At 42.3% G+C, this 144,179-nt stretch overlaps 5 protein-coding genes across 8 annotated transcripts; 1 reads left to right on the forward strand and 4 right to left on the reverse strand.

Annotated features, from left to right (window-relative positions):
• The first annotated feature begins 13,763 nt into the window (after positions 1–13,763).
• Positions 13,764–16,366, forward strand: LOC135527223 (rho GTPase-activating protein 24-like). The gene is made up of 2 exons (XM_064955830.1): positions 13,764–14,755; positions 15,755–16,366. Exons 1-2 carry the CDS (start codon positions 13,764–13,766, stop codon positions 15,990–15,992), a joined length of 1,230 nt encoding a protein of 409 aa, XP_064811902.1. The 3' UTR covers positions 15,993–16,366.
• A 93-nt stretch (positions 16,367–16,459) lies between these two features.
• On the reverse strand, positions 16,460–46,841 carry LOC135526217 (mitogen-activated protein kinase 9-like). Of its 3 annotated transcripts, none has more exons than XM_064954390.1 (12): positions 46,625–46,841; positions 38,760–38,929; positions 38,345–38,474; positions 38,061–38,119; positions 37,664–37,802; positions 35,767–35,932; positions 25,737–25,808; positions 25,203–25,385; positions 24,638–24,762; positions 23,115–23,166; positions 22,929–22,997; positions 16,460–18,402 (listed from the first exon to the last, which is right to left on the reverse strand). In XM_064954390.1, exons 2-12 carry the CDS (start codon positions 38,873–38,875, stop codon positions 18,266–18,268), a joined length of 1,248 nt encoding a protein of 415 aa, XP_064810462.1. In that variant the 5' UTR covers positions 38,876–38,929; positions 46,625–46,841; the 3' UTR covers positions 16,460–18,265. The 3 variants fall into 3 exon arrangements, with proteins under 3 accessions (XP_064810462.1, XP_064810460.1, XP_064810461.1); XM_064954388.1 differs by having other exon boundaries at positions 23,115–23,178; XM_064954389.1 differs by lacking the exon at positions 46,625–46,841 and adding an exon at positions 46,499–46,593 and having other exon boundaries at positions 23,115–23,178.
• A 5,641-nt stretch (positions 46,842–52,482) lies between these two features.
• On the reverse strand, positions 52,483–105,206 carry LOC135526219 (glutamine--fructose-6-phosphate aminotransferase [isomerizing] 2-like). 2 transcript variants are annotated; one of them, XM_064954391.1, is made up of 19 exons: positions 105,021–105,206; positions 98,084–98,191; positions 92,089–92,199; positions 91,552–91,677; positions 89,497–89,555; positions 85,421–85,555; positions 83,266–83,327; positions 73,652–73,731; positions 73,029–73,106; positions 68,731–68,848; positions 68,366–68,529; positions 67,841–67,936; positions 59,751–59,848; positions 59,538–59,658; positions 59,041–59,313; positions 58,708–58,835; positions 58,303–58,470; positions 54,711–54,872; positions 52,483–54,458 (listed from the first exon to the last, which is right to left on the reverse strand). In XM_064954391.1, exons 1-19 carry the CDS (start codon positions 105,025–105,027, stop codon positions 54,414–54,416), a joined length of 2,139 nt encoding a protein of 712 aa, XP_064810463.1. In that variant the 5' UTR covers positions 105,028–105,206; the 3' UTR covers positions 52,483–54,413. The 2 variants fall into 2 exon arrangements, with proteins under 2 accessions (XP_064810463.1, XP_064810464.1); XM_064954392.1 differs by lacking the exon at positions 73,029–73,106.
• A 21,628-nt stretch (positions 105,207–126,834) lies between these two features.
• On the reverse strand, positions 126,835–135,666 carry LOC135526220 (putative monooxygenase p33MONOX). The gene is made up of 4 exons (XM_064954393.1): positions 135,512–135,666; positions 129,070–129,209; positions 128,709–128,899; positions 126,835–128,432 (listed from the first exon to the last, which is right to left on the reverse strand). Exons 2-4 carry the CDS (start codon positions 129,198–129,200, stop codon positions 128,224–128,226), a joined length of 531 nt encoding a protein of 176 aa, XP_064810465.1. The 5' UTR covers positions 129,201–129,209; positions 135,512–135,666; the 3' UTR covers positions 126,835–128,223.
• Positions 135,667–136,593: 927 nt separating this feature from the next.
• On the reverse strand, positions 136,594–138,045 carry LOC135526221 (C-X-C motif chemokine 11-1-like). The gene is made up of 4 exons (XM_064954394.1): positions 137,798–138,045; positions 137,506–137,623; positions 137,313–137,390; positions 136,594–137,118 (listed from the first exon to the last, which is right to left on the reverse strand). The coding sequence occupies exons 1-4, from the start codon at positions 137,859–137,861 to the stop codon at positions 137,037–137,039; spliced, it is 342 nt and encodes a 113-aa protein (XP_064810466.1). The 5' UTR covers positions 137,862–138,045; the 3' UTR covers positions 136,594–137,036.
• Between the last annotated feature and the right edge of the window lie 6,134 nt (positions 138,046–144,179).

Below are 144,179 nucleotides of genomic sequence, written 5' to 3' on the forward strand. Positions count from 1 at the left end.
GTAAAATATATCACTAGCCACTTTAAACAATGCTACCTAATATAATGTTTACATACCCTACATTATTCATCTCATATGTATACTTATATACTGTACCCTATATCACCTACTGCATCTTTATGTAATACATGTATCACTAGCCACTTTAACTATGCCACTTTGTTTACATACTCATCTCATATGTATATACTGTACTCGATACCATCTACTGTATCTTGCCTATGCTGCTCTGTACCATCACTCATTCATATATCTTTATGTACATATTCTTTATCACCTTACACTTGTGTGTATAAGACAGTAGTTTTGGAATTGTTAGTTAGATTACTTGTTGGTTATTACTGCAATGTCGGAACTAGAAGCACAAGCATTTCGCTACACTCGCATTAACATCTGCTAACCATGTGTATGTGACAAATACAATTTGATTTGATTTGACCCAACACAACTCCAGGTTGTGTAAGGGCTATTTGACCAAGAAGGTGAGTGATGGAGTACTGCATCAGATGACCTGGCCTCCACAATCACCCAACCTCAACCCAATTGAGATGGTTTGGGATGAGTTGGACCGCAGAGTGGAAAAGGAAAAGCAGTCAACAAGTGCTCAGCATATGTGGGAACTCCTTCAAGAAAGATGGAAAAGCAACAGTCTTGAAGTGAAGAAGGTTGAGAGAAGGCCAAGAGTGTGCAAAGCTTTCGTCAAGGCAAAGGGTGACTACTACATATTTTGATTTGTTGAACACTTTTTTGGTGACTACATGATTCCGTATGTATTATTTCATAGTTTTAATGTCTTCACTATTATTGTACAATGTAGAAAATTCTAAAAATAAAGAAAGATCCTCAAATGAGTAGGTGTGTCCAAACCTCTCTCACTGCGTTGATCGTCTTCTCTTCTCACTCACTCACTCACTCTCTCTTTCTGCATTTCTCTCTCTCTATCCTGTGGAAGGAGCTGCAGCTGCGGTAAATCACCTCATATGGTTTTCCTAGCTACAGTATGGTTCTTCTCTATATGCTATTCAGTAGAAAGATGCCCAGACAGCTCTTACAGAATATGGAAACACGATGCACCTGAGCTCAACTTTGAGTTTTCAAGCAAAGGGTCTGCATACTTATATAAATAAGATATTTCTGTTTTTATTTTCAAAATCTTATGTAAATAAGTATTCAGACCCTTTGCTTTTGAGACTCAAAATTAAGCTCAGGTGCATCCTGTTTCCACTGATCATCCTTGAGATGGACTCCAATCAAGTCCACCTGTGGTAAATTCAATTGATTGGACATGATTTGGAAAGGCACACACCTGTCTTTACAGTGGGACAAAAATGTATTTTGTCAGCCACCAATTGTGCAAGTTCTCCCACTTAAAAAGATGAAAATGAAAGAGGCCTGTAATTTTCATCATAGGTACACTTCAACTATGACAGACAAAATGAGAAAAAAAATCCAGAAAATCACATTGTAGGATTTTTAATGAATTTATTTGCAAATTATGGTGGGAAATAAGTATTTGGTCACCTACAAACAAGCAAGATTTCTGGCTCTCACAGAACTGTAACTTCTTCTTTAAGAGGCTCCTCTGTCCTCCACTCGTTACCCGTATTAATGGCACCTGTTTGAACTTGTTATCAGTATAAAAGACACCTGTCCATAACCTCAAACAGTCACACTCCAAACTCCACTATGGCCAAGACCAAAGAGCTGTCAAAGGACACCAGAAACAAAATTGTAGACCTGCACCAGGCTGGGAAGACTGAATCTGCAATAGGTAAGCAGCTTGGTTTGAAGAAATCAACTGTGGGAGCAATTATTAGGAAATGGAAGACATACAAGACCATTGATAATCTCCCTCGATCTGGGGCTCCACGCAAGATCTCACCCCGTGGGGTCAAAATGATCACAAGAACGGTGAGCAAAAATCCCAGAACCACACGGGGGGACCTAGTGAATGACCTGCAGAGAGCTGGGACCAAAGTAACAAAGCCTACCATCAGTAACACACTATGCCGCCAGGGACTCAAATCCTGCAGTGCCAGACGTGTCCCCCTGCTTAAGCAAGTACATGTCCAGGCCCATCTGAAGTTTGCTAGAGAGCATTTGAATGATCCAGAAGAAGATTGGGAGAATGTCATATGATCAGATGAAACCAAAATATAACTTTTTGGTAAAAACTCAACTCGTTGTGTTTGGAGGACAAATAATGCTGAGTTGCATCCAAAGAACACCATACCTACTGTGAAGCATGGGGGTGGAAACATCATGCTTTGGGGCTGTTTTTCTGCAAAGAGACCAGGACGACTGATCCGTGTAAGGGAATTCACCCCCGTATTGGACAAAAATGAATGGCAAATTATTGACATAGTACAAACCATGTACACATTGGTCAATACCACCCAAATCGGCGTTGATTCATGCAAAGTGTACTTCAAATGCCATATGGCTATTGCCAGTTGTAACACTTCAAAAATCCAACAGGTGGCGTGTGCGCTCCACCGTGGTTTTTCATATTGATATTGGACTCCAAGTCAACATCCAAAAGCCAAATTTTGAAAAAATGGATTTTTTGTCAAAAACTTATCACCCCTTAAAAAAGTGCTTTCTGGACCGTTTTTCGAAATTCTTTCGCTTTTTTTGTCAATTACACATGTGTAAGAACTGTATGAATATACTTTTGTCCAATTTTATTATCATAATTCTTTTATTTTTTTTACTTGCGCATTATTGCATGTGTTTTGTCCATCTGCAATATGATTTCATAGGAAGTCAGAAGTCAAAAGTCAATAATTGCAAAATTTCATAAAAAACTTCACACACCCCTAAAAAAGTGCTTTCAGGACCGTTTTTCGAAATTTTTTCGAATTTTGTGTCAATTACACGTATAAGAACTGTATCAACATACTTTAGTCATATTTTATTATCATAATTTTTTTTTTTTTTTTTACTTGTGCATAAGGCATATGTTTTGTGGGGGCCAAATGTCATAAGAAATTTGACATGCTCAAAAATCCTTCAGAAATGCAAAATTGACTGGCCTGATGAACTCGGGATGGCCGGGCAGTGATTGTTGTTCCTTTCAATCACTCGTGGTGTTGATTTCATCATGTCCATTTGTTTATGTTTTCTCACTTTTGCAAAGTCACTGTGCATTTGCAATATGGTTAACTTGGCATTCACCATCACCAATTTGTCATGCTATAAAAATCATGCAGGAATGCCAAATTGACTGGCCCGATGAACTCGGGATGGTTGGGCAGTGATTCTGGTACCTCTCCATCGCTCGTTTGGGTTGATTTCAGAATGTCACTTTTGGTGATGGTATCTCACTGTTAAAACATATTGCAAATGTTTTCTCACTTTTGCAAAGTCACTGAAAATTCGTGCAGGAATGCCAAATTGACTGGCCCGATGAACTCGGGATGGCTTGGCAGTGATTCTGGTACCTCTCCATCGCTCGTTAGGGTTGATTCCAGAATGTCCATTTGGTGATGTTTCTCACTCTTGCAAAGTCACTGTGCATTTGCCATATGGTTAACTGGGCAGTCACCATCACCAATTTGTCATGCTATAAAAATCATGCAGGAATGCCAAATTGACTGAACCGATGAACTCGGGATGGCTGGGCAGTGATTCTGGTACCTCTCCATCGCTCGTTTGGGTTGATTTCAGAATGTCACTTTTGGTGATGGTACCTCACTGTTAAAACATATTGCAAATGTTTTCTCACTTTTGCAAAGTCACTGTGCATTTGCCATATGGTTAACTGGGCATTCACCATCACCAATTTGTCATGCTATAAAAATCGTGCAGGAATGCCAAATTGACTGGCCCGATGAACACGGGATGGCTGGGCAGTGATTCTGGTACCTTTCCATCGCTCGTTTGGGTTGATTTCAGAATGTCACTTTTGGTGATGGTACCTCACTGTTAAAACATATTGCAAATGTTGTCTCACTTTTGCAAAGTCACTGTGCATTTGCCATATGGTTAACTGGGCAGTCACCATCACCAATTTGTCATGCTATAAAAATCATGCAGGAATGCCAAATTGACTGGCCCGATGAACTCGGGATGGCTGGGCAGTGATTCTGGTACCTCTCCATCGCTCGTTTGGGTTGATTTCAGAATGTCACTTTTGGTGATGGTACCTCACTGTTAAAACATATTGCAAATGTTTTCTCACTTTTGCAAAGTCACTGAAAATTTGTGCAGGAATGCCAAATTGACTGGCCCGATGAACTCGGGATGGCTTGGCAGTGATTCTGGTACCTCTCCATCGCTCGTTAGGGTTGATTCCAGAATGTCCATTTGGTGATATTTCTCACTCTTTCAAAGTCACTGTGCATTTGCCATATGGTTAACTGGGCAGTCACCATCACCAATTTGTCATGCTATAAAAATCGTGCAGGGATGCCAAATTGACTGGCCCGATGACCTCGGGATGGCTGGGCAGTGATTCTGGTACCTCTCCATCGCTCGTTTGGGTTGATTTCAGAATGTCACTTTTGGTGATGGTACCTCACTGTTAAAACATATTGCAAATGTTTTCTCACTTTTGCAAAGTCACTGAAAATTGTGCAGGAATGCCAAATTGACTGGCCCGATGAACTCGGGATGGCTTGGCAGTGATTCTGGTACCTCTCCATCGCTCGTTAGGGTTGATTCCAGAATGTCCATTTGGTGATGTTTCTCACTCTTTCAAAGTCACTGTGCATTTGCCATATGGTTAACTGGGCATTCACCATCACCAATTTGTCATGCCATAAAAATAATGCAGGAATGCCAAATTGACTGGCCCGATGACCTCGGGATGGCTGGGCAGTGATTCTGGTACCTCTCCATCGCTCGTTAGGGTTGATTTCAGAATGTCGCTTTTGGTGATGGTACCTCACCGCTTAAACATATTGCAAATGGACAAGAGTCACCTGCAAGTCACTGTCCATCAGTCAATTTGATATCATTCAAAGCTAACTATTGGAGGCACTGTCAGTCTCAACGCACCCCAATAATACGTCCCTCCATCCAAGTTGTGAATCTGTGTGATTTAGTTTTCCTTTGAATTTTTATGGGAAAAATGACTGATTTACAGTTCATGGGGGTTGCCTAATCATATATATGAAGTTTTGGAAAGATCTGATTTTTTTAACCCTCCAAACAGCCCATGAGACACCAATTATGGCACTTCCGGTTGGCACAGGAAGCTGTAACTCAACATACATCCTCATTGGGGTATTCCATTACAGAATCCTGAGTTTTAAGCCTTTACCATGAAAACTGACTGATTTACACAGGGTTGAATGCACTATGTCTATCAAACTGCAGGCAGGTTATGGGTATACACTTTTAGGGCGATTTGAACCACTTCCGGTTGCTCCAGGAAGCTTAGAATCGACAGGTAGACCTTATAGTGGCATGATGGACTGGTACCGAAGACAGGTTCATACAGCATTCATAACCCATATAGACTCCAGGTTGTATTTAGTGGAGCAGCCAATGTATTCCTATGGGAAGAGAAGTCAATGCACACTGTTTTTATGTAAACACCTTCTTTTAACCTTGAAGGGTTAATGTCACACGGTCAAGGTTAGGCTTGCACAGATCAGGAGGACCTTAGGAACAGTCCTGTGTTTGAATTGTCCTTCTAAACCTAACGGTTCCGCCGCTGTCACCCAAAATCAAATGACGTACTGGTGCAGGCTTCATATTGGGCCTATTTTTCTCATGGTCGCTGCGCTCAGACCGAGCGAGCTACGGTCAAGCGGTGCGCCTCGTTGGACTCGGCACGGCCTTGGGATTATGTTTATGCCATTGCCTGCTCTCTGTGTCTTTAAACACTGCGCTTTGTCACTCCATCCTTGCTGTGTGTGTGTGTGAGAGCTTTTCTTTGACATCTGTTGGGAGAAATGAGTGATTTTACAGTTCAGGAGGGTTGCCTAATCACATATGAAGTTTTGAAAAGATCTGACCTTTTTAACCCTTGGATACAGCCACTATGACACCATTTAAGGCATTTCCTGTTGGCACAGGAAGCTATAAATAAACTCATATCCTCATTGGGGTATGCCTTTACAGAATCCTGAGTTTTAAGTCTTTACGTTAAGAACTGAGTTATTTACGGAGGGTTTAGTGAGTGTGTGTTATTTCAGAAAATCATAGAAAATCACAGAAATGTCGCAGAGCTCCGCAGCACACTTTAAAAATATTCGTATGAACACCCTGCAACTGGATCTGTAACCGTTGAAAAACCCCCCCACCTATATCTGAACATCACAAACTGGTCATCGTACGATTTCTCTTAAATGACGATAGATAAATGGCTGATTTTTTTTTATTGACACCGGAGGCTCCTTGACTTTGACGTGAAGTGAAAAAATCATTTCTCTATTTTCATTTTGGACCTTTAATCCCAGAAATATGGCCATAACTCAAAAACCGTTGAGGCCTAGACGCCATCTTGTTTGGGGCCATCTGCCCATTATGCCAAACCTACGCTCACCAAGTTTCGGCTTCGAAATATTTTCAGTTTTCGAGATATGGCCCGTCGTGATTCGGGATGTTTTGTCCAATAGCAATATGATTGCTTATGCCCTCTTGTGGGATCTTCCGGCATAGCGGAAAAATGGACCAAAATTTGATTATTTTATAAAACGAAAACCGAATGTCCGACAAAGTTCATTTGATGACTTCCCGGTAGGTCTGGCCCTGCCGCTCGGCCCGACGCCGTCCCCGAATTTTAAAAATGTTTTCGGACGTCTAGTAAGGGACCGTACATTTCCAATATGGACTTTCTCACTAACCATACGGTGATTGTCAAAAAGTTCCCTTAAGGTATGTAAAGGAAAGAATGAATGGGGCCATGTATCGTTAGATTTAGAGTGAAAACCTCCTTCCATCAGCAAGGGCATTGAAGATGAAACGTGGCTGGGTCTTTCAGCATGACAATGATCCCAAACACACCGCCCGGGCAACGAAGGAGTGGCTTCGTAAGAAGCATTTCAAGGTCCTGGAGTGGCCTAGCCAGTCTCCAGATCTCAACCCCATAGAAAATCTTTGGAGGGAGTTGAAAGTCCGTGTTGCCCAGCAACAGCCCCAAAACATCACTGCTCTAGAGGAGATCTGCATGGGGGAATGGGCCAAAATACCAGCAACAGTGTGTGAAAACCTTGTGAAGACTTACAGAAAATGTTTGACCTCTGTCATTGCCAACAAAGGGTATATAACAAAGTATTGAGAAACTTTTGTTATTGACCAAATACTTATTTTCCACCATAATTTGCAAATAAATTCATAAAAAATCCTACTATGTGATTTTCTGGATTTTTTTTCTCATTTTGTCTGTCATAGTTGAAGTGTACCTATGATGAGAATTACAGGCCTCTCTCATCTTTTTAAGTGGGAGAACTTGCACAATTGGTGGCTGACTAAATACTTTTTTGCCCCACTGTATATGGTCCCCAAAGACGTGTGTCAAGCTTATAGTGTCATACCCAGAAGACAAGGCTGTCATCACTTCCAGAGGTGTACTGAGTAAAGTACTGAGTACATTTCTGAATACTTATGTTAATGTGATATCTCAGTTTTTTATTTTTAATACATTTCCAAAAATGTCTAAAAAACTGTTTTTGCCTTTTCATTCTGTGGTCTTGTGTGTAGATTGGTGGGAGGAAAAAAAGCTATTTTATCCATTTTAGAATAAGGCTGTAATGTAACAAAGTGTGGAAGAAGTAAAGAGGTCTGAATACTTTCAGAATGAACTGTACACAGTTGAAGTCAGAAGTTTACATACACTTAGGTTGGAGTCATTAAAACTCATTTTTCAACCACTCCACAAATTTCTTGTTAACAAACTAGTTTTTGTAAGTCGTTTAGGACATCTTCTTTGCGCATGACACAAGTCGTTTTTCCAACAATTGTTTACAGACAGATTAGTTCACTTATTATCACTGTATCACAATTCCAGTGGGTCAGAAGTTTACATACACTATGTTGACTGTGCCTTTAAACAGCTTGGAAAATTCCAGAAAATGACGTCCTGGCTTTTTGAAGCTTCTGATAGGCTAATTGACATAATTTGAGTCAATTGGAGGTGCACCTGTGGATGTATTTCAAGGCCTACCTTCAAACTCAGTGCCTCTTTGCTTGACATCATGGGAAAATCAAAAGAAATCAGCCAAGACCTCAGAAAAACAATTGTAGACCTCCACAAGTCTGGTTCATCCATGGGAGCAATTTCCAAACCCCCGGAAGGTACCATGTTCATCTATACAAACAAGAGTACGCAAGTATAAACACCATGGGACCACGCAGCCATCATACTGCTCAGGAAGGAGACGTGTTCTCTCCTAGAGATGAACGTACTTTGGTGCGAAAAGTGAAAATCAAATCACAGAACAACAGCAAAGGACATTGTGTAGATTCTGGAGGAAACAAAGGTATCTGTATCCACAGTAAAACGAGTCCTATATCGATATAATCTGAAAGGCCGCTCAGCAAGGAAGAAGCCACTGCTCCAAAACCACCATAAAAAAGCCAGACTACGGTTTGCAACTGCACATGGGGACAATAATCATACTTTTTGGAGAAATGTCCTCTGGTCTGATGAATCAAAAATAGAACTGTTTGGCCATAATGACCATCGTTATGATTGGAGGAAAAAGGGGGATGCTTGCAAGCCGAAGAACATCATCCCAACCGTGAAGCATGGGGGTGGCAGCATTATGTTGTGGGGGTGCTTTGCTGCAGGAGGGACTGGTGCACTTCACAAAATAGATGGCATCACGAGGGAGGAAAATTATGTGGATATATTGATGCAACATCTCAATACATCAGTCAGGAAGTTAAAGCTTGGTCGCAAATGGGTCTTCCAAATGGACAATGACCCCAAGCATACTTCCAAAGTTGTGGCAAAATGGCTTAAGGACAACAAAGTCAAGTTATTGGAGTGGGCATCACAAAACCCTGACCTCAATCCTATAGAAAATTTGTGGGCAGAACTGAAAGTGTTTGCGAGCAAGGAGGCCTACAAACCTGACTCAGTTACACCAGCTCTGTCAGGAGGAATGGGCCAAAATTCACTCAACTTATTGTGGGAAGCTTGTGGAAGGATACCCAAAATATTTGACCCAAGTTAAACAATTTAAAAGCAATACACTCAATTAGTATTTGCTAGCATGTCAACTTCTGACCCACTGGGAATGTGATGAAAGAAACAAAAGCTGAAATAAGTCATTCTCTCTACCATTATTCTGACATTTCACATTCTTAAAATAAAGTGGTGATCCTAACTGACCTAAGACAAGGAATTATTACTAGGATTAAATGTCAGGAATTGTGAAAAACTGAGTTTAAATGTATTTGGCTGAGGTGTATGTAAACTTCCAACTTCAACCGTATATAATATTGCCTCCTAATATAATACAATCTGTGTGTCGCTTCATTGTCCTGCGCTATTGTTTGTTTGAATTCAAGAGAAGATTGATCTCAGTATGTCAGTGTCAGTAGCCACTCAATTCTGTAATTTGTGTGGTATTAAAAGAGATTCAGCTAATGCCTTCTATCATTTAAATTATGTAGAATTGCATGAAATGCATTTTTTCTATAATAATAATAGTAATAATAATCCAGATTTCCACTTAATCCTCTCTCTTTCTTATATAAGATGAACGTCTCATTCAGTTATGTTCAGTGATGTGCTAATTTGAGTAAGATGTCAACCCTGTCAGGAATGCAGATTACATTCGCTTAAAGCACCAGGTCGGAATTTCTCTATTCCCCAGTCGTCAATCATATTCTTTCTAAAAGATGTTCCCATAGTAACACAGCCAGATCTGTCACTATACTGTCAGATGCATGTTTTATAACTTAAGACAAATAAAAACGTAGCTAAAATATATTTAAAAACAAATACCTTTTTACATTAGGACAAAGGAACACCATAATCTCAAGAGACAATAATGAAATACTGATCAAATCTAAATGCAAAGCGACACAGAAATATATGGTTTGTTTATATCATACTGGAGAGACACCTACGGATGTATCTATAAGCAGTGTTGAATCTAGCTGCTAATCTAATTTCGGCGTGATAATAAGCAGCTACCCACACATGGGGATGCATAACTCATATCTTCTACAATGTATATACCACATCCCGTGTGTGTGTGCGTGCGTGTTTGTGTGTATGTGTGTGCATTCATGCCAACGCTCTGACAGGGGATGTCTTGTTCTGAGGGATAATCCTGTGTGAAGAGTGAAGGATGATGTTTTTTTGTTTCCGACAATAAACACTCGAGATAAGGTTTGGATGACAGTCAACAGAAACCCAGCAGATAAGGTTTGGCACAGCGGCATATGGCACAACAGTGACAAATAACACTTCCTATATTGTGGATGGTATTATCGGTTGACGCTTTATGTCTGACTGACATTGATGATAGGCCTCTCTACCTAGAACTCTAAAAGCCTTGTGAATAGAAAGCCACATTTCTGACGTCAAAGGATGCAGCCTGAAAACCCCGTTGAGCTTTCATTTCCAGGATGAGAAGTATTCAGAGGAATCTTCAAACGGACAGAAAGGCTTAATAAAACATGAGTAAACAGAACTGGGGGGGGATTTGAATGGAATCTGCTGCTACAATACAGAACAGCACATCGGGGTACACTGGCTAAAGAGGAAACAGCAGAAGAGGTGGGGGTGGGGGTTGGGGGGGGGGGGGGGGGTGTAATCTCCCAGAAATGTAACCGTGCATAGACATACATATCATAATCACACACAAGTCTCTCTCACTGCGTTTGATCGCCTTCTCTTCTCACTCACTCACTCTCTCTTTCTGCATTTCTCTCTCTCTCTATCCTGTGGAAGGAGCTGCAGCTGCGGTAAATCACCTCATATGGTTTTCCCTAGCTACAGTATGGTTCTTCTCTATATGCTATTCAGTAGAAAGATGCCCAGACAGCTCTTACAGAATACGTCTCCTCTCTCCCTCCAAGGCCTCTTGCGTTAACAGGGCCTGCTCCCATGCTAACAAGAGCCCTCCTCAATCACACTCCATCAAGCAACAGTCTGCACTAACCACTGAGCTCTCCCCTCACCCCCACCACCACCCTGACGCTTTATTATTTAAAACACAAGGATTCGAGTTGCCATAGAGGCCCCTTAGTCGTCATGGCTACAAACAACTGCGTAGATGTAAGGAGCAGGAGGACGGGTTGAGGAGGTGCTCGAGGGCCTCGGAGAGAGGTTAACCTCTGCAGGGCTGAACTTTCCATCTTCATAAAGAAGTCACTGGCCTCTGAATAAGAGGTTAAAGAAGAGAGGTCAGCTTTAAATATTGTTTAAAAGACTTGTCAGAAGCAGTGATAAGGGTTAAGATGAACATTTCTGTAATTCTAGCTGCACGTTTCCTTCCGAAGTCGCTAGTCTCTAAGAGACAGGCCAGTTCAGAACCTTGGACAGGGCTATGTGCTTTGCTGGACTCAGCTGAGCCACCAAGACCAGAATGTATCTCCTCTGTTTTTCTACAGTAATTGAAGTGACTGAAGACTATGCTTTGATGTGCAGGCCAAAGGGTAATTTACAGAGGACAGTCTACAGTTCTACCAAGGAACAACACAAGTTGACTAAATTACTGAGGAAACTCCAAAGTAGATCCCATCTATCCCATAGCCACGTCGATAGAATCTTGCAGATCTATTCCAAAGTCCTAATTCTATAAAGCATTCTCGTCAACCCATGATTCCTCTCACTACTGCACTGCACTGCAAATTATCTGATCATTACATCTGACCTGAGTTGAGCTGAGGTGAGTTAAGGGAAAATATAGATCCATTATATGGCTGTTTCCTGTGATCTAGGATCATTGTCCCTGATAAAGACTGGGTTGTTCCTGCCCTGCAGCAGAAGCAGAGGAGGATCTAACACTGGATCACTGATCAATACTGGATCGATAGCTGTGATCTGATGCTGGAAACCGTGTTTTAACCCTAAATCGGAGGGAAGGGAGAAGCTGGTGGTTAAAGAGAGAATGTGTCCTGATAGTACCCTACTTGTCTAATGAAGGACAAAGAGCTATCAACCATTCATGGATTTTAATAAGAGAAACAAACCGAGCACCTGCATTTCATGTACAGTGCTAGAAAAAGGATACTATGATTCAGATAAGGTTTGGAAGATGATGGAAGCAATTCCTGCCGGTTACATTTTTGCTGATGACAAGGTACACCACCCGTTGAAAACATACTTACCATAAAAAATAGCTAATAGCCCCATCTGGTGGTGAAATGTTCCATAGCAACATCTGTGTGTGTGTGTGTGTGTGTGGCTATGGCTTACCTCCAGAACTCAGCTCTCTAGCCTGCAGTGAGTAAGGTGCATTAACACAAACTGTACTAAAAGCTTTCAGTTCTAATTAAATGTTTCTCTTTGCCAATGTTTAAGTGACTCATAATAGGGAAGCTGTATCTCCCTGCCTCTGTCTCCAGCTTCATCTCTCTCTGTGGTTAAACAAACTGTAAAATAAGAAGAGGTTATCACATTTTCACTATACAGTAAGCCAACCTCTCAGTCTAAATCCCCCCTCTCCCACTGTGTACTCAGGGTAAAAGCTATAGTCTAGGAGTTGTGAGACTATGATTCGTTTCCTGTAAGGTAGGTTGGTAGCTGCCCACTGGTTCTGAGTATGCTCTGTGTGATCGTGCGTGCCTGTGAGTACTCTCCATACATTAGCTGAATGGCCTGGGCTAAACTGTGGGGTGACTGACCACCATCACTCTTCTCACACTGTTAAATGCGACTGACACTTGGTTCACTGCATCCCACAGCATTAGCATGGACAGGTGCCATAAACCAAGAGAGTGTGGGAGAGAAAGGCGGAGGGGAAAGAGAGATAAAAAAACGGAAGTAGAAACAGATTGACTGAGATAGATAAACTACCATATCTATTGGGTGAAATACCACAGTTTGCAATCACAGCAGCAAGATTTTTGACCTGTTGCCACATGAAAAGGGGAACTGAGTGTCAATTGACACGGTGACATCTAAGTCAGGCCAGAAGTGTGCTAGCATTTGTGACATTGTACCCCGGTAAAGGGGAGTGTCTAACCCTGTATGCTCCAATCAGGAAGCATTGCCTGGCAACCACTTTCATTCCTCTCCGGTGTCGGGGGGTTTATTGCAGTGTGTGTGCCCGCATACAGTATCTATTTTTGTGGTTGTAGCTAGTGTGTGTCTTCAGGAATGAGCCAGGCTGAGTTACACTCTGGTCAGTCCCTCAGGAGCTGTTATGGTGCAACAGCTGAAGTCAGGGCTGCTTAAAGACACAAACACGCACGCTCACACGCTCTCTCACACACATACGCTCTCTCTCTCTCTCTCACACACACACACACACACACACACACACACACACACACACACACACACACACACACACACACACACACACACAGCTGCTGAGTGAGAACTGCAGTCCTTTCCTCAGACGGCCACAGTACTCCTGCTACCTGCCGCCCACCAGCCGCATCAAGGACACCGAGGAGAACCAGGCAGGGGGTCCTACACACACTTCCCTCCCAAGGACTCGGCACTCCTTCCAGGGGACAGCCAGCAGGGACCCTTCCTTGCACCTCCAGACAGACTTACAACCAGACTTCCGACCTCTCCTTGACTAAACTGACAGCAGAGAAAGGTGTCACTACTGCACCCCTCGAACCCTCAGCACCCTCCCCCCTCACCGTGCCGGACCCCCCTAGGGTGAGGTAGTGACATGGAGCTGCCCTGCCTGCCCCCCGAAACCCCCACCACAGCCAGCTCCTGCTCCACCGACCCCCTGTACGACAACTGTCTACCCCATGCCGGGAGAGGGAGGGATAGAGGGTTTAGGGAGATGGAGAAGGAGAGAAAAAGGGAAAGTGGGGGACTTTGCAACCCTGCTGTAACTGGAATCCTTCACCCCTCCTCCCCCCCTGGCCTGGCCCCAGCTGCAGCTGTGGTTCCCACACTGGGAAGGGGGAGAGATGGAAGAGGAGGGGAGAGAGGGGCTGGCGTGCAGCCAGCTCACAGTCACTGCAGCTGGGGAGGCCTGGGAAGGCAGGGCTGGGACATGGGGACAAACAGAGGAGAGAGAGGACGAGAGAGAGGAGGGAATACGGGAGTGCAGGAGGTGGAGAGCGTTCGGCATCAGCAGAGCCCCAGCCCGAGCGACGGAGACACACACGAGAGCGCTCTTTCCGTCTACGACAACCTCCACGCCGTGACCCCCACCGAGGACGCTGCCATGGAAACCACTGTGACCTTCCCCACGCCCCAGCGTTTCCTGAGGATCCCAGTGCCGGTCTCTGTGTTGATGGAGGATGGAGGGGTCAGCGGGGAGAGTAGCTCCTGGTCTTCCTGTGAAATCCTCCTTGCAGGGAGCAGCGCCAGCAATGGACCAGACCAGTACCAAGACCTGGACCCAGAACCGGACTTCAACCAGGACGAGCCCATGTTCCAACTCCAGCCATTGATCCAACCACAACCCCATCGACCAGATAACTTCTCCCATCTCCAGCCCCTTGTCCCACCTCTACAGGCTTCTGCCACCCATCCAGTAGAGCCTCTCCAGCCTTCTGGTCCGATCCCTGTACCTGTCCCTGGGGCCCGGGTTCCCCCTCCCCTGCCTTTGGCAGACCCCTCAGCCAGCGCCCTCCGCAGCCTCCTCACCAGCCTCCAGCAGCAGATAGCCAGACAGAGAGAGGAGTATGAGGAACGCATACACAGGTAAGAACTTCATATCATGATCTAATGTGCACACACATATAATGAAAAACATGGTGACATGGTTTCTCTGTGTACTTTTAGTGATAAGGAGTTGCAAAGGTTTTCTATCCAGATGTGTGTCCACTCTGCTGTTTCCCATGACCGCCCCTCCCCCCTACCCCCACATCCTGTTTACTGACAGATATCAGTCATGGAATATTCCACAAACACTTTTCCTGCCTTTTCTTCTATATTTATTTGACATGCCATTAGTACGCACACAAGGAATGAATGCCACGAATGGCATATTAAAAAAACACCGGAATTCAAAACCGACAATTACACACTTCATGAAATTGTTTTCTTCGGGTGGAGTAATATTATGCTTAAAAACACAATGCTGCCATGACTGTCTTCTTGAAATAGAGGCTGTGTGTGGGGTGGATGGGAAAAAAAGAGCTATATAAAAGGGTATGTGCTAACCTAGACACTAACACATACATCACTACTGCTGATATAGACAGACAGGGGATGCCTGGTCAGATTGAGACTAAACTGGCCATACAACTAAAATTAGGAGCATACAGCACACAGGGACAATGACGTCTGACTGTCACATAGGCTAATTCACCATCCTTAGCCCTAACCCCACGATGGATGCCCCCAAAGGGTACTCGGTCGAGGTGTTGGCTCAGGACCCCTCTCTCTTCCTTACCCTTTTCGCTCTCCTCCTTCTCACTCTATCCCCCTTACCCACTCTCTCCTTTGAACACTTAAGGAAATGCAATTGAGATTCTCCCATGATTCCTCACGTCTTCGCCTCGCCATTTTAAGAGGCGAGAGGACGCAATGAACCAAGGAAATGCAATTGAGATTCTCACCAAAAGTCTGGGACAGAGGAGCGAGGTGCTACAGGGAGAGGTGTTTGACCTGATGGCTAACCTGGCTCAGCAGAGTTATTGTGCCACCCTCCTAATCTTCTCTCTCCACCCCCCACCCTTTGTCCCCCCCCCTTCCCAGTCTGGAAGAGAGGAACGAGGCTCTCCAGGTAGAGGTGTTTGACCTCAGGGCCAACCTGGCTCAGCAGAGGCGGTGGTACTCTGTGGTCCAGGCTAAGATCTTGGAGTCAGAGAGGGGCCGGGCTGCAGCAGACCTCCGAAACACAGCCCTGCAGAGGGAGATGGAACAGTTCTTTGACACCTTCGGAGAGCTCAACAACGAGGCCAAGAAGACGGAGAAGATTGTCAGGAGTTTCTGAGACTGACCTTTGGCTGAGGGGTGTGTACTGTATGTGCTGAGGACGTGAAGTATGTATGATGAGATTGGAAGTGATAAGACAACTGTCTTTAAACTAAGACTATTTACACAATCTTTAAGGCCAGCTGGAGAGGAAACATTTGAGTATGAAGCGCTGCCTTCAGGGATTCTAATGGATTATGGAATGGTTAATTATCAGAAATGTGCATATTCATAAGCTACGGTATATTGTCCATGGATTCAGACCACGGGCTCATAGACCTTTATCTTGCGTCATGTTTGGCTCATCTTTGATGATTATATCACACCTCTATTAGCACTTTCTAGTGCTGGGTCGGGATCTGGAACAGCCGATTTGCCAGTTCGGTGGGGGAAAGCGCAAAAGGCGCTCACACACACACACATCTAGAAGGTTCTGAACTGGTATCGAAGTACAGTACCTCTGCATTTACAGCAATTAACAGCACATTCTTTGAGTTGTCCACTTTTAATTGATGGGGAAGGACAACATGAAGGCAAAGTGGTATTGTGAAACAGCATGTCATTGCAGACAGTACATTATGAAAATGAACAAAATAAAAGAAAATTAACAAGATAAAACATGAGATGTACAGTTTGTACACAGTGAATATTTTAAACATGGTACACACACCTCAGTCCTTAACAAATAGAATGTAAAGAGTGAGCCGGACACTCCTCTGGTCATTTAAGGCATGATGAATGAATAAGGCTGTCATGGTCTGAAAGGAAAACAAATATGGGGCACAGTCCTCATCTGACTACATTATGTCTGTTTGTGCATATCCATCATCCAACAGGTTTACTTTTTGCCAAAATCTGTTTAGTTCTATCTATGCAGAGTTCTGCTCCAGAACTTCAAGGTCCAGAATCACAACTAGGTATTGTACAGTTATGTGACATGTCCACATTCCAAACCAACAGTTGTGCTCCACCACTGTGTGACTGTCCTTCTGTCCATAGGCATTAATCTACTGATGGTGGTTGTCCTTGTCTTGAAGAAGCAAGATCCATTTGAGGAACGATGAGGGGACAGCATGGTACCGATATAGCATACACACCAGAAAAGTACAGTGAATGTGACACCATGCAAGTTGAACAACAATCGTTAAGTTGCTACATCTCTAGATACTGAATTTCAATATATGTTTTATGTCATGATTTCTCCCAAAGGATTTCCAGTACTGATGGAATGGTTTAGAATAAGAGGCCCCATGCATTTGACCCTATGCATTTGACCCCATGCATTTGATCATCAATAAGACGTCTCACAAGGGTCTTGTTGTGTATGGGTCAAACATCATCAGTGGTGTGCAACATTTAGCGAAGAACTCAAACTAAATACAAAACACATGGACCTTTTTTTGTACTCTCAAAATGTACAGGATAATGATATTTCAATATACACATTGTACCTTACGGCATTGGGTTGATTGTACTATATGAAGATGTTTCTATGGGTACATTGAATGTCTAACAAACAAATATGCCTAGCTATATATCTACGTGCGTTATCAGAGCTTTAGCTGGATACGATGACATACATTACACTTATAAGGAAATAAAACCTTAACATTGCAACCACAGCCACCCCTGGAGGTCAGGAGGAGTAACAGCTCCAAACCACATCACTCACGACAATTAAAACACTATACTCAACGCCGGCACCACTCTCACTTGTTCTCAACACTGCTTCCTAACTAAAACAAATCTAAAAACGTGATTAGTGGTTGATCGGCAGATGAACATTTGATGGTTTGATAATGTGATCAATGCTTTGTTTGTGTAGCTGCAGAAAGCAGCTGTTCAAATGTAATGATACTCCTGTCTTTAGGTTAAAATCTTTATAACCTTAATTGAAAACAAAAACAATTAAAAAAAAATATGTTTTAAGGTAGGCAAAGTAAATATCAAGTCCCTTGCCAAGAATTCTAAAGACAGATATTCAAAAATGGAAGAACATATTACAGAAAACTTCAAATATTAATAAAAAGGCTATTAAGCCAATATAGATATTTTAACTTGCGCCTCTTACACACAGTCAGAAAAAATAAGGCTTAGGATAGAAGTGAAACACTGCTCTGGGGTTACAGCTAAACTACACCTGTCCAAGATCACACAATTTTTCCTTTAGAAAAATAGACCTATGCATGGAAGTTAGAGAGAGAGAAAAAAAAGGATACGGAAAGAAATATGAAGTAAGCGAGACAAAGCAAGCTAGAATAGAGAGAAAAATATACACTTCCTGGTGCGATCTCATTGGCTCTCGTCCAGGTGACCAGTGAGTGTGTCAATGCTGCTGCTGTCAGTGTCGGAGGCCAGGGTCTGCTCTGTTGACATGGACGAGATGTCATTGGCCGAGGACGACTGGGAAGCCAACCCCCTCACTGCATCTATCAAAGACAGACAGACAGCGAGAGAGAAAATATAATAGGGTTTATACTGTATGTCTAATGCAGTTGTCACCAACCTTTTCCGAGTCAAGATCACTTTCGCAGTCAAAAAGGAAGCCGAGATCTAGTGTTCAGCTAAAAAAAATGGCTTAAATGGCTGAAATTTGTTTTTAACTACCTAATAAAAACAATTCTGTAGGAAGAGTAGGCCTAATCACAACATATTGGCTAAATGCTTAGCAATATTGTTCTTCTCAGACCATATTATACACTGCTGAAAAAAATAAGCAAATGGAATAGACAACAGGTGGAAATTATAGGCAATTAGCAAGACGCCCCCAATAAAGGAGTGGATCTGCAGGTGGTGACCACAGACCACTTCTCAGTTCCTATGCTTCCTGGCTGATGTTTTGGTCACTTTTGAATGCTGGCGGAGCTTTCACTTTAGTGGTAGCATGAGACTACAACCCACACAAGTGGCTCAGGTAGTGCAGCTCATCCAGGATGGCACATCAATGCGAGCTGTGGCAAGAAGGTTCGCTGTGTCTGTCAGCATAGTGTCCAGACCATGGAGGCGCTACCAGGAGACAGGCCAGTACATCAGGAGATGTGGAGGAGGCCATAGGAGGGCAACAACCCAGCAGCAGGACCGCTACCTCCGCCTTTGTGCAAGGAAGAGCACTGCCAGAGCCCTGCAAAATGATTGCCAGCAGTCCACAAATGTGCATGTGTCTGCTCAAACGGTCAGAAACAGACTCCATGAGGGTGGTATGAGGGCCTGACATCCACAGGTGGGGGTTGTGCTTACAGCCCAACACCGTGCAGGACGTTTGGCATTTGCCAGAGAACACCAAGATTGGCAAATTTGCCACTGGCGCCCTGTGCTCTTCACAGATGAAAGCAGGTTCACACTGAGCATGTGACAGAGTCTGGAGATGCCGTGGAGAACGTTCTGCTGCCTGCAACATCCTCCAGCATGACCGGTTTGGCGGTGGGTCAGTCATGGTGTGGGGTGGCATTTCTTTGGGGGGGCCGCACAGCCCTCTATGTGCTCGCCAGAGGTAGCCTGACTGCCATTAGGTACCAAGATGAGCTCCTCAGACCCCTTGTGAGACCATATGCTGGTGCGGTTGGCCCTGGGTTCCTCCTAATGCAAGACAATGCTCGATCTCATGTGGCTGGAGTGTGTCAGCAGTTCCTGCAAGAGGAAGGCATTGATGCTATGGACCTCCCGTTCCCCAGACCTGAATCCAATTGTGCACATCTGGGACATCATGTCTCGCTCCATCCACCAACGCCACGTTGCACCACAGACTGTCCAGGAGTTGGCGGATGCTTTAGTCCAGGTCTGGGAGGAGATCCCTCAGGAGACCATCCGCCACCTCATCAGGAGCATGCCCAGGCGTTGTAGGGAGGTCATGCAGGCACGTGGAGTCCACACACACTACTGAGCCTCATTTTGACTTGTTAAGGACATTACATCAAAGTTGGATCAGCCTGTAGTGTGGTTTTCCACTTTAATTTTGAGTGTGACTCCAAATCCAGACCTCCATGGGTTGATACATTTGATTTCCATTGATAATTTGTGTGATTTTGTTGTCAGCACATTCAACTATGTAAAGAAAAAAGTATTTAATAAGAATATTTAATTCATTCAGATCTAGGATGTGTTATTTTAGTGTTCCCTTTATTTTTTTGAACAGTGTATTTCAACACTCAAGCTTTGATAATAAAAGAGATCAGTTGGTATAGCACTTGCGAGGCACAGCTGAGCATTAATTGAAATCATTTGAATTTTTATTTCACTGGACTTGGTTCCTGCATCTGTCATGGTGCTTTCACGTCAGTGATCTTCAGGTCGGGGCTCTAGAAAAGATGCCCGAGTTTCCGAATTGAAATTCAGAGTTGGATGACCATTCAAAACATTTTCCCCCCGACTTCCCAATTGTCTTGAATGCACTGAAGTTGGAAGTAGGAGATTTCCCGAGTTCCCAGTTGTTTTGAACACGGCATTCGTCCCAGCGGAGGGAGGGAGAGAGCAGCAGAGGGTTTGCCTCTCACGGTACCTGCTCCCTCCTTCCTTTCCTCCGGTGAGACTGACCAGAGAGAGGGGACACAGTCTTCCACCTGATGGCGAAACTCGAGTCGCACCTCATGTGACAAACATTTTATTTGGATCTGCCTCATGCACAAATTCATGTTGTTCCTATGACCAGAGAAAGTCAAATATTCATCGATATTAAAATAGACACAACGAGCTGCTAATAATAATATTTAAATAAGCAGGGCTATTGATAGACTTGGCTACTAATTCATTGCAGCTGCAGCACGAGTGGACATAGGGAGAAGCGCATTTTATGTTTTGTAATTAGTGTTGAATAAAAGTTTAAAAGACGTGAACTCACAAAAAAAAACCTAATTGACAGTCTCTCTCTGGTCATGGTTTTAAGTCATGAAATCTCACGTAGGCTGGTATCAAACTTCGCTGTGGTCGGGGAAGCTGTTGGCACGGTGATTTAAGCTATCCGATTGGCCAGAGCAGGAGGCGCACTCGCTTTAGCCGGTCCACCGGGAAGGTGGAGTTGGTCTTTTCAAACAAATTAAATGGTTCCAAATGGGTAAACTTTGCCTACCCAGTGTGCACGGCTTCTGAATCAAGTACACCTACCGCCAACAGCACAACATTAAATAGATAAAAAGAACGCAACGTTGCCTTTTATACAGAAATGTTTGGTGATCGATGAGGAATGCCTTGAAGAGCAACGATCGCGATCCACCGGTTAGTGACCACTGGTCTACTATATACCAGGTAGGGATGGACATTTTTTAAATATTACTTTTCAAATAATACCATGAGCCAATTTTTAGGCTCTTGACCAAACAGAATGACACAATGCCACAAAAGCAGTTATTTTCAGGGTGCTACTCCAGTGTTTTTGGCTAACAGTAGCTTAGGCTAACAGCAACAGTGAAAGACAAGTCTGATGTTCACCATAATAGAACTGATTCTGTTTCAAAAGAAGGTGTTTTGCATTGATCTGTGTCAGGTCTTGTGCACCGTCTGTTGGTGCGCGACTATAGGCTAACAGTTATTTGAAGTGAGGAAAATAGCATACCATTGTCAGAGCCAACCAGTGGGCTAAATGCCCTATGATAGTAAATCGCTTTTTCATGTAAATGCCAACCCGTAGCCCATGTGAGAGAAAATTTGCTTTAAATTCAAACAAAATAGGGGGCCTCCCAGGTGGAGCAGCAGTCTAAGGCACTGCTCGCTCTGCCACCAGAGACTCTGGGTTCAAGCCCAGGCTCTGTCGCAGCCGGACGTGACCGGGGGTCCAGAAGCAACACGCAATTGGCCCAGCATCGTCTGGGTTACGGAGAATTTGGCCAGCAGGGATATCCTCGTCTCATCGCGCACCAGCAATTCCTGTGGCAGGCTGGGTGCACGCTGACCAGGTCGCCAGGTGTATGGTGTTTCCAGCAACACATTGGTGCAGTTGGCTTCCGGGTTGGATGTGCGTTGTGTCAAGATTCCATCAACTGGGAAATGTACAAATATTGAATTCCATGGCTCTCGACCTTCGCCTCTCCAGAGTCCGTACAGAAGTTGCAGTGATGAGACAAATTGGATACCATGAAATTGGGAAAAAAAAAAAAAAAAAAGATAACTCAAACAAAATAATTTTATGCATCCTCAGAACTGTAGGCTACATTTACGGTTCGCAACTGTAAACAATTTCCTTTCAAAACCATCTGAAGCAGCAGTAGCTCAATGCATGTACGTACATAAATACTACATTTTTAAATTTGTGTTCATATTTAATGAAGAATTTCAAATGTCATTGTATATCCTTTTTCATTGTTAAAATAGGCCCAATTTTTGTTGTTGTTTTGAATACTTACACACTTTTGGATATTAGAATATGAGAATAACCGTGCCCATCCATAATACCTGGCAGGGTCCACCAGGGGTCAACTCCATTTTAATTTCTTGAAATGGAGAAGTTACGTTGAATTCAATTTGAATTTCAACAACCTTCAAGTTACGGAATTGAATTGGACTGTTAGAATTTTTTGATCTTGGAATTCAATATTTGTACATTTCCCAGTTGATGGAATCAATGCACTTAAGTATCAAAAATGGACAGCCGAATTGGTTTAAAAACATTTCAACTTTAATTTCCATTATAGCTAGGCTGTCTCAACAGTGACATGATCAGCCTGAAAGCCTGAGGGATTTGAATTCTAATTTGGAATTTGTGGAATTATTGGGGATAATATTGAATTGGGAATGTCAATCTTGGAATTTACTTAAAATTAGAATTGAGAGAAACTGAATTCAAAGACCGAACTGGAATTTTAATTGAAATACAATTGAATTTGTGCAATTAACCCCAACCCTGTGGCCTGGCCCACTAACATTCACCACTGTGTCACAGACACAACAGACCTAGAGGACTTGTTATATAGTACAACCTGTACATTAAAGATGTGATCTTGTATCTGTGTATTGTGTAAAGAATTACCTGACTCTTCTTTCGTCGCGCCATTCTTGTTCCTCTCCTCCCAGTCTATCAATTCTTCATAAATGAGCTCTGAGGAGAAAGAGTGATTTGTTTCATCCCTGTACAGTCATCTACACTGTGCGTGCGTGAACGTAACATATCAGAACAGGTGAGAGAGTGCTGTCCCTAGAGGGAGCCACCACCTACCTTTCCACTGTTCGATGCTGTGTTCTCTCTCCTCGAGCTGCTTATCACAGATCTGTGGGGGAGGCTATTAGATACAACATAGTGACACACATATCAGACCAAAAAAATGTATTCCCCATATATATACACACATACATACACCGTTGAAGTCAGAAGTTTACATACATCATAGCCAAATACATTTAAAATCAGTTGATCACAACTCCTGACATTTAATCCTAGTAAACATTTCCTGTTTTAGGATCACCACTTTATTTTAAGAATGTGAAATGCCAGAATAGTAGAGAGAATTATTTATTTCAGCTTTTGTTTCTTTCATCACATTCCCAGTGGGTCAGAAGTTTACACACACTCAATTAGTATTTGGAAGTATGCTTGGGGTCATTGTCCATTTGGAAGACCCATTTGCGACCAAGCTTTAACTTCCTGACTAATGTCTTGAGATGTTGCTTCAATATATCCAAATAATTTTCCTGCCTCATGATGCAATCTATTTTGTGAAGTGCACCAGTCCCTCCTGCTGCAAAGCACCCCCACACATGATACTGCCACCCCCGTGCTGCACGGTTGGGATGGTGTTCTTCGGCTTGCAAGCCTCCCCCTTTTTCCTCCAAACATAATGGTCATTATGGCCAAACAGTTCTATTTTTGTTTCATCAGACCAGAGGACATTTCTCCCCAAATTACAATCGTCGTCCCCATGTGCAGTTGCAAACCGTAGCCTTGCTTTTTTTATGGCGGTTTTGGAGCAGAAGCTTCTTCCTTGCTGAGTGGCCTTTCAGGTTATGTCGATATAGGACTCGTTTTACTGTGGATATAGATACTTTTGTACCCGTTTCCTCCAGCATCTTCACCAGGTCCTTTGCTGTTGTTCTGGGATTGATTTGCACTTTTCACACCAAAGTATGTTGATCTCTAGGAGACAGGATGCATCTCTTTCCTGAGCGGTATGACGGCTGCGTGGTATCATGGTGTTTATACTTACATACTATTGTTTGTACAGATGAACGTGGTACCTTTAGGCATTTGGAAATTGCTCCCCAGGACGAACCAGACTTGGAGGTCTACACATTTTTTTTCCTGAGGTCTTGGCTGATTTCTTTTGATTTTCCCATGACGTCAAGCAAAAAGGCACTGAGTTTGAAGGTAGGCCTTGAAATACAGCCACAGGTACACCCCCAATTGACTCAAATTATATCAATTAGCCTATCAGAATCTTCTAAAGCCATGACATTGTTTTCGGGATTTTTCCGAACTGTTTAAAGGCACAATCAACTAAACTTCTGACCCACTGGAATTGTGATACAGTGAATTAAAATCGGTCTGTAAACAATTGTTGGAAAAATTAATTGCGTCATGCACAAAGTAGATGTCCTAACCGACTTGCCAAAACTATTGTCTGTTAACAAGAAATTTGTGGAGTGGTTGAAAAACAAGTAAATGACTCCAACCTAAGTGTATGTAAATTTCCGACTTCGACTATATACATCCCCTCTCTCAAAAATGTGGAACAGTCCACTCACCGCATCTGCCTCTCCTGGATCGTACCACACGTGGATATACGGGTGATTCAGGGCCTCTTCCACTGAGATGCGGCTCTCGGGATCGATCACTAGCATTTTGGACAGCAGGTCCCGAGCTTGACCCGCTGTCATGGAAATGAGAGAATGGCACATTCACTGCACTGTTTCTACAGCAACCAAGGCTATCTTGACATCATTTCATTAAGATAGACCCCGTGGTCTCTATGCGACCGCTTAAGCCCACACAAGGTGTTAGATAAGAATACGGATCCAGCTTTCAACTAGATCACTTTGATACAGCAACACACAAATTGCTGGATAGTGTTCTTCACTCCTGCTCTTGGAGGGCTACAATATGAGCGAGATTTTGTTCCAGCCCATCAATAACACACCAGTTTCAGCTTATCTATTCATCACTAAGGCCTTGGTCAGCTGAATCTGGTGACGCAGTGATGGGCTAGAGCAAAAGCTTGCGATACTAGAGCCTTCCAGGACCAAGAACTAAAAGAAAAGTAAAAAAGATATTTTAAAAGAAGATACAAAAATCAGAGGGGAGATATCTTACTCTTGAGTCTGTCGTGTTCGGAATCAGAGGGGAAGGCCCAGTCAGGAAATAGTTCAGCGAAGTTCACCCCTGGGTATTGAGGCTTGTTCATCACATAGTTCCTCACAGTCTCCATCAGCCGGTTCATGAACTCCATGGAGGGAGTACCCAGCACCTCAATCACCTTGTTCCACTGGTCTATGTCTGGACAGGCATCACAGTTAAGGAGAACATGGGTGTATGTGTGTATATTACATCAACTAAAAAAATGTCCCATTAGAAAAGGTGAAATAGGCAGCCAGTATAAAATGCTAATCGGAGGCATCCCAGTTCTTTTTTTCATTATCATTGGAGGTGACGTCTACTGGTTGAGGAAAAACACAATGGAGGTGGTCTCAATCGTCCATGTGGATCTAACCAAGTATAAATACTTATTGAGACAATGGAAGAATCAAGTGCCAGAGAGGAGTGGAGACAGAGGGATGAGGAAAGGGATAAAGAGGAGTGAGATATTGAAAAAAAAGAGGGAGTGGGAGAGAGGTGGATGAAGGATACGGTCGGTGCCCTGGAAGATAACGTTGCCCTTCACCATTTCACCCATGATGCACCCCACTGACCAGATGTCCACTGGGAACAGGAAGAAAATGAAAACACACAATGTTCAAACATATGGTTGGTTGTCTTCATAACACAAATCATCAAAATCATAGGAAGACTTACGGCAGTGGTTAAATTATCATATGTTAAAATGGAAGAATAATGCTTTAGTTACGAAATGGTTCAAAATGCAGGATTAAGGACATACTCCAGGCTATTTCCATTCAGAGAGCAGTCTCATCAGGATGGGAAGGACAGACTAACTAACTTAACACACAGCCTTTCAGGCTCCTCTCGCTTAGGAGCACTGCTCATCAGTTTACACAGCTGTTTTGCTTTCTCGATTTGCAAGTCGGGGATGAAATAACGCGTGTCCTTAATGGAGACTTTGAAGATGTCAGAATAACTGTCCGTGTACTTTTCCTCAGCCAACAAGACGAGTAACGAACAGCAAAATCACCAGCCTATGCATAGGCGGCGTTTGAGTTTCACCACATTTTTTACCATAAAAATGCACCTTTATAATAATGCATCATCGCATTTCCAGACTTATGTAAAATAGCCTACTATGCATAATGTGTGGAGTAGATTGGAAAATCATAATTTAGGCTAATAATATAACTCTGTCACAGTTCGCAAAGAAAGAAACGAGAAAAAACCCAGACTAATTACAGGGTAGCCTACTCTGCTGACATTGAAATGGATAAATCAAAACAATGTTGTCCATTTAATAGGCCTATGAGAAGGGGAGATGCAAATAGAATATGACGTCCATCTAAACTGAAGGAAATTGTCCAAAAACAAACTTAAGTGGCACTGACTGAACAACGATAAAGAGTGAACATGCGCAGGGGGCACTCTCCGCTGGTGCTAATAAGATAAGCTATAGGCCTACTGTTCAATTAGGTTGAGAATTTGGTTACTAAAAGACAGATTTTCATTGTCTTCTCTTTACAGAAAGAGCCTTTTGTTTTCCAAACTAATGTTTTATTTCTGTATAGACAGGAGTAGGCTAATTAGGCTATATAATTTTGGCAATTTAATTTAAGTTACTTAGGGAAAGCTTAGATTCCCCTAGCCTTATGGATGCGTCACCTATGAGCCTATGGCAATCTACTACATAGTAAAAAAGTTTACTATTCTATTGGCCAGCTTGTCAAGAAATAAATAGCCCAAACAGTCTCTGGGACAGTTGTGGGAAGATCGATCCCAAATTCATACAACCACTAGGCCGAGGCAACAAAAATAATATTGAAAAGCAATGAATAGATGGAACAGATCATAACATTAATTTAAAATGTAAAGTCTTATTTCTTAACATAATTAGCGCAGTAATGTGCACAAGGCATTTGGCTACCAGACAATGGAAGGAAATTTAAAACCAATAGAATATGAGATAAATAGGCTTTTGGTTTCAATGGCATATGCCCAGGCTACTTTGAAGCAAGGTAAAACATGCCTCATAATATGTAGCAAAATGTTCAGGTTATAAACAATTAACTTCTCTAGGATAGGGGGCAGCATTTGGAATTTTGGATGAAAAGCATGCCCAAATTCAACTGCCTGCTACTCATCCCCAGAAGACAAGATATGCATATTATTAGTAAACACTGAAGTTTCTAAAACTGTTTTAATCATGTCTGTGAGTATAACAGAACTTATGTAGCAGGCGAAACCCCAAGGACAAACCATTCAGATTTTTTGTTTTGTTTTTGAGGTCACTCTTTTCAATGTGTTTTCATTGGGAATCCAGATTTCTAAGGGACTTGCTTGCAGTTCCTACCACTTCCACTGGATGTCACCAGTCTTTAGAAATTGGTTGAGGTTTTTCCTTTGTGTAATGAAGAAGTAGCCCTGTTCAAAACGAGGGTCACTTCATGTGTACTGTTTGATAGAGCTAGCGTCAGTTTGTTTTCTTCCTGTATTGAACACAGATCATCCCGTCTTCAATTTTATCTATTATTTACTTTTAAAAAATACTAAAAGTTGTATTACAAAAGTAGTTTGAAATGTTTTGGCAAAGTTTACAGGTAACTTTTGAGATATTTTGTAGTCACGTTGCGCAAGTTGGAACTGGTGTTTTTCTGGATCAAACACGCCAAATAAATGGACATTTTGGATATAAAATGTACGGAATTAATCGAACAAAAAGGACCATTTGTGATGTTTATGGGACATATTGGAGTGCCAACAGTAGAAGCTCGTCAAAGGCATGATTTATAATGTCATGATTTTATTTCTGCGTTTTGTGTCACGCCTGCAGGGTTGAAATATGTTCTTTTGTTTAGGGAGGTGCTATCCTCAGATAATAGCATAGTTTGCTTTCGCCGAAAATCCTTTTTGAAATCTGACATGTTGGCTGGATTCACAACTCGTGGAACTTTAATTTGGTATCTTACATGTGTGATTTCATGAAAGTTTGATTTTTATAGGAATTTATTTGAATTTGGCATTTTCTACCGTCCCACATATCCCAGAAAGGTTTTAAGTAGGTATATGTTTTCAAAAGGCATACTGCTTCCAGCTCATTGCTAAGTGGTGTGTGACGCGCTGATGAAGCCTGATTTCCGTTGCCAATGCATTTAAATAGTGAATGGGAAGCGCGCTTCAATTACCAGTTGAGAAATAAAAAATAAATCGTGGCCACAGAACTATTTAACACGTGATTGCATTTAGAATTGTTGGCAATAATTGGACTTATAAAAGCACTGTCTGACAGATTTTCCACTCAAAAGGCCCTGTATCACGTGTGATAAATAAGTTGCATAACGAATATACACACATACCAATTAAATTCCAATATAATTATGCAAATTGCCCCATAGACCGATAGGCATGACTGGTCAAATCTAAAAAAAAAAAAAAAAACTTTAAAGTACTACTTAAGTCGTTTTTGGGGGTATCTGTACTTTACTATTTATATTTTTGACAACTTACATTATTTTCTTTAGTAATGTACTTTTCACTCCACATTTTCCCTGGCACCCAAAAGTACTCTTTACATTATGAATACAGGAAAATGGTGCAATTCACACACATCAAGAGAACATCCCTGATCATCCCTACTGCATCTTATCTGGCATATTTAAAACCAAATACTTTTACTCAAGTAAATTTTATATTAAGGCATCTTTACTTTTACTCAAGTATGACAATTGTGTACTTTGTCCACCACTGCGAATAGGCAACAAAAAAAGCACTATTTCACAGATAGATTTTTTTCTCCCAGCCTGGCGCCAATTCTGCTTACTAACTTTTTTTTTTTTATAAAATGAAGGCCAGAAGCTGGATATTTCTGGCTAAAGCAAACCCTGAGTTCTGGCTCAAGCAAACCCTGAGTGTGTGTGTGTGTGTGTGTAGCTGGTACAATAGGATGTGATCAGGGCGTGGATAGTATTTGCTTTGGACTGTGTGCCTTTAACAAATGTTCATAAACCCCTCCCTTGTATTTCTGCCCTGATGAAGACTTATTTTCCTTTGATAAAAGGTCAATTGGAATCTAATGCACTGGAAAAATGTGCCTTAACTTCCTACACAGGAAGTAGGTTTAACTACTGTACATCGATAAAACATAAATGGAATACCATTCACTATGCAACACTGCTACATACAAATTCTCATAATCAGAGTAATGTGTCATAAGTGGAACGAACACGCACGCTCTCACACGCACAAAAGATAGTCTTTTCCAGGGAAGAGGATTTTGTGTGCAATCATCTCAGCCATGATGCAGCCAACAGACCACAGGTCAACTGCAGAGCAGCACAGAACCATCATTATTGGAAACATGATCAAGCGGTATGATCAGAACAGCATGATCAGTCACTGTTCATTCTCTAACCTTGATCAGCCACCACAATAGTTTAGTAGAATCTCTAACTATGATCAATAAAAAGATTTATCCAACCCTTCAAAAGGTCCTTGGACACACCACACATGACCAACAGCACTCCATTTTAAAACCAACCCACTGTGATGGACATTTTTTTTTTTTTTTTACTAATAACCAATTTCTGTGTTCATGCAAGTGACTGATTGAACAAATCCTCACTATCAGTAATTTGGCAGTACGCCCAGAACCTTGTTTAGAGAAAGGGATCTCAGTTTCAAGGTCTCAGCTTAGAGAGAAGAAGCCTTGTGAGGTATTGGTCTGTCACATGCATGATCCAGTATTGGTCATCACGTGAATGAAGCAAACATGAATTATGAATAAGCTAAATCATGCAAATATAACGGGACTGCCCAGTTAGAGCTCCTAATTGACATGTGTACTTGGTGCATTAAGTTTGTTGGAACCACTCCAGCGCGCTGATAATAAACAATGATTCATTTAAAGATTTAAATGATTTAAAGACCAAAAGATGAGACCCACCCAGACCCTAACTGTGAGCTGCCCAGGAGGAGACATCATCCGCGAACAAATGAGGGACAGCAACTGATTTCAGTAAGTCCATTTAAAGGAATCTGAATAAAAATATATGATGAAAAATAAAATCAAGGTGAGTAAACGCATAAAAAGGTACCCATAGTCTTAGAGAGAGAAGGCTATTCACAAGTTTTATGAGAAAACTAGCGCAAGGGCATAACGGTACCATGGAAAGCCCCACTGACAGCTGTCTAAGCATTTGTAAGAAATGTCTACGTTGTCTGCAGCCACTGATACTAAATATGTATGGAAGATACATATGGTGCAAAGCAAGTAAAAAGAGAATCGTTGAAGATGCACAAGACTAAATACGCAAATAGATTTTCTTCACATGCCTGCATGTAAAAAGGGAAAAAAAGATGTTGGTAATGGTTGACAGTTAAATCCAAATGGATTGAGGTTTCCCCACATCAAGTGATGTGTATTGCTGTTGTCTTCTCATTGTTCTTGCCTTGCTTCAATAACACATATCACCAGACTGGGTCTGTTGGATGGTTGGGATTTCTCCCTTAGGATTAGCCCTGTGCTGCCATCGTGTTAGAAGGTAACAGATGGGGCCTCCCGGGTGGCGCAGTGGTCTAGGGCACTGCATCGCAGCGCTAGCTGTGCCTCCAGAGACTCTGGGTTCGCACCCAGGCTCTGTCGCGCCGGCCGTGACCGGGAGGTCCGTAGGGCGACGCACAATTGGCCTAGCGTCGTCCTGGTTAGGGAGGGTTTGGCCGGTAGGGATATCCTTGTCTCATCACGTACCAGCGACTCCTGTGGCGGACTGGGCACAGTGCGCGCTAACCAAGGTAGCCAGGTACACAGTGTTTTCTCCGACACATTGGTGCGGCTGGCTTCTGGGTTGTAGGTGCGCTGTGTTAAGAAGCAGTGCGGCTTGGTTGGGTTGTGTTTCGGAGGACGCATGGCTTTCAACTTTCGTCTCTCCTGTGCCTGTATGGGAGTTGTAGCGATGAGACAAGATAGTAATTACTAACAATTGGATACCACGAAAAGGGGGTAAAACATTTTTTTAACAAATAATTTTATTATAATGGTTAAGATGGATTTTCATTGTGTTCCATGGTGTTATTCACCCCTAGTGGAGCTTTCTGGTACTTAGACTGTACGCAAACAGGAAGTAGAGAATTCGTTCTGCACGCATAGAAGCAGCAAAAAAAAAAAAAAACGCTACGGTGCGGGTCTTTCAGTGTACTTATTTCTGCTTTATATTTTCATGCAACTTCAACTTGAAAGGTATAATGTACAGCTACAATATGTCGATTTGAATTGAATAATAAAGTATATTATTTTCTGTACTCTGCAGTTTCACATCATAAACGTTTTCAATAATTTCATTCAAGAAAAGTCACGCCTTGGGAGTTTTATTGAAGATTTATTGGTTTATTTTTGATTTATTTTTGATTTAGTTGTTAGCTATCTGTCTAGTTTTGCATGGGAACGCAATTCAAGGGCAGAACAAGCCCTCTGACTCCCTGACCTGTAACTCTGCAGTGAGTTCGCCAAGATGATAGGAGAGTATAAGCCAATTTGAAATATATATATATATATATTTCTAACTCAGCAAAAAAAAGAAAACGTTCTCTCACTGTCAACTGCGTTTATTTTCAGCAAACATGTGTAAATATTTGTATGAACATAACATTCAAGAACTGAGACAAACTGTACAAGTTCCACAGATATGTGACTAACAAAATCAAAAGTAACAGTCAGTATCTGGTGTGGCCACCAGCTGCATTAAGTGCATCTCCTCCTCATGGACTGCACCAGATTTGCTGTGAGATGTTACCTCACTCTTCCACCAAGGCACCTGCAAGGTCCCGGACATTTCTGGGGGGGAATGGCCTGATCCAACAGGTCCCAGACGTGCTAAATGGGATTGAGATCCGGGCTCTTCGCTGGCCATGGCAGAACACTGACACATTCAGTGTCTTGCAGGAAATCAGCCATATGGCTCATTCTGTGCGTGGTGGCATTGTCATGCTGGAGGGTCATGTCGGGATGAGCCTGCAGGAAGGGTAACACATGAGGGAGGTCGTCTTCCCTGTAACGCATAGCATTGAGATTGCAGGCAATGGCAACAAGCTCAGTCAGATGATGCTGTGACACACCGCCCCAGACCATGACGGATCCACCACCTCCAAATTGATCCCGCTCCAGAGTACAGGCCTTGGTGTAACGCTCATTCCGTCGACGATAAACACGAATCCGACCATCACCCTTGGTGAGACAAAACCGCAACTAGTCAGTGAAGAGCACTTTTTGCCAGTCCTGTCTGGTCCAGCGACGGTGGGTGCCCATAGACGATGTTGTTGCCGGTGATGTCTGGTGAGGACCTGCCTTATAACAGGCCTACGAGCCCTCAGTCCAGCCTCTCTCAGCCTTTTGCGGACAGTCTGAGCACTGATGGAGGGATTGTGCATTCCTAATGTAACTCGGGCAGTTGTTGTTGCCATCCTGTACCTGTCCCACAGGCGTGATGTTCGGATGTACCGATCCTGTGCAGGTGTTGTTAACTGTGTTCTGCCACTGTGAGGACGATCAGCTGTCCGCCCTGTAGCACTGTCTTAGGCGTCTCATAGTATGGACATTGCAATTTATTGACAGTCCTCATGCCTCCTTGCAGCATGCCTAAGGCATGTTCACGCAGATGAGCAGGGACCCTGGGCATCTTTCTTTTGGTGTTTTTCAGAGTCAGTAGAAAGGTCTCTTTATAGTGTCCTAGGTTTTCATAGCCGTGACCTTTACAAATTGTCTTTGAAAGACAGGGTCATTTCTTTTTTTGCTGAGTATATTATAATATATATAAAATGGTTTAAACTGTGTTGTTATTCTCTGACATTTGTTTTAGAAATCTGTATTAAGAATATTGGTAGCAGTAATAGTTTGTCATACAACAAATAATTTGTCTGGATTTTCTTGAATCAGAAATGCCCTAAACTAAAAAAAAAAAAAAAAAACTGTTGTTCTGGTCTCTCCTTTATGGCGAAAGTGACTACAGATGGTGTCTAGATGCATGGAAGGGATAATTTGACCAAGAACAGTGTGAACCTCATCCCCACTAATCAGCTGAAGTAATGGTGTTCAGTATGGTCCTTCACCACTTCTACCGTGAGACCGGAGTCCGAGCCAGCATGTACACAGCATCCAGTCGAAGCCATCAATTGCCTTTTACTCTCAGGAGTGAGACACGGGTCCACTTGGAGTGAGCATGGAGAAAGATCCCATTCAAACTTGCTAGTGTACTTGTAGGACAAGACATAATGGACTGTAAAGGACAGTGGCGGCTCAGGTTAGTGACATTATCAAGGGCCATCCACTTTGAACATGTGCCATTGGGAGGACAAACTGAAACACATGAAGAAAACGCCAGAAGGATGAGTGTCGGGAGGGAGGGGGGGTAAACTGTGTCCGTAATTGATTTAGGCTTATCCAAAACTGTATATTTGAAGTATCAGGTTGATTGTGGAGGTCTGCACACTGACAAATTTTTGACTAAGAATGAATTGAGATACCACATCTGTCATTACCACAAGGGATGAGAATAGTTGCTACTGGAAATATAAGAATATACTGTATGTTAATGTACATTCTGCTAGTATCGGTGTGTGCTAAGTTGAGGGTCTTAAATTAAAGTGATAGAACCAACTTGAAGCACTAAGAACTACCATTCTAAACTTGGGTTCGACAATTTATCAATAGTTATAATTATGGTTTGGAAAGGCGAGGCTTCTAGAGACACAGCTATACAACTAAAATGTGAGGAGAGCCACTAGATTGGGGCAAGGTTAGCCCAAGCTGCAATCTCATTCTTATCAAGGTTGGTGTGAAACTGTTTAACATGTGTTCTCTCTTCCCTGTGAAAGTCAATATGAATGTACCCTAGACCAAATTCAGGAGATCTCTAGAGAAAATTGGCAATGCCTAAAGAATTGCGTAAATTGGCTCTACAAACAGAGAGGCTCTTGACTATTGTTTGGCAGTTCAAAGGGGCACTTGTGCAATCATTTGTATTTATTATGGATCCCTATTAGCTGCTGTTACTCTTCCTGGAGTCCAGCAAAATTAAGGCAGTTTAAACAATTATAGAAACATCACAATACATTCACAACACACTGTGTGCCCTCAGTCACCCTACTCCACCACTACCGTACTAAATCCATGTGGCTGTATAGTGCATATACGTGTGTTTGCGTGCGCGCGCGCGCGTATATCGGCAATGAATGTTGTACTTTTGCCCCAGATCACTCCTCTCATATGACTGATCTCACCGAACACATTGCCACTGTTGCGAAGAATAATTCCCCACAACCAGAAGAGACGCCTGCAACTTGGTTGGAATCTCCGTTTGGAAGTTGGGGATCCCAAATTGCCAAAATGGGCTACAGCAAGTTTTCCCTTTTTCTTAGTTTGTCCAAATTGTGTTATTGAACATGCTGTGTATGTTTGATAAATTAATTGCCGTTAATAGAAGTATAACCTTTCCTATGATGATAGTGTTACCATACTAATTTGATTGTATAATACAGAACGAAGGGTTTGAAGTGTCTAGTTTCATGTGTTGATTTCCCTTACTTTAAAATTCAAAAAGGCATTTGCACATCTGAGCAAACGTTTTGCAGATGCATTGCAACAGTTGAATAAGACGAATGAAAAATGAAACCTCACACTGCTCTTGATAGTGCCACGGATCTTTAATAAGCTTAACTTATCGGCCTCCACCAGAGCTTTCCCCTTTAAAATAAATATGATAGAGAAGAAAAAAAACTAAATGCTTACATTAAAATGCAATGATTATTATCACACAAGAGATAAGATAAATGTGATGGACATTATTACGTTTGTTCTTTTCTAATAACCAATTTCTGTGTTCATGCAAGTGACTGATTGAACGAGTCCTCACTATCAGTATCTGCAATTTGGCAGTACGACCAGAACCCTGTTTAGAGAAAGGGATATCTTAGTTTCAAGGTCTCAGCTTAGAGAAAAGAAGCCTTGTGAGGTATTGGTCTGTCACATGCATGACCCAGTATTGGTCGTCACGTGAATGAAGCAAACATTATGAACGACGAATAAGCTAAATCATGCAAATATAACTTGTCAGTATATAAGGGAACTAACGGGACTGCCCCGTTAGAGCTCCAAATCGACATGTGTACTTGGTGCATTAAGTTTGTTGGAACCGCTCCAGCGCGCTGATTATAAACCATTATTCATTTAAGATGGAATTCAAGTGTCCCTGTGTAAGAATTTCCATGACACTCCTTTCATAATTCATCTGCAATTTGTTTTTGTAGGTTGTAACCACTATGAGGAATTCCAATCACTAACTCATCAGCACCTTTTGGAATGGAACAACTCTGTTCAGTGGTACACAATACACACAGGACCCAGGACTTGTTAGTGGGTTAGTCAGATTAGTAGCAATTAGGCTGTGTCCTAATTGACACTATTTCGCAAGTTCAATACTTTTAACCAAAGCCAGAGGGTCAAGGGTAGTGCACTACAGGGGAAATAGGGTGTGGTTTGAGACACAGCCATAGCGTTCTTCCCACTTACCGTTCTCCTTGTACTTCATGCCCAGGATGACCTCTGGGGCCCTGTAGTACCTAGTCACCACATAAGGGGTCATCATGAAGTTGGTGCAGGCCGTTCTGGCCAATCCAAAGTCCAGGATCTTCAGAGTACAGTCTGACTTGACCACTATGTTACTGGGCTTCAGATCCTATAGTGAGAGAGGGATAGAGCATACAGCGCATCCGGAAAGTATCAAATCAAATTTTTATGGTCATATACACATGGTTAGCAGATGTTAATGCGAGTGTAGCGGAACGTGACTTAATCCACATGGTTACGTTACAGCCTTATTCTAAAAATGTATTCAATTGCCCCCCCCAAACAATACCCCATAATGACAAAGTAAAAAGAAGTTTGACATTTTTTGCAAATGTATTCAAAATAAAATACTGAAATATCACATTTACTTAAGTATTCAGAACCTTTATTCGGTACTTTGGTGAAGCACCATTGGCAGCGATTACACCCTCAAGTCTTCTTGGGTATGACGCTACAAGCTTGGCACACCTGTATTTGGGGAGTTTCTCTTCATTCTTCTCTGCTGATCCTCTCAAGCTCTGTCACGTTGGATGGGGAAAATAGCTGCACAGCTATTTTCAGGTCTCTCCAGAGATGTTCGATCGCGTTCAAGTCCAGGCTATGGCTGGGCCACTCAAGGACATTCAGAGACTTGTCCCGAAGGCACTCCCGTGTTGTCTTGGCTGTGTGCTTAGGGCCATTGTCCTGTTGGAAGGTGAACCCTCGCCCCAGTCGGAGTTCCTGAGCAGGTTTTCATCAAGGACCTCTGTACTTTGCTCCGTACACCTTTTCCTCAATCCTGACTAGTCTCCCAATCCCTGCCGCTGAAAAACATCCCCACAGCACGATGCTGCCCAGACCATGCTTCACCGAAGGGATGGTGCCAGGTTTCCTACAGACATGACGCTTGGCATTCAGGCTAAAGAGTTCAATCTTGGTTTCATCAGACCAGATAATCTTGTTTCTTAAGGTCTGAGAATCCTTTTGGTGCCTTTTGGCAAACTCCAGGCGGGCCGTCATGTGCCTGAGGAGTGGCTTCCGTCTGGCCACTAACATAAAAGGCCTGATTGGTGGAGTGCTGCAGAGATGGTTGTCCTTCTGGAAGGTTCTTCCATCTCCACAGAGGAACTCTGGAGCTTTGTCAGAGTGACCATCAGGTTCTTGGTTAGGGTAACCAAGAACCTTCTCCCCCATTTGCTCAGTTTGGCCGGGTGGCCCGCTCTAGGAAGAGTCTTGGTGGTTCCAAATTTCTTCCATTTAAGAATGGAGGATTCTGTACATTTGGGGACCTTCAATGCTGCAGAAATGTTTTGGTACCCTTCCCCAGATCTGTGCCTCGGAGCTCCACGGACAACTCCTTCGACCTCATGGCTTGGTTTTTTCTCTGACATGGCACTGTCAACCGTAGAACCTTATATAGACAGGTGTGTCCCTTTCCAAATCATGTCCAATCAATTGAATTTACCACAAGTGGACTCCAATCAAGTTGCAGAAACATGTCAAGGATGATCAATGGAAACAGGATGCACCGGATATCAATTTCGAGTCTCATAGCAAAGGGTCTGAAAATGTAAATAAGGTATTTCGTTTTTCTATTTGTTATAAATTAGCAAACATAAAAAAAAAAAACAGTTTTCGCTTTGTCATTATGGGGTATTGTGTTTAGTTTGCTGAGACTTTAAAAAATATTTAATCCATTTTAGAAATGAGCTGTAACGTAGCAAAATGTAGAAAAAGTCAAGGGGTCTGAATAATATCTGAAGGCACTGTATGTAGTCAAAGTGTGTATGCTGGTGTGTGTGTGCACGCATGCTGCATTCATGCAAGTGTGTGAGCGTGTGCAGGTGTGTGTGCTCCTCACCCTGTGGATGATGCCAGCGGAGTGCAGGTGTCTGATGCCACAGAGGATCTGGTAGAGCAGGTAGGACATCCTCTCATGGTCCAGGTCCATGTGGATCACCTGGCACAGACTGGCATCCATTAGCTCCATCACTAGGTAGCTGGCACAGGGACCGGGAGAGGAGAGGAAAGGAGAAGAGGACATAAGAACAAGCAGAGATTGAATAGTAGATGATTGGCGAGAACGTCTATCAGCAAACCTATGGGTATTACTGTATCAAACTGAATTTGAGTTGAAGACTAGGGTTCCGTTTCAATGTCCACACTCGTATAGTACGCGTAGAATTACGCCATGCATTGGAATGTAGCGTAGAACTACTCAACAATAATAGAAAGACCACAAGTACAAGAAGACTTACAGGTCCTGAAACTCCTCCAGTGACTTCTGAGGCGTGAACACATTGATCAACCTGATAATCTGAGGACAGACAAAACGCCACTCATCAGCTGAATAGATTATTAAAAGAATATAGGTTATTAACAGGTAATGAAACGTAATATCAAGGTATTACTGATGGTTACTATATTGTATCTATTAGGTCATTATTTTTTGCATCATATGTCAGCTTAAAATAGACAATCAGCTCAATAGACAGGGCAGAGGGCTTTCAAACAGTAGCTTGTTAAAAATCGGGTGCCATACGTTTTTGTGGTTGACACATTTGAGCAGCACCAGTTCCCGGTAGGCCCGCTTGGCATGAGTCTGGTTCTGGAATGGCCGACACAGCTTCTTTACTGCCACGGGAAAACCTAACACTGAGTCTAGAGCAGAGCTGGAGAGGGTGGGAGGGGGAAGGGGGTAAAGGGAGGATGGAGAGAAAAATATGTGCCATGACTCATGACAGCGCAAGGCTAAGAGACATACTCATGGAACCTTTCATTCTTGTAGAATAGAGAACAGTAAACAGTAGCTAGCCTAGTTCTAGGACTACCCAACCTATGGCCCAATCCCAAATGGAATGCACTTGTGGAGATACGAGAGGATTTGACTCGTATAAACAAGTGAAACTTTCACTTATTAGAGGGCATATTGTTTGCCTACATAACGGTTGTCTTACCAGACAATGCCCTGTGCCCCGGAGCCGATGGCCCTGAGCTCCTGGTAGCGCTTCAGAACAGTGAAGGTGGAGTCTCCCACCTGCACACTGTAGAACTGGCCCTCATCCACACTCATACTGCTGCCGTCTCAGTCAGGGGCCTCTGTGCTGCCTCAGGGGCCGGAACCAGTCTAGGAGACACAGAGATCGATATAGTAGGACTTGTCTTAATATAATTCATAATATATGTCTGAAATTTGCAAAGCATCCTTCCAGCCATCCAAGACCTGTTAATCTAAACAGAGTGTGTGAGTGGTCTGTGTGTGTGTGTGTGTGTGTGTTTAAATGCAGTATAAGAGGACAGAAGCAGTGAGAGGCTAGCTGACAGATTGAGAGCGCCTAGGGCCGTAGTCTAAACAACACTGCTGTGCCTGCTCTCACCCAGTTACACAACATTACTCCCTTACAACAACCTCTGGCAAAACACATGCAGCTTGACACATACATGTTTGGGGCGACCTGACCAAATTCACATAGAAATGTAATTCGCATTGAAAACATGTGCGCTATTTCTATGCTTCGTTTTTGCGTCTTGTACTTTTGAACACCGGTATAAAGCAGCTGAAAAAATAATATTTTTGGTTATGGGAAATATATTTCACAATGGTTTAGATGGTACAATCATTCTCTCTATTATACTTGCTTGTTTTGTCAAACTGAAATTTTAGCAACCAGGAAAGGCGGATCAATTTCTGCATAGTGCATCTTTAAAAAATGTATTTTATTTAAAAAAAAATTAAAACACGTATACACAAACTGACAAAACAGTTCATCTATGCTGATGAAAATCTGCCTGTTAGCGTGGTCTGTGTTTCAGGACCTCAGAGATAATGTGTGGGCATGCTGTAGCTGATGCTTCTGGCAGGAAGAAAGAGGAATGTTATTACTGGCTGTGTATGTGGGGGGAGGCATGTTTGTGTCAGTGTGTGTGTGATTGCAGATGCCCACACTGTTGTAGCAGTGTGTGGGCACCATGACAAATCCCCACAGGTGAATTGGACTCGGCTACATTACAGGCAAATTGCCAAAAGCAAGAAGGCAAGATACAGGGGAAATCGTATCCCTTTATATTTTTTAATATTTTTTAAACACAATAAATGACAATGACACAGACAATGACACTAAACACAGAGGTACACATGGAAAAGACATGCACTCATGTCATGCATCTATAATCGCATGTGAAACCACAGTAGTTGTGCGTGCGCACATACAAGGTTAGGGAGAAACGGATTTACGTGGAATCCATTACATGTAACAGATATATATATATATATATATTTTTTTAACTAGTTAAGTTACCAGCTAAAATATTGTAATCAGGTGACAGATACTTTTGAATAAAATAAATAAATAAAAATCTTTGTCACCGTTGACGTGTCGGTCCCATGTTTCAGGAGTTGAATTTAAGATCACAGAAAATGTCCACATACACAAGAAGCTTATTTCTCTCAAATTGTGTGCCCTAATTTGTTTACGTCCCCATTAGTGAGCATTTCTCCTTCGCCAAGATAATCCATCCACCTGACAGGTATGGCATGTCAAGAAGCTGATTAAACAGCATGATCATTACACAAGTGCACCTTGTGATGGGGGACACCAAAAAGCCACTATGGGGGACACCAAAAAAGCCACACAACACAATGGAGAGTGATGGAGTGCTGCATCATATCACCCGACCTCAACCCAATTTAGATGCTGTGGTAGCCATGCTGGTTAAGTGTGCCTTGAATTCTAAATAACTCACTGACAGTGTCACCAGCAAAGCACCCCCACACCTCCATGCTTCACAGTGGGAACCACACATGCGTAGATCATACGCGCCACTGTCAGTACTCTGCGTCTCACAAAGACACGGCGGTTGGAACCTAACATCTCAAATTTGGACTCATCAGACCAAAGGATTGTGCTCGTGTTCCTTGGCCCAAGCAAGTCTCTTCTTATTGGTGTCCTTAAGTAGTCTTGGCTTTTCTGCAATTCAAACATTTATTTGAGCTGTTCTTGACATAATATGGACGTGTCTATCTTCTTTATACCTCCCCGACCTTGTCAAAACACAACTGATTGGCTCAAACGCAATAAGGAAATTAAGACATTTCACAAACTAACAAGGCACACCTGTTAATTGAAATGCATTCCAATTGACTACTTCATGAAGCTGGTTGAGAGAATGCCAAGCTGTCATCAAGGCAAAGGATGGCTACTTTGAAGAATAATCAAATATATTTTCATTACTACAAGATTATTACTGTGCTATCTAACCTCCAAAAGAGCTTCAATGCCATACAACACTCCTTCAATGGCCTCCAACTGCTCTTAAAACGCTAGTAAAACCAAATGCATGCTTTTCAACCGTTCGCTGCCTGCACTCGCACGCCCGACTAGCATCACCACCCTGGATGGTTCCGACCTAGAATATGTGGACATTTATAAGTACCTAGGTGTCTGGCTAGACTGCAAACTCACCTTCCAGACTCATATCAAACATCTCCAATCCAAAATCAAATCTAGAGTCGGCTTTCTATTTCGCAACAAAGCCTCCTTCACTCACGCCGGAAAAATGACCCTAGTAAAACTGACTATCCTACCGATCCTCGACTTCGATGATGTCATCTACAAAATAGCTTCCAATACTCTACTCAGCAAACTGGATGCAGTTTATCACAGTGCCATCCATTTTGTTACTAAAGCACCTTATACCACCCACCACTGCGACCTGTATGCTCTAGTCAGCTGGCCTTCGCTACATGTTCGTCGCCAGACCCACTGGCTCCAGGTCATCTACAAGTATATGCTAGGTAAAGCTCCGCCTTATCTCAGTTCACTGGTCACGATGGCAACACCCACCCGTAGCACGAGCTCCAGCAGGTGTATCTCACTGATCATCCCTAAAACCAAAACCTCATTTGGCCGCCTTTCTTTCCAGTTCTCTGCTGCCTGCGACTGGAACGAATTGCAAAAATCTCTGAAGTTGGAGTCTTTTATCTCCCTCACCAACTTTAAACATCTGCTATCTGAGCAGCTAACCGATCGCTGCAGCTGTACATAGTCCATCGGTATATAGCCCACCCAATTTACCTACCTCATCCCCACATTGTTTTTATTTTACTTACTTTTCTGCTCTTTTGCACACCAGTATCTCTACCTGCAAATGTTCATCTGATCATTTATCACTAGTGTTAATCTGCTAAATTGTAATTATTCACTCCTATGGCCTATTTATTGCCTACCTCCTCATGCCTTTTGCACACAATGTATATAGATTATTTTTTTTCCTACTATGATATTGACTTATTTATTGTTTACTCCATGTGTAACTCTGTGTTGTTGTCTGTTCACACTGCTATGCTTTATCTTGGCCAGGTCACAGTTGCAAATGAGAACTTGTTCTCAACTAGGTTAAATAAAGGTGAAATAAAACATTTAAATAAAAATTCCATGTGTCATTTCATAGTTGATGTCTACAATGTAGAACATTTTAAAAATATAGAAACAAAATACCTGTAACGAGTAGGTCTGTGCCCCCCATCCCCGGCTTACTTTTATGGGTTAATGTAAAGATAATATGATTAAGTTATCTATAGAAAGCAATGGGTTGGAAGAAGCCTAACATAACCAACCCATAAAGGAAATGCAACATCAATTTCTGGCCCGCTATGTAAACTCTAACATAGTTTTTTCCTGCAATAGATGTTGGTAAATTGGCTATATTAATTTGTCTTCTAATGTCTCTTAAAAGGGAAAGTCATTTGAAAGCAACAAAGACTACTAAGGAGGTATCAGTCGCATTAAAATCATACTTAAATTATGGGTTGGCACTGATTTACTATAGACTAGACCACTCACTAAACTATTATGTGAACAGCGTTAGTTTTAGACAGAGTATAAACACATATCCTGTGTGAGCATGAGTATCTTCACAGCTAGCCCTGTGTGACACACAGGGACCCCTGGGGAAGGATGTGATGCGGCTCCCTGGAGCCAACTGCCTGGAATATCAGATTATAATACAGCAACACACACAAAGGCAGTGCTTATCTGTATGGAGAGAGAGTCTTATAAAAAGGAGTAGAGGTCGACCGATTATGATTTTTCAACGCCGATGCCGATTATTGGAGGACAAAAAAAAGCCGATACCGATTAATCGGCCAATTTTTACCATATATTTGTAATAATGACAATTACAACAATACTGAATTAACACTTATTCTAACTTAATATAATACATCAATAAAATCAATTTAGCCTCAAATAAATAATGAAACATGTTCAATATGGGTTAAATAATGCAAAAACAAAGTGTTGGAGAAGAAAGTAAAAGTGCAATATGTGCTATGTAAGAAAGCTAACGTTTAAGTTCCTTGCTCAGAACATGAGAACATATAAAAGCTGGTGGTTCCTTTTAACATGAGTCTTCAATATTCCCAGGTAAATTGTTTTAGGTTGTAGTTATTATAGGAATTATAGGACTATTTCATATACCTTTGACTATTGGATGTTCTTATAGGTACTTTAGTATTGCCAGTGTAACACTATAGCTTCCGTCCTTCTCCTCGCTCCTCCCTGGGCTCGAACAAGGAACACATCGACAACAGCCAACCTCGAAGCAGCGTTACCCATGCAGAGCAAGAGGAACACCAGCTCCAAATCTCAGAGCGAGTAACGTTTGAAACGCTATTAGCGCGCACCCTACTAACTATTTAGCAATTTTACATCACATCGTTACACCAGCCTAATCTCTGGAGCTGATAGGCTTGAAGTCATAAACAGCAGAGCTGCTGGCAAAACGCACAAAAGTACTGTTTGAATGAATGCTTATGAGCCTGCTGGTGCCTACCATCACTCAGTCAGACTGCTCTATCAAATCATAGACTTAATTATAACATAATAACACACAGAAATGTGAGCCTTTGGTCATTAATATGGTCGAATCCGGAAACTATCATCTCGAAAACAAGACGTTTATTCTTTCAGTGAAATACGGAACCGTTCCGTATTTTATCTAACAGGTGGCATCAATCAGTCTAAATATTCCTGTTACATTACACAACCTTCAATGTTATGTCATAATTACGTAAAATTCGGGCAAATTGGCGCAATGAGCCAGGCGCCCAAACTGTTGCATATACACTGACTCTGCGTGCAATGAACGCAAGAGAAGTGACACAATTTCACCTGGTTAATATTGCCTGCTAACCTGGATTTCTTTTAGGTAAATATGCAGGTTTAAAAATATATACTTCTGTGTATTGATTTTAAGAAAGGCATTGGTGTTTATGGTTAGGTACGCGTTGGAGTAACGACAGTCCTTTTTCTCGAATGCGCACTGCATCGATTATATGCAAGGCAGGACACGCTAGATAAACTAGTAATATCATCAACCATGTGTAGTTATAACTAGTGATTATCAATGCGGTGCATATCATTGCTCCAATGTGTACCTAACCATAAACACCAATGCCTTTCTTAAAATCAATTACACAGAAGTATACATTTTTAAACCTGCATATTTAGCTAAAAGAAATCCAGATGAGCAGGCAATATTAACCAGGTGAAATTGTGTCACTTTTCTTGCATTCATTGCACGCAGTCAGTGTATATGCAACAGTTTGGGCCGCCTAATTTGCCAGAATTGTCCGTAATTATGACATAACATTGAAGGATACGCAATGTAACAGCAATATTTAGACTGATGGATGCCACCCGTTAGATAAAATACGAAACGGTTCCGTATTTCACTGAAATAATACATGTCTTGTTTTCGAGATGATAGTTTCCGGATAAGACCATATTAATGACCACAGGCTAGTATTTCTGTGTGTTATCATGTTATAACTAAGTCTACGATTTGATAGAGCAGTCTGACTGAGCGATGGTAGGCACCAGCAGGCTCGCAAGCATTCATTCAAACAGCACGTGTGTGCGTTTGCTAGCAGCTGTTTATGACTTCAAGCCTATCAACTCCCGAGATTAGGCTGGTGTAACCAATGTGAAATGGCTAGCTAGTTAGTGGGGTGCGCGCTAATAGCGTTTCAAACATCAATCGCTCTGAGACTTGGAGTGGTTGTTCCCCTTGCTCTGCATGGGTAACGCTGCTTCGAGGGTGGCTGTTGTCGATGTGTTCCTGGTTCGAGCCCAGGTAGGAGCGAGGAGAGAGATGGAAGCTACTGTTACACTGGCAATACTAAAGTGCCTATAAGAACATCCAATAGTCTAAGGTTAATGAAATACAAATGGTCTTGAGAAATAGTCCTATAATTCCTATAATAACTACAACCTAAAACTTCTTACCTGGGAATATTGAAGACTCATGTTAAAAAGAACCACCATATGTTCATATGTTCTCATGTTCTGAGCAAGGAACTTTAACGTTAGCTTTCTTACATGGCACATATTGCACTTTTACTTTCTTCTCCAAGACTTTGTTTTTGTATTTGAGGCTAAATTGATTTTATTGATGTATTATATTAAGTTAAAATAAGTGTTCATTCAGTATTGTTGTAATTGTCATTATTACAAATAAATAAAACTTTTTTTTATCGTCCGATTAATCGGTATCGGCTTTTTGTGGTCCTTCAATAAATCGGTATCGGCGTTGAAAAACCATAATCGGTCGACCTCTAGTCAAGACCCTGGTGAGGACGCAGAGCATGCATATCAGCTTCCCCGAGACAGTTTCTGCTGTACTTCTTCAGTTGTGCAAACACACAGTTTTGTCAGTAAGTCTAAGCCAGAGTATCCTGGGCTGGCGTGGTTACATGTGGCCTGCGGTTCTGAGGCCGGTTGGACTTACTGACAAATTCGCTAAAAACGACATTGGAGGCGGCTAATGGTAGAGAAATTAACATTAAATTATTTGGCAACAGCTCTGGTGGACATTCCTCCAGTCAGTATGCCAATTGCACTCTCCCTAGTGTTATGCAAGACAACTGCACATTTTAAAAGGGACCTTTTATTGTCCCCAGTACAAGGTGCACCTGTGTAACAATCATGCCGTTTCATCAGCTTCTTGACGTGCCAGACCTGTCAGGTGGATGGATTAATTTGGCAAAGGTGAAATGCTTACTAAGAGTGATGTAAACAAGTTAGTGCATTTTTTTGAGAGAAATAAGCTTTTCATGCATATGGAACATTTCTGGGATCTTTTATTTCAGCTAATGAAACATGGGACCAACACTTCACATGTTACTTTTATATTTTTGTTCAGTCTATGATACTCTCCTGAGAGAAGAAATTAAAGCTATGGCTTCTCTCAATAATAAATACATTAAAAAACACCACACACACGCACGATATTGCATCATTCAGAACCTAAAGCAAGTGGAAAACGACAATCTTTTAAAAAGTACAAATGAATGAACCTCAAATGCAGTCATTGATTTGGCTCAAGAAAGCGTGAATAATGTAATCTCATTCCATGTAGGTTACTAAATTGACTTCAGACAAAAAATAAGCGATTAAATGGGAGATCGTACGGAAACACTGAAACGCCCTATAGCATAGCCTACTTCCCCCAAGCGTTAACCCCGCTATTTCGTTCCCATTCAATTCCTAGCTGGTAAACTGGCACAACCCGGTTGATTGAAAGATGAAGTCATCGCCCATCTTCTCATCGACCCCCGGTTTATGACACCGCATACCATCGGCAATCCACTATACCCTACCATAATGTCAATCGTCAGAGGTTTGATAAAACTCACGTTTTCTGGTGTGCCACTTATTATTCGCCAAGGCCCTGGCTCTTCCGTTTCTATCACTCCGAGCAGACAATGCAGTAGCAGGAATGGAAAAAGGACGGACAGCGGGCAGAATCATACGACACCTACCTTCTCCCTTCGCTTCTCCTATGTCACTCCCATGCATGGAAATGACGAGATACCAGCTCCTCTCCCTTGTTGGGAATATCGGGAATTAAGTAAAGTTGTGAAGATCAGTTTTCTTAATTGCCAATAGAAATGTGAAAATGCTTCCAGAGTTTGAAACCAAAATGACAAACTCCTGCACTATCAGAGGCGGAGGAGGGTATGTCAGGGTTCAAGTGCTTGTCGAAACGAAGAAACTCGGAAATGTCCGACTTGCTAATTGGTTGTAGTTAAACACGTGCCGCAAGTCGGAAATGTCTGTGTATCCTAGTTCCGACTAGAACGTGAACGCGGCAGTAGACTCAGCACAACAAGTGAATGACGTAATCACGTTGTTTCACGTTGGACTCCTGAAAGTTTGTGGCAAACTTTTTTTTATTGTCGAAAGAAACATTTACATATGTTTCCATTAAATTGGCGACATATTTTAAGCGAATATTCTAAATCCGCATAAAGAAAATATTTTCCCACCAGTAACCACGTTTCCAGCCACAGTTTTTATGAGAGTAAAGTCATACCGTATTAAAAAAATGGAAACAGGAAGTTTTGGTACAATTTAATAAATGCAGACAAGATAATTTGCTCGTTCTACATGTCTACATGGTGGCATCTTTTTGTATCGGTAAAATGTATTATGCGAGAAATGGCGATGGAAAGGCCTTTATGCCCAAGTATTGATATAACAACCATCATATCGAAGTAAACTTGGAGTCACGTGATGCTATGTCTCGGGAAACCATGCAGTTTAAATTAGGCTACAGGAAATCAATTAAGATGAACTTCACAGGGTGGTGAAAGTGCATGGTATGAGCTTGCTGCTCCTTTCCAATATATATCGAGGATCTTATTCTGGTGACATGATCATCGATGCTTGACTGACGTTTTGACAAATAAAAACATTCTCGCTCTCATACATAGTCTCATCGTGTAAACTTGCCTACCCACACTGTATCTGTAAATGTGCCAAGACCAGAGTCGGCACATTTTCTATTTAACAGTTGTGACAAAACTATCGGTAGATTCGGTGCGAATTACGGGGGAATAAGACTTTAGCTCCCATAAATGCAACAAAAGTGTGTATATATTTAACCATTCTCGTCTTTCTTTAAAATGTAATGGTAAATCTGTTTTACAGTGGTAAATATGAAGCTGGTAAATATGAAAATAAAAGCTCCCAAATGAAAATAACACCCCATTTCTCTGTTATGGTTTAATCCATTTATTTCTACGTGGCAGTGCTGTCCACTCAGTAGTGCTGAATTTCGGCCTTAGCCAAAGCTCCTTTATGCGTAAGATTTTACTTTGTACTTCCTCGTTTCCGCCATTTGTTTGCCATACATTCTTGATTAAAAAATGTACCTATGCCTTTATTCTAATGCATTAGATTTATCCATTGATTTATCATTGTTTGCTTTTGTCAGTCAGCTGTTTAGAGCTCTCATTACTTTGTTTTTTCAAGTGCACAGCTGGTTCTCCCTGACATCCTTGGCCAAAAGTAGTACGCCATTTATTTACCTTTATTATTTTTTATCAATATTTGTTTTCTTACCTGGATCAGCTGATGAGGTCAACAATATCACTAGACCCCTAGCCTACAGCTAGACACCAATTCTCATCCAATCCATCCAACAAGTATACTATAATGACAGCAGATCTAGAAGGTGATTTGACATTTGATTTGGCAATGGCATAGGCCTACATCATTTGGGATTTGTGTGCCCATGAAAACTGTTATATGGCGAAGCATAATTAAATGATACACACACATAGTTACACTTACGGTACACTTACATTGCATTTTTATAAATGCTTAATAATGACAAATAACACAAATGAATGTCATTAATGTAATGGATGAAATGTAGCTTTTTTATGTCACATGATCTGTGACAACTCATGAACTAGGGTGATGAATATGTTTTTTAATTAAACTCATGTAATATATTGAAAGTAGGCTACCTGTTCTGCGTGTGTTCGTGTGTGTAAAATTGCCTCGGCTGAGAGGGTAGGTTATCTTGGTGTAGACCTAGTGGAGGGTAAACAGTTTTCCCACCTTTTTCAGAAAAATGCATTGAAAGTATAGGGAGCGTAATGGGGATCAGAATTTAGCCACTTTTTTTTTTTTTTTTTTACAACTACATCACTGGCTACCGGTAGGCCTATTGGAAGTTCGTGGTAATGCACATTGTAGCCTAGTCTAGTAAATTGACAGTGTGTTCGGGTGACCATCACCTTTTTCCCGGGACAGTTTCAGCCCCATTTCAGGTGTCCATATTTTTCAGGCTACAAAAAAGGCACATTCTTCAGCAAGACGCATCAATTATTGTAGGCCTAATCAATGGTAATTGTTGTATGTCGTTAGGCACACTTTTTGGTGTTTTGTAACAGATGTCTATTTTCATTCATCAAATGGCATAAGAATAAAATAAAATAGTATTTGTCACATGTGCCGAAGGCAACAGGTGTAGGTAGATATTATCTTACTTAAGAGTCCTTAGCCAACAATGCCGAGTATTAAAAAAGTAAGTAAGAACATTTAGCTAAATAAGCTAAAGGAAGAATAGTAACACAATAAAATAACAATGATGCATACAATGGGTACCGGTAGTCAGTCAATGGGTTAGTCAAGGTAATTGAGGTAATATGTACATGAAGGTATGGGTAAAGTGACTATGCATAGTTAATAAGCAGAGTTTTAATTATTATTTTTAATTTTACCTTTATTTAACCAGGCAAGTCAGTTAAGAACAAATTCTTATTTTCAATGACGGCCTGGGAACAGTGGGTTAACTGCCTGTTCAAGGGCAGAACGACAGATTTGTACCTTGTCAGCTCGGGGGTTTGAACGCTCTAACCGCTAGGCCACCCTGCCCCAATAAACAGAGTAGCTGCAACATGGAACTTTGAAGAGTGTGAAGGAATGTGAACGTATGCATGTGTGTGTGTGTGTGGCATCAATATGCATGTGTGCATGTGTTTTGTGTGTTTATCTGTTTGTGTGTGTGTTGGAGTGTCAGTGTAGTATGTGTGAGTGTGTGGTTAGAGTCCAGTGAGTATACATCGACCTGTGCAATAGAGTCGGAGCAAAAAATATAAATAATAATAAAATAAGGGCGTCAATGCAAATAGTCTGAGTAGCCATTTGATTAACCGTTCAGCAGTCTTATGGCTTGGGGATAGAAGCTGTTCAGGTGCCTTTTGGTCACAGATAGACGCTCCGGTACTGCTTGCCGTGCGGTAGCAGAGAGAACAGTCTATGACTTGGGTGGCAGTAGTCCTTGACAATTTTTAGGGCCTTCCTCTGACACCGCCTGGTATGTAGGTCTTGGATGGCAGGAAGCTTGGCCACAGTGATGTACTAGGCTATATGCGCTACCCTCTGTAGCACATTGCAGTCGGATGCCAAGCAGTTTCTGTCACGCCCTGACCATGGAGAGCCCTCGGGGTTCTCTGTGGTGTAGTGGGTCGGGGTGTGACTAGGGGGGGTTTCTGGGTATTGTATTTCTATGTTGGTGTGTGTGTATGGTTCCCAATTGGAGGCAGCTGATAATCGTTGCCTCTAATTGAGGATCATTCTTAGTGTGTCCTTTTTCCCACCTGCTATGTGGGATATTGTTTTGTGTGAGTGCCTATGTATTTCACGATCGATATATCTTTATTGTTTTGGAAGTTTCACTATCATTAAAATGTGGAACTCTACTCACACTGCGCCCTGGTCCAATTATTCATACGAGGGTCGTGACAGTTTCCATACCAAGCGGTGATGCAACCATGCTTTCGATGGTGCAGCAATATAACTTTTTGAGGATCTCAGGTCCCATGCCAAATCTTTTCAGCCTCCTGAGGGGGAATAGGCATTGTCATGCCCTCTTCACGATTGTCTTGGTGTGTTTGGACCATGATAGGTCCTTAGTGATTTGGACACCAAGGAACTTTAAGCTCTCGACCGGCTCCACTACAGCCCCGTAAGCAGAAAAGTACATGTTGTGTACAAGTCATCACGCACTGATTTGTATCTGCAACAAGTCAGTTTGGTGGAAACCCACCACCAGTGGAGAAATTTGCATATTTTCTTTATGCAGATCCTTTAATATTTACATGAAAATCTGTCTCCAATTGAATGGAAACCTAGCTAGTGGTGTGTTTCCTATAGAGTTGAATACAGTTTATTCCCGGTATTTTACAAATGTTCCATCACGAGAATACATCTCCTTGTCTGGATTTGATTAGAGCTATGATTAAAAATTCTGAACCTGATTCAATACATTTTATGTCTCACATTAAAGACATTTATGGCTTGATTCAGGAAACTGGCCGTATGTCACGCGTCACTACTTCACAGGGGAGCTATTTGAATGTAAACGTATTATTATTATTTTTTTATCAAAATGCCTTTTTTTGGCAGAAATGCCTTCTGGAACATGTGAACTTTCATGTGCCTTAATAACAAACTTGTATGGCATCTGTAAATACGAATACAATTGTTAAATTACAATCCTAGTTGGTTTAGCCACGGAAAAAGACAGAAACCTTCCCGCTAGCCATGATTGGTCGGAGACAATGGATGGGCTGGACATGTGGAGAGATGAGTTCGGATTAGTCTGCCATGTAACACGCTTATATCTATAACATGCAGATTCATGCAGGGTAGTAATGTTATAAGTTGGAATTGTGGTTAATAGTTTAGCAAGCTAGCGAGCTACATGTCTAAACAAAATACTCTACTATGCAAGTAATCACTTCACTACACCTGTGTCCTGTGCATGTGACACATAAATGTAGACTTTATTTGATATAATATGTGTTTACAAGAGATGGTAATGTGAAGAACATGACCTGCACCAAAGTCAAATTAGGATATAAAGTTAGGCCAACGAGACAGTGTCCAAGTTCTAAAATCCTCCAGTAGAATGCCCTGCTTTTATTTCGTCACACTCACAACCGTAAGTTATTTTCTGTAATTGGCTTGCCATTAACTTGTAAATAATATTATTGTTGTGAGTTTATTTTCCTGTAATAATGAAGACACATGAGCTAAAATGAAGAAGTTGTAACCTATATGATTTGGTCATTATTTGAACTGGCTAGCCAGCCAACTTAACATTAGCTAGCTAGATAACTAAATAGAAACTAATCAAAATATTGTTTAGAAAGTTGCTTTTAGTTGCCTGGTTTACTAGATTGACATATACTAAATCCATTTTTAAATGTTTGGGTTTATTGGTGTTAAAATACACTAGTTATGCTATTTTGGACCAGCAAAACACCAGTTTCAACACCAACAGTATAGAGGCAACTCAGGGATGGTGGCCTTCTAGGCAGAGTTCCTCTGTCCAGTGTCTGTGTTCTTTTGCCCATCTTAATCTTTTATTTTTATTGGCCAGTCTGAGAGATATGACTTTTTCTTTGCAAGTCTGCCTAGAAGGCCAGCATCCCTGTGTTGCCTCTTCACTGTTGACATTGAGACTGGTTTTTGCGGGCACTAGTTAATGAAGCTGCCAGTTGAGGACTTGTGAGGCGTCTGTTTCTCAAACTAGACACTCTAATGTACTTGTCCTCTTGCTCAGTTGTGCACCGGGGCCTCCCACTGCTCTTTCTATTCTGGTTAGAGCCAACTTGCGCTGTTCTGTGAAGGGAGTAGTACACAGCGTTGTACGAGATCTTCAGTTTCTTGGCAATTTCTTGCATGGAATAGCCTTCATTTCTCAGAACAAGAATAGTCTGACGAGTTTCAGAAGAAGGCTCTTTGTTTCTGGCCATTTTGAGCCTGTAATCGAACTCACAAATGCTGATGCTCCAGATACTCAACTAGTCTAAAGAAGGACAGTTTTATTGCTTCTTTAATCAGAACAACAGTTTTCAGCTGTGCTAACATAATTGCAGAAGGGTTTTCTAATGATCAATTAGCCTTTTAAAATGATAAACATGGATTAGCTAACACAATGTGCCATTGGAACACAGGAGTGATGGTTGATGATAATAGGCCTCTGTACGCCTACGTAAATATTCCATAAAAAAACAAAAATCGTCCTTTTCCAGCTACAATAGTCATTTACAACATTAACAATGTCTACACTGTATTTCCGATCAATTTGATGTTATTTTAATGGACATTTTCTTTTGCTTTTCTTTCAAAAACAAGGACATTTCTAAGTGACCCCAAACTTTTGAACGGTAGTGTATATTATAAAATACAATCATGGTTTGTGATAAACCAGCCCAACTTTCTTTAACCCCCATAAAAAAAACAGATAAAATACATTAACTACAGTACATCTCAATGTAACATGTTTTACCCTTTACAGTACAAAACTACAATCCATATCACTTTATGCATATCAGTCTTCTATTGAGATGTGAAGGGAAATGCCTCACATTTTCGAGAACAAGGGTTAGGGCATGTCAATATCGCCGTTGTGGATTACACTCTGGGAGATTAAATCCACTATAAAAGTAAGTGCAACCAATTGGTCTTCATCCATAAATAAGCCAATGGAACCCAAACAGTCTTCATAGAATAGGGCAGAGATGTCGCTCACAATGCTGCATGACAGACAACATAATCTGATTGCAATGGTGAACGCCATACAATGACTAAACAGAGAATTATGATTCATGAAAGGGTAGTGAATGAAAGGAAGTATATTTCTTATAGTATCTTACAAGACTGTAGCAGTATCACCCGGCCCTTTTCAACAGATTGGAGTGTTGATTATGAACAGTAATCCTCTCGTGATTAAAACCATATTAGATTCACTCTGACAAAGGAGTGATAAAGAAAGTGCCCCTTGATTATGGGACTACAGGGAATGCCTTTTTGTGTACAGTACACCAAAGCAATGTGTGTAGGCCCTACATCACAAGTGTTATGTCCCAATAGCCTACATAGAGCTTTTCAGAATAGTTCCCTACAACATGCTAGCTATTGGCTCTGCTAAATAACAGAATGCTATGGAATAGCCTACACTCCCCAAGATGCAAAGCTAATAAACTTCCACGGGACAGAGAACCCATTTAACAACGATAATATTATTGGAAACATTCACAATGCCTCCCATATTGCACAATTGTAAGCGCTTCAATACACCAACTAAATGCATTACTCCTACAATATGTATTTTTGGCTCAACTGTTTGTGGACAAGGCACACATTTGGTACAAGGCACAGTGTGCACAGGACTGTATAGCGAAAGGATCTTGCTTTGGAGGCATTATTGGAGATAATGCTGATTTGACAGATGGTCAACGTTTTGATCTCTCTCTCTACAAGGCCCAAAAGGTCAATGGCACCGCCTCAACAGTGTGTCAATAGGACTTCACATTTCTCTGCTTTAAAAAAGTCACGTCGCTCTATTCACACACACGCACACAAACACACGTTTGTTTTAATATCCTTGTGGGTACCATAAAATTGATTTCCATTCAAAATGATATTTTCCCTAACCCTTCAACCTAACCCTAACTCTTAACCCTAACCCCTAACCTTAATTCTAACTCTAACCCTAAACCTAACCCCTAAGCCTAAAAAAGCCTTTTTCCTTGTGTTGATCGGCGAAATGTCCCCCCTTATCCCAAATTGCCTTGTTTTACTATCCTTGTTTAACTTCTTGTCCCCACAAGGATGGTCAAACCAAAAACACACACAAACACCATCTACACACATAATCGCACTTTGATGGCTTCGCCTCCTCTGTCTCTCTCCTCAGCAGAGCAGTGATGTGGCCTCTACAGCCTTCTGCCTGTCTGTCTGGTTCTACTCCACTGTGACAGACTTGGCCAGGCTCCTGGGACAGTCCACCTACAACCAGAGGAAAGAGAGAGACAGCCATTAAACCAGCTCAAAACCGAGGAGTAAAAGGAAACAACACAAGACTAGATAAACATACAGCATAGTTGATTTTGTGAGGACCTGTAGATTTGAATGCTTGTTGCAATGACATCAAAATAAAATCAAGAGTAAATACTGGGAATGAAAAGGTACAGTAGTGGAGGTCTGTGAGCAAAGGAAAAGATTGCATTAAGACAAGGTAGGTTGCAGTGGTAGACTCACGTCGTATCCTCGCAGCACGGCCAGGTGAAAGGACAAGAGTTGCAGAGGGATGACACTGAGGATGCCCTGGAGACAGTCCACTGTCTGAGGCAGCTCAATGGTCTTATATGCATTCCTCGACACCTCTGGGTCATCCTGGCAACACAGGATAATCGGCCGCCCCTGAGGGCGAAAGAGATTATTCAAGGCTTTTGATAGTCAGGCTGTGTGTGCGACTGTGGTTGTATGTATGTTTGTCTTGGTGCAATTCCATGGTAACAGAATGATGCTGAGACTCACTTTCACTTTAAAAGTATGATCAACAAAAAAACATTGATTGCAAAGTTAAACAAACCATACAATTCTATGCACAATGACTACTTTTAACAATTTCCACAGACAATTTGACAAAAACACATTTAATCGAAGAACAGTGCAGATGTAACGTTTGGTAACAGAATGAAGGTCAAATCTCCCTCAGTTCTTTATGTGACCACATTTTCCAAAAACCTTGTGTTGTGAAAAAATATATTTTGGTGGTTGAACTACAGTAAGTGAAGAATATTAACACACGGTAACAATGATGGTAACAGAATGACATCTTGGGTCCCTGATCTGTTCTATACAGAAATGCATAATAATGAATGTCCCAATGTTTTTCTAGAAAGGTAGAACATTTCCAATCCTCTTTTGCATGTTTGGGTATTTTTCTACACACTGGCTATTATTCGAATGAGCTCCATCCTCAAACAAGACCACATTTGGTTGGTCCAGACCGGAACAAATCTGTACCAATCATAGACGTTTATGTTTCACAAGTTTGGACATCACAGTACAGCAAAGCACAACAAAGTAGAGTACTGTACCTACTATACAGTATAGTTCAATACAGTAGAGTACAGTAGATTATAGTTCAATACAGTAAAGTACAGTGGAATAGTCAATTATTGTCGTCTACGCCAGTGTGCTGTACTGTACTAAACTTTATTATAATCTACAGTAGAGTACTGTATTGTACTGACCTACAATCTAATCTACTTTTCTTTACCGATTTGGTAACAGAATGAAGTGTTTTAATCACTTAATAAATCATAAACAAATTGTTAGCAGTAAAAACACTAACTAATTGGCAAGTTACCCTTCACTTGTTACTTCTGTGAACTTTCATTATCCTCCGTCATGAGAGAAATTGGAAAATATCTTCAAGATATGTGGGTTTTTGTAAAACAATTATAAGACAGGAGGCAATATTTCTTAAACTTAGAGAAGGCAAATAATTTCAACAAAATATAAATGCTGATATTAGTTGGCTGGGATCTTTACTTCAGCATTATTGTGTTTTGATGTATTTCTAATACCTTTAAGACGTTTTCTAAGGCCCCTTTTGCATCTGTTTGACCAGAAATCAAAGCCTTTGCCTTTCCCACATTTTTATGATGGAAAAAGGTTGAAAACAATGTACACACAGTGGGGAGAACAAGTATTCGATACACTGCCGATTTTGCAGGTTTTCCTACTTACAAAGCTTGTAGAGGTCTGTAATTTGTATCATAGGTGCACTTCAACTGTGAGAGACGGAATCTAAAACAAAAATCCAGAAAATCACATTGTATGATTTTTAAGTAATTAATTTGCATTTTATTGCGTGACATAAGTATTTGATACATCAGAAAAGCAGAACTTAATATTTGGTACAGAAACCTTTGTTTGCAATTACAGAGATCATACGTTTCCTGTAGTTCTTGACCAGGTTTGCACACACTGCAGCAGGGATTTTGGCCCACTCCTCCATACAGACCTTCTCCAGATCCTTCAGGTTTTGGGGCTGTCGCTGGGCAATACCGGACTTTCAGCTCCCTCCAAAGATTTTCTATTGGGTTCAGGTCTGGAGACTGGCTAGGCCACTCCAGGACCTTGAGATGCTTCTTACAGAGCCACTCCTTAGTTGCCCTGGCTGTGTGTTTCGGGTCATTGTCAAGCTGGAAGACCCAGCCACGACCTATCTTCAATGCTCTTACTGAGGGAAGGAGGTTGTTGGCCAAGATCTCGTGATACATGGGCCCCATTGATCCTCCCCTCAATACGGTGCAGTCGTCCTGTCCCCTTTGCAGAAAAGCATCTCCAAAGAATGATGTTTTCACCTCTATGCTTCACGGTTGGGATGGTGTTCTTGGGGTTGTACTCATCTTTCTTCTTCCTCCAAACACAGCGAGTGGAGTTTAGACCAAAAAGCTCAATTTTTGTCTCATCAGACCACATGACCTTCTCCCATTCCTCCTCTGGATCATCCAGATGGTCATTGGCAAACTTCAGACGGGACTGGCCATGCACTGGCTTTTGAGCAGGGGGACCTTGCGTGCACTGCAGGAATTTAATCTCTGACGGCGTAGTGTGTTACTAATGGTTTTCTTTGAGACTGTTGTCCCAGCTCTCTTCAGGTCATTGACCAGGTCCTCCCGTGTAGTTCTGGGCTGATTCCTCACCTTCCTCATGATCATTGATGCCCCACGAGGTGAGATCTCGCATGGAGCCCCAGACCGAGGGTGATTGACCGTCATCTTGAACTTCTTCAATTTTCTAATAATTGCGCCAACAGTTGTTGCCTTCTCACCAAGCTTCTTGCCTATTGTCCTGTAGCACATCCCAGCCTTGTGCAGGTCTACAATTGTATCCCTGATGTCCTTACACAGCTCTCTGGTCTTGGCCATTGTGGAGAGGTTGGAGTCTGTTTGATTGAGTGTGTGGACAGGTGTCTTTTATACAGGTAACGAGTTCAAACAGGTGCAGTTAATACAGGTAATGAGTGGAGAACAGGAGGGCTTCTTAAAGAAAAACTAACAGGTCTGTGAGAGCAGGAATTCTTACTGGTCGGTGGGTGATCAAATACTTATGTCACGCAATAAAATGCAAATTAATTACTTGAAAATCATACAATGTGATTTTATGGATTTTTGTTTTAGATTCCGTCTCTCACAGTTGAAGTGTACCTATGATAAAAAATTACATGTTTTGTGAGTAGGAAAACCTGCAAAATCAGCAGGGTATCAAATACTTGTTCTCCCCACTGTATGCCTAAATTATTGGGGGTGGCAGGTAGCCTAGTGGTTAGACAGTTGGGCCAGTAACTGAAAGGTTGCTAGATCAAATCCCCAAGTTGACAAGAGTAAAAATATGTTGTTCTGCCCCTGAACAAGGCAGTTAACCCACTGTTCCTAGCCGTCATTGAAAATAAGAAATTGTTCTTAAGTGACTTGCCTAGTTAAATAAAGGTTCATTTAAAAAAAAATCAGGAATAAAAAAAAAAAGATCCTTAGCTTAAATTTGACTCCAAATGTGATGCGCTCCTATGAACTTTACATGTTAGTACTCATGGAACTTTTTACATCAAAATGCCCCTACTGAGCAAGTTTTAGTTGTGGGTGTGTGTATTTAGTTGTGTGTATCTGAATATGTGTATAAGGTTGCGTTGATAGACAGGCAGCCAAATTCGGATAATTGGTCTCCAGCGCTTAAGAAAATCTGCCGTAAAAAGATTTGATGTGATTGGTCAAAAGACCAATTCATTTGGCTGTCTTTCTAAATGCAGCCCGTGTGAGTGAGTAATGTAACGTACCGATCTGGCTGTGACTTGCTGCAGTGCGTTCTGACACTTGGTGTAGCAGGCGTCTCTCATGATGATCATGATGACCGGCATGTGCTTGTCAATCAGAGCCAGAGGACCGTGCTTCAGCTCCCCAGCCAGGATGCCCTCTGAATGCATGTAGGGGATTTCCTTGATTTTCTGTATGGGAAGAATCAATCAGTTAAATGACATAATAATCAGTATTATCATGTCAGAGTGTGCATATATTGTGTGTATATATAGAGGTTTAATGGTATATAAAGAAGCGGAAAAGAGGAGAAAATGCCAAACATTGCCCCTAGATGAAAAACTGACCTCAGGTCAGCGTCCATGGTTCCTATAACGGTTGAGAGTTAGTATTTGGGGTGGGTGAGCTAATGCTAGATCTGTTCTCACCAGTGCCCCCTCTAGACAGGTAGCGTAGTTGAAGCCTCGACCCATGACCAGCAAAGACCTCTGCTCATATAGCTCATCTGCTATTGACTTGATGTTCTTATCCAGAGTCAACACCTTCTTGATCAACTCTGAGAGAGGGAGGGGAGGAGAGCAATAGGGGGTGAAAAAGTTTAGTAAGGTTTAGTAAAAACAACAAAGTGGTGTTTTTGCTGGTGAGATCAGGCAGTATATTGGTTAAAGTGTGTTAGTCATAGTGATATCATGTTGGTTACATTGAGAAGGTGATAATGGGTTAAACATTATCATAGTGGGTGTTGTGGTTTATAGACTCACCTGGGAGTATCCTGAGTCCATTGATGATCTCCAGCCTCCTTGTCTGCAGGGAGATCCTGTCCTCACTCATCATCAGACCAAACATGATGAGAGCCACAAATTGGCTGGTGTAGGCCTTGGTACTGGCCACACCGATCTCTGGACCAGCATTGATGTGCACCCCGCAGTCTGTGTCTCTGGAGATGGAGGAGCCCACTGTGTTGGTGACCCCCACCGTCAGAGCACCTCTATCCTTACAGTACCTCAGAGCCATCAGGGTGTCTGCTGTCTCACCTAAGGGGAGGAAGGCGCAGAGGACAGAGGCAATTTAGCATTCATACAAACACTAGAATTCTCCCCAATCCAACAGATTATAGTCTCTGTACTAACATTCTCTTGTATCGGAGTCTCCACAGTCTCCACCATAGAGAGTGAAATAACAAAAACACTAGCGTTTTATGAAACACTAGCAATAAAATATAAACAGCAGTCTACCCACCAACGCAGTATGGCATTACCTGATTGGCTGATGTAGAAGCAGACGTCGTCTCTGAAGACGGGCATGTTGCGGTCTAGGAAGTCGCTAGCCAGCTCCACCATGACAGGAAGCTCAGTCAGCTCCTCCAGAGCTTGTCTGGTCTGAGAGGTGAAGGGGAGAGGGGAAGAGAGGTCATCACCATCATCATCTTTCCTTTCTCCTTCTCAATCGCACTTCTGGTTGGTTCACTTACAGCCACGGCAGCATGGAAGCTGGTTCCACAGCCAATCATGATGAGGCGTCTGCAGCGTTTGATCTCCTTCAGGTGGTCCTTCAATCCCCCCAAGATCACTGGACAAGACAGGACAGAAGAGAGGAGAGCATCAGCATTAGCATATAGAGCCAAGAGGTGAGAGGGATATTGTTCAGATATTTAGGGGTTTTATGTGAATTTGTTGGGATTGCGTTGACAATGTTTTTATTTGTCCAAAGCTGTTTTTTTCTACCTTTTTTCTTTAACATATAATAATAATAATTTTAAAAAGATGATTTAAAAAAAAATATATATATTATGGGTTTTGATATCTGAGGCTCGGGAATAGGGGGTCACATAGTAAGTGGGTGTTTGTATTGGTTTATAAATATATGTTTTGCAGTTGTGGCACGTCTCCAGTCTTACAGCACAGTAGGCCTATACTTCCACATTGTAACTGTTAATTATTGTCGCGTAGGATTCGGTTGAAGCTCAGTGTTAAATTCAAATGTCCCTATCATCATATCTAATCCAACATGATACCAAAGTCGATGAAAATGGTGAAGGGGAGAGTGCAAATCACCTTGATTGTGCAAATCACCTTGATTGTGCAAATCACCTTGATTGTGCAAATCACCTTGATTGGCGGCACACAACACATTCCCTGCCTCTCGTCATGAACCGTCAGGCCGTTACCGAGAACCGCATACCGGATTTTGAACAGGGTCGATAGCATTAGGAAACAATATGATTTGCTGCCCCGACCTAGCTCAATGTCTAGGCGTCGGATAAGAACAAGACCACAGGTCCATAACGTGACCATTACACTTGCTACATTTCTGACTGAATAAGTTTGTCAGGGCAACCGTTTGGATGACATTTAGAAGTTATCGCTCTCACGTGCCAAAAGAGAACAAACGAGGTGCTACCTTTTTGGCTGTGCTAAGACCTTCAAAAGTCAACCGGAGTTAAAACGTTGATTTGAATGGGAAGTCATTTTAAAATGTAAGACTGTCCCAATCGAGTTAGTTCAAAACTGATTTTAGAGGGCAACAGTCAGCAGACCAGGGTTTAAACCAGCAACCCTTGCAGTTATGCAGGCACACCACCTATGCCACTAAGGTCCAGACATTTTGCCAGAGGCCGCATTACAGGTTAGAACAAAATTGCCAATGACAGCCTTTTGGTTGCTAAAAAAAATCTGCCTTTGTCTCTGGAAATGTTGTATAATTTCCATTAACATAAAATCACCTTCCAGTGTAAAACACTGTTTTAAGGGAGAAGTTGGCATTGGCCTGAAGCCAAAAATAGAGGAAATTTGTGAGCACCACAATGCCTAGTTCAACCATGCTCTACTAAGGTGTTCCAGCACAAAGCTTTGACCTACGAGAGTAACTATTTTGGTTTATTGTACTTAAAACAATGTGTAGGCATGTTGCTTGGGATTGAAACCTTCTCAAACAGCCTAATTTACTCTTCAGTGGGATTATGGACTTATGGACCTGCTACTAAAATAATGTGTGTCTACGTATATAAATACACTGTGTGTATGTACAGTGTGTGTATATATATATATATATATAGAGTGCCTTGCGAAAGTATTCGGCCCACTTGAACTTTGCGACCTTATGCCACATTTCAGGCTTCAAACATAAAGATATAAAACTGTATTTTTTGTGTGAAGAATCAACAACAAGTGGGACACAATCATGAAGTGGAACGACATTTATTGGATATTTCAAACTTTTTTAACAAATCAAAAACTGAAAAATTGGGCGTGCAAAATTATTCAGCCCCTTTACTTTCAGTGCAGCAAACTCTCTCCAGAAGTTCAGTGAGGATCTCTGAATGATCCAATGTTGACCTAAATGACTAATGATGATAAATACAATCCACCTGTGTGTAATCAAGTCTCCGTATAAATGCACCTGCACTGTGATAGTCTCAGAGGTCCGTTAAAAGCGCAGAGAGCATCATGAAGAACAAGGAACACACCAGGCAGGTCCGAGATACTGTTGTGAATAAGTTTAAAGCCGGATTTGGATACAAAAAGATTTCCCAAGCTTTAAACATCCCAAGGAGCACTGTGCAAGCGATAATATTGAAATGAAGGAGTATCACACCACTGCAAATCTACCAAGACCTGGCCGTCCCTCTAAACAACAGTTTTGTTGTTTTGTTTTGTTGTTACCTACCCTCACCACCTGGGGGCGGCCCGTCAGGAAGTCCAGTATCCAGTTGCACAGGGCGGGGTCGAGACCCAGGGTCTCGAGCTTGATGACGAGTTTGGAGGGTACTATGGTGTTAAATGCTGAGCTGTAGTCGATGAACAGCATTCTCACATTGGTATTCCTCTTGTCCAGATGGGTTAGGGCAGTGTGCAGTGTGGTTGAGATTGCATCGTCTGTGGACCTATTTGGGCGGTAAGCAAATTGGAGTGGGTCTAGAGTGTCAGGTAGGGTGGAGGTGATATGGTCCTTGACTAGTCTCTCAAAGCACTTCATGATGACGGAAGTGAGTGCTACGGGACGGTAGTCGTTTAGGTCAGTTACCTTAGCTTTCTTGGGAACAGGAACAATGGTGGCCCTCTTGAAGCATGTGGGAACAGCAGACTGGGATAAGGGATTGATTGAATATGTCCGTAAACACACCAGCCAGCTGGTCTGCGCATGCTCTGAGGGCGCGGCTGGGGATGCCGTCTGGGCCTGCAGCCTTGCAAGGGTAAACACGTTTAAATGTTTTCCTCACGTCGGCTGCAGTGAAGGAGAGTCTGCATGTTTTGGTGGTGCGCCATGGCACTGTATTGTCCTCAAAGAGGGCAAAAAAGTTATTTAGTCTGCCTGGGAGCAAGACATCCTGGTCCGTGACGGGGCTGGTTTTCTTTTTGTAATCCGTGATTGACTGTAGACCCTGCCACATACCTCTTGTCTGAGCCGTTGAATTGAGATTCTACTTTGTCTCTATACTGACGCTTAGCTTGTTTGATTGCCTTGCGGAGGGAATAGCTACACTGTTTGTATTCGGTCATGTTTCCGGTCACCTTGCCCTGATTAAAAGCAGTGGTTTGCGCTTTCAGTTTCACGTATATGACCTCCCTACACGCCCGGGCATGCTCCTGATGAGGTGGCGGATGGTCTCCTGAGGGATCTCCTCCCAGACCTGGACTAAAGCATCTGCCAACTCCTGGACAGTCTGTGGTGCAACGTGGCGTTGGTGGATGGAGCGAGACATGATGTCCCAGATGTGCTCAATTGGATTCAGGTCTGGGGAACGGGCGGGCCAGTCCATAGCATCAATGCCTTCCTCTTGCAGGAACTGCTGACACACTCCAGCCACATGAGGTCTAGCATTGTCTTGCATTAGGAGGAACCCAGAGCCAACCGCACCAGCATATGGTCTCGCAAGGGGTCTGAGGATCTCATCGCGGTACCTAATGGCAGTCAGGCTACCTCTGGCAAGCACATGGAGGGCTGTGCGGCCCCCCAAAGAAATGCCACTCCACACCATGACTGACCCACCGCCAAACCGGTCATGCTGGAGGATGTTGCAGGCAGAACGTTCTCCACGGCGTCTCCAGACTCTGTCACGTCTGTCACATGTGCTCAGTGTGAACCTGCTTTCATCTGTGAAGAGCACAGGGCGCCAGTGGCGAATTTGCCAATCTTGGTGTTCTCTGGCAAATGCCAAACGTCCTGCACGGTGTTGGGCTGTAAGCACAACCCCCACCTGTGGACGTCAGGCCCTCATACCACCCTCATGGAGTCTGTTTCTGACTGTTTGAGCAGACACATGCACATTTGTGGCCTGCTGGAGGTCATTTTGCAGGGCTCTGGCAGTGCTCCTCCTGCTCCTCCTTGCACAAAGGAGGAGGTAGTGGTCCTGCTGCTGGGTTGTTGCCCTCCTACGGCCTCCTCCACGTCTCCTGATGCCTGTCTCCTGGTAGCGCCTCCATGCTCTGGACACTACGCTGACAGACACAGCAAACCTTCTTGTCACAGCTCGCATTGATGTGCCATCCTGGATGAGCTGCACTAGCTGAGCCACTTGTGTGGGTTGTAGACTCTGTCTCATGCTACCACTAGAGTGAAAGCACCGCCAGCATTCAAAAGTGACTAAAACATCAGCCAGAAAGCATAGGAACTGAGAAGTGGTCACCACCTGCAGAACCAATCCTTAGTTGGGGGTGTCTTGCTAATTTCCTATAATTTCCACCTGTTATCTATTCCATTTGTACAACAGCATGTGAAATTTATTGTCAATCAGTGTTGCTTCCTAAGTGGACAGTTTGATTTCACAGAAGTGTGATTGACTTGGAGTTACATTGTGTTGTTTAAGTGTTCCCTTTATTTTTTTGAGCAGTGTATATACATATGCAGTGTATGAAATATATATATATATATATACACACACAGTGCCTTCAGAAAGTACCCCAGACTCCTGGACTTTTTCCACATTTAGTTACGTTACACCCTTAAAAAATTATTAAATAAAAATTTTGGTTTTTTGAAATATTAGCAAATGTATTAAAAATAAAAAACAGAAATTCAGACCCTTTTCTATGAGACTTGAAATTGAGCTCAGGTGCGTCCTGTTTCCATTCATCATCCTTGAGATGTTTCTATAACTTGACTGGAGTCCAACTATGGTAAATTCAATTGATTGGACATGATTTGGAAAGACACACACCTGTCTATATAAGGTCCCACAGTTGACAATGCATGTCAGAGCAAAAACCAAGCCATGAAGTCGAAGGAATTGTCCGTAGACCTCCGAGACAAGACTGTGTCGAGGCACATATGTGGGGAATGTCTGCATCATTGAAGTTCCCCAAGAACACAGTAGCCTCCATCATTCTTAAATGGAAGAAGTTTGGAACCACCAAGCTGAGTAATCGGTGGAGAAGGGCCTTGGTCAGGGAGGTGACCAAGAACCCGATGGTCACTCTGACAAAGCTCCAGAGTTCCTCTGTGGAGATGGGAGAACCTTCCAGAAGGACAACCATCTCAGCAGCACTCCACCAATCAGGCCTTTATGGAAGAGTGGCCAGAAGGAAGCCACTCCTCAGTAAATGGCACGACAGCCCGCTTGGAGTTTGCCAAAAGGAACCTAAAGACTCTCAGACCATGAGAAACAAGATTCTCTGGTCTGATGAAACCAAGATTGACCTCTTTGGCCTGAATGCCAAGCGTCATGTCTGGAGGAGATCTGGCACCATCCCTACAGTGAATCATGGTCGTGGCAGTATCATGCTGTGGGATGTTTTTCAGCGGCAGGGACTGAAAGATCGTCAGGATCGAGGCAAAGATGAACGGAGAGATCCTTGATGAAAACCTGCCCCAGAGCACTCAGGATCTCAGATTGGGGTGAAGGTTCACCTTCCAACAGGACAACGACCCTAAGCACACAGCCAAGACAACGCAGGAGTGGGTTCATGCCAAGTCTCTGAATGTCCTTGAGTGGCCCAGACTTGAACCCGATCGAACGTCTCTGGAGACCTGAAAATAGCTGTGCAGCAACGCTCCCCATCCAACCTGACAGAGCTTGAGAAGATCTGCAGAGAAGAATGGGAAAAATTTGATTCTGTAACCGCTGCCAAAGGTTCTTCAATAAAGTACTGAGTTAAGGGTCTGAATACTTTTGTAAATGTCATATTTCCGTTTTTTATTTGTAATAAATTTGCAAACATTTCTAAAAACCTGTTTTTGCTTTGTCATATTGATTGATTGATGAGGAAAAAAACAAATAATCAATTTTAAAATAAGGCTACTCATTCAAGGGTTTTTCTTAATTCTACAATGGAAAAAAAAAGAAAAAAAAAATGAAAAACCCTGGAATGAGTAGGTGTGTCCAAACTGTTGACTAGTACTGCATGTACTCACTCTGTCGTTCTGCCCCTGAGCAGGCAGTTAACCCACTGTTCCGAGGCCGTCATTGAAAATAAGAATTTGTTCTTAACTGACTTGCCTAGTTAAATAAAGTTAAAATAAAAATAAATAAAAATGTACTGTATATATACACAGTGGGGCAAAAAAGTATTTGTCAGCCACCAATTGTGCAAGTTCTCCCACTTAAAAATATGAGATGCCTGTCAAAATGATCACAAGAACGGGAAGCAAAAATCCCAGAACCACACGGGGGGACCTAGTGAATGACCTGCAGAGAGCTGGGACCAAAGTAACAAAGCCTACCATCAGTAACACACTATGCCGCCATGGACTCAGATCCTGCAGTGCCAGACGTGTCCCCCTGCTTAAGCCAGTACATGTCCAGGCCCATCTGAAGTTTGCTAGAGAGCATTTGGATGATCCAGAAGAAGATTGGGAGAATGTCATATGGTCAGATGAAACCAAAATAGAACTTTTTGGTAAAAACTCAACTCGTCGTGTTTGGAGGACAAAGAATGCTGAGTTGCATCCAAAGAACACCATACCTACTGTGAAGCATGGGGGTGGAAACATCATGCTTTGGGGTTGTTTTTCTGCAAAGGGACCAGGACGACTGATCCGTGTAAAGGAAAGAATGAATGGGGCCATGTATCGTGAGATTTTGAGTGAAAACCTCCTTCCATCAGCAAGGGCATTGAAAATGAAACGTAGCTGGGTCTTTCAGCATGGCAATGATCCCAAACACACCACCCGGGCAATGAAGGAGTGGCTTCGTAAGAAGCATTTCAAGGTCCTGGAGTGGCCTAGCCAGTCTCCAGATCTCAACCCCATAGAAAATCTTTGGAGGGAGTTGAAAGTCCGTGTTGCACAGCAATAGCCCCAAAACATCACTGCTCTAGAGGAGATCTGCATGGAGGAATGGGCCAAAATACAAGCAACAGTGTGTGAAAACCTTGTGAAGACTTACAGAAAATGTTTGACCTCTGTCATTGCCAACAAAGGGTATATAACAAAGTATTGAGATACACTTTTGTTATTGACCAAATTCTTATTTTCCACCATAATTTGCAAATAAATTCATAAAAAATCCTATAATGTGATTTTCTGGATTTTTTTTCTCATTTCGTCTGTCATAGTTGAAGTGTACCTATGATGAAAATTACAGGCCTCTCTCATCTTTTTAAGTGGGAGAACTTGCACAATTGGTGGCTGACTAAATACTTTTTAGTTTTCCAGCACACAGCTTTGGCCTACTATATATATATGTATATATATATATATATATATATATATATATATATATATATATATATATATATATATATATATATATCATTAGGCTGAATGTTTTTTTTTATATAGGCCTATTGTAAATGTCTATTATTGTAGCGTCACCATCTTTATTGCAAAAATAAATACAAACATAATTTTGGACTACATATTCACTGCCCATTGATCAGCACAGTCATTGGTATAACAGGACCAACAACAAGTGGTTGTGAGCATATGACAATATTACACAGGTAAACAGTTACAGAAATCAAGAAATCAAGTAAACAGGCTCTATAGACCTCTATATCTACAGTATATATGAGTGACATGTTGTTATGTAGGTCACCTTCTGACCAAAATAACATTAAATATTTTGCTAAAAAAAATATTTTATGAAATCCCAGTAGGCACCACATTACTACAAGACAAAACAGCTCACTCAATAAAGCCTGATGATCTTTTAAGTATACAAGCTTGTTGTCAAGATTTTATAGGTAGTGGAATGGGATAATGTCTTGTGTGAAGAATCCAATAACTTACCTTGTATGCAGTACAAGTCACATTATTGTGGGTGCACCTCATCTTAAGACTGTGAATTAGGCTGTTTGGGAAGGTTTGAATCCTAAGCCATCTGCCTACACATTGTTTGAAGTACAATAGACCAACATAGCTACAGTAGTAGGTCAAAGCTGTGGGCTGGAAAACCTTGGTAGACGTTGAAGTAGGCATTGTGGTGCTCATGTGAATTTCCTTTCTTTATCGGCTTCAGACCACTGCCTACTTCTCACATAAAACATAGTTTTTGTTTTTAATAACGTATGCCTCCGTGAATTGCTATGCTAATATTGATTGAGCCTAGGGCACTGTGCCATCAGCATCCAGGAACAATAGGGAGGGACCGGATCAGGATATGACATCGTCATGGTAAGCTACCTTTGTTAGTGTCGAAGCAGATCCGCCCCCTCATGGTGTTGAACACAGACTCTGGCTGTTCAAAGATCTCCTTTTGCATGAATGCCTCAAAGTTACCTGCACAGAAAAGATAAGGACACAATAGGGCCTATGGTTAGGTCACAGGCGTAGTTACTCACTAACGTCAGCAGGGGGAGATCTTATTCTAGTGTTCTTAGAGCTATAGCAGATTCAATACAGTATGTGTGGCCAAATGGGTATGTGTTCTCTGTGTAATATCAGACTACATTTCACTAGTATGACATTAGACCTTATCTTTGACATGTCTTTGAATGGGAGGGTATCGATACTGACTGGCTCTAGGTTAAAGGTCCCTTTAGGTACATATCGAGAATCAGCTTTCCCTCCTCAAATCCTAAATATTGCACCTTAACCTTGCACAGAACTGACCCTAGGTCAGTGTGTAGGGCCTGGGACACTCTATCTTACTCCTAATTAACCCTTCGGTTTCCATGGCGACGCGCCCTATGACCTCTAGCCTCTGACCTTTCATGATCTCCTGCAATTCCAACTGGAGGGTCTGGATGGCCCGGACAGGAACCTCCCCTGCCAGGCGGTTCAGCCTGTGGAGGGACAGCTTCCCCCCTACAACCGCTGCTATGTCATCATCCTCCAGGTAGATCACCTTGTTGGTGTGCTCTATGATGGCACTGGGCAGGGAGAGCGAGGAGGAGAAAGAAAAAAAGGATCACGAGACAAGCACAAATGCATGCGCCACACACACACCGTGCACGTGTTCACACACACACACACACACACACACACACACACACACACACACACACACACACACACACACACACACACACACACACACACACACATACACACAGCTAGGGCTTTCAGCTCACCTAGCGTCAGAAGCAAAGTAGTACTCCACAGCCTTGCCGTCTTCAGCAGAATTCACAGCATTGGTGATATCTGGCCGGTTATGGCTGTTCTTTTCCTGGACCCCCTCTTTGAACATAGCTACTCGACAGAGGGCAGGGGGTATAGGGCATGGGTTATGGTTCATGGTTCAAACTGAGCACTGGAACAACCAGAGATGGATCACTGAAATCAACACTTCGGCTTTACTTGAACTCTCCACCTAAAACATTTAGTAATTTTTCATAAACTGGTAAACAGATGTTTCAACCCGATGATTGCAAACCAAAACAAGTTCATGATTGTGATTGACAAACAACAGAGGAGAGAGAGGAGCCATCTGAGCCAAGGCTCCTTTGACCATAAATAAACATGCTCATCATCTGGTCACATTGCTTCAGAAGATTCTGGAATTAATAACCAGGTGGAGATTCAAACTGCCATCCGTATTGATTTGTCACATATTATTTATAAGGTGACTGAACGCAGTTGAGGGACGTTTGCCCTAACGCACAGTTACAGTAGAGCACAGCAGTCATGATGGGGCCAGGAGTATTTAGTCCCCAATAGCGATAAATGACCTTGTTCTCTCCTCGTCTCTTTCCCTTCATCTGTACTCCACAGGTGAATTTACAGTAGGCTGCAACTATGTTGCTTTCACCTAATCCTGTGTTTTAAAAGAGACGAGGGAAAGGAGCAGAGAGAAGGAAGCCACTTTATGGTACTGAGAGAAGCTACTTCCCTTCCTCATTCCTTTCTCATTGGACTTTAGACCGGACCCTAGTCTCCATCTAGAAACTGCAATTATAAATCTGAGCGTAGTTAAGTAAACAGATGAAGACACAGTCAACATACCTCCGATGTAGACTACTTGAAGGCAAGTGTACATTCAAATGTATAAAATAAATTATTTATTTATCTATATCAATGATGTATCTTTGGAAATAAATTATTTATTTATCTATATCAATGATGTATCTTTGGAAATTCAAATGTATAAAATAAATTATTTATTTATCTATATCAATGATGTATCTTTGGAAATAAATTATTTATTTATCTATATCAATGACGCAAATACATACTGCAAATACATACCTCCACTAGGTCCCCCCTCCAAATTGTTGACACACACAAAGAGAACATAATACACCAAACCCATGACTGTTATTAACTGAATGAGTAGGTAAGGGGCAGATTTATTGTGACACACTTTTCAAGAAGCATATTTTAAATGTATAATTTGGAGAGGGCTATGATATCTCATAGAGGTTCAACATCGTATTGGCATTTCCACAAGAAGCAAGAGTGATTTCTCAAACACATACAGTACCAGTCAAAGGTTTGGACACACCTACTCATTCCAGGGTTTTTTGTTTATTTTTACTATTTTATACATTGTAGAATAATAGTGAAGACATCAAAACTATGAAATAACACATATGGAATCATGTAGTAACCAAAAAAGTGTCAAACAATGCAAAATATATTTTATATCATCAAGGCAAAGGGTGGCTACTTTGAATAATCTAAAATATATGTTTAACACTTTTTTTGGTTAATACATGATTCCATATGTGTTATGTAATAGTTTTGATGTCTTTAAAATTATTCTACCTTTTAATGGCATCAGCCCGAGGCTCTGCATCTGTCCTCGTGCTCCAAGACCTTAGTGCTGCTTTTGATACCATCAATCACCACATTCTTTTGGAGAGATTGGAAAACCAAATTGGTCTACACGGACAAGTTCTGGCCTGGTTTAGATCTTATCTGTTGGAAAGATATCAGTTTGTCTCTGTGAATGGTTTGTCCTCTGACAAATCAACTGTAAATTTCGGTGTTCCTCAAGGTTCTGTTTTAGGACCACTATTGTTTTCACTATATATTTTACCTCTTGGGGATGTCATTCGAAAACATAATGTTAACTTTCACTGCTATGCGGATGACACACAGCAGTACATTTCAATGAATCGTGGTGAAGCCCCAAAATTGCCCTCGCTAGAAGCCTGTGTTTCAGACATAAGGAAGTGGATGGCTGCAAACTTTCTACTTTTAAACTCGGACAAAACAGAGATGCTTGTTCTAGGTCCCAAGAAACAAAGAGATCTGCTGTTGAATATGAAAATTAATCTTGATGGTTGTACAGTCGTCTCAAATACAACTATGCAGGACCTCGGCGTTACTCTGGACCCTGATCTCTCTTTTGACGAACACATCAAGACTGTTTCAAGGACAGCTTTTTTCCATCTACGTAACATTGCATAAATCAGAAACTTTCTGTCCAAAAAGGATGCAGAAAAATTAATCCATGCTTTTGCTACTTCTAGGTTTGACTACTGCAATGCTCTACCTTCCGGCTACCTGGATAAAGCACTAAACAAACTTCAGTTAGTGCTAAATACGGCTGCTAGAATCCTGACTAGAACCAAAATATTTGAACATACTACTCCAGTGCTAGCCTCCCTACACTGGCTTCCTGTTAAGGCAAGGGCTGATTTCAAGGTTTTACTGCTAACCTACAAAGCATTGCTCCTACCTATCTTTCCGATTTGGTCCTGCCGTACATACCGACACGTACGCTACGGTCACAAGACGCAGGCCTCCTAATTGTCCCTAGAATTTCTAAGCAAACAGCTGGAGGCAGGGCTTTCTCCTATAGAGCTCCATTTTTATGGAATGGTCTGCCTTCCCATGTGAGAGACGCAGACTCGGTCTCAACCATTCAGTTTTTACTGAAGACTCATCTCTTCAGTAGGTCATATGATTTAGTGTAGTCTGGCCAAGGAGTGTGAAGGTGAACGGAAAGGCACTGGAGCAACGAACCGCCCTTGCTGTCTCTGCCTGGACGGTTCCCCTCTCTCCACTGGGATTCTCTGCCTCTAACCCTATCACAGGGCTGAGTCACTGGCTTACTGGTGCTCTTCCATGCCGTCCCTAGGAGGGGTGCGTCACTTGAGTGGGTTGAGTCAGTGACGTGATCTTCCTGTCTGAGTTGATTCCCCCCTTTGGGTTGTACACTGGCGGAGATCTTTATGGGCCATACTCGGCCTTGTCTCAGGATGGTAAGTTGGTGGTTGAAGATATCCCTCTAGTGGTGTGGGTGCTTTGGCAAAGTGGGTGGGGTTATATCCTGCCTGTTTGGCCCTGTCCGGGGGTATCATCGGATGGTGCCAGTGTCTCCTGACCCCTCCTATCTCAGCCTCCAGTATTTATGCTGCAGTAGTTTATGTGTCGGGGGGCTAGGGTAAGTCTGTTATATCTGGAGTACTTATCCTGTCTTATCCGGTGTCGTATGAATTTAAGTGTGCTCTCTCTAATTCTCTCTTTCTCTCTTTCTCTCTCTCGGAGGACCTGAGCCCTAGGACCATGCCTCAGGACTACCCGGCATGATGTCCCCTTGCTGTCCCCAGTCCACCTGTCCGTGCTGCTGCTCCAGTTTGAACTGTTCTGGCTGCGGCTATGGAACCCTGACCTGTTCACCGGACGTGCTACCTGTCCCAGACCTGCTGTTTTCAACTCTCTAGAGACAGCAGGAGCGGTAGAGATATTATCAATGATCGGCTATGAAAAGCCAACTGACATTTACTCCTGAGGTGCTGACTTGTTGCACCCTTGACAACTACTGTGATTACTATTATTTGACCATGCTGGTCATTTATGAACATTTGAACATCTTGGCCATGTTCTTTTATAATCTCCACCCGGCACAGCCAGAAGAGGACTGGCCACCCCTCATAAGCCTGGTTCCTCTCTAGGTTTCTTCCTTGGTTTTGGCCTTTCTAGGGAGTTTTTCCTAGCCACCGTGCTTCTACACCTGCATTGCTTGCTGTTTGGGGTTTTAGGCTGGGTTTCTGTACAGCACTTTGAGATATCAGCTGATGTAAGGGCTATATAAATAAATTAATTTGATTTGATTTAGAAAATAGTAAAAACAAAACTGAATGAGTACGTGTGTCCAAACGTTTGACTGGTACTGTATATATATTTTTTAAAATATGAATCTGGTCATTTTTGCACTTGTCTCTTTGGAGAGTAGATTCATGCAATCATACAACAGTTGATTCATTGGAGACAGTCTGATTTAAGAGTATCTGATTGTTGTGAGTCATGCAATTCTTAATAGGTGGTTCAATCAAATGTTATTAGTAAAGTACACATATTTTGCAGATGTTATCAGGTGCAGCGAAATGCTTATGTTTTTAGCTCGAACAGTGCAGTAATCTGAACACCAAATCAGAGATCAAGCCACAACACCCAAGTGTTTATTGGGTAGTTGGCTCACATATGTGCTCAGCGGTCCTCTGACCCTCTGGGACCACTGGATTAACTGCACAGTCCCTCAGGACAGAGTAGTACGGAGCTAGGGACAAAACGGGATTAGGCTTAGATTATGACATGTTATCACACACAGGAGAAAAGGATTTCATAACCATGTGTCTGGATCAGATGATAAGTACTGCAACTGTTAGTGTTAGGACACAGATACAGATACTGCTCACAAACACAGATAGCTTTGAACAACTGCATTACGTTAGCTGACTGGTTGGTTGGTTGGTTAGTTTATGAGTTGGTTGGTTAATTAGTTCATTTATGGGTGTTTCATATTGACCTGAATCGGGACTTGAACTACAGACATATAACCAAACTTTTCATGCAAATCTCATGTGCAATATTTATGCGTCAGTTCGAGTTACGCCCTCGTGTCTCAAATTAAGAGATCGGTGTGTGAAGATAATGTAACCGAATGTGTTGAGATGAGGTTTGATTGAAATACGATGTGTTTTAGGTTGATAACACAGTCAAGTTTCTGTGGGAACACTGACTGAGAGGTTTAAGAACACTGTAACTGAGAGGTTTAAGAACACTGTAAAGTGATAATGTCTGATTGAGGGGAACAGAGCTTACCAGTGTTGTACTGGATTGGAATGTGCTCTGCAGACAGCTCATACTTGCTCCGCACACCAATGAGCAGAGGACTTCCTCTCCTGAAGGACATAGACAGAGAAAGGGGATGGATAGAGGGATAGGGAGTAAGGGGAAAAGAGAGGGCGAGCATGAGAAAGACAGAGGGGTCAGAAGATAAATTGTTAGATTTGTGTGAGAGAACAAACACAAATGCACGAGCACATGCACACACACACACACCAAGACACACACACTGTGGAACGCCTTTAGGTCTTTATGTGTCAAAAAAGATACATGTTAAATACATGCTCCCAAGTGGAGCAGTGGTCTAAGGCACTGCATCTCAGTGCAAGAGACGTCACTACAGTACCTGATTCGAATCCAAACTGTATCACATCCGCCTGTGATTGAGTAGGCCACCATTGTAAATAAGAATTTGTTCTTAACTGACTTGCCTAGTTAAATCAATAAAAAAAATAACACCATTTGACTCGTGAAATAAGCTTGTTGACCAAGCAGTACCTGAATATGCCTGCACGTCCAATAATAATTTAACACGTTCATACATTTTTTTACGTATTTATTACACATTGATTACACTATCACTCGTATTTCATTTGACACAACGATTCACCGATTGGTATGCTATGATGCTGGTCAAGTTTTGTCTCGCGCACTTGACGCTGCGTACGAGCGCAGACACTTCCTCATGCTCTAGACAGTGCTGGTCATAAAAGAAAGCTAGCTAGCTGATGGATGCAAACAATGTTCTTCCCAAAAAATATACCAAAACGACATAATCTGTTTTAGTAGCTACAGTTAGCTAGCTAACTATCTAGCTAGGTGTCATCATCTAAAATACACCTAATTTATAAGACATGTCTTATTTGATTAATGGTCGGACCCACCTATGTGAAGATCAGCCACAATAGTGGAACGTGCGGTTCGCCATCAAAATAAAGGTCTGTCATTGACAGTGATACAAATTAATACGCATAGTGGAATTCTGCCATAATTGAATAGATCATGCCAAACTAGGTTGGAATGTTATAGAAATTCAACAAAAGACAATATTTTGACAAGAATCTGTTGTAATCACAATGGCTGTATTAGACTTTAGAATTGCATATGGATTGTGGATCAATGACATGGGGTATCAATCCACTCAGTGACACCCAGAGAACATTAGCATCATAGCTCTTATTGCGGGACTATGAAACCACTGAATTGATCAACATTTGCAGTACCAGTCAACCTATTGAACACTACTCCAGAGGAAAAACAATACTACGTGGAATTCACCAATTTGTAAGTCGCTCTGGATAAGAGCGTCTGCTAAATGACTTAAATGTAAATGTAATGTTTTGGAGTCTGAGAACTCCGAGGAGGACGTTGGGAAAAAAGCACTAGGGTACTGAGTAGACTGATAGACCATTTAATTCATCCCCAATCCTGAAATAAGGCTGTACAGTGGAATATGATTGTCAGTGCGCACAATAGGCTAAACTTGGGAGCTGATTTCCCTCAAAGTACCTGATAAGAGCTATGATGCTAATATTTACATAAACTCTTCGCAGTTGTGTTCTGTGGGTGTCACTGAGGAGACTGATAGCCAATTTCATTGCTGCAAATTACAACACTCCAACCTTGTTTTAACATTATGTTGTCTAAATATTGTGTCTTTCAAATAGGAACTTTTATTTTGAAGGACATTCGCCATGTCCACTATTGTGGCTAGCTTCACAACACATAACCCAGTCCGGTCAAACCTCACTGCTTATTTTATTTAACTAGGCAAGACAATCAAGAACAAATTCTTATTTACAATGACGGCCTACCCCGGCCAAACCATAACCCGGACGACGCTGGGCAAACTGTGCACCGCCCTATGGGACTCCCAATTACGGCCGTTTGTGATACAGCCTGGAATCGAACCAGGGTCTGTAGTAACACCTCGAACACTGAAATGCAGTGCCTTAGACCGATGCGCCACTAGGGAGCCTTATGACGTTAGCTTTGGGCAACAAATGCTAGCTATCTTTTGATTATTCATATATTCATTTTTAAATAATTTTATAAATAGATTCGGCTCCTCTGATGTGCGAGCCGGGTCCCAACGTTCACCTACAAGAGCCTTAGAGCCGACTCGTTCGCGAACGACCCATCACGACTGGACGCTCTGGCGGAGGAGTAGAGGTGATCCGAGCGTTCAACAGCAGTCAAGCACCCAAGCTAACTGGCGAACGTTGGCAAGCTACTTCCAGACACAAATTAGAGAACACCTCACTGACCATTTCTCTCGCCTTAGCATAGCTGGTTAGGCTGTTTTAATGTGATCCAGAGCATTTTTTATTTATTTTTATTTCACCTTTATTTAACCTGGTAGGCAAGTTGAGAACAAGTTCTCATTTACAATTGCGACCTAGCCAGGATAAAGCAAAGCAGTTCGACACATACAACGACACAGAGTTACACATGGAGTAAAATTAAACATACAGTCAATAATACAGTATAAACAAGTCTATATACGATGTGAGCAAATGAGGTGAGATAAGGGAGGTAAAGGCAAAAAAAGGCCATGGTGGCAAAGTAAATACAATATAGCAAGTAAAACACTGGAATGGTAGATTTGCAATGGAATAATGTGCAAAGTAGAAATAAAAATAATGGGGTGCAAAGGAGCAAAATAAATAAATTAATTAAATACAGTAGGGAAAGAGGTAGTTGTTTGGGCTAAAGTATAGGTGGGCTATGAACAGGTGCAGTAATCTGAGAGCTGCTCTGACAGTTGGTGCTTAAAGCTAGTGAGGGAGATAAGTGTTTCCAGTTTCAGAGATTTTTGTAGTTCGTTCCAGTCATTGGCAGCAAAGAACTGGAAGGAGAGGCAGCCAAAGAAATAATTGGTTTTGGGGGTGACCAGAGAGATATACCTGCTGGAGCGTGTGCTACAGGTGGGAGATGCTATGGTGACCAGCGAGCTGAGATAAGGGGGGACTTTACCTAGCAGGGTCTTGTAGATGACATGGAGCCAGTGGGTTTGGCGACGAGTATGAAGCGAGGGCCAGCCAACAAGAGCGTACAGGTCGCAATGGTGGGTAGTATATGGGGCTTTGGTGACAAAACGGATTGCACTGTGATAGACTGCATCCAAATGGTTGAGTAGGGTATTGGAGGCTATTTTGTAAATGACATCGCCAAAGTCGAGGATTGGTAGGATGGTCAGTTTTACAAAGGTATGTTTGGCAGCATGAGTGAAGGATGCTTTGTTGCAAAATAGGAAGCCAATTCTAGATTTAACTTTGGATTGGAGATGTTTGATATGGGTCTGGAAGGAGAGTTTACAGTCTAACCAGACACCTAAGTATTTGTAGTTGTCCACGAATTCAGAGCCGTCAGAGCCGTCCAGAGTAGTGATGTTGGACAGGCGGGCAGGTGCGTGTAGCGATCGGTGGAAGAGCATGCATTTAGTTTTACTTGTATTTAAGAGCAATTGGAGGCCACGGAAGGAGAGTTGCATGGCATTGAAGCTTGCCTGGAGGGTTGTTAAACACAGTGTCCAAAGAAAGGCCAGAAGTATACAGAATGGTGTCGTCTGCATAGAGGTGGATCAGAGACTCACCAGCAGCAAGAGCGACCTCATTGATGTATACAGAGAAGAGAGTCGGTCCAAGAATTGAACCCTGTGGCACCCCCATAGAGACTGCCAGAGGTCCAGACAGCAGACCCTTCGATTTGACACACTGAACTCTATCAGAGAAGTAGTTGGTGAACCAGGCGAGGCAATCATTTGAGAAACCAAGGCTGTCGAGTCTGCCGATGAGGATGTGGTGATTGACAGAGTCGAAAGCCTTGGCCAGATCAATGAACACGGCTGCACAGTAATGTTTCTTATCGATGGCGGTAAAGATATCGTTTAGGACCTTGAGCGTGGCTGAGGTGCACCCATGACCAGCTCTGAAACCAGATTGCATAGCAGAGAAGGTATGGTGAGATTCGAAATGGTCGGTAATCTGTTTGTTGACTTGGCTTTCGAAGACCTTAGAAAGGCTTGGTAGGATAGATATAGGTCTGTAGCAGTTTGGTTCAAGAGTGTCCCCCCCTTTGAAGAGGGGAATGACCGCAGCTGCTTTCCAATCTTTGGGAATCTCAGACGACACGAAAGAGAGGTTGAACAGGCTACTAATAGGGGTGGCAACAATTTCGGCAGATAAATTTTAGAAAGAAAGAGTCCAGATTGTCTAGCCCGGCTGATTTGTTAGGGGTCCAGATTTTGCAGCTCTTTCAGAACATCAGCTGAACGGATTTGGGAGAAGGAGAAATGGGGAAGGCTTGGGCAAGTTGCTGTGGGGGTGCAGTGCTGTTGACCGGGGTAGGAGTAGCCAGGTGGAAAGCATGGCCAGCCGTAGAAAAATGCTTATTGAAATTCTCAATAATGGTGGATTTATCAGTGGTGACAGTGTTTCCTATCTTCAGTGCAGTAGGCAGCTGGGAGGAGGTGTTCTTATTCTCCATGGACTTTACAGTGTCCCAGAACTTTTTTGAGTTAGTGTTGCAGGAAGCAAATTTCTGCTTGAAAAAGCTAGCCTTGGCTTTTCTAACTGCCTGTGTATAATGGTTTCTAGCTTCCCTGAACAGCTGCATATCACGGGGGATGTTCGATGCTAATGCAGAACGCCATAGGATGTTTTTGTGTTGGTTAAGGGCAGTCAGGTCTGGGGAGAACCAAGGGCTATATCTGTTTCTGGTTCTAAATTTCTTGAATGGGGAATGTTTATTTAAGATGGTTAGGAAGGCATTTAAAAAAATATCCAGGCATCCTCTACTGACGGGATGAGATCATTATCCTTCCAGGAAACCCCGGCCAGGTCGACTAGAAAGGCCTGCTCGCTGAAGTGTTTCAGGGAGCGTTTTACAGTGATGAGTGGAGGTCGTTTGACCGCTGACCCATTACGGATGCAGGCAATGAGGCAGTGATCGCTGAGATCTTGGTTGAAGACAGCAGAGGTGTATTTAGAGGGCAAATTGGTTAGGATGATATCTATGAGGGTGCCCGTGTTTAAGGCTTTGGGGAGGTACCTGGTAGGTTCATTGATAATTTGTGTGAGATTGAGGGCATCAAGTTTAGATTGTAGGATGGCTGGGGTGTTAAGCATGTTCCAGTTTAGGTCGCCTAGCAGCACGAGCTCTGAAGATAGATGGGGGGCAATCAGTTCACATATGGTGTCCAGAGCACAGCTGGGGGCAGAGGGTGGTCTATAGCAGGCGGCAACGGTGAGAGACTTGTTTTTAGAGAGGTGGATTTTTAAAAGTAGAAGTTCAAATTGTTTGGGTACAGACCTGGATAGTAGGACAGAACTCTGCAGGCCATATTTGCAGTAGATTGCAACACCGCCCCCTTTGGCAGTTCTATCTTGTCTGAAAATGTTGTAGTTTGGAATTAAAATTTCAGAATTTTTGGTAGTCTTCCTAAGCCAGGATTCAGACACAGCTAGAACATCCGGGTTGGCAGAGTGTGCTAAAGCAGTGAATAGAACAAACTCTCAAAAGAGAGCGCCTGGGGAATAGGAGTGGAGCTAGGCACTGCAGGGCCTGGATTCACCTCTACATCGCCAGAGGAACAGAGGAGGAGTAGAATAAGGGTGCGGCTAAAAGCAATAAGAATTGGTCGTCTAGAACGTCTGGAACAGAGAGTAAAAGGAGGTTTCTGGGGGCGATAAAATAGCATCAAGGTATAATGTACAGACAAAGGTATGATAGGATGTGAATACAGTGGAGGTAAACCTAGGTATTGAGTGATGAAGAGAGAGATATTGTCTCTAGAAACATCATTGAAACCAGGAGATGTCATTGCATATGTGGGTGGTGGAACTAATAGGTTGGATAAGGTATAGTGAGCAGGACTCGAGGCTCTACAGTGAAATAAGCCAATAAACACTAACCAGAACAGCAATGGACAAGGCATATTGACATTAAGGAGAGGCATGCTTAGTCGAGTGATCAAAAGGTTCGGGTGAGTGGAGAGGTTGGTTGGGTGTCACGGCGATTTAGACAGCTAGCCAGGCCATCGGTAGCAAGCTAGCATAGGAAGGACGTCTGTTATTAGCCACCTCTTGCGTTCCGTCAGTAGATTAGTGGGGTTCCGTGTGGTAGAGGGGATTAATCCAAATCACACAACAACAACAAAAATAAAAACAATAGATATAGTTAGATGCCCAAGAAGAAAAAATAATAATAAAAATAAATAAATTGTCCGATTGTCTATTCAGATAGCAGCCGATAAGACAGCTAATGGTTAGCAGGCCGCAAATGGGCGTTCAGGTAACATCGCGACGGAGAAGCCAGCCGGATAACTCCTTCGGGTAGATAACGTCGGCAGTCCAGTTGTGAAGGCCCGGTGGGGCTCCGCGTAGGCAGTAAAACGGGTCCGGATAGGTGACTGCAGCCCAGGAGTGATTGATGGAACTCTTCAGCTGGCTAGCTCTGGAATAATTGATGTTTGCTCCGGAATCGACGAAAGCCGATAGTCACACGGATAGCAGCTAGCTAGCTGTGAGATCCAGGTATGAATGTCCAGAGTTAGCGGTAGAAATCCAGGGACATGGAGAGAAAAATTGGTCCGGTATGTTCCGTTCTGAGCCGCACTAGAGCGTTCTGAGCCGCGATAGATTTTCGAGCTAAAGGATAGATGATGACCACAAACCGTGGTTAGCTGAATACTAACGATTTGCCAGTAAAGAAACTAACTAGCTTCTGACCTAGCTTCTGATTAGCTTCTGGATTAGCTTCTGGCTAGCTCCTGGCTAGCTTCTGGCTAGCTTCTTGGAGTTTCTGGCTGGCTTCTTGGAGGATTACAGATTTGAGGTAAATAATACTTTTTTATAAATATAAATTGGTGAGGCGGGTTGCAGGAGAGTGTTTTGAAGATGAGTTTATGGAAAAATAAAAAAATAATTGGTGAATGTAACTGTGCTGCTGGCAACAATTGAATTACAGTTTTTGTGCCGACGTTTACCGACACTGACCATATTCAACGGGTGTTGAGCTTTCGTAAATGCATCCGTTATTCGGCGCTCTGGCACACTCAGATGAGTGCTATTAACTCAATTGAAACGCACACGACTATACCACTTAGCTAAGCATGATATGAACAATCAGGTCAATAAACGTTGGGTAGTTAGTTAGATAGCAGATAGTTAATATACTGCATGGAAAGTTCGATGTATTAGGAGCCGACTACGTTAGGTAACTAGCTAAAACACAGGTACGTACTGCTGTAATGCTATGCGGTTCGTAAGGCTAGCGTAGCAAATTGTCAGCCAACATAGTGTAACTTATTTGAAAAGTCATTACTTTATTACACTTCTTAACATTTGTCGAAATTAGTTTAAGAAATTAATTTGTATCCGCTCTCGTTGGACTTCGGCCGCATATTTCCGCCATTTTCTTAAACTCTGAAAACGTTGTGAAGCCAGGCACACTTTCTGAAGAATTGCATTATGGACCTTGAAAGTAGGGAAATAGTGTCCACTGCATGTATACTTCGTATTTTGGCTATTTAAGTAGTGATGGGTCGTTCGCAAACGAGTCTGTCAAGCCTGCTCCCGCTCTTCCCTGGGTTGCCCTGCATTACGCACTCCTGCATCCATCATCTACACACATCATTTACGCACCTGCCTTCCCTCGTCACGCGTTTCAGCGATATTGGACTCACTCAATCACCTGTTTATTACCTCCCCTATATTTATCGTTTCCCCAGCTCTGTTCCCTGCTGCTGCATTGTTTGTCGTCTGTCTTTGTGTTTCCCAGTTCTGACGCTGTTACTGTCCTGTTGCATGTCCATTCCTAATTAAATGTCAACTCCCCATACCAGCTAATATTCTCCAGTGCCATTCCTGTCGGCTCTAAGACCCGGCATGTCAGAAGAGCCGAATCTATACAAATATTTAGAAAATATGATATGAATAATCAAAAGACTTCAATGAATATATTTAACTAATTCAAAGCACTTTGTTTATATACATTAAAAAGTTATGCTTTAAATGCAAATGTTTAATAGCATTCTTTTTCATAACAAACCAATATATTTTATATACATTGTGATTAAGGTAGAGTATGATTTTATTTAATTATTTAATTAGATTTGTTTTAACACCATTCATAGTCAAACTATTGCAAACTGTTTGACTTGAAAAAAATACAAAACATATTTTTTTAAAGAGCCATTTGGGAGCCAAAAGAGCCGGCTCTTTTTGGTGAGCTGAGCCGAAGGAGCCAGCTCACTGAAAAGAGCCAGAATGCCCATCACTAACGTTCCAGTGTGCTGAGAGAGAGCAAAACGCTCTGAATTTATGAACTGGCAATCTGACAACGATCTGGGTTTACCGGTAAACCCAGATCATACTCTGGCCCTCCAGATTCAATTTAATAACACACTTGTCATAAAATGTCTAGCTAGTCATTTGTTACGCTAACAAGCTAGCAAGAGCATCAATTTCCAATAGACAAGCATAGCTCTAGTATGCTCAACTGAAATTACACCGTTCGTTTACAGTATACTAAAATGACCTAATAGTATGTTAGTATGGGTATTCGAACACAGCTTTGCTGTCTCTCTTCTTCTCTGGCACTTTCTTGCTCCTTTTCCACCCTCTCCCCTACAGTTGGATGAGTTCAGTTCCTGCTCATGTTTCTAGCTTTCTCATCTCCATTACTCTATGTGTGCTTCTCTGATTGGCTGATGCAGGTGCAGATGGGTGTGACATTTTCTTAACATTTGTCAAAACTCTGAAACTCTGAAAACGTTTGTGAAGCCACGCACACTTTCTGAAGAATTGCATTATGGGCCTTGAAAGTAGGGAAATAGTGTCCACTGCAGGTGGGGGGAGAGGGTGTGGCAAAAATAACCTGAATATAGCTCAAGCCTTTATTCCTATAGTGTCAAATAGGACCTATGACAGTGTGTACACAAAGCACCTGATAAAAGTACTCAGACATACATAAGACTCCCATCAAAAAAATGACAATCGTAAATCTCTAAGTCATTGTGTTTGATAGCTTACACCTGGCTGGGGTAATTCCCACCTGAGGCTTAAAGAAAACAGGCACGTTTCTCAATTACGCTCTTTTCCTTCCCTCTGTTTACTGTATCCTTCTCTTCTCTGACAGTTCTTTACGCTGGGCAGGGAGCTGTAGCTAGGGAAGAGTGATGTCATCATACATGACACATTAATTCGATGGAATAGAAGCTTGGCAGAGAAACAGTCTGAAGATCAATATAGGGCTATATAGAGTCAAGCTGTTATTGCTTTATTGTGGCGATAGCTGAGACGACTAGTCAATGCCAACGGGTGTTGATCCTTTCAAATCAAATTTTGCACACAAACTTCGCAGATGTTATCGCGGGTGTAGCAAATGCTTATGTTCCCAACCGTGCATTAATACCTAACAATACAAAACGATACACGCAAAACCAATACAAATAAATGAATTAAGAAATATAGAAATATTAGAATGAGCTATATAAATATATACTGTATGTATATATAGACAGACTTATGTGAGGACATGGCATAGGCCAGACAGACAGAGACATGTGAGTGGACGTGGATACTGACCTGGTGGCCACCGCCTCTCTGGGGAAATGACTGCTTTTAAACATCAGAGCGAAGGCCCCCTCCTAAGACAGGATGACAAAGAGGAGAGAATACAAACATGTCTGTTAGGGTCCATGATGATGATGATGACGAGGAAGAGGGGAAGGTTGAAAATGAGAAGGAATTGTAAAAAGAAAAAATACAGCGAAGGAAAATGTAGAGGACAGTTTCAGTTGAACAGACCAACAGTGACATTACAAAACAACATTCAAATTTCCTATTTCTTTTTGGAGACAGTTTTTCCATCTGTTTCCCCTCGTGGGGGTAGTAGTGGGGATGTGTGGAAGGGATGGGAGGGGGGTCGATGTTCAGGGAAGTTAGGAGGAATAAGACCTCTATTGTATAAAACCAGCTCTGTTTCCAACACACTGCCAGCACTTTCACCAAGGGTGGGAGAGAGATGGAGGAGAGGAGGGGGAGGAGCAGTGGTCATTAGGATGTAAGGGGTCTGTTCTGGTCTGGTTCCTATTAGCCCAAACCCAGTGATGCTGTACATTTTATCCTCTGTGTTCTTCTCAGACCTTTTACAGTGAGCCAAGGAGAGGGGAGATGTGGCTGAGATAGGACTGGCTCCAATAAGACCAAACTCAACAACAAGAGTGTGTGAAGAACTGAGCGAGACAGAGAGAAAATGACTGAGCAATCTAGTTGGTGCAAAACGGATTGAAAAAGTGTCTCGCTCCTGTTCACCAGATACAGATTGCGATGTCACTAAAGATGTTGTTGGGGTGGTTGCCATGGTGACAGTTTTGGTGATGACGTAACACTATTAATGGGACGGACAAATTTGAGGCCAGACTGGACAGTGTGATGATGACATCATCAAGGGGAACTGGGTGAGATTGTTGCTCTGTTGTTGAAAACACTCCCTTACAATGCTGTTTCAGAGATGGAATTCACCATAGGGCCAGATGGGATCTGGGGATGTTTTGTCATTTTTGTTAAGCAGTTCATTTTTGTTTCGTAGTAGTAGCAGAAGCAGCCACAGTAGTAGTCGTCGTCATCATAGTAGTTTTTGAAGAATAATTTAAATAAATCTCACGTCGCCTCCGACACCCCTCCCCCAAACAGAAAATAAAACACTTATTTTCCCACCAGAACTGACTTTTTTGATAAATACTTTGTTGAGGGAAAATGTACTTGAAACGATTGTGGTGTGTTACCCATCGCTCCACAAAAGCCGTGACCCTTGCAGAGCAAGGGGAACTACTACTTCAAGGTCTCAGAGCAAGTGACGTCACCGATTGAAACGCTATTTAGCGCGCACCACCACGAACTAAGGCAGCCATTTCACATCCGCTACACTCACACCCCTCTTGACCTCCTCCTTTTCCGCAGCAAGCAGCGATCCAGGTCAACAGCATCAATTTAACAGTATAGACTTTATGTCCGTCCCCTCGCCCCGCCCTGGGCGCGAACCAGGCGCGCTCTGCACACATCAACAACAGTCACCCACGAAGCATCGTTACCCATCGCTCCACAAAAGCCGCGGCCCTTGCAGAGCAAGGGGAACAACTACTTCAAGGTCTCAGAGCAAGTGACGTCACCGATTGAAACGCTATTTAGCGCGCACCACCGCTAACTAAGCTAGCCGTTTCACATCCGCTACATTGGCAAAGTGGGTGGGGTTATATCCTGCGTGGTTGGCCCTGTCCATGGGTATCATTGGGCGGGGCCGCAGTGAGCCCCTACTCCCCCGTCTCAGCTTCCAGTATATATGCTGCAATAGTCTATGTGCCGGGGGGCTAGGGTCAGACTGTCCTATCTGGTGTATTTCTCGTGTCTTATCTGGTGTCCTGCGCGAACTTAAGTATCCTCCCTCTAATTCTCGTATCTCTCTCTCTATCTCTCTACTCCCGGAGAACCTGAGCCCTAGGACAATGCCTCAGGACTACCTGGCCTGATGACTCCTGGCTATCCCCGTCCCTAGTCCACCTGGTCGTGCTGCTGATCCAGTTTCTGCTGTTTTGCCTGTGGCAATGGAACCCCGACCTGCATTGCTTGCTGTTTGGGGTTTAAGGCTGGGTTTATGAATAAGCACTTTGTGACACCTGCTGATGTAAAAAGGGCTTCATAAATACATTTTATTGACTGATTGAGGTGTCCCAGTACTCACCAGCTGTTGAATGACCCTCTCCACCAGGGTAGAGAAGGACAGGTCTTCTCTCTCTCGGTTGTCGTAAACGTATTTGATCAGTTTAGGGATGACCTCTGTGTCTGTCTCTGACTCAAACTCATAGCCCTTGGAGTTCTGGAAGAGGGTGGGGATCAGAATGAATGTTACAAGCTTACTGAAAGCAGCACTCCCAGATATGCCTCTAACTTTTATTGTGTAATTTCTGGGCTTTTCATGCAAGGCTCCCTTGGTCTCAATTGGACTCCCTGCCAAAATAACGGTTAAATGTGCATTAGCTAGCATAGTAATAACTTCGCTAGCATAACACCAATAGTCAGAGGAGTTGGCTTCAGCACAAATAAATCTAAGGGGAGGTAAGTACATTCAGCATGGTTCACAAAACATGATTTATTGTAAAAAAAAATTACTGTCTGCTAGGATATAATTGCCTTGGGATGGATATCTGCTAGGATGGGTAAGAACAACATTTTATACCCTAAGAATTATGAGTGATAACTAGCAAAACCAGCAGAGGTAGCTATCAGTTACTATTCAGTGTCTCCTGCTTGCATGAATTTATACCCATTATAGCTGAGGAGAAGGTACCCAGCTAGCACATTAGGTTCCTTGGATGTTGTGGGAACTAATATTTTTGGTTTCACTTTGGTTGTGGGATCAAAGCCATATGTTTCCTGACCAGTAAAACAGAACGTTTTTTAAACGTTCTAAGAACAAAAGTGAACATCTTGCCGGTTCTGGGAAAGTTCATTTTTAAGTTGCAGGGAGGTTCAGAGCACATTTTACTCTGGTTCCTTTCAAAGTTTTCCTGGGAGGATTGATTAATGCTTTGAGAATGGAAATTATAGGTTATTTGGAAGGTTTTGAAAACTTAAGTCTTTTACTAATAACACTGCTAGCTTATTTGGGGTCAATTTTGTGTAACACGCACAGATAGGATACATTCATTTATTAGGCAATAATCATGTGAACACATGTCTTTTTTAATGTGACATGGCATCAGTAAGATTCAAACCTATGATCTTCTGTTCTCTACCCATGGAAGTCCACTGCACCACCAGGATGGAGATAGCATGCCATGTTCTTTTACGCATACGAAGCTGTTTATTTTTGTCTACTCAAACACACCCCCTTTCAAAGGAAACAAGAACTCATTAAGATCAGGTGTGACCAAATAGTTGGTGCGCCGACACATCTAAACACACTTAAGATGATTGAGGATAGAGAGATTTTGTTTGATGCTGAGAACAAAATTTATATGTTTTTAAATAAACCTTTTAGAACGTTCTCTGAATGTTACAACGTTTTTTTTAATGGAAAGTCTTCTTAATGTTCTGAGAAAATAATGTAGAGTTTATTGATGTTAATGTGTACAATTTCCTTTTTTTTTACATTCCCAGAATATTGCCAAAAGAGAACCATACGTTATCTGAACGTTCTAAGAACATCGCTAAAGTCACACCATTTTTATAACTTTCCCAGAATATAGTAAAATAGGACATGAAATAGAACCACACGGGAACTTGTGTGAAATGTTCTGTGGAAGTACTCAAATCAAATCAAATCAAATTGTATTGGTCACATACACACATTTAGCAGATGTTATTGCGGGTGTAGTTAAAAGCTTGTGTTCCTAGCTCCAACAGTGCAGTAATATCTAACAATTCACAACAATACACACAAATCTAAAAGTTAAATAATGGAATTAAGAAATATATAAATATTAGGATGAGCAATGTCAGAATAGCATTGACTAAAATACAGTAGAATAGGGAGTACAGTATATACATTTCCATTCAAAAGTTTGGGGTCACTTAAAAATGTCCTTGTTTTTGAAAGAAAAGCTATGTTATTGTCCATTAAAATAACATAAAAATTGATCTGAAATACAGTGAAGACATTGTTAATGTTGTAAATGACTATTGTAGCTGGAAACTGCTGATTCTTTATGGAATATCTGCATAGGCGTACAGAGGCCCATTATCAGCAACCATCACTCCTGTGTTCCAATGGCACGTTGTGTTAGCTTATCCTAGTTTATCATTTTAAAAGGCTAATTGATTATTAGAAAACCATTTTGCAATTATGTTAGCACAGCTGAAAACTGTTGTCCTGATTAAAGAATCAATAACACTGGCCTTCTTTAGACTAGTTGAGTATCTGGAGCATCAGCATTTGTGGGTTTGATTACAGGCTCAAAATGGCCAGAAACAAAGAACTTTCTTCTGAAACTCATCAGTCTATTATTGTTCTGAGAAATGAAAGCTATTCCATGCGAGAAATTGCCAAGAAACTGAAGATCTTGTTCAATGCTGGGTACTACTCCCTTCACAGAACAGCACAAACTGGCTCTAGCCAGAATAGAGAGTAGTGGAAGGCCCTGGTGCACAACTGAACAAGAGGACAAGTACATTAGAGTGTCTAGTTTGAGAAACAGACGCCTCACAAGTCTTCAACTGGCAACTTCATTAAATAGTCCCCGCAAAATCCCAGTCTCAACATCAACAGTGAGGAGGCAACTCTGGGATGCTGGCCTTCTAGGCAGAGTTCCTCTGCCTATTGTCTGTGTTCTTTTGCCCATCTGAATCTTTTATTTAATTAGCCAGTCTGAGATATGTATTTTTCCTTGCAACTCTGCCTAGAAGGCCAGGTTTCTGTACGTTATCATTTATTGTCCAGAGACTGAACATTAGCGAGTAATATACTCAGAAGCGGTGGATGGTGTGCCCGCCTCCTGAGTCGGACTAGAAGTCCACTCCGAATACCTTTTCTCCGCCGGCGGCATCTTGAAGCAGCCTCTGGGATAAGTTCAATTTCCTTGGGGGGTGCAAACAAAGGATCCAATTCGGGAAAGTCGTATTCCTGGTCGTAGTGCTGGTGAGTTAACGTTGCTCTGATATCCAAAAGTTATTTCCGGCTGAATGTAATAACACTAAAAAATGTTCTGGGCTAATAGTGTTAGAAATAACACACACAAAAAAACAAATACTGCAAAGTTGCTGAGGAGCTAGAATCAGAGCTGCCATGTCTGTCGGTGCCATCTTGCTGTAAACGTTGTTTCTTAATGTTCTTGGACAATTTGAGAACAAACTTTTAAATAGCACATGAGGAAATGTGTAGGAAACATTATGCTGAAGTACTGAAATTCCCACAGAATAATGTTGTTTCTTAACAGTCTCTGAAATATTTTAGATCATTCCTAATGTCAAACCAGTTGGAGAACATTCCTAAATCATTACCAAAATTGAAATTTAAACTTTTAGAAAATCTTCTATTAAAGTAATGAAATACCAAGAAAAAAGAATGTTCCAAAGCCAAACAACTATCATGCACCATTCCCAGAAAGTTGTGGGAAGGTTCTATGCAAAATAACCATAGGACAACCACACTCTCACCAAGCACTAAGAAACATATGGTTCTCAGAATATTATTCATTATGTGCTGGCTGGGCAGAACCAGCAAAACTGGACTGACAAAACAAGACAGACAAAAGGCAAGCTGACTCAGAAGATAAAAGATACACTGTATGGTTTCCATGTTAGCCCAAGCCAACATTGATCATTGCTACTTTGTTAATGCCATTTCAATTCACTTGCATTTGTGTAGAACAGTGCAAGAGTCATTGGTCAAAAAGTCCAAAACAAAGGACCCAGAACGAAGATTGTCAAAGGCAATGAAAGGCATAGAGACACCTGAAACCCCACCTCTTCAAGGAATACCTAGGATAGGATAAAGTAATCCTTCTCACCCCCCCCCTTAAATTATTTAGATGCACTATTGTAAAGTGGCTGTTCCACTGGATGTCAGAAGGTGAATTCACCAATTTGTAAGTCGCTCTGGATAAGAGCGTCTGCTAAATGACTTAAATGTAAATGTAAATGCAATGGATGACAGAAGACTTGAAATCCTATAATCCTTCTGATCATATCTCGGTCCATTACCAAGGGTGTGACCCAAAACAAGCTGAACTTTACGGTGGAGTAATTTATACTTAAATAGAGTAGAACTATAGAAATACAGACAGCGGAGTGGAGGGGTAGAGTAGGACTTGTTCTTACCAGGTACTTCTTTAACTCTTTGTAGTTGGTGATGATGCCATTGTGGATGACAACAAACTCTGAGGGAAAATAGAGACAGCAAGAAATCAGTCAGGAAATAGAGACAGTGAGAAATCAGAACTCCTCTTATCATAGAACTCCTCTTATCATACACTACATGGGCAAAAGTATGTGGACACCCCTTCAAATGAGTGGAATCAGCGATTTCAGCCACACCCATTGCTGATAGGTGTATAAAACCCAGCACACAGCCATGCAATCTCCATAGAAAACATTGGCAGTGGAATGGCCTTTACTGAAGAGCTCAGTGACTTTCAATGTGGCACCGTCATAGGATGCCACCTTTACAACAAGTCAGTTAGTCAAATTTCTGCCCTGCTAGAGCTGCCCCGGTCAACTGTAAGCGCTGATATTGTGAAGTGGAAATGTTTAAGAGCAAAATGTTTAAGAGCAAAATGTTTAAGAGCAACAATGGCTCAGCTGAAGCACTTAGCGTGTAAAAATAGTCTGTCCTTGGTTGAAACACTACCGAGTTTCAAACTGCCTCTGGAAGCAACGTCAGCACAAGAACTGTTAGTCGGGAGCTTCATGAAATGGGTTTTCATGGCCGAGCAGCCGCACACAAGCCTAAAATCACCATGCACAATGCCAGGCGTCGGCTGGAGTGGTGTAAAGCTTGCTGCCATTGGATCTGGAGCAGTGGAAATGCCTTCTCTGGAGTGATGAATCATGCCTCAACATGTGGCAGCCCAACAGATGAATCCGGGTTTGGTGGATCCTAGGAGTACCCTACCTGCCCAAATGCATAGTGTCAACTGTAAAGTTTGGTGAAGGAGGAATAATGGTCTGGGCATGTTTTTCATGGTTCGGGCTAGGCCCCTTAGTTCCAGTAAAGGGAAATCTTAACACTACAGCATACTATGACATTCTAGATGATTCTGTGGTTCCAACTTTATGGCAACAGTTCGGGAAAGGCCCTTTCCTGTTTCAGCCTGACAATGCTCCCGTGCACAAAAAGAGGTCCGTACACAAATGGTTTGACGAGATCGGCGAGGAAGGACTTGACTGGCCTGCACAGAGCCCTGACCTCAACCTAATCGGACACCTTTGGGATGAATTGGAACACCGACTGCGAGCCAGGCCAAATCGCCCAACATCAGCGCCTGACATCACTAATGCTCTTGTGACTGAATGGAAGCAAGTCCGCGCAGCAATGTGCCAACATCTAGTGGAAAGCCTTCCCAGAAGAGTGGAAGCTATTTTTGAAGCAAACGGGGGACCAACTCCATATTAATGCCCATGATTTTGGAATGAGATGTTCGACAAGCAGGTGTCCACATACACTACATGACCAAAGGTATTTTAACAGCAATTCCTGTAATTCCTGCCTGACTGTATAGTTAAGGAGTGTATCCTGAGTGCTGACATATGCACACACACCTTTGCATGTGGCAGTCAGAACTAGAACTAAAATGACACTGAACATAGTTATTTTTAGCACAAAGAACACATATGAAAGGTGTGCCTGAGGAAGGATATGGCTGTGTTTAAAGTCAACTGAACAAGACTCTGTCTGTCTGTCTGGCTGGCCTCTGTGAAAGGCTGATTATCTCTGTCCATCTCATGTTCTACATTTGGAAGTGTGTAAATACTCCTTTCACTGAGGCCTCCCACACTCCCCTAGAACTCTCCCTGTAAGAGAGAGCTGCGGGGAGGCAAGGCCTGATCACAGTATGTAAGGTGTGTTTTACACATTGATATCTCTGGCCAATCAGTAACCAGAAAAAAAATAGCTTGCCTGACTGACTGACACCGCCGTTCCAGAGAACTTTGTCAAAGCCATGACAGAGCAGTGGGTTGGTGTGTATGTCTGCACTGTATGTTGTGTGTAGGTTCACTGCTATGCTTTATCTTGGCCAGGACGCAGTAGCAAATGAGAACTTGTTCTCAACTAGCCTACCTGGTTAAATAAAGGTGAAATAAAATAAAATAAAAAGGTATGAACTGTGTGTGTGTGTGTGTGTGTGTATGTGTACACAGGTGAGTGTGTGTTACCATTGTTCTTGTCGGAGCGGTGGGGGTGGCTGTTGAGGGCGCTGGGTTCTCCGTGTGTGGCCCAGCGTGTGTGAGCCATGCCAAAATGTGTGTCCAACTCCACCTCCAGATCCATGCAGTCTTTCTCTGATCACAAAACACATCAAGCACTGATCAACAATACGAACAAAGGTATTCTATCAATGATTGACCAGTAACATGATACGACTTAACGTCAGTCAATAATGGGTACATTGCTAGGGTGAAGCTGACAGAGGACTGACTACGTTCGTCTGGTAATTCAGCCGAGCTCAATGTCTTACCATAACCCTACACTGTACCCTCTTTCATTAAAGAGGTATTTGGTTAGGACAGAGCAGAAGGGAAAGCGTGAGGAGCACTAGAAGAGGGAGAGAAATGCACTTGAAGGGTCGTGAGGCAGAAAAGAAGTTACCATGAAGAAAGAGGTACAGGCCATAGGAGTCTTTGGAATCATATGTGACGTCAGAGGAGAGGAATGTGATGAGGGAATGAGAGAAATGTATCCATAAGACCTACTGTAGAGCTCTTCATCCAGGGCCTTGACTTTGCCATTCTTCTTAATGAGAACGATGTTGTTGTTGTTGATGCCATCTGTCGTCGTGTTTTTGTCACCATCCACAGCGATGCCTGAGACACGAGAGAAAAACTACTGAGGCAAATGTATAGCAATACCAACCCTAAGCCAATCATGGTCAATGAAGGCTAAACCTGCTGGCTAGTTGGCTGCAAGGCTAGTCAATGAATCAGTTCAACTTCAACTGATGCAGTGTTCATGTCCGATTTGAAAACTTGTTTGAAAGACTCAAATAAAGAGATTGAACAAGATCTGAAGAACAACAAATTCATAACATTTTGTACAAATTGGATTTGCAACAATATCATACGAATTGCTAAATATATATTAACATTTTTTTTGCAGGACGTCACATATCATACAAAATGGATGTCATAGTACACCATTTCCGGGGACCTGTTGTGGCTCGTTAGCACTACTTTCAAAACTACTGCCTGAAATAATACAAAACCTTTATAACGGACCTATCAGAGGAAAGAGCTGATTATTGTGGAATCTCTTGTGAATATCAACCAGCTCACGTAGGTCACGTGTGTGTGTGTGTGTGTGTGTGTGTGTGTGTGTGTGTGTGTGTGTGTGTGTGTGTGTGTGTGTGTGTGTGTGTGTGTGTGTGTGTGTGTGTGTGTGTGTGTGTGTGTGTGTCAACGAACACATGTTAGAATCACTGCTAGACAGCCATTAACAAGTTTTGTCATACATTTTCCAAGCCGATTTAACCTCAAAACTGTAACTAGGACAACTGTAACGAGGGACATTCAATGTGGTATTGCTAAGCAACTCCAGTGTATATTTGGCCTTCTGTTTTAGGTGATTGTCCTGCTGAAAGGTGAATTTGTCTTCCAGTGTTGGAGAGCAGACAGAACTGGGTTTTCCTCCAGGATTTTGCCTGTGCTATTCCGTTTTTTTTATCCTAAAAAAAGTCCCTAGTCCTTGCAGATGACAAACTATGAAGATATGAAGACTGGTACTCAGTGATGTGTTGTGTTGGATTTGCACCAAACATAACACTTTTTATTCAGGACAAAAAGTTACTTTCTTTGCCAAATATTACTTTAGTACCTTATTTTTTATTATGTTGCTTCTTTTCCTTCTTTTCATTCTGTAATTTATGTTAGTATTGTGGAGTAACTACAATGTTGTTGATCTATCCTCAGTTATCTCGTATCACAGCCTTTAAACTCTGTAACTGTTTTAAAATCCCCATTGGCCTTATGCTGAAATCCCTGTGCGGTTTCCTTCCTCGCCGGCAACTGATTCAGGAAGGGCACCTGTACCTTTGTCATGACTGGGTGTATTGATACACCATCCACAGTGTAAAATGTATAACTGCACAATGCTCAAAGGATATTAAATGTCAGCTTTTTTGTTTGTTACCCTTCTACCAATAGGTGCCATTAACAAACATCTTTGTGGTTGGATCTGTGCTTGAAATTCAATGCTTGACCTTACAGACAATTATTGGTGTGTGGTACAGAGATGTAGTAGTCATTTAAAAATCATGTTAAACATGTGCCAAAGCAATAGTAAATATCAGTGAGGCAGATATCATTGGTGTATGGTGAGGCTCAGAACAGGAATAGGGGCAACAGATTCTCTCATCACATGTTCAGGACTCTCTACCACTGCATTCTTTGCTTTCTGGGTTCACCTCATCTCATTTATCTGAACACTGTTGACCGATGCCCTGTCCCAAAATCAACCCCTACATTGGTTCCTCCTTTAAAAGTTGCGTCATACTGCGGCACACCTTGAGGGCCTGTGGCACGTTATCTAAACTCAGCAACAACAAAAAAGTCCCTTTTTCAGGACCCTGTCGTTCAAAGATAATTTGTAATAAAAAAAAACTCACAGATCTTCATTGTAAAGGGTTTAAACACTGTTTCCCATGCTCGTTCAATGAATCATAAATAATTCATGAACATACACCTGTGGAACAGTCGTTAAGACACTAACAGCTTATAGACGGTAGGCAATTAAGGTCACAGTTCTTAAAACTTAGGACACTAAAGAGGCCTTTCTACTGACTCTGAAAAACATCAAAAGAAAGATGCCCAGGGTCCCTGCTCATCTGCGTGAACGTGCCTTAGTCAAGCTGCAAGGAGGCATGAGGACTGCAGATGTGGCCAGGGCAATAAATTGCAATGTCCGTACTGTGAGACGCCTAAGATAGCGCTAGAGGGAGACAGTATGGACAGCTGATCATCCTCGCAGTGGCATACCACATGAAACAACACCTGCACAGGATCGGTACATCCGAACATCACACCTGTGGGACAGGTACAGAATGGCACCAGCAACTGCCCGAGTTACACCAGGAACATACAATCCCTCCATCAGTGCTCCGACTGTCCGCAATAGGCTGAGAGAGGCTGGACTGAGGGCTTGTAGGCCTGTGGAAAGGCAGGTCCTCATCAGACATCACCGGCAGCAATGTCGCCTATTGGCACAAGCCCACCGTCGCTGGACCAGACAGGACTGGCAAAAAGTGCTCTTGACTGACGAGTCACGGTTTTGTCTGACCAGGGGTGATGAGCGGATTCACGTTTATCATCGAAGGAAAGCGTTACACCGAGGTCTATACTCTGGAGTGGGATCAATTTGGAGGTGGAGGGTCCATCATGGTCTGGGGCAGTGTGTCACAGCATCATCGGACTGAATTTGTTGTCATTGCCTGCAATCTCAACGCTGTGCGTTACAGGGAAGACCTCATTCTCCCTCATGTGGTACCCTTCCTGCAGGCTCATCCTGACATGACCCTCCTGCATGACAATGCCACCAGCCATACTGCTCGTTCTGTGTGTGATTTCCCGCATTTCCTGGATCTCAATCCCATGAACCACGTCTGGAACCTGTTGGATCGGAGGGTGAGGGCGAGGGTCATTCCCCCCAGAAATGTCTGGGAACTTGCAGGTGCCTTGGTGGAAGAGTGGGGTAACATCTCACAGCAAGAACTGGCAAATCTGGTGCAGTCCATGAGGAGGAGATGCACTGCTGTACTTAATGCAGCTGGTGGCCACAGCAGATACTGAGTGTTACTTTTAATTTTGGCCACCCACTTTGTTCATGGACACATTATTCAATTTTTGTTAGTCACATGTCTGTGGAACTTGTTCAGTTTATGTCTCAGTTGTTGAATCTTGTTATGTTCATAAAAATATTTACACATGTTAAGTTTCCTGAAAATACACGCAGTTGAAAGTGAGAGGACGTTTCTTTTTTTTGCTGAGTTTATTTGTCAGACATTTTTTCTGTTAGTGCAAGTTATTGATAGTTTGACCACCAGAGGGCATCTTTGAGAAGCATTTGATAGTCTTCCGTATTGGCATTAACAGATAATTTAAAACCTTTTTGTAATAACATAGTATATGGATTGATTTTAAGAAATTTGGCTTAATTAATTTGATTAATATTATGGTGTTTCTATTCAGAGAAAAATGAAACCCTCAGGGTTTCCATTAGGATGGATTGGAAAATATGGAGCTGTACAACGGGAGGAAGGAGTAGGCTGTCATTGTAAATAAGAATTTGTTCTTAACTGACTTGCCTAGTTAAAAAAAGTATACACTAAGATCATAACATTTCTGCACCTTAATTTTCTAAATCTTTTCTAACAAATACACAAACGGAGATGAAGTGAAAATAATAATATCATTGATTTATCAAGACCAGTCCCCATGCTTGCCTTAGAGCAGCGAGAAACGGTGCTAAAATGACTCTCCACCAATAATTACATTTAGAGGATTGGAGGACTCTAAATTTTCCGTTAGGATCTGTGAGAATATCTGAGAATATCTATGGGGCTTTTAAATCATTCTAAATTCATTTTTAATAATAATAATAATAAATTGCTTTGTTTAAAAAGTAACAATATTTTGCCCAGTGTGTTATTTCAAATTATTTATTTCTGGTGAAACTTGCTTATATTCATGAAGATGATGAGCAATCGGCAAAGGCAATCGGCAACATCGCTCTAATTACAGTCAGAAGACAGTTGAAGAAACAAGCGTGTTTTAATGACTCCAACCTAAGTGTATGTAAACTTCCGACTTCAACTGTGTACAGTTCATTCTGAAAGTATTCAGACCTCTTTAGTTTTTCCACATTTTGTGGCCTTATTCTAAAATGGATTACATTTTTTTTCCCCTCTCATCAATCGATACACAATACCCCAGAATGAAAAAGCAAACAGGTTTAAACATTTTTGGAAATGATTAAAAATAAAATCCTGAAATATCACAACTGTATATATACACAGACTTAGGTTGGAGTCATTAAAACTTGTTTTTCAACCACTCCACAAATTTCTTGTTAACAAACTATAGTTTTGACAAGTCAGTTAGGACATTTGTTTACAGTCAGATTATTTCACTTACAATTCACTGTATCACAATTCCATTGGGTCAGAAGTTTACATACACTAAGTTGACTGTGCCTTTAAACAGCTTGGAAAATTCCAGAAAATGATGTGTTGGCTTTAGAAGCTTCTGATAGGCTAATTGACATCATTCGGGTCAATTGGAGGTGCACCTGTGGATGTATTTCAAGGCCTACCTTCAAACTCAGTACCTCTTTGCTTGACATCATGGGAAAATCAAAAGAAATCAGCTCAGACCTTAGAATTTTTTTTGTAGACCTCTACATTCACTAACATATTCCTCTCAATTGTACATTTTTTACATAACTCGTTATGATGCTATAATTACTTAGATTAGCTTCCACCGCAATGTTTTGTCAGCCATCTTTGCTGAAGAAAGTCAGGTGTCAGGTGGCTTGTGTCAAATTTGTCATTGGAACCACGCAATATGATTGGTCATATAAAAACTTTGGAACCCAAATGCATAATGAGTGCTCTAATTCCCCCTTGCGGTGGTCCGGAACAATGAAGCCGTGACGCTGGGTACCTCTGAGACCCGCGGTGTAAGCTAGCAACTTTTAAAGGAGGAACCACTGTAGCTATAGCCGAGATCCTACTACCCAATGGATCAGATGGGTGGAAGTAATAAGGTATTAGAGCTACCTTTTGCCCACTGGTACGCCAGCTAGATGGGATGTCCACACCCAGTTTCAAATGGACCATGTGATCACATGTGTACACCTGTGTCACGGATTCCACCGAAGGTGGCTCCTCTCCCTGTTCGAGAGTCGCCGGCCTACTTGCTTCCACCGATCAATTTTCCTTTTCGTTTGTGTCTGTCTTGGTGTTTACACCTGTGTCTTATTAGTTGATTTCGGTGGGTATATTTACCTCCACTGCCTGCTAGTCTTTGTGTGGGATTGTTTTCTGTGGTTACGTTGTTAGGGGTGTGTGTCTGCACCACGGGGTTTTCTTTTCTCATGGCAGTTGTGCCGTTTGGTATGAGTTTAGGAGTAGAGGTTTCTCCTCCGTGTGTAGCGTTTATTTCCCTGTGTGAGTGTCGACCTCGTTTGGGCGTGTTTCAGTCCCATGTTGTAGTTGAGTTGGGACTGCTCAATAAACTATTGTGCCACTGGGACTTCCTTGCTCTCCTGCTCCTGATTCCTGGACCTCCCTCCTTCAGGAGGCACGAAACAACCTGCTTCAACAGTACCCTGCATGTCAACATAGGAGGACAATGCACTCATCGGCATGATAACTGACAGTAACCGGCCGCACTCAACTGTAAGTGATTAGATATTATAACTTCAGTACCACCACAGAGTCTCTGTATCAATATTCTCACTGCTTATTAACCACCCTGAAGCATCATAGTGAAGGAATAACGTTTTGGGGTTTTACAGTGTAATGACAGTGGTTTTACTAATGTTTGTCATAACTGTGCTTGAAGCCATATACCCGCTGTGCAGTTCCAAAGTAAGACTGGATAAAACATAGTGAGATGCAGTTGTGGGAGTGGTGCTCTGTGGGCTTTAGTGTGAAGGAGCTGTTGTGTGTGTTCAGGGTGATACTCAGGGTCTTACCTGCTGAATCGTAGCCTCTGTACTCCAACCTCTGCAGTCCCTTCACCAATGTCTCAAATATTTCCTTTCTGGTGCGAGGCACACAGTAATTCAGGTAGGCAAAGATCCCTGCAATGAGGTCAAAAAAGAGGGGATAAAGGGGTGAGGGAGGGGAGAGAGAAAGACTATTTACTTATTTCACCCTCTTTCAGTCTATATACAGTCAACTCAAGCTGTTTTATGAGTACTTTCACTGAAAGTCTTGAGCAGTGTGTAGTTTTAATGTAGACTATCCATCCAGTACTAGACTATGGTTTAGAAAACAGTTGAGGCGGCAAGTAATGTACTGCTGTAAGGGATCTCGTCCTCCTCTTCTGAGGAGGAGAAGCGAGAAGGATCGGAGGACCAAAACGCAGCTTGGTAAGTGTCCATAATGTTCATTTAAAAAAATAAACTGAACACTACGAAATACAAAACAATAAATGTGAAATGAACGAAACAGTCCCGTGTGGCGACAAACACTGACACGGAAGACAAACACCCACAACACAAAACTGAAACCCAGGCTACCTAAGTATGATTCTCAATCAGAGACAACTAACGACACATGCCTCTGATTGAGAACCATACTAGGCCGAACACAGAAACCAAACATAGAAAAACAAACATAGACTGCCCACCCTAACTCACACCCTGACCATATAAACAAAGACAAAACAAATGAACTAAGGTTAGAACGTGACAGTACCCCCCCCCAAAGGTGCGGAATCCGGCCGCAAAACCTGAACCTATAGGGGTGGGTCTGGGTGGGCGTCTGTCCTCGGTGGCGGCTCTGGCACGGGACGTGACCCCACTTCACCACAGTTTTTGTCCGCCTCCTCAACCGCCCCCGTGGCCTCTTATGAGCGGTGACCCTCCCCGCTGACCTCCGACTGAGGATCCTAGCCATGGGTCCCGAATGGACGGGAGATTCCGGCAGCGCCGGACAGGCGAGAGACTCCGGCAGCTCCGGATTGAAGGGCGATTCTGGCAGCTCCTGGATGACTGACGGCTCAGGACAGACGGGAGACTCTGGCGGCTCAGGACAGACGGGAGACTCTGGCGGCTCAGGACAGACGGGAGACTCTGGCGGCTCAGGACAGACGGGAGACTCTGGCGGCTCAGGACAGACAGGGAGACTCTGGCGGCTCAGGACAGACGGGAGACTCTGGCGGCTCAGGACAGACGGGAGACTCTGGCGGCTCAGGACAGACGGGAGACTCTGGCGGCTCAGGACAGACGGGAGACTCTGGCGGCTCAGGACAGACGGGAGACTCTGGCGGCTCAGGACAGACGGGAGACTCTGGCGGCTCAGGACAGACGGGAGACTCTGGCGGCGCTGGGCAGGAGGAAGGTTCTGGCAGTGCTGGACACGCGGGAGCACCTGTAGGGAGAAGACGGAGAGAGAGCCTGGTGCGGGGGGCTGCCACCGGAGGGCTGTTGCTTGGAGGTGGCACCGGATAAACCGGACCGTGCAGGCGGACTGGAGCCCTTGAGCATGTGTTGGCGAACCGGGGACACCATGCGTAAGGCTGGTGCCATGTACGCCGGCCCGAGGAGACGCACTGGAGACCAGACGCGTAGAGCCCGCTTCATGGCACCTGGCTCGATGCCCACTCTAGCCCGGCCGATACGAGGAGCTGGAATGTTCCGCACCGGGCTTTGCACACGCACCGGTGCCTGACCGGTCCCTCTCGCTCTCCGGTAAGTACGGGGAGTTGGCTCAGGTCTCCTACCTGACTTAGCCACACTCTCAATGTGCCTCCCCCAAGACATTTTTGGGGCTGCCTCTAGGGCTTCCAGCCGCGCTGCCGTGCTGCCTCCTCATACTTCCAGCTCTGCTTTAGGGCGGCGATATTCCCTGCTTGTGCCCAGGGTCCCTTGCCGTCCAAAATCTCCTCCCCAAGTCCAGGAGTCTTGTGTTTTCGGCCGCTGCTGCCCGTTACCACGCTGCTTGGTCCTCTTGTGGTGGGTGTTTCTGTAAGGGATTTCGTCCTCCTCTTCTGAGGTGGAGAAGCGAGAAGGATCGGAGGACCAAAACACAGCGTGGTAAGTGTCCATAATGTTTATTTTAAAACATAAACTGAACACTACGAAATACAAACAATAAACGTGAAATGAACGAAACAGTCCCGTGTGATGACAAACACTGACACGGAAGACAAACACCCACAACCCAAAACTGAAACCCAGGCTACCTAAGTATGATTCTCAATCAGAGACAACTAACGACACCTGCCTCTGATTGAGAACCATACTAGGCCGAACACAGAAACCAAACATAGAAAAACAAACAGACTGCCCACCCCAACGCATTATCAACCAAGGGAATTCTCTTCGATTATAATCACAGCCGTATATATTCCCCCACAAGCAGACACATCGATGGTTCTGAACAAACTTCATTTGACTCTTTGCAAACTGGAATCCATATATCCTGATGCTGCATTCATTGAAGCTGGGGATTTTAACAAGGCTAATCTGAAAACAAGACTCCCTAAATTGTTTCAGCATATCGATTGCGCAACCAGGGCTGGAAAAACCTTGGATCATTGCTATTCTAACTACCGCAACGCATATAAGGCCCTGCCCCGCTCTCCTTTTGGAAAAGCTGACCACGACTCAATTTTGTTGATCCCTGCCTACAGACAGAAACTAAAACAAGAAGCTCCCGCGCTGAGGTCTGTTCAACGCTGGTCCGACCAATCTGATTCCACACTCCAAGACTGCTTCCATCACGTGGACTGGGATATGTTTCGTATTGCATCAAACAACAACATTGACGAATACGCTGATTCGGTGAGCGAGTTCATTAGAACGTGTGTTGAAGATGTCGTTCCCATAGCAACAATTAAAACATTCCCAAACCAGAAACCGTAGATTGATGGCAGCATTCGCGTGAAACTGAAAGCGCGAACCACTGCTTTTAATCAGGGCAAAGTGACCGGAAACATGACCGAATACAAACAGTGTAGCTATTCCCTCCGCAAGGCAATCAAACAAGTTAAGCGTCAGTATAGAGACAAAGTAGAATCTCAATTCAATGGCTCAGACACAAGAGGTATGTGGCAGGGTCTACAGTCAATCACGGATTACAAAAAGAAAACCAGCCTCGTCACGGACCAGGATGTCTTGCTCCCAGGCAGACTAAATAACTTTTTTGCCCTTTTTGAGGACAACACAGTGCCACTGACACGGCCCGCAACGAAAACATGCGGACTCTCCTTCACTGCAGCCGACGTGAGGAAAACATTTAAACGTGTCAACCCTCGCAAGGCTGCAGGCCCAGACGGCATCCCCAGCCGCGCCCTCAGAGTATGCGCAGACCAGCTGGCTGGTGTGTTTACAGACATATTCAATCAATCCCTATCCCAGTCTGTTGTTCCCACATGCTTCAAGAGGGCCACCATTGTTCCTGTTCCCAAGAAAGCTAAGGTAACTGAGCTAAACGACTACCGCCCCGTAGCACACACTTCCGTCATCATGAAGTGCTTTGAGAGACTAGTCAAGGACCATATCACCTCCACCCTACCTGACACCCTAGACCCACTGCAATTTGCTTACCGCCCAAATAGGTCCAAAGACAATGCAATCTCAACCACACTGCACACTGCCCTAACCCATCTGGACAAGAGGAATACCTATATGCTGTTCATCGACTACAGCTCGGCATTTAACACCATAGTGCCCTCCAAGCTCGTCATCAAGCTCGAGACCCTGGGTCTCGACCCCGCCCTGTGCAACTGGGTACTGGACTTCCTGACGGGCCGCCCCCAGGTGGTGAGGTTAGGCAACAACATCTCCACCCTGCTGATCCTCAACACTGGGGCCCCACAAGGTTGCGTTCTGAGCCCTCTCCTGTACTCCCTGTTCACCCACGACTGCGTGGCCACGCACGCCTCCAACTCAATCATCAAGTTTGCGGACGACACAACAGTGGTCGGCTTGATTACCAACAACGACGAGACGGCCTACAGGGAGGAGGTGAGGGCCCTCGGAGTGTGGTGTCAGGAAAATAGCTTTACACTCAACGTCAACAAAACTAAGGAGATGATTGTGGACTTCAGGAAACAGCAGAGGGAACACCCCCCTATCCACATCGATGGAACAGTAGTGGAGAGGGTAGTAAGTTTTAAGTTCCTCGGCGTACACAACACAGACAAACTGAATTGGTCCACCCACACAGACAGCATCATGAAGAAGGCGCAGCAGCGCCTCTTCAACCTCAGGAGGCTGAAGAAATTCGGCTTGTCACCAAAAGCACTCACAAACTTCTACAGATGCACAATCGAGAGCATCCTGGCGGGCTGTATCACCGCCTGGTACGGCAACTGCTCCGCCCACAACCGTAAGGCTCTCCAGAGGGTAGTGAGGTCTGCACAACGCATCACCGGGGGCAAACTACCTGCCCTCCAGGACACCTACACCACCCGATGTCACAGGAAAGCCATAAAGATCATCAAGGACAACAACCACCCGAGCCACTGCCTGTTCACCCCGCTATCATCCAGAAGGCGAGGTCAGTACAGGTGCATCAAAGCTGGGACCGAGATACTGAAAAACAGCTTCTATCTCAAGGCCATCAGACTGTTCAACAGCCACCACTAACATTGAGTGGCTGCTGCCAACACACTGACTCAACTCCAGCCACTTTAATAATGGGAAATGATGTAAAATATATCACTAGCCACTTTAAAAAATGCTACCTAATATAATGTTTACATACCCTACATTATTCATCTCATATGTATACGTATATACTGTACTCTATATCATCTACTGCATCTTTATGTAATACATGTATCACTAGCCACTTTAACTACGCCACTTTGTTTACATACTCATCTCATATGTATATACTGTACTCAATACCATCTACTGTATCTTGCCTATGCCGTTCTGTACCATCACTCATTCATATATCTGTATGTACATATTCTTTATCCCCTTACACTTGTGTCTATAAGGTAGTAGTTTTGGAATTGTTAGCTAGATTACTTGTTGGTTATTACTGCATTGTCGGAACTAGAAGCACAAGCATTTCGCTACACTCGCATTAACATCTGCTAACCATGTGTATGTGACAAATAAAATGTGATTTGATTTGAACTCACGCCCTGACCATATAAACAAAGACAAAACAAATGAACTAAGGTTAGAACGTAACAACACAGTCAGTATCCCAACATTTTTCTGTTGTTCATAATTCTCTATTCCTGTGTTTGGGAATATGGAGACAGTGGCCTACGCATATAAGTCACTGACATGGCCAACTGAGACAGCTAAGACATGAATGGAAATCAAAATATATAATTAAAAGTGTATATCAACAAACTAATCCCTGTCCAACTGGAGAAGTAATGGAATCATATAATCGCAGCTTTGGAAATAAAAAAAGCCACTTCATGGGAGATTTATAGTGGTGCAAATTAATAATCCGTGTTGATGATGCATGAGTGTGATGCTGAATATAGGTTTAGTGTTTTTCGACACAATGTTTAGCATATTTACATTTTTGTGGCACTCAAGGTGTGGGTTGATGGTCAATAAACTTGTCATTAGTTATTCTTATATCAAATGATAGTGATTGATGCCAAAGGACACATTGATTATTCACTGGTGTATTGTATGAAGGGCATTCTGTGAACACTGACTCTGTAGCAGCTGACAAAGTCACTGCCTTTTTGTTATGATTTCCTACCAGCATCTCCCGCTGTTGTTTACAGAACATTTGGGGCTGTCTGATTGGGATATAAAGGGCCTGTCTCAATGAGCAACCTTACCGAGGATTTAATTAAATATCCAATACAGTGTCGCCTACATAGGTTTCTGATCAAACGCGAATGACACATAATGCTCTGGAGAGCGCCTCAAATGGTCGTGACGTCTGCAAATAAAGGTCCCAGTATGTGCACCACGCTGGAGGGAGTTTGGATTCAGAGCAACACAGGTGGCCATTGAGAGGAGCACATTGCGCGCAGTGTTCGCCTCAACCAGGTAGGCTAACTTTAGGCCAAATTCCGGGGGAGTTCCCGGGAGGAAACTAACAGACCAAGATTTACAGTGGGAGATGCCAGGAAGAAACTGGCCGATTTACATTTACAGTTGGCTGCAAAGCTTTGCTTGGATTGCTTCACTTCGGGGCAAATAGTTACTATTAGAACCCTAAAGCCTTTAAATAGCATACAATCATATATTTTTTGATAATGCAAAATCATATTTAAGCAACATAAATGTGCATAGTGCATAGGCCTAGAGTCCAACGACTCGGATGAGAGTACATATCTTTAAGCATAGCCTACATTTCGTTAAATTTAATATTTGAGAATGACGCTCCTGGGCTGATGGTATCCTATTGATGTAGCCCATCATCATAATCTGAACATAATACAATGTTGCCCGACCTGTCATAGCCTACAATGTTGCCCGACCTGTCATTAATACACCAAGGAGCTACATTGACACGTAGCAACTCAGAACATGCCATGAGACTGGCATGTTAATTGTCTAAAGCGGAAGGATTGTCGTCCAACCAATATACGGACTGCTGCTGAACACTGATAGCCTATTTTGTTATTACTATAAATAATACAAGTTATATTTATATATAATCTAGGTTTATTTTTAAGTAATTGGCCAACGGTGGCATGTAAATTGCCTACAAGGATGGCACCTCATTGACACAGTGTCAGACACACACACACACACACACACACACACACACACACACACACAAACTGTTTGCCTTGGTACGGCTCCCAACGGACTGGTTTTAAATTACAATAACAACATAGCTAATACTATTGTACTATTCCAATAGTCTCTACTAGACGAGCCTACTGTAGGCTATTGCTTGTTATGCGTAATGCGTAATTTATCTCCCGATTATCTAGATTAGATGTAGGCTATCCGTTCTTACCACACATAGTTCTGATTGTCTTGTCCTAACTGGATAGTGTTCAGGGCGACGGTCGGTACCTGGTTGTTTTCCCTGGTACTATACTATGTAGCCTAGTTCAGTGTAAAATCCAAATGAGACTGTGTAAAACCTCTCACTCCAACGACATATTTAAAGGCAGTTTCCGCGAGCGGCGGTCCCACCCCCGTCTCCAAGGCAACTAAAGAAACCACCCCTTCACTGTCTTTAACCTACACCAACTGTATAGCCTATTGTTGATATGAAACTACTTCCTTGAACTCTAGTTTTACTGTTAACCTGTCCTTACATATTCCAGGGACTTCCATCACCATAATTAGGACATTAATGTGCATTGTATGGAACTAATAATAATTATCAATAAGAGCCAAAGGCCTGTTTCCTGGAAGCATATTTTACATCATCAGTGATGGTTATGAAGAATCAGGAAATGTAACTTGTGAAGAACTGTGAAATTAATTGTATATGGAATGTCTTTAAACATCCTTATCACCCTCATCATCATCATTATTCAATGGCCTTGCATATAGACTGGTTTAGCTCAACTGCCTGTTTTACTTGGCAACCCTAGCAGTCTGGATGACCACCTGGGAGTCAAGCCTGGGTTTTCAATACACCTCAAGACCATGTTAGTCCATGGAGCTAAAGGCTCGGGTCTTCAGGTCTCAGGTCAGATCACTCAGCATGCAAGCATAGTTTGTATTTGGATTTGGATTTGTATTTGTATTTGGCTTCCGAACAATCACATCACAAACGTCATTATTGACAACAAAATCACTTGTATTGTTGCATCTCGTCCATATTTTGGTTGGACGCCATCCTCCGGGGGCTAGATTGCTAGCAAAAATCAGCCCTGTCCTAAATTAGCCATGGATGGAGATAGGGATTTGGACTTTTTTCTCAGTACTGCCCAATGATTATAACGGATCCAACCATAAATTCATACATTGTGCCCCTGTCCGGACAGGATGGAAGTTGAACATGTAGCTAGAAGTAGTATGCTAATGTTAAGTTGCCCATGAAAGGTAGTTAGGCTAAGCGAGAAAGCATTTTACCGGGTAGCATAGGATAACAAAAACTTAAAGTGTGTACTGCATGACAGCCATAGACCATTTAGGCAACATGAAGAGGAGGATAGCATGGGCGTGAGTCAACATGTTTTTTCTACTTGCACACACACACACACACACACACACACACACACACACACACACACACACACACACACACACACACACACACACACACACACACACACACACACACACACACACACACACACACACACACACACACACACACACACACACACACACACACACACACAAATGTTGCTGGATTAGTGGAAAATATGTTTTGTTGACTTCACCAGACAGATGTTGCTCTCCGGTTCTGTGATGATACAAAGGTGTGGTTAAATGTATTTTGCTACTCTGTCTTCCTATTGTCTTTGCCTTCGGTCTATATATCACGGTTTCAAGGGATATGAACTAAAAGGTTATAGAGCAAACAACACAATTATCATAACACATAAGTTGTAATATGTATTTTGGTCAGTCTTGGCAGAGGGGGGATAGCTGAGAGATGATACTGAGAGATGGTACTATGTTGAGAGGCAGACCCTCTAATGCTCTCCCTCCACTGAGACTGATCATCAGATTGCAAGCATAATCAGTCCAGTAAAATAAAGAAAGCATATTATTTGAATTTATGCTCTCTCAGCTGTGCCTCACAAGTAATACAACAAATGATGATTTATTACCAGTGTGATCATATACCTTAAGTTTCAAAATATAATTTTAAAATGGTCTCAGAAGAATAACATTGGCAGGGCAATTCAAACTTAGCCAATATGCAGTGATAATGTTTTAGGCATATAGCCTACTACAAACATCATTGCTACATAATTGTTTTTAATAGGTTAATGTTGCATAGGCTTACGTCTTTTAAGTCCTGTTTATAAAATACTCTAGGTGGTAGATCTCTGCCTTCATCTCGACTCAGAAAGTGATCTCGACTCAGAAAACTTTGAGGACCACTGATTTAGAGAGACAAAGAAAGAGAGAGTGGGCAGAGAGTGTAAGAATGAGAGAGACTGTAACAAAAGGTCCTTCCTGTCAGCCAATAAGTGTGCCCAAATGGACATTTTGACTCTGGTCCCTCCCACTCCTGTTTAGAGGGGTTATCGTTGTTGGAAGATGAAGACGCAAGTTGGCAGACGGCCTGGTGTAGGATTGTTTAGGGACAAAGTTGTGGGATAGGGTGATGGATTTTGGGGATAGTGTATAAGGTGCATGGTTAGATGGTTGTGCAATCTAAAAAAAATGACCTTCTCATTTTCACTTTTTTTTGTGACAAATTTGCAATAGACCTTACGAAAGGCAGTAATACGCAGCACAGCATCTAGTCTGCCTGGAACTTCACACAAACAATTTATGCATATAAATGTGCAGGTCCATTGTTCCTATGTTAGGATTCCACTTCCAAATGAGGTTCTAGTTCTTGTTGTACCTCCAGCAGAGGCCTCAGCCCGTCCTTTACTGCTGGGGATCTCCCCTCACCATCTGCTTCGTGTTAGGCCTGGAGGCTGGGGGCTGGAGGACCTGGCCTGGTGGACTCTGCTTCTCCGTGGGAGAGCCTTTCAACTGCAACCCTCCTCTAAAGACAGACCACAGAATCAGAGGTCCAGGCAGAGCTCTAAAGTAATCCTATGACTCTGGAGGTTATGTGTTCAATTCCATTCATGGACACTGTTTTTTATTTTATTTTTTATTTTAACACTATCCCAAACTTTTACCATTCGGAATGAGTGCATAAACTTAACCCTTAACTTAGAAATGTGATGTTTGGAGCAACTTTGAAATGTTACATTTGGAGAACGTGGATGAATGTCTAATTCTGCATTGAGACTGTGAGAGCTTGTTACCTCATCATCCTGTCACATCCACCCCAAAGATCAAAGGTTTCCTAATCGCTATGGTGATGTGAAATGATGGGTGTCTGTTGTGCACTCACCCATATCAATGAGACAAGGAGGGTTTGCTTAAACATTCTTCTTCATCTTTCTTTTTAAGCCTTTTGTCAAGAACATATTAAGCTTTTATATTAGGGATGGTGTGTGTGTGTGTCTGTGTGTTTGTTTGTTTGTGTGTGTATGGATGAGCCATAAACTTGAACTCTGAACCTATTTTGTAGTTCCTCAAACATTGATAACTATGTTAAATGAATAATTATTAATCAGGATGAGGTTGTCAGTTATAATCAAAACTCAACTCGCCTCAACAAAGTAGGTTTGTCTTTCTGACCATAATCTGACCATAATTTGTTCCCCACTCTTCCATATTTATTTTCCTCTCATCCTCTTCTAACTCTCTCTCTTATCTCAAAGGTCCCATAGATAGTGACATATCATAACTCCACCTCTACAGCTCTACACTTCAATAGCTCCAGGTCCATTGTGCCTATGTTATGATTCCACTTCCAAATGAGGTTCTAGTTCTTGTTGTACCTCCAGCAGAGGCCTCAGCCTGTCCTTTACTGCTGGGGATCTCCCCTCACCATCTGCTTCATGTTAGGCCTGGAGGTTGGGGGCAGGAGGACCAGACCTGATGGACTCAGCTTCTCTTTGGGAGAGCTTCTCAACTGCACTCCTCCCCTAAAGACAGACCACATAATCAGAGATCCAGGCAGGGCAGTCTGACCAAGACAGACCTCTAAAGTGTGACAATTTTGGTGATATGCTCCTAGATATTTTGCTGTGCGACCTGATATTTTATTTTGGGAGAACCAGTGCGACCAGGGAACGAAATCACCCCAAAAATAATTATATTGATAGGCTTCACTGTGCAGTTGTTTCCGAATGACCTAAGTGAAAAACGTGAGCACAGATTCGTTCCATCCGAAGCTTACATGTAAAGAATATTAGTGAATGCATCAGCAATTTGTATTTCTTTCAACTTTCTGAAGACGTAACTGCATGGTAACTTTGCTACCACTTTGTGTAGCCAGTTAGCGATGCGAAACAGTCCTTTTTAAAGACTTTCCATAAAACCAGGGCCGGCTCCAGGCATAAGTGACAAAATCAGTAGCTTAGGGCCCCCGGCCACTAGAGGCCCTCCGACCCCCCAGGAACTCATTAGGGTTGTCAACTTATTGTTGAGACATAGAATAGTAGAATACACAACAACAAAAAACATTGCGTCGTGTGTAATGGAAACGGCAGCTACAGTGCCTTGTAAAAGTATTCACCCACTTTGCCATTTTTCCTATTTTGTTGCATTACAACTCATAATTAAAATTGATTTCATGTAATGTACATACACAAAATTACCCAAATTCGTAAAGTGAAATGAATTTTTTTTTTTTTTTTCAAAAAAATAAGAATCGGAAAAGTGGTGCGTGCATATGTATCCACCCCTTTGCTATCAAGCCCCTAAATAAGATCTGGTGCAACCAATTACATTCAGAAGTTACATAATTAGTTTAAAAAAAGTCTGCCTGTGTGCAATCTAAGTGTCACATGATCTGGCACATGTTCTCAGTATATATACACCTGTTCTGAAAGGCCCCAGAGTCTGCAACACCATGAAGACGAAGGATCACTCCAAATAGGTCAGTGATAAAGTTGTAGAGAAGTACAGATCCGGGTTGGGTTATAAAACAAATATCAGAAACTTTGAACATCCCACGGAGCACCATTAAATCCATTATTGAAAAATGGAAAGAATATGGCACCACAACAAACCTGCCAAGAGAGGCCTGCCCACCAAAACTCACAGACCAGGCGAGGAGGGCATAATCAGAGATAATCATAATCAGACCATGGCCATATGTTGGCACATGAGAATGATTAGAATGACGGTTCTTTTATGTTTCTTCCATTTGCAAATAATCGCACCAACTGTTGTCACCTTCTCACCAAGCTGCTTGGAGATGGTCTTGTAGCCCATTCCAGCCTTGTGTAGGTCTACAATCTTGTCCCTGACATCTTTGGAGAGCTCTTTGGTCTTGGCCATGGTGGAGAGTTTGGAATATGATTGATTGCTTCTGTTGACAGGTGTCTTTTATACAGGTAACAAACTGAGATTAGGAGCACTCCGTTTAAGAGTGTGCTCCTAATCTCAGCTCGTTACCTGTATAAAAGACACCTGGGAGCCAGAAATCTTTCTGATTGAGAGGGGTTCTAATACTTATTTCCCTCATTAAAATGCAAATCAATTTACAACATTTTTGAAATGCGTTTTTTTTCTGTATTTTTGTTGTTGTTATTTTGTCTCTCACTGTTCAAATAAACCTAACATTAAAATTATAGACTGATCATGTCTTTGTCAGTGGGCAAACGTACAAAACCAGCAGGGGATCAAATACTTTTTCCCTCACTGTATCTGTAGGGGTCAGGGCTCAAAATAAAAACCTGCCTTTCGGGAGGGTTTCAGCAAGCTTGTAGAACCGAATTCTTTGGTGAAAGAAGATGAGATAACTATATATATTAGCATATGATGTTCAAAAGTAGTATCAGGCAACATTATTTGAGTGACAGTTAGAGTTAAACACGAGGAGCCATACCCGGAAGGCATCACTTACACTATACTATAGATTATAGCCCATGTTGACTGCATACTTTACCAGGGGCCATCGCCATTTTGTATCATTTCTCAATGCTAACAAATTATACTGTTGATAAAGGATAAATTCTTAGTGCCAGAGAGAGAGAGAGAGAGAGAGATACGAAAATAAGATGAAGAAGGTAGTACCTGCAAGAGGGTGTTGTGGATGAAAACAGACAAAGGAAAAGCTCAGAGAACAAAGCCAGCGGTCCGCCACTGACATACGAGGTGTGCCTCAAATAACCTGCCTGGCTAGGCTACCTAGACATTTCCATTCTGAATTATTGACTGAAATGAACCGATCAACATATTGATGACATACACTGTGTGAATAACTTTTGAATTACTGGTGCTTGCGAGACAATGCACCCTGCATAGAACAAGCTCAGCCCTATTTATTCTATTGTCCAATTGCAGTTGTTCAAATCAAATTGTGTTTGTCCCAGGCCCCGAATACATACTTACAAGCCCTTAAGCAACAATGCAGTTTTAAGAAAAATACCTACAAAAAAAGAAACAAATGTAACAAATAATTAAAGAGCAGCAGTAAAATAACAATAGCGAGGCTATATACAGGGGGTACTGGTACAGAGACAGTGTGCGGGGGCACCGAGGTAGTCGAGGTAATTGAGGTAATATGTACATGTAGGTAGAGTTATTAAAGTGACTATGCATAGATAATAAACAGAGAGTTGGAGCAGCGTGAAAGGGGGGGGGGGGCAATGCAAATAGTCTGGGTAGCCATTTGATTAGATGGTCAGGAGTCTTATGGCTTGGGGGTAGAAGCTGTTTAGAAGCCTCTTGGACCTAGACTTGGCGCTCTGGTACTGCTTGCCATGCGGTAGCAGAGAGAAAAGTCTATGATTAGGGTGGCTGGAGTCTTTGACAATTTATATGGCCTTCCTCTGACACCGGCTGGTATAGAGGTCCTGGATGGCTTGCGATCGGAGGTCGAGCAGTTGCCATACCAGGCAGTGATGCAACCAGTCAGGATGCTCTCGATGGTGCAGCTGTATAACTTTTTGAGGATCTGAGGACCCATGCCAAATCTTTTCAGTCTCCTGCGGGGGAATAGGTATTGTCGTACCCTCTACATGACTGTCTTGGTGTGTTTGGACCATGTTAGTGTGTTGATGATGTGGACACCAAGGAACTTGAAACTCTCAACCTGCTCAACTACAGCCCCATCTATGAGAATGGGGGCGTGCTTGGTCCTCCTTTTCCTGTAGTCCACAATCATGTCCTTTGTCTTGATCACTTTGAGGGAGAGGTTGACACCACACGGCTAGGTCTCTGATCCCCTCCCTATAGGCTGTCTCGTCATGCCTACCACTGTTGTGTCATCAGTAAACTTAATGATGGTGTGTCTGGCAATGCAGTGATGAGTGAACAGGGAGTCCAGGAGGGGACTGAGCATGCACCACTGAGGGGCCCCCGTGTTGAGGATCAGCCTGGCGGATGTGTTGTAAACTACCCTTACCACCTGGAGGTGGCCTGTCAGGTAGTCCAGGATCCAGTTACAAAGGGAGGTGTAATCAATGAATAGCATTCTCACATAGGTGTTCCCTTTGTCCAGGTGTGAAAGGGCAGTATGGAGTGCAATAGGGATTGCATCATCTGTGGATCTGTTGGGTCGGAATGCAAATTGGAGTTGGTCTAGGGTTTCTGGGATAATGGTGGTGATGTGAGCCATGACAGCTTTTCAATGCACTTCATGGCTACAGAGGTGAGTGCTATGGGTCGGTAGTCATTTTGGCAGGTTACCTTAGTGTTCTTGGGGACAGGGACTATGGTGGTCTGCTTGAAACATGTTGGTATTACAGACTCAGACAGGAAGAGGTTGAACATCTCAGTGAAGAAACTTGCAAGTTGGTCAGCGCATGCTCGGAGTACACATCATGGTAATCTGTCTGGCCCTGCTGCCTTGTGAATGTTGACCTGTTTAAAGGTCTTACTCACATCATCTACGAAGAGCATGATCACACAGTCGTCCGGAACAGCTGATGCTTTCATGCATGTTTCAGTGTTACTTGCCTCGAAGCGAGCATAGATGTAATTTAGCTTGTCTGGTAGGCTTGTGTCACTGGGCAGCTCGCGGCTGTGCTTCCCTTTGTAGTCTATAATAGTTTGCAAGCCCTGCACGTCCGACGAGCGTTGGAGCTGGTGTAGCACGACTCGATCTTAGTCCTGCATTGATACTTTGCCTGTTTGATGGTTTGTCGGAGGGCATAGCAGGATTTCTTTTTAGCTTCCGGGTTAGAGTGCCATCCTTGAAAGCGGAAGCTCAAACCTTTAGCTCAGTGTGGATGTTGCCTGTAATCCATGGCTTCTGGCTGGGGTATGTACGTACAGTCACTCTGGGGACGACATCATCGATGCACTTATTGATGAAGCCAGTGACTGATGTGATGTACTCCTCAATGCCATCGGAAGAATCCCTGAACATATTCCAGTCTGTGCTAGAAAAACAGTCCTGTAGTTTAGCATCTGCTTCATCTGACCACTTTTTTATTGAGTTGTTGTCTCTGTGTCTGTGCGTTTGAGTCTCAAACAAGTATAAGATTGCTGTAGTTTGACAGATCATTCATCCTCCCTTGGGTCTCAAGTTGGAAAAACACATAGGCCACTGTGAAAAAATATATTTTATATTTGAGATTCTTCAAAGTAGCAGCCCTTTGACTTGATGACAGCTTTGCACACTCTTGGCATTCTCTCCACCACCTTCACCTGGAATGCTTTTCCAACAGAGCAAAAACCAAGCCACGAGGTCGAAGGAAATGTAGAGCTCTGAGACAGGATTGTGTCGAGGCACAGATCTGGGGAAGGTTACCAAAACATGTCTGCAGCAGTGAAGGTCCCCAAGAACACAGTGGCCTCCATTATTGTTAAATGGAAGATGTTTGGAACCACCAAGACGCTTCCTAGAGCTGGCCAAACTGAGAAATTGGTGGAGAAGGGCCTTGGTCAGGGAGGTGACCAAGAACCCAATGGTCACTCTGACAGAGCTCCAGAGTTCCTCTGTGGAGATGGGAGAACCTTCCAGAAAGACAACCATCTCTGCGGCACTCCACCAATCAGGCCTTTATGGTAGAGTGGGTAGATGGAAAACACTCCTCAATAAAAGGCACATGACAGCCCACTTGGAATTTGCCAAAAGGCACCTAAAGGACTCTCTGACCATGAGAAACAAGATGCTTTCGTCTGATGAAACCAAGATTGAACTCTTTGGCCTTAATTCCAAGCGTCACGTCTGGTGGAAACCTGGCACCATCCCTACAGTGAAGCACGGCGGTGGCAGCATCATGCTGTGGGGCTGGTTTTCAGTGGCAAGGACTGGAAGACTAGTTCGGATCTAGACATAGATTAACAGAGGAAACTACGGAGAGAACCTTGATGAAAACCTGCTCCAGAGCGCTCAGAACCTCAGACTGAGGCAAAGGTTCACCTTTCAACAGAACATGACCCTAAGCAACCATCCAAGACAATGCAGGGGTGGCTTTGGGACAAGTCTCTGAATGTCCTTGAGTGGGCCAGCCTGATCAAACATCTCTGGAGAGAACTGAAAATAACCTGACACAGCTTGAGAGGATATGCAGACAAGAATGGGAGAAACTCCCCAAATACATTTGTTCCAAGCTTGTAGCGTTATACCCAGGAAGACTCAAAGGTGCTTCAACAAAGTACTGTGTAAAGGGTCTGAATGCTCATGTAAATGTGATATTTACTTTTTTTTATTATTAAAACATTTGTTAAAATTAGTAAAAACAGTTTTTATGCTTTGTCATTATGGGGTATTGTGTATAGATTGATGAGGAAAAAAACAATTGAATCCATTTTAGAACAAGGCTGTAACGTATCAAAATGTGAAAAAAGTCAAGGGGTTTGAACATTTTCAGAATGCACTGTAAATGCAAATAGTCCGGGTAGCCATTTCAGTGACTTTTTAGCAGTCTTATGGCTTGGGGGTAGAAGCTTTTAAGTAACCTTTTGAACCCAGACTTGGCACTCTGCTATCGCTTGCCATAAGGTAGCAGCTACAAGAGTCTATGACTTGGATGGCTGGAGTCTTTGACAATTTTAAGGCATTCCTCTGGGCCTTTCTCTGACACCGCCTCGTATAGCTATTTCAATAATATTGAAATAAATGTAATTGTCGTGACTTGACTTCAACATTAATTTGAAGACTTATGTATCTAATTAACAAACTAGGTTTAATTGTTTCCCGATATAAATTAATTATGTAACAATTAACTCATTAGGATCTGGGGCACCACGAGCAGTTCTTTAAAGAGTTACCATCTCCCGAAGAAAAGTGTAAAAGTTCTTTCACATCTATAAACAGCCAACTTATTAATCGTAACCTCGTATCATATCATCATTCTGAACAGTTGTAACCTCCTTGCATCTGCAAAAGCCCAAGCCTTACTTATGATTCAGTACTACACAAATTGGTTTAATTATTTATATACTAGCTAATAAAATGGGAACACAGGAAAACATACACACTGCACCGGTTATTGACTGGAGAATTAATATGCTGAAAACAGGTCCCGAGCGGAATGATAACAACATGGATGCTTGATAAAGAAGAGATGGAGAGGGAGAGCGAGAGAGAGAGACAGAGACACTTAACATTGCAACATTCAGAAACTACTATCACCTACAGTAACCATATACTTTGCACACAAACCTCCGCCCACTGTGTGAAAAAAATCATGGATGTATTTGCGTGAAATGCCTGGGTTCACCAGGGGTCTTTCGGTGAAGCGGGCAGCATTGGAAAGGGGTTTGGGCCTTTTGTCCGGCATCCCGTGACTTGTCGTGTAGTCCTGAACAGAACTACAGAGTTGAGTTTCCTTCCATTCGCTCTTGAAGATGTTTCTTTGAAGATAGGCTAGCCAGCCATATCGAAAATCCCCAGTGGGGTGATGAGAGAAGCGTAATACAATAGTTTGAGCAGAGTAACAGAATGGTTCTATTTAAATTTGCTTTCGAAGGAACTTTACTTAGAACAGCTTATCAGACGCACCAATTGTCCTCATGCTGAGATTCAAAGTTCAAACCATTTTAAACGCGCAGCTGCAGTTTCACGTTTTTCTGGTCTAATGTATTAACTTCTTAACCCATCCTTTATACCGTTTGCTCAAAAGGGGCGGTTTCGGCAGGCCGTGACGCTACCTGACCTTACTGTGCAAAGTTATGGAAAACAATGAGCTTTTTTAACTTCTCAAATCACATCCCTCTCTTAACAAAAACACTTTGATAATTTTTCATATTACATGCAAAACACATAGTTTGGAAACGTCATATATATGTAGTGGGTATATTTTCCAAGTTGCAGTATTTCCTTTTTAACATTTTTAATGACATCACAAAATGACAAACAAAATTACATTAGTGTCCTACAGATCACCTCTGACCATTCCCCACGTTCTACGTTGGAAAAATTGTTCCAGTATTCGCATTTGAACATGTTAGTTTCAGCGGGAAAAAGTTTTGTTGAGACAAAGCACATTCCTTTAGTGAATTTGGAGAGTGCAGGCCTGGATCTTCTCCCTTGATTTTCAACAGGACGCGAGTTGTTAATCCACACTTGTTCTTTCCTTCCCCCATTACGGGTGAGAGGGGGTCTGATTGAAGTTAATCATTGCAAACCTGATCTGACCTGTTTGGATTCTCGTGGACAGTCATGACATAATGTTAAAAAAAGTTGTTCTAATTTGAGACTAGGCTGCTGTCTGTAATTTTTTGCCTCAATGTGTTTCATGATGTGTGACAACATGTGTACAATGATGTGCCCGATTTAGTGCATTATTATTGGGTAAGCATAATAAGCCGCCTTAATAGCCTATTTGCAACCATAGGTGTTACTATCTCTCTAGGAGCTGATCCGTTGTCAGTATTGTAGAATAATTATGTTAAGGTAAGATTTGAATGGAGAAAGCTGATCTGAGAGCAGGGCTGCTTTTCTTTTGATCCTATCAGTATCGACACATGTTCTAACAACGCACTTAGCGAACGTTTTCTCTACGTGCCTGTTTGGGAAATACTAAAAAGGTTGGCTCGTAAATACCGATGGATCTAGTACTGTCATCGTAATGCTTATGTTACATTGCAATTGGGAAACGAGGCCCAGACATTACCTATGGCACAATCTCTAGTCTCATCGTAGCTGACATACCATCAGGTACCTGAAAGTCAGAGCAGTTAAATAAATACTGTTTTCAAGTCAGTTCCACATCACTGTTTCATTGTTTTCACGTCAGCTAGCAATCCTGACTGAGCCACCTGGCATCAATGAAGTTAATCAAAGAGCTTTATTTTTATGTCATCTGACCAAAGCATTGGTTCCAATCCAAGTGCCGATGCCATTTAGCAAATTCCAGGGATTTACATTTCTTGGATGACATGAAAATAGAGTTCTTTGACCACACAGACCAGTGGTGGGTTTTGCGTCGAAATGAGAATGCATGAGTAGAAAAGAACCCCATACTTACAGTAAAATATGGTGGTGGATCTTTGATGTTATGGGTCTATTTTGCTTCCACTGGCCTTTGTTAACAGCACCATTGACTTTACCCAGCTTATTTTTTTAATGTATATATTTTTTTTAACCTTTATTTAACTAGTACCAGGGCATTTTAGCCAAAGACCTGTTTGCTTCTGCAAGGAGGCTGAAACTTGGTCGCAAGTGGATCTTCCAGCAAGACAATAGCCCCAAGCACACTCTACGAGAAATGGATAATTGGCTTAATTGGCTTGAAACCCTGTGGTTTGAATTGAAGAGGGCAGTCCATAAGTGCAGATGAAGGATATCAAGGAACTGGAAGGATTCTGTACGGATGAATGGTTTAAGATCCCTCCCAATGTGTTCTCCAACTCATAAAACATTTTAGAAAAAGGCTCGGTGCCATTATCCTCGCAAGTTGAGGTACTGAAAGTTACTCAGTAAATTTGGTTTGAAATATACTTAAGTATCAAAAGTAAAAGTATAAATCATTTCAAATTCCTTATATTAAGCAAACCAGAGGGCACCATTTATTAAAACATGTTTATATTTAAGGATAGCCAGTGGCACACTAACACATAATTTACAAATGAAGCATTTGTGTTTAGTGAGTCCGCCAGATCAGAGGCAGTAGGGACGTGTATTGGACCATTTTCCTTTCCTGCTAAGCATTCATAATGTAACGAGTATCTGTAACGGCCGTTGGTGGAAGACAGTGAGGACCAAGGTGCAGCGTTGTAGGTGTTCATATTATTTATTCGGAACTGAACACTAAAATGCAAAAGAACAACCGAAACAGTTCTGTCTGGTGCAGGCACAAAAAAAACAGAAAGTAAATACCCACAAAACTCAGGTGGGAAAAGGCTACCTAAGTATGGTTCTCAATCAGAGACAACGCTAGACAGCTGCCTCAGATTGAGAACCACACCCGGCCAAACAACAAAGAAACACAAAACATAGAAAATGAACATAGAATGCCCACGCTTGTCACAGGGCGTGACAGTACCTGTGGGTGTCAGGGAAAGTGTATGGAGTAAAAAGTACATCATTTTCTTCAGGAATGTAGTGAAGTAACAGTGAAAGTTGCCAAAAATATGATTAGTAAAGCAGAGTACAGATACCCCACAAATTGTATTTTTACACAAGTACTTTACAACACTGCGCAAAAGGCACTTTTTTCGTGGAACGACCCTAGTATTGACGCCTGGTTTATGTAGTTTATGTCCTATCTGTTTATCACCAAGTCCTGGAGTGAAGACACTAATCACAGGCTACTGGACTAGGACAAAGACTACTGGTTATTGACCTAAACTTACTCTCATCTCCACCTGCCTGGGTAACGAGGTAACACCTCTAGCCCTCTCCAAAACCGGATTGGATACCCATAAGGACATTACTCTTTAGCTCCTTGAGCACACACATTTGGTTAGACAAGTTATTCCATCTATTAAATGGTGCATAGCTGAGACGTGTCATCCATGTCTTGTTGTCTGAGTTAGGCTGCCTTATGGTGCTAGCCTGGGTGGTGCTGGCCTTCATACATCTGTGAATGATCTAAACATCTCGTGTGGACCCAGATGTGTGTGATAGGCAGAACGTAATGTTAGAGGGAAAAAAGGGTATTATGTAATGGTTGTCCTGGACTGTGACTCCACCCTTTTCTCTCTCTGTCTCTGTTTGTCTCCCTTCATCTCTTTTCTGCTTGTTTCTTTGCCTTAGCGTGCTGGAAGTGTGTGTTTAATGTTAGACAGAGTCAAGTTTGCACCCCACTTGACTGGGCTGACGTAACTAGCGGAATCCAGCTGTGGTTATGGGTTGAGGCCACAGCTAATTCACAGCTGGATGGTTTTTGTTTTCCTCTAGTGTTGTGGCATCCGCCTGTTCCCCACAATAAACTGACGAGTGACAGGATAGGCCTAAAGCTTCCAACTTTCAGCTCCACCACATACCCTATGGTATGGGACATACAATATATGTGTGTGCTTGTAAGTATACTGAGTATACAAAACATTAAGAAGACCTGATCTTTCCTTGACATAGATGACCTGGATTTCACCAGATGAATCCAGGTGAAAGCTATGATCCCTTATTGATGTCACTTGTTAAATCCACTCCAAGGTTGGAGAGTTAATTAAATAATGGTTTTGAAGCCGTGAGACAATTGAGACATGGATTGTGTATGTGTGCCATTCAGAAGTTGAATGGGCAAGACCAAAGATTTAAGTGGGTATGTCAAGAACGCCAATGCTGCTGGGTTTTTCACGCTCAACAGTGTCCCGTGTTTATCAAGAATGGTCCACCATCCAAAGGACATCCAGCCAACATGACACAACTGTGGGAAGCATTGGAGCCAACATGGGCCAGCATCCCTGTGGAACGCTTTCGACACCTTGTAGAATCCAAGCCCCGACGGATTCAGGCTGTTCTGAGGGCAAAAGAGGGGTTGCAACTTAATATAAGGAAGGTGTTCCTAATGTTTAGTATATTCAATGTATGTGCGTGTGAAAGTGTGTACATTACATTACATTTAAGTCATTTAGCAGACGCTCTTATCCAGAGCGACTTACAAATTGGTGAATTCACCTTCTGACATCCAGTGGAACAGCCACTTTACAATAGTGCATCTAAATCATTTAAGGGGGGTGAGAAGGATTACTTTATCCTATCCTAGGTATTCCTTGAAGAGGTGGGGTTTCAGGTGTCTCCGGAAGGTGGTGATTGACTCCGCTGTCCTGGCGTCGTGAGGGAGTTTGTTCCACCATTGGGGGGCCAGAGCAGCGAACAGTTTTGACTGGGCTGAGTGGGAACTGTACTTCCTCAGTGGTAGGGAGGCGAGCAGGCGAGAGGTGGATGAACACAGTGCCCTTGTTTGTGTATGCATGTGTGCGTGCAGTCGTCTACTTGGCCACATAACACCAACATTATATCCCCCTCGCCTGCTGCTCTCCTCGAGCCGCATATTACCAAACTGATTACCGCTGCGAATGCGCATAGCGAAACAGAATGAAAGCTTGCGAAGTTTCTGGATGGTTGTACGAGGTTAGATCTCCTCCTGTCCTCACTTCACGCTCTCTCTCTCAGTTTCTTTACCGTCTCTCCTGGTCCTCAATTTATGCCCTTCGCGAAACTCAGCTAAATCTGGACCTAAGCTTGTAACTCATGCTTGTACATACCTGTTCTCTATCTCTGCACCACCTAAAAAACAGCGCTGGATGCCCTGAAATCCTGTGATTAAGCATAACTATAAGTGGAGGGGGTTGAGAAACTACCTTCAAGCCAATGGCATCGGCCACTTTCAAACCAGCAAGGGTCATAGGCAATGTTCCCTCAAATTTATTTGGCACTGAGCAAATTTCAGGTCTGCTGAGCGCAAACTTTTGTGCAACTTCCAATACGCATTTACTGTGAACACTGACACTGTACCCACTTTAAGTTACATTTTTAATGTATATCCAGTATTTATGCTGCAGTAGTTTATGTGTCGGGGGGCTGGGGTCAGTTTGTAACTCCAAGTATATCTGGAGTCCACTTAGGAAGCTCCTGATTGACAATAAATTTCATGGTGTCCTGTGTGAATCTAAGTGTGCGTTCTCTAGGTGGTCTCTCCTTCAGTTCTCTCTCTGGGAGGACCTGAAGCCCAGGACCATGCCCCAGGACTACCTGACATGATGACAAGTGGCCTTGCAGTCCCCAGTCCACGAGCTGGCAAGAAGGTTTGCTGCTGCTCCAGTTTCAACATGACCTGAGCCCAGGACCATGCCCCAGGACTACTTGACATGATGACTACCTTGCTTTGTCAAGGAGGAGCAGTCCACCAGAGCCGTGCAAAATGACCTCCAGCAGGCAAATGTCCAGTTTCAACTCAGAAACAGTTCTGAGGGTTATTACGTCCACAGGTGGGGTTGTGCGTACAGCCCATGCGTTTGGTCATTTATGAACATTTGAACATCTTGGCGCCATGTTCTTCACAGATGAAAGCAAGTTCACACTGACCACATGTGACAGACGTGACAGATTCTGGAGAAGAGGACTGCCTGCCATCCTCCAGCATGAGCCTGGTTCCTGGGTCAGTAGGTTTCTTCTTTAGGTTTTGGCCCTCCATTTCGCTAGGGAGTTTTTCCATTAGGCACCGAGATGCTTCCTCACACCTGCATTGCTTGCTGTTTGGGGTTTTAGCAAGTGGCTGGCTGGGTTTCTGTACAGCACTTTGAGATATCAGCTGATGTACGAAGGGCTATATAAATAAATTTGATTTGATTTGATTTGATTTCCATTGATAATTTTTGGGTGATTTTGTTGTCAGCACATTCAACTATGTAATTAAAAAGTATTTAATAAGAATATTTTATTCATTCAGATCTAGGATGTGTTATTTTAGTTTTGCCTTTATTTTTTGAGCAGTGTATATCCTATAACATTTTATCATGTAATTAGCTGTTCTATCATTCAGCCTACAGTAGCAGCCAATGTGTGGTGTTCAATGTAGGTCTATATTCCATGAGACTTTTGAACAAAACATGCAGGGATTGACATTAACCTGTTTATCCACTTTATCCACTGTCACAAAATACAACACTGCCCCTTTTAAGACAAAAAAGTGATTTACCTGACTCGCTTTTCAAAGATGTCTAGAAATGTACACGTTTTGTGCTCTTGTAGGAGCTATCACTACCCTACTGTTGACTACAAATGATCTATAACTGGGCTATTATCTCACTAACTTACAAAGGATATTAACAAAATGTGCAGGTGGCTACATGCAGCTCTTGACTTGATTTCAGAACAAGCGCTTCTACTCATGACCTCTGATGCTATTAAACATAGTCCAGTTCAAAGTGAATTGCACAGATCCGTATATCCATCTATATCCATACATCCATCTATATCCATATATCCATATATCCATCTATTGTCATATAGGCCTACTGCAGCTCTGATTGGTTATGCCGCACAGGTCTGTGTAGAGTACATTGTGCTTGTCAATGCAACAGAATCCTACTCAAATGCGTTCTGCCGACAACAAAACCTTCTTGCATAGTTCATTTGTTTCAGTATGTTGCATTGGAAGTGGCTAATATTGCGTTGATTCGATCACAATTGCCACAGGGAAACTTTGATAGTGTTAACAGGGAAAGCTCTAGAACAGTGGTCACCAACCTTTTCTAAGTTAAGATAATTTTCTAGGTCAAAATGCTAGCTGAGATCTACCGCTCAATGTCTTTTTTAACATGACCTTTAACATAGCCTATGTAACATGAACCAATTAAAAACATTACTGAAGAAATTAGATTTGTGCAGTGTAGGGCCAATACATTATCACCACATTTTGGCTTTGCTTGAATTGCCCTGCCAATGCATTGTTGTTCAGGACGTTTAAAAAAATATATATTTCAAAATGTGGGGTAGGCTGTGTGATCACACCAGTAATAGAGCCTTTATTGTATTACTTGTGAAGCACAGCTGAGTGAGCATACATTTAACCCTTGTGTGGTGTTCATGTTTTTGTTATTCACCCAATGTTCGCGTGTCTGATGGAACCACAACATTATTGGGTTTTTAAAACAATACAGCCATAACAATTTACATAAATACTTAACCCACCTGTTGTGTTCGTGTAACAGCGTTCTTCATTTGTCGAAAGAGTCGGACCGAAATGCAGCGTGTTGGTTACTCATGTTTTTTAATGAAACAAATGACGAATACATGAAAATAACTTAGACAAATACAAAACAACAAAACGGAACGTGAAACCTAATTACAGCCTATCTGGTGAAACTACACAGAGACAGGAACAATCACCCACGAAATACACAGTGAAACCCAGGCTACCTAAATACGGTTCCCTATCAGAGACAACAAGAATCACCTGACTCTGATTGAGAACCGCTTCAGGCAGCCAAACCTAAACTAAACACACCCCTAATCAACTACAATCCCAATGCCTACAAAAACCCCAATACGACAACACAATAACATAAACCCATGTCACACCCTGGCCTGACCAACTAATTAACTAAAACACAAAATACTAAGACCAAGGCGTGACAGTTCGTTTCATGTTAATTCATTCTGTGTTTCTGGTCCAAAATAACCGCCCCATTATAGCTGATTATAAATCATAATAATACATATATTATCACCTAATGTTGGGTTAGATCTTTTTATCAACATAAGTTACTGTGAACATTACAAGGTTTGAACTTCTATTTGCTATTTATGGCCTCATTGACCTGAGCTCATACAACTCATTTTTGAGTGGAAAAAGCATAATGTATGGATTATTTTGACTATAACAAATACTCAAATTAAACATATTGTGCTATTTATCACAGACTACTTTGTGTCAAAGTTTAACAAGGACATTTGTTTTGAAACCTTTTCAAATTTTGTTACAGGCCTTTTCTATTTTTGTTTCATCAGACCAGAGGACATTTCTCCAAAAAGTACAATCTTTGTCCCCATGTACAGTTGCAAACCGTAGTCTGGCTTTTTTTATGGCGGTTTTGGAGCAGTGGTTTCTTCCTTGCTGAGCGGCCTTTCAGGTTATGCCAATAATGCAGGAGTTGGCTTTGGGGATGACCAGTGAAATATACCTGCTGGAACGCATGCTACGGGTGGGTGTTGCTATGGTGACCAGTGAGCTGAGATAATGCAGGGCTTTACCTAGCAAAGACTTGGAGCCAGTGGGTTTGTGACGAATATGAAGCGAGGGCCAGCCAACGAGAGCATACAGGTCGCAGTGGTGGGTCTTATATGGGGATTTGGTGACAAAACAGATGGCACTGTGATAGACTACATCCTTGATAGACTACATCCAATGATCGGAAGGATAGTCAGTTTTACAAGGGTATGTTTAGCAGCAAGAATGATGGAGGCTTTGTTGCGAAATAGGGAGCCGATAGGGAGATGCTTAATGTGAGTCTGGAACGAGAGTTTACAGTCTACCCAGACACCTAGGTATTTGTAGTTATCCACATATTCTAAGTCAGAACCGTCCAGAGTAGTGATGCTAGATGGTTGAAGATCGGTTGAAGAGCATGCATTTAGTTTTACTAGCATTTAAGAGCAGTTGGAGGCCACGGAAGGAGTGTTGTATGGCATTGAAGCTCGTCTGGAGGTTTAACACAGTGCCCAAAGAAGGGCCAGAAGTATACAGAATGATGTCATCTGTGTAGAGGTGGATCAGAGAATCACCAGCAGCAACATCATTGATATACAGTGCCTTGCGAAAGTATTCGGCCCCCTTGAACTTTGCGACCTTTTGCCACATTTCAGGCTTCAAACATAAAGATATAAAACTGTATTTTTTGTGAAGAATCAACAACAAGTGGGACACAATCATGAAGTGGAACGACATTTATTGGATATTTCAAACTTTTTTAACAAATCAAAAACTGAAAAATTGGGCATGCAAAATTATTCAGCCCCCTTAAGTTAATACTTTGTAGCGCCACCTTTTGCTGTGATTACAGCTGTAAATCGCTTGGGGTATGTCTCTATCAGTTTTGCACATTGAGAGACTGAAATGTTTTCCCATTCCTCCTTGCAAAACAGCTCGAGCTCAGTGAGGTTGGATGGAGAGCATTTGTGAACAACAGTTTTCAGTCTTTTATTGATGGCGGTTATGATATCGTTTAGGACCTTGAGCATGGCTGAGGAGCACCCATGACCAGCTAGGAAACCAGATTGCTAAGCGGAGAAGGTACGGTGGGATTCGAAATGGCCGGGGGATCTGTTTGTTAACTTGGCTTTCGAAGACTTTAGAAAGGAAGGGCAGGATAGATATAGGTCTTTTATTTTATTTCCATTGACGGCCGACCCCATCAAAACCCTAACCCGGACAATGCTGGGACAATTGTGCACCGCCCTATGGGACTCCCAATCACGGCCGGTTGTGATACAGCCTGGCATCAAACCAGGGTCTGTGGTGACACCTGACCAATAGGATATTATTTCGGAACCAAAATTCTAAAAACAAAGTTGTATTTTTATACAATCGGGATATATTGTATAAAAATACTTCTTTGTTTTTAGAATATTGGTTCCAAAATAATATCCTATTGGTAAGCCAACTGGTAAATGCAGAGGGTCGTTTACTTAGTTATAAGGAATTCGTATCACTTTACAAGGTCCCTGTAACACCTAAAGATTTCGTAATTGTTTTAGATGCCATTCTCTCAGGTGTTGCTTTATTATTCAGAAACGTGTCAAGACCTGACCCTCAGAACCTACTTTCCATTGACCCTGTTTACTCATCAGTAGGAAAGATTTGTTTCTCTTTTGGTCCATTCAACAACAGAGCGAAACGAACCTTGTTTCAGCAGGATGTTGTATCTATAACTTATGTCATGCCTTGTTGGAATGGATTTATTGATATCTGTTGGAAAAAAGTTTGGATGTTGCCACACACATGTTAACAAAATCAAGTAAGTTTCCATTAAAATTATTCATAAATATTATCCTGCCAACCACTATATGAAGAAGTTTATGGAAAACAAACTCAAATGGTTCCTTTTGTAATGACCACCCAGAAAGTGTTGCATATTTTTTGGAATTGTATTCATGTAAGAAGACTGTGGCAAGACATCAGTAGATTTATAATCAAACACACTTATGAAGATCTTACACTATTGTGGAGATGTACTGCTTGGATTCTTTACCTACGATAGAAATAAGATGAAACATTTTTATGTATTTAATTTCATTATTCTTTTGGCCAAATTTCATATTCACACATGTAAATTTACAAACAAAACACCACATTTTCTTACCTTACAAAAATAAATTGAACTGTATTTTAAGACAATACTCTACTAACAAAAAAGCTGTATAATAACAAGTGTATGTATGTCCTTTAAGGTCCTTGTGTAATGTGATACTGTACCCCCTAGCCCAATTGTCCTTTGTATATTATTTATATATACTTGTGTTCCCACATGTACTTCCTGTATGGATTTGTTTTTATTAAAAAATATGTATAAAAAAAAACAAACAAACATTTGCAAGGTTCCACATAGGATATTTGGATTGATTGTGTAAGACACCGCCTCTTGTATTTGCATATATCCACGTGATTGTATTAGAAGGGGCACTAGTAGAGGCGGGCGTTGCATCGAGAGAAATACATTTGTGTCTGCTGCACCCGGTAGATTTTTTAAAAGCTGTCTAAAAATAATTTGACATTTATATAAAAAAGTGCGATGTTGTCCTTCTCTGGGTCCGGACTCAGACCACCAGTTGAGTTTGGCTGGACTACATTATGATCAAATAGCCACAGTAGCCTACCTAGTCACTGTTAAAACTGTAACTTAAAGCAGGTACAGCCAGTGTTCACAGTAAACGCACACTGGAAGTTGCACAGAATTCTTACAATATTGAAGTTTGCGCTCAGCAGACCTGAAATTTGCAGAGACAATTTTTTTTTTGAGGGAACGTTGGTTGAGTGCTATTGTTGATTTTGCCTTTAGAATGTGCTGGCAATACAGAATCTGTTTTATCTATTGTAATGAATTCAATGGCCGTGTTCGACAGCATCAACACCTTGATGGGTCATGGGGAAATCACTACTCATTATTTGTAGATCCGTCAATCGATCACAATTTACCCATGATTACATAAGAGTTTTGATCCTCTCGGACACAGTTAAAAACACAATGTAAAAAATGAGACTCGCCAACAATAATATCTTTTGAGTCCTCTTTATTTCACCCTCAGAGCTTCTTGTGCCATCTAGTGTCCATAAGATGTAATGGTCAAATCAGCAACATTTTCACAACTTTTATTTTTAAACCAACAATATTTTCTAATGGGGGCACGTATCCTAGCGGTTGGGCCATTAACCGAAAGGTCGCTGATTCGAATAGCCGAACTGACAAGGTGAAAAATCTGCCAATGTGCCCTTCAGCAAGGCACTTAAACCTAACTTGCTCCTGGGGTAACGTACTATGGCTGACCCTGTAAAACAACACATTTACCTGCACCTATGGTGTACGTGACAATAAAAAAATCTAATGTGGGATGTTATACTCGTGTGCAACGTAAAATACAACTAGCTAGTAACCCCATCCCAAAACACCATTTATTTCTTAGACGAAAGCTGGATCATAAACACATACAGTACCAGTCAAAATGTAATTGGCTTTCATATGGGGGAGCCGGCCCTTTAAAGTTAGCAATTAAGATAAATAATTAACCAGAAACATTGGAATACTTTTGTTAGTGTTGAAATTATTTACAGCCCAAATCAGTGGACCAAGCTATAGTTATTGGAATTCATCTTGGAACATCTTGCAAAAACAAAGAACAGTATTCATTCTAAAATAATAGTCCATTTAAAAAAAGCTTTTAAAATGACCATTTCAATGCATTGTACTTCATATCAATATTCTTAAAGCATTACAGACTGGTATGACAAATATCATGACACAAATACTAACAAACAATATCTGGATGTTATGAAGAAAAACAAATACAAATAATCCTGGTTAGCAGTAGCCAATCATCTTTCAAAAAAAAAAAAAAAAAAGATCAACTGATGTGACCAAGATGCCAGAAGCAAGCTTAGGCACAACGTCAGTAAAACCACACTCACTGTTAAATTTGTGATAAAAAAAAAAAACTAAAGCGTCAGAGGCGATTGAGTATAGTTGAGTGAAATGACATTGGCTGGGTACTGTACAGTGCTTTAATTGAAAGTGAGTGAAATACAATGAGCTTGGGGGTTTTCATCCAAAGCAGGGGACTCATGAAACATCAAAACCACAATTTCTATCTCATGACATCACTGAGAAGCAGACGACAACAGGGCATTGTATGACAAAGCACCCCTCCAAAAAAAGTGACCCTCTTGAGGCGAGGTGGATGGAAATGCTCCGTTTGGTGCTTTAATTGAGGAGAAGTGGGGGGAGCAGGCATAGAGTCATATAAAACATCAGGGTTCAGGGAATATGGGGATATAGTTCTGTAGCTTGTCCTCCATGTTTTCCATCTCGGTGTTCCACAGAAGCTGAGGAGGCTTAGGAGTTAGGGGAGGGTAGTAGACCTACTATTGGCCAACAGGGAGGCAAGGGTATCAGAATCCAGATGGTGTCAGGACGTTCATGTCCCGGGGTTTGAGTTTGTGTGGGCGGGTCTGGAGGGGTCTGTTGCCCTCGATGCTGTTGATCTCAATCTTGGGGGGGTTGAACTTGGCAGGGTCATCCACCATGAGGTTGACCTGGGTCTTGATGCCCTCCATGGTGCTAGACTTCTGCACGCCAAAGTATGACTTTAGTGTGAAGCCTGAGGAAGAGCAGAGGAGACAAGGTTGTTAACGCACCTGACAAAAAGATATGGCATCATCAAAGCAAAAAAACTGCAACATCTATTACATTTCAAGTTATTTTTTAGAAACCGAAATGCTGACTTGACTATAGAAGACTATAATTCACACATTCTCTCTTGGGAACACAAAGTCTATTCTTAGACCCTTCTCACTTAAAAAAAAAAAATATAAATACAAAGAAAGCTCTGCCAACAGTCCTGATAATTGAAACTCCTGAGGGACTGATTTCTCACCTGTGTTGGTTTCTGAACCGGGGTCAGTAGTGGACTTCTGTACTACTGGGCGAGAAGTTCCAAATAAGCTCCACCTCTCCCCTCCCGCTCCACCTCCTCCCTCGTTGCCTCCCATTTCAGGGCTGAGGTTAGGACTACTGAGCTCTGGGGCAGCGAGAAATAGTGCAAGACTCTGGCTGTTGAACCAGCTCCTGTATGCCCACACACAACAAAGCTGTTAGAGACATAGAACAATTGAACCTAATGTGCCATCTAAAAATATTACTCAGATTTGAATCTAGTGCTCATTCAGAGGGAGTGGACGTCTATTCTACTACAGGAACTCTTCAAAAATAGCCAAAAATAGCCATTTGATACATACCTGCGGTTGAGTATCGGTGAGGAGTGGGGGCTGATGCTGGGGGTAACACAGGGGGTGCTGGAAGGGGTGCCACAAGGGGTGGATTGAGCTGATGTCGTAAGCCTGTCCTCCTTGAAGTCCCCACTTGGCATTCTCAGCTTCTGCAGAGACAAAGAGGTAGAAAGATGCAGCTTAGACATGTTGTTCAGTAGCACTCGTCTGCAGCCCATGAGGGAGCGAGAGGCATGCGTTTTGCATGGTAAAGACACACATACACAGACAACTACCCAAATGACGAGACCCAAGAGCAAGATTGTGACATTGAGGCGGGTCAAATGATGGTGGGCCACGTAAACACACAAACCAAAGACCAGTTTGGCCTGTTTTTTATTTATTTGGAAACTGTTGTCCGCAGTCAGTGCGAGAGATGAGTGGTTAACCTAAGGGGGCCACTAAACAGAAGATTTTCTGGCAGCCCACCAGGCTACACAATGTCCATTTGACTGGTGCCCAGAATAATGATCTTCTAAGACCCCTCTCTATGCAGGAATAACATTCTTGTCAGCAGTGGTAAAGAGTACTGAAGTAAAAAAAAATACCTGAAAGTACTACTTAAGTAGTTTTTTAGGGTGTCTGTACTTTACTATTTATATTGTTGACAACTTTTACTTTACTTACATTCATAAAGAAAATAATGTACTTTATACATTTTCCCTGACACCCAAAAGTACTCGTGCCCTTTTGAATACTTAGCAGGACAGGAAAATGGTCTAATTCACACACTTATCAAGAGTACATCCTTGGTCATCCCTACTGCCTCTGATCTGACGGACTCACTAAACACATGCTTTGTTTGTAAATGATGTCAGTGTTGGAGCATGCCCCTGGCTATTCGTAAAAATAAAAAACAAAATGTTCTTTATATAAAAAATTAGAAATGATTTATACTTTTAGTATATTTTAGCAAATACATTTACATTTGATACTTAACTATATTTGAACCCAAATACTTTTAGACTTACTCAAGTAGTATTTTACTGGGTGAGTTTTACTTTTTCTAATAAGATATCTTTACTTTAACTCAAGATATGAAAATTCTGTAATTCTTCCACCACTGCTCCTCAGTCCAAAATTATATGATCACTGCATGCCACGTATTTTCATTATACACAAGCATATAACTCAGAGGCATCAAGCCAGGGAGTGTTTTCCTCAGGCCAAATAATAAACAGGCAGACCACAACTGTCCTGCACCCACCAGCACAAGTCAAGGCCTGTCACCAAACAACCCCTATTCCCTATATAATCCATAGCAGGGTTCCCAGAGTCAAATAAGGTTTCCCAGCTAGGTATCAAAATTCCCAGAAGACTCAGCCTAGTCTCCTATCTAGAGAGTTTCCCAGCTAATGAAATCCATAGAACCGTGATAGGCTAATGAAAAAGCATGCTACCCAAGCTCCAATCTTACCTTTTTGAGTCAGTATTAACCAAAATCAACAATCTCTAGAACGATATTCTCTATGTTCCATCATTCTACATTCCTTCTGGGAATGTTGGGAGGAATATCCCATATGTCTGTGTGTACTATGCTCCTGCATCCTCGGTTTGTCCTCACTGTTGCAATCCTTTCCTTTCGAGTTCTGATCACTGTAGTGCTCATCATTCGAATGCAGCGTATACACTGTTCCCTCTTAGTTCTCTGCTCACAAGCCGGTTGGGGACCAAATTATGATGTCATACAACCACTTAGCCCTTGATCATGACTCAGTTCCATTACATTACAGAAGAATCATGGTGAAGAAGACGTCTTCTGTATGGGTGAGTTTCAGAGCCCAGACACTCCATCTGAACAGTAACATGCATCGCTTGCGGTACGGTTTTGGAAGCAAAAGGACCTTATCTTTCATATCAGTGAGAAACAATTTACAAATAAAACAGAACGTTGAAATGACACACACCTTTATAGTAGGGATGCACGATAGAGTCGGTAAGCATATCGGAATCGGCAGATATTAGCAAAAATGCCAACATCGGCATCGGCTCTATGTATAGTTTAACACCGATGTGCAAAACCGATGACAAAGCTGACATGCATACCTGTATAACGTAGGTAGATGAGGTAATGACACCATGAAAAATACAGCCTTCCTAACCTAGCCCACAATGTCTGCTACGTGGGTCTATTTTGAAGTTTCCAAGGAAGATAACAAAAAGACCATATGCAACGTTTGTGCTGCTATTATTTTCCAAGGACCGGAGAAAGTGAAATCTTTTAATACCACAAACCTAATTACTCATTTGAAAGTGCATCCCCCCAGACATTCAACAAAGTATTGTTGAAACGCACATCCATGAGCTACTTGCTATGGGCGTCACTGCTATTAGCTTCACAACTGACATTTGGACCAGCGATGTCAGCCCCATGAGCATGCAGAGTCTGACAGCACAGTGGGTAGACAAGGATTTCGTACATGCTCAAGAATGTGCTGGTTCTCATACCGCTGCTGCCATTTCAATGGCATTTGAGAACATGTTTGAAACTTGGAAAATCCCCAAGAACAAAGTACATGCTGTGCTACGTGATAATGCACGTAACATGACAAAGGCTTCGGAAGAATGCGGAGTCGCCAGTTTGCCATGCATGGCACACACGCTGCAAATGGCTGCGAACGAAGGTGTTTTGGTCCAATGCAGCATATCTGACAGTGGCAACAGGTAGGAAGATAGTGGGTCATTTTAAACACTCACAGCTAGCATACAGCCGCCACCTGCAAGCAATACAGGAGCAGCTTGGAGTGAAAACAAAAAGGCTTAAGCAAGACGTTTCCACCCAATGGAACGGTACTTTTTACATGATGGAGGACCTGCTGGAACAGAAATGAGTGCTTGGCGGGTACGCAGCCGACCAGGAGTTACCTGCAATAATCAGTACAAACCTGTGGACTCTCATTGAAAACATGAACACACTCCTAGCTCCATTCAAACAACTGACTCGAGAAATAAGCTCATAAACTGCGTCTGCAGCAGACGTGGTACCCTCTTATGGCATTGAAACGCCTGCTCAACAAAACTGCCGACACATATTGCAAAAGTACTCTACTAGAGGCTGTGAACAAGCAATTTGGTGGCATTCTCTCTGAGCCTCTTTACTGTGTTGCCACCATGCTCGATGCTAAGTACAAGGATTGCTACTTCGATGCAGACAAGAAACAGGGTTTACGTGGACAAAGTTCTTACTTTTTGGAGAAATGTCCTCTGGTCTGATGAAACAAAAATAGAACTGTTTGGCCATAATGACCATCTGTCGGAAAGATATCAGTTTGTCTCTGTGAATGGTTTGTCCTCTGACAAATCAACTGTAAATTTCGGTGTTCCTCAAGGTTCCGTTTTAGGACCACTATTGTTTTCACTATATATATTTTACCTCTTGGGGATGTCATTCGAAAACATAATGTTAACTTTCACTGCTATGCGGATGACACACAGCAGTACATTTCAATGAAATATAGTGAAGCCCCAAAATTGCCCACGCTAGAAGCATGTGTTTCAGACATAAGGAAGTGGATGGCTGCAAACTTTCTACTTTTAAATTCGGACAAAACAGAGATGCTTGTTCTAGGTCCCAAGAAACAGAGATTTTCTGTTGAATCTGACAATTAATCTTAATGGTTGTACAGTCGTCTCAAATAAAACTGTGAAGGACCTAGCGTTACTCTGGACCCGGATCTCTCTTTTGACGAACACATCAAGACTGTTTCAAGGACAGCTTTTTTCCATCGGCGTAACATTGCATAAATCAGAAACTTTTCCCAAAAATGCAAAAAAATTCATCCATGCTTTTGTTACTTCTAGGTTTGACTACTGCAATGCTCTACTTTCCGGCTACCTGGATAAAGCACTAAATAAACTTCAGTTAGTGCAAAATACGGCTAATAGAATCCTGACTAGAACAAAACAATTTGATCATATTACTCCAGTGCTAGCCTCCCTACACTGGCTTCCTGTTAAGGCAAGGGCTGATTTCAAGGTTTTACTGCGAACCTACAAAGCATTACATGGGCTTGCTCCTACCTATCTCTCTGATTTGGTCCTGCCGTACATACCTTCACGTACGCTACGGTTACAAGACGCAGGCCTCCTAATTGTCCCTATATGGCCTGGTAACTTGAATTTCTTTTAACTAGGGAAAATGTGTCACTTCTCTTGCAACAGAGTCAGGGTATATGCAGCAGTTTGGGCCGCCTGGCTCCTTGCGAACTGTGTGAAGACTATTTCTTCCTAAAAAAGACAGCCAACTTTGCCAAACGGGGGATGATTTAACAAAAGCGCATTTGCGAAAAAAGCACAATCGTTGCACGACTGTACCTAACCATAAACATCAATGCCTGTTTAAAAATCAATACACAGAAGTATATATTTTTAAACCTGCATATTTAGCTAAAAGAAATCCAGGTTTGCAGGCAATATTAATCAGGTGAAATTGTGTCACTTCTCTTGCGTCCATTTCACGCAGAGTCAGGGTTTATGCAACAGTTTGGGCCGCCTGGCTTGTTGAGAACTAATTTGCCAGAATTTTACGTAATTATGACATAACATTGAAGGTTGTGCAATGTAACAGGAATATTTAGACTTATGGATGCCACCCGTTAGATAAAAATACGTTACAGTTTCGTATTTCACTGAAAGAATAAACATTTTGTTTTCGAGATGATTGTTTCCAGATTCGACCATATCAATGACCTAAGGTTTGTATTTCTGAGTGTTATTATGTTATAATTAAGTCTATGATTTGATAGAGCAGTCTGACTGAGAAATGGTAGGCACCAGCAGGCTCGTAAGCATTCAGTCAAACAGCACTTTCGTGCTTTTTGCCAGCAGCTCTTCACAATGCTTCAAGCATTGCACTGTTTATGACTTCAAGTCTATCAACTCCCGAGATTAGGCTGGTGTAAATGATGTAAAATGGCTTGCTAGTTAGCGGGGTGCGCGCTAATAGCGTTTCAAACGTCACTCGCTGAGACTTGGAGTAGTTGCTCTGCAAGGGCCGCGGATTTTGTGGAGCGATGGGAAACAATGCTTCGATGGTGGCTGTTGTCGTTGTGTTGCTGGTTCGAGCCCAGGGAGGAGCGAGGAGAGGGACGGAAGCTATACTGTTACACTGGCAATACTAAAGTGCCTATAAGAACATCCAATAGTCAAAGGTTAATGAAATGCAAATGGTATAGAGGGAAATGGTCCTATAATAACTACAACCTAAAACTTACCTGGGAATATTGAAGACTCATCTTAAAAGGAACCACCAGCTTTCATATGTTCTCATGTTCTGAGCAAGGAACTGAAATGTTAGCTTTCTTACATAGCACATATTGCACTTTTACTTTCTTCAACACTTTGTTTTTGCATTATTTAAACCAAATTGAACATGTTTCATTATTTACTTAAGGCTAAATTGATTTTATTGATGTATTATATTAAGTTAAAATAAGTGTTCATTCAGTATTGTTGTAATTGTCATTATTACAAATCAAATAAAAAAAATCAGCCGATTAATCGGCATCTGCTTTTTTGGTCCTCCAATAATCGGTATTGGCGTTAAAATCATAATCGGTCGACCTCTAATATATACACACACACAATGAGATATATATATATATATATATTTCCTTCCTCCCTTGCCCCGCAAGTGTATACTTGTCAGACAGAGGTGTCCACTTAATTTGAGGGCTGAGGGGATAGGATGTCTTTGCAGTGTTTGGAAAGCAGCCAGGGTTTCCCAAACTCGGTCATGGAGGCCACGTCTTGGTGTTTGCCCTAGCACTACTACACAGCTGATTCAAATAATCAAAGCTTGACGAGTTGGCTATTTGAATCAGCTGTGTAGTGCTACGGCAAAAAAAAAAAAAAAAACGTGCACCAAGGGCCGAGTTTGGGAAACCAGGTTTAAGAGGTGCGCCAATGGGCCATTTCTGAAACTTAGCATAGGCTTATTTGTTTAGCTCGAAATGACAACCAACCATGTGGCTTGACAAATCTTTTGAGTTGGCTAACTAAACAACAACATAGCTAGCTAACCTGCCACCAAGTAAACTCTTTAAAGTTACCCATAACGTTAGTGTGATGTTTCTTTGACGACAACCACACAAACACAGCTCGCTAGTAGCTAACGGGTTAGCTAGCCCAGTGAAAACGCGAATATTGCATGGACCAAATTGGTTAGAGCCTGAGCAGCGGTAAACGTCGGCTAACTAAAAATGCTTAAACTAACGATGTTAGCGTTATTTAACACACAATGATTACAAAAATAACGAACGTTACTTTGCTGTCCAGATACGATATCGGCAGAATACACGTAGAGGTACACTTTGTGCTAGCTAAATTAGCTACGTTGACGTTATGTAAAGGTCGGTTAACTATTCAACTGTTATGCCTTGACAAATAGCAAGATATGGCTCTGATCAAATACCTTTTCATGGGAAGATTTCTTTGACTCTCCAGGCCAATCCACTCTCTCATTTTATCCATTATTGGTTGTTTTTCAAGTGTAATAAACAAATACAGCACGAAGGTACAATGTGTATTGCAGCTACGAACCTAAAAATGGCCTCATTCTCCCTTTGTTACAGGTGTTCTGATTGGCTGTTTTAGGAAAACGTGGGCTCGTCTCATTTAACTGTGTTGCCTGGCAACATGCACAGCACAAATAGCACTCAAATGTGGAACAGGCAGTTCTTTAATTGTTTCAACATTGTTTAAATAATATATTGAACTTTTCTCACAGCTCTGGTATATAAAGCTTTTTTATTCTGCCGACAATGCATTCTGTGGCAGCACAATGACCAATCGGTATATGTATATATGTATGTGAGGCTCTTGATCAAATCTTTGATCATGACACTGGTGAGGAGAGAGACCAAGAGAGAGGCCAAGAAACTGACTTGAAGTAGTAGTCTGTGATAAATAGCACAATATGATTCATCTGAGTATTGGTTATAGACAAAATAATCCATACATTGTGCTTTTTTTTACTCAAAAACGAGTTGTATGAGCTCAGGTCAATGAGGCCTACAGGCCATAAATAGCCAATTGAAGTTCACAACTTGGAATGTTCACAAGAACTTAAGTTGATAAAAATATCTAACACAACATTAGGTGATAATATATGTATTGTTATGGATTTATATTCAGATATAACGGGGCGGTCATTTTGGACCGGGAACACATAATTAATAACATGAAACAAATCCAACAGGAGTTTATGTAAGACGTAGAGAACACATAGATTTATTAGAAGCTGGAAAGGACATCCGTAGTATAGGCTACCATTTTTGTGTACAGTGTACCTGCAATGTGGCATGAGAGTGCAAGCTTTCCTTCTGTAAGCTAGACCTGTCTCAGGCATCTCTATTTACGTGGAGTGCTCTGCTCTTTTGCAGCCACAAGATGGCACTATTTACAAGATTCCAGGTTCAGAACCATTAACAATGTTCCTTCTCATTTGATACATTTTGCTTTATAACAAAATTATCCAGTGAAACGCATAAAAAATCATGAGAAAATAGATTTATTTAAGTATTTTAAATCACTTGAGACAACAACTGTGCAAACATAACACAAAAGCATAACATCCCAACACAGACATATGAAATTGAAATATAAAAAAAGTACAAAATAGAAGTATAAAGTTAATTAGAACAAGAAGCTTCTGCATTAAACTGCTTTGACATTGACTTGGCCTTAAACATTCAGAGTGATGGGATGTCAGACCTTATAGGATAACAACATATTTGTCCCGCCGTGCACATTTTTGTTTTTGCCCTAGCACTACACAGATGAATCAAATTATCAAAGCTTGACTATTTATGGTTATTTGAATCAGCTGTGTAGTGAGTGCTCGGGCAAAAGTCAAAACGTGCAGCAAGTGGGGGCCACAGTACCGAGTTTGGGAACCCCTGCTAAATGGAGTTATAGAGGGAGTCTGAGACAGGGAATCAGATATCAGCAGAGTCAATGCTTCTCTCACTAGAGATGGCCTCAATTGGAGTGGGGACAGTTGGGGGAGAGGACTTCTTCCTGTGAATTAAGCAATTGGACACAATGGTGAGACAAGCCCATGCACCTTTCACTCATATGTCCTCAACAAACTGTTGCACTAAATAATAAACAAATGAAATCAACAATGTTAGTTCTTTAAAGAATGATTTAATCTTTCGTACAGTAAATTATGACACTCCTAAACAGAAAATAAATAGGTTTACATGACTCACATCAGGCGAGTGAGAAGTCTCTGCACTTTCTTCATACTGGGATCCAGGCAGTACTGTACTCCATTCTTAAGGCTAACACTATCAAGATATAGAATGATTCAATTGGTATTTTCTTCGCAATGATTTTAATTTTAATTGATGTCATCATATTATCATCATCCTCATCATAACTGATGAGATGATATATACTCACATGAACTCCAGCCTGTCACAGGAGGGAGTTGGAGGATAGATCTGGATGTCCTCAACAGTGTTTGGAGCGCCAAAGCTGTTCCGCACCTTACGACACAAACATCGCTGGCTCACAGAACCTATACAGAGAATCAGTGGACAATGAATTGAGTACAATCGAGCAACTTGGAATGACTAAATCGCAATACAAAAACAATTAATCATGCTCAAAAAATGTAAACATCATATTGGCATGTAATAAACGTCCCATACCATAGTGATAATAATTATGGTAAAAAAAGAGGTAGACTCACGCTGGGCGACTGTGATACAGATGGTGACAGCAAGGAGCAGGAGTATTCTGGTGATCATGGTCATGTTTTCAAGGTGTGGTGTTCCCTGCGGGTACAGCTGTCGGTCGAGATGAGTCTGTCTGGTGTGAAGAGATGGAGGACTGGAGATAAGATTTGAGTGTGTAAAGAGATATATGAGATGAGACGAGAGAGAGGTGCTATGAGTAGTTGAGAGAAGGGGCACCTTATATACACAGCCTTTATCTTCCCAGTGATCATAAGAAATGTCCCTTTATGTTGGAAACTGAAACTAACTAGCAACCACAAGAAAATGCCCCCCGCTCTTATCCACCCACTCTTTTACTCTGCAACCTCACTTAATTATTACATTTTAGTGTGGTTTATAATACATCTGGCTTTTCAAGATGTATAGTTTTTCAATTGGCTTTGAGTCACTGTTTTAAAATTCTAGTTAAATAAATTGTTTCGTCAGAGGAATGGTGACATAAATACAATTTCTATAGATCAGAGGAATTAACAAAATCCCTTTATGTGATGTGGTTAATCTCCCTAATCCGAGTATCTGGAAAATATGTATATGCCTTTAAATAATATTATTCATTATTATTTCAAATTCTCTGTGGAAAATTATTTTTCACCTCAGTAGGCCTATTACTATGTTATGTTAATTTAATCTGTTTAGTAGGAACTTAATCAAATAAATTAGGAACTGAAATAATGGATAGAAATATAATTTAATCCCCTAGAACTTTCTATGACTGGGATGTATTTTCAATCATCATTTGCTGTATTTTTAATGTTATACATCAAACAATTGTTTCAGAGATGTGGGGGTTAAAATGTCTTGTGTTTGTTGTGTGCCTGCATCTTTATGTGGCGGAGGAGGGTAAGTATTAAGGGGTTTCCGACCGTTCCATTGCGAAGTGAGTCTTTGCCGAACTGCTCTCATCACACATCATTAACACATGTAGTATCTCTGCAGATGAACCTCCTCTAATATTTCCAGTGTAAGAAGCTTTATAATTCTCACCTTTCTGTTCCCCATCAAAAAAAAAACACGTGTCACACACATTTTTCCACCAACTGTACATTTGCTGAGTTATGTCGTCATTGACAAACTGAGTTTTGTCTCTAGGGCTACCGAGTGGCGCAGCGGTCTAAGGCACTGCATCTCCGTGCTAGAGGCATCACTACAGACCCTGATTCGATTCCAGGCTGTATCATAACTGGCTGTGATTGGGAGTCCCATAGGGCAGTGCACAATTGGCCCAGCGTTGGCCTGTGTAGGCCGTCATTGTAAATATGAATTTGTTCTTAATTAACTGACTTGCTTAGTTAAATAAAGGTTATACAAATTAATAAATATGGCTCACATCACGTGTGGAAACTTGATCAGTTGTAATTGTGATAAAGAGTCTTTAGGTGGGCTTACCATTTTTTTTATTGCATATTCTTTCATTGGGACTAATTAAAGTGCCTTCAGAAACTATTCACACCCCTTGACTTTTTCCATTTATTTTTTTGGGGGGATTAAATTCATATTTTGTGCCATTGATCTACACACAATACCCCACAATGTCAAAGTGGAATGTTTTTTTTTCAATTTAATAAGAAATTGAAGCTGAAATGTCTTGAGTCAATAAGTATTCAACTCCTTTGTTATGGCAACCTTAAATAAGTTCAAGAGTAAACAGTAGCATGGACTCACTATTTAAGAAATAATTGTGGTTAACATGATTTTTTTATGATTACCCCATCTATATACCCAATACAGTGAAAGTATTCAGACCCCTAAACTTTTTCCACATTTTCTTCCTTTACAGCTATATTCAGTAATGGTGTCACGACTTCGCCGAAATCGGTCCCTCTCCTTGTTCTCCGGCGTTCGGCGGTCGACGTCACCAGCCTTCTAGCCATCGCCGATCCACTTTTAATTTTCCATTTGTTTTGTCTTTGTTTTACACACCTGGTTTCGATGTATGTTCGGTCCGTTATTGTGGGCTCGGTATTACGACATGTTTAGAACCTGTCCGGCGCCGACAGAGATGGCCATCTTGCTTCGTGTTCCTAGGAAACTATGCAGTTTTTTTTTTTTTTTTTTTACGTGTTATTTCTTACATTAGTACCCCAGGTCATCTTAGGTTTCATTACATACAGTCGAGAAGAACTACTGTATATAAGATCAGCGTCAACTCACCATCAGTACGACCAAGAATATGTTTTTTGCAACGCGGATCCTGTGTTCTGCCTTACAAACAGGACAACGGAATGGATCGCATGCAGCGACCCAAAAAAACGACTCCGAAAAAGAGGGAAACGAAGACTCCGGAGACGGGCACACCGTGCACCACTCCCTAGCATCTTCTTGCCAATGTCCAGTCTCTTGACAACAAGGTTGATGAAATCCGAGCAAGGGTAGCATTCCAGAGGGACATCAGAGACTGTAACGTTCTGTGCTTCACGGAAACATGGCTCACTGGAGAGACGCTATCCGAAGCGGTGCAGCCAACGGGTTTCTCCACGCATCGCGCCGACAGAAACAAACACCTTTCTGGTAAGAAGAGGGGTGGGGGCGTATGCCTTATGGCTAACGAGGCATGGTGCGATGAAAGAAACATACAGGAACTCAAATCCTTCTGTTCACCTGATTTAGAATTCCTCACAATCAAATGTAGACCGCATTATCTACCAAGAGAATTCTCTTCGATTATAATCACAGCCGTATATATCCCCCCCAAGCAGACACATCGATGGCTCTGAACGAACTTTATTTAACTCTTTGCAAACTGGAAACCATTTATCCGGAGGCTGCATTCATTGTTGCTGGGGATTTTATCAAGGCTAATCTGAAAACAAGACTCCCTAAATTTTATCAGCATATCGATTGCGCAACCAGGGGTGGAAAAACCTTGGATCACTGTTACACTAACTTCCGCGACGCATATAAGGCCCTGCCCCGCCCCCCTTTCGGAAAAGCTGACCACGACTCCATTTTGCTGATACCTGCCTACAGACAAAAACTAAAACAAGAAGCTCCCACGCTGAGGTCTGTCCAACGCTGGTCCGACCAAGCTGACTCCACACTCCAAGACTACTTCCATCACGTGGACTGGGACATGTTTCGTATTGCGTCAGATAACAACATTGACGAATACGCTGATTTGGTGTGCGAGTTCATTAGAACGTGCGTTGAAGATGTCGTTCCCATAGCAACGATTAAAACATTCCCTAACCAGAAACCGTGGATTGATGGCAGCATTCGCGTGAAACTGAAAGCGCGAACCACTGCTTTTAATCAGGGCAAGGTGTCTGGTAACATGACTGAATACAAACAGTGCAGCTATTCCCTCCGTAAGGCTATCAAACAAGCTAAGCGTCAGTACAGAGACAAAGTAGAATCTCAATTCAACGGCTCAGACACAAGAGGCATGTGGCCGGGTCTACAGTCAATCACGGACTACAGGAAGAAATCCATCCCATTCACGGACCAGGATGTCTTGCTCACAGGCAGACTAAATAACTTTTTTGCCCGCTTTGAGTACAATACAGTGCCACTGACACGGCCTGCAACGGAAACATGCGGTCTCTTCTTCACTGCAGCCGAGGTGAGTAAAACATTTAAACGTGTTAACCCTCGCACGGCTGCAGGCCCAGACGGCATCCCCAGCCGCGCCCTAAGAGCATGCGCAGACCAGCTGGCTGGTGTGTTTACGGACATATTCAATCAATCCCTATACCAGTCTGCTGTTCCCACATGCTTCAAGAGGGCCACCATTGTTCCTGTTCCCAAGAAAGCTAAGGTAACTGAGCTAAACGACTACCGCCCCGTAGCACTCACTTCCGTCATCATGAAGTGCTTTGAGAGACTAGTCAAGGACCATATCACCTCCGCCCTACCTGACACCCTAGACCCACTCCAATTTGCTTACCGCCCAAATAGGTCCACAGACGATGCAATCTCAACCACACTGCACACTGCCCTAACCCATCTGGACAAGAGGAATACCTATGTGAGAATGCTGTTCATCGACTACAGCTCGGCATTCAACACCATAGTACCCTCCAAGCTCGTCATCAAGCTCGAGACCCTGTGTCTCGACCCCGCCCTGTGGAACTGGGTACTGGACTTCCTGACGGGCCGCCCCCAGGTGGTGAGGGTAGGTAACAACATCTCCTCCCCGCTGATCCTCAACACTGGGGCCCCACAAGGGTGCGTTCTGAGCCCTCTCCTGTACTCCCTGTTCACCCACGACTGCGTGGCCACGCACGCCTCCAACTCAATCATCAAGTTTGCGGACGACACAACAGTGGTCGGCTTGATTACCAACAACGACGAGACGGCCTACAGGGAGGAGGTGAGGGCCCTCGGAGTGTGGTGTCAGGAAAATAACCTCACACTCAACGTCAACAAAACTAAGGAGATGATTGTGGACTTCAGGAAACAGCAGAGGGAACACCCCCCTATCCACATCGATGGAACAGTAGTGGAGAGAGTAGCAAGTTTTAAGTTCCTCGGCATACACATCACAGACAAACTGAATTGGTCCACTCACACAGACAGCATCGTGAAGAAGGCGCAGCAGCGCCTCTTCAACCTCAGGAGGCTGAAGAAATTCGGCTTGTCACCAAAAGCACTCACAAACTTCTACAGATGCACAATCGAGAGCATCCTGGCGGGTTGTATCACCGCCTGGTACGGCAACTCTCTCCATGCAGACACCTTTGTAGATTGTGTTGTGGTTCTTGGTGGCCTATTGTTTGTTTGCATTGGCACCTTTCAACATCTTGCATTATCACATTCATGCATGCAAAACACTCACTTACACTACTGATTACTGATTACACACACCATTGTATATTTTCCTTAGTTGCTTTGGTTAATAAATATATATTTTGTTACTCCTTATCTCCACGTTGTCTCCCTTTGTTACGGGCTTTGAGCCAGTTCGTGACAGACATCAACCACCCGAGCCACTGCCTGTTCACCCCGCTATCATCCAGAAGGCGAGGTCAGTACAGGTGCATCAAAGCTGGGACCGAGAGACTGAAAAACAGCTTCTATCTCAAGGCCATCAGACTGTTAAACAGCCACCACTAACATTGAGTGGCTGCTGCCAACACACTGACACTGACCACTTTAATAATGGGAAATGATGGGAAATGATGTAAATATATCACTAGCCACTTTAAACAATGCTACCTTATATAATGTTACTTACCCTACATTATTCATCTCATATGCATACGTATATACTGTACTCTATATCATCGACTGCATCCTTATGTAATACATGTATCACTAGCCACTTTAACTATGTCACTTTGTTTACATACTCATCTCATATGTATATACTGAACTCGATACCATCTACTGTATCTTGCCTATGCTGCTCTGTACCATCACTCATTCATATATCCTTATGTACATATTCTTTATCCCTTTACACTGTGTATAAGACAGTAGTTTAGGAATTGTTAGTTAGATTACTTGTTGGTTATTACTGCATTGTCGGAACTAGAAGCACAAGCATTTCGCTACACTCGCATTAACATCTGCTAATGATGTGTATGTGACAAATAAAATTTGATTTGTTATTGGAATATTTGAGTAAAGTTACTTGTGGTACTCATACCTGCTGTCCTGCGCCTGACTCCTCTGCACCAGCTACACCCAGACCATTACAAATGGATTAAAACATTTTGTGATCTCATCAAGCTTCACACAATACCCCATAATGACAAAGCAAAAACTTGTTTTTAGACATTTTTGCAAATGTATAAAATATTACATTTACATAAGGATTCAGAACCTTTACTCTGTACTTTGTTGAAGCACCTTTGGCAGCGATTACAGCCCTGAGTCTTCTTGGGTATGACGCTACAAGCTTGGCACACCTGTATTTGGGGAGTTTCTCTGTCAGGTTGGATGGGCAGTGTCGCTGCACAGCTATTTTCAGGTCTCTTTAGAGATGTTCGATCGGGTTCAAGTCTCAGGCTTTGGCTGGGCCACTCAAGGTCATTAAGAGACTTGGCCCCAAGCCACTCCTGTGTTGTCTTGGCTGTGTGCTTAGGGTTGTTGTCCTGTTGGAAGTTGAACCTTTGCCCCAGTCTGAGGTCCTGAACGCTCTGGAGCAGGTTTTCATCAAGGATCTCTCTGTACTTTACTCTGTTCATCTTTCCCTCGATCCTGACTAGTCTCCCTGTCCCTGCCACTGAGAAACAACCCCACATTATGATCCTGCCACCACCATGCTTCACCATAGGGATGGTGCCAGGTTTCCTCCAGATGTGACCCTCGGCATTCAGGCCAAAGAGTTAAATTTTAGTTTCAATCAGACCAGAGAATCTTGTTTCTCATAGTCTGGGAGTCCTTTAAGGTACC

The sequence above is a fragment of the Oncorhynchus masou genome, chromosome 32 (genome assembly GCF_036934945.1).
Source record: "Oncorhynchus masou masou isolate Uvic2021 chromosome 32, UVic_Omas_1.1, whole genome shotgun sequence".
NCBI classification, from domain to species: Eukaryota; Metazoa; Chordata; class Actinopteri; order Salmoniformes; family Salmonidae; genus Oncorhynchus; species Oncorhynchus masou.

Coding starts and splice junctions, on each gene's coding strand:
- LOC135526221 (XM_064954394.1), bottom strand. CDS start 137,861: ATGACCATGATCACCAGAATACTCCTGCTCCTTGCTGTCACCATCTGT. Junction 137,624..137,797: donor CTGTATCACAGTCGCCCAGC/GTGAGTCTACCT, acceptor TTCTCTGTATAG/GTTCTGTGAGCCAGCGATGT. Junction 137,119..137,312: donor AGACTTCTCACTCGCCTGAT/GTGAGTCATGTA, acceptor CTTAATTCACAG/GAAGAAGTCCTCTCCCCCAA.
- LOC135526219 (XM_064954391.1), bottom strand. Junction 83,328..85,420: donor AGAGGGTCATTCAACAGCTG/GTGAGTACTGGG, acceptor ATCCTGTCTTAG/GAGGGGGCCTTCGCTCTGAT. Junction 54,873..58,302: donor AGCAAGTCACAGCCAGATCG/GTACGTTACATT, acceptor TTTCGCCCTCAG/GGGCGGCCGATTATCCTGTG.
- LOC135526220 (XM_064954393.1), bottom strand. CDS start 129,200: ATGCCAAGTGGGGACTTCAAGGAGGACAGGCTTACGACATCAGCTCAA. Junction 128,900..129,069: donor TCACCGATACTCAACCGCAG/GTATGTATCAAA, acceptor GTGGGCATACAG/GAGCTGGTTCAACAGCCAGA. Junction 128,433..128,708: donor CGGTTCAGAAACCAACACAG/GTGAGAAATCAG, acceptor GCTCTTCCTCAG/GCTTCACACTAAAGTCATAC.
- LOC135527223 (XM_064955830.1), top strand. CDS start 13,764: ATGGAGCTGCCCTGCCTGCCCCCCGAAACCCCCACCACAGCCAGCTCC. Junction 14,756..15,754: donor TATGAGGAACGCATACACAG/GTAAGAACTTCA, acceptor CCCCCTTCCCAG/TCTGGAAGAGAGGAACGAGG.
- LOC135526217 (XM_064954388.1), bottom strand. CDS start 38,875: ATGAGTGTGGATGAGGGCCAGTTCTACAGTGTGCAGGTGGGAGACTCC. Junction 37,803..38,060: donor CTGGAGGAGTTTCAGGACCT/GTAAGTCTTCTT, acceptor TCCCTGTGCCAG/CTACCTAGTGATGGAGCTAA. Junction 35,933..37,663: donor CCGCTGGCATCATCCACAGG/GTGAGGAGCACA, acceptor CTCTCACTATAG/GATCTGAAGCCCAGTAACAT.